The following is a 138556-nucleotide window of genomic DNA, read 5'->3' as shown; positions in this document are numbered from 1 at the left end:
GGAGTTCTTGATGCAACTTTTTTTTTTTTTTTGAAAGGGGGATTTGTTTTCCCAATTTTCCTTAGAATTTCATTATTTGGTGGTTAGTTTATGTATTTTGCTGGTCAGGTCATTTAATCACGATTTTCAAACATTTTACTCGTGTAAATCAAAGATTTTGTCCACAAGTACAATTTAGTTTGTTTTACATTTTGCTGTCTTTTGTCACTTATCAATAAAATACAAATTAAATAAGGTTGGCCCCTTCATTATACCTATAGTATATATAATATTATTTCTTTTTTCTTATGAAATCCCAGAGTTGATGTAAATTGATAAATTGACTCTGGGAGTCAGTATCTTCTTTAGAAGATGTTTTGTTTTTCATGCTGACTTGTATTGTGAGAGACATTTATGTTTTTATTAGAAGGAAAAAACTTTGACTCTCAAACAAACTGTGGGAGTCTTAGCCTTTTATAGTCTGTCAGCTGACAAAATTCCTTCTCTGACGTCACATGTCTTAAATGGTCTTAAATCTCAGCTAAGGATTTATCTCTGTGTTTTGCTTTCATGCCTGAGAAGACAATGATTCCCAATCAAATATATTAAATAACGTGGGACAGGAGTTTATAGGGAAACAAAGCAGTCGCACACATGAAAGTTATCTTTGCTCATTGGTGTCCTCCCTGGCCATGTCTATGGATTTCAGGAATGTTGTTCAAGAACTGCGTCACAGGCGAACTATTTTCAACATCCATCAAACAATCTAGAGTCAAGGTCACAGTGTGTGTGTGTGTGTGTGTGTGTGTGTGTGTGTGCGCGCAGAGAGGGAGAGAGGGTTGGAAAGCATCACGCTCCACTACCCCTCTTGGAATCTGTTAAAACGTTTCTGGACAGTGGGACTGGCACCAGCCTCCATGTTTGCTGCTTCACATCTTCATGACATCAGAGCTGAACTCCACATTGTCGTTTAGTTGTTGGACCCTGACGCACCACTTCATCTGGGTGCCAGAGCCTGATGTTGCGTCCCAAAGGAAGCTGATGGGTCGCCACACTCAACATCTTGTTTTGTTGTTTGTTTGTTTTGTCTCATGGTGCAAACTTACCATATCTGTTAATACAACAGATCATTGTTAGCGAAGACGTGTCTGCTGTACTTAACCACTTCCTGGTGCTAAAGCCTTTCAGCACTGTGAACTATCTACTATGGCAAATAAACAAGGCTCTGTTGAATTTGAAACAAGGGTCACACATGTTTGGGAAACACTCACTTGTTCCTTTGCCAAGAGTTAGATGAGAAATCAATAGCACTCTGAGAAAGAGGACCAACTACCAGTGTTTGACTTGTTCTCCTAATATGAAGCAGTATTAGAGCTGAGAGCAGGTTAAAACAGCGTGGCCACTTCTGTCCAAAAGAAACACATCTACTATTTAACATGTTCGACTGTTTCTTGGCCAGGTGCTGCGTTCTTCAGGAGATAGTAATATTGTCAAAATGACATTCAGGTAAGTCACTGTGTCCACCCGCAAATAATATTTTTGATTATTAAAAACCTGGGTGCTTTCTGGGTGGAGTTTGCATGTTCTCCCCGTGTCTGCGTGGGTTTCCTCCCACCGTCCAAAGACATGCATGTGGATAACTGGAGACTCTAAATTGAGCGTAGGTGTGAATGCGAGTGTGAGTGGTTGTTGGTCTCTGTTTGTCCTTATGTGGTGGCCCTGTGATGGACTGGACCTGTCCTGGGTGTATCCTGCCCCTCACCCAGTGTGTGCTGGAATCTGCCCAGATGTGGAAGTATCTGTCCTAGACAATAAGTGCCAAAGTCTCAAGCACATTTATTGCTTGGAGACAATGAAATAGACACATTTACTCCCTGATTAGATCTTATCAGTTGAAGTTTCAAGAACCATATTTGGATTACAAGACTGTCATCTAAACATCGCTGTTGAAGCACTGTTGCTCATATATGTATTTAATCTGGCTGTTACGTTTTTTTATTGTATTGTTTACGATTTACCTTTCTACTTTACTTTTATTGGTTCATTACTTGCTTTTTGAAGGTGCTACAATTTGCCTTTGTACATTTGTCCTGTTTTGTTGTTTTGGTTGTTTTGGTTTTTTTTTTTTTAGAGTAAGACAAGAAAACCTTCCCAAAGGTAAATTAGAGGATTCCTAGAGTTTAAAATTAAGATAACCTGATCAAACTGAGCTGCATCAAGCGTTCCATTATAGCCTCTGCAGTTTTACAGTATTAATAAATGGTTACTAAAGTGCACTGTCTGTTTATCAGTTATAACATTAGTGGGTTTCTACATGTTGCAGACACGTTGTCTCAATGAGTTTGCTAAATTATATGTTCACCCAGCATCACTGGTGTGTGTGGTTAAAAGAGTGCACTGCTGCTACAAATATAAAACTCACCCAGGTCTTGTCTTAGTAATAATGAGGGCTGTGGCCTGCAGGGATGTGTAAGACTGCACGTATGCCGATCAGCTGGCGTGGCAGGAGGAGTAGACACTGTGTGTGTGTGGAGCATGGTGTGGAGTCACGTTCACCTTTACCTCATGGAGACTGCAGATTGTGTGACCAGCCCTCTGATGGCTTTTCCACGGATTAGTTTCCTCTGCTCTGCCAAAATGGTCCAGACATCACATGATTTAACACCTTTAGTAGAAACTAATGCCTGTCCTGAAACTCAGCAATTCTTTTGCCTTTTATTTATCTTTGGTGAATAAAAAAACTCTCAACTGTGGCCTGATTGATGTGTGACTCTCGACTGCAAGATGAATTTTCAACCTGTCACATCTGGGTGATATGTGTGCACACCCAGCGCACGTTGCCCCACAGTAAATATGGAAATGTCTGTGCTAATTATAGAACTGACTTTATATCTAGAACAGGTCACTTTAGTTCTACATTGTGATAGTCTAACATGAGCTACGATTGTTCCCAAAATCAAAAGCAAAGTTAGCATTAATCTCTCTATTGTACATTGCACACTTTTACTTTTACTTTTGCTTTTACTCAATATGAGCCCCTTCTGTTGCAGGTTCATCATGAGGGGACTGGTCATGAAATAGTGTGTTTCCTAACATAAAAAAGAAAGGAATATTTTTCTGAATAAGTCATTCCTACATCGTAACACACGTTGTGTACTGAAGCAATTATGAAAACCTTGCTTTGCATCCAAGAGTCTTGGATGTTAAACTCGCAAGTGACCATTTAAGTACTTCATCCATCCATCTATCTTCAACCGCTTATCTGGGGCCACAGGGTAATAAAGTACTTGTGGACCTTTTGATAACCAAACGATATATTTGTAAAATGTAATAAAAGGTGCCATCAGTAGAAAGAAATTATGTTTTAGCTGAGCTATAAAGAGTTTTGGAAGTCAGTGAGTATTAATAAATGGACCAACATGGTGCTGGATTTGGTCATTTAATGGAATTTGCTGACAATAGGAAAAATGTTGACTAAAGTTAGCCACCAAGTTTCCACCAAACGCAACTCCCGTCAAATAAATCCATTCAAAATCTTGATGTTTTTCCATCTTGCCACCACAACATACATTTCTAATGGCGTGTTTGTTCTGTGTTATGTAATGCAGCCTGTGATATACAAACTTAGGATGATGTGTCTTCTTCGATCCTGAAAAGTGTGCACCTACAGAAAGTCTGAGTTTACACTGCTACTATCTCAGTCAGAAAATACACAGCTGCAGCAGTGTGGCGCAGGCGGTTGACACTTAAACCATGCAGACTGTGTTGACCAGACATGTGATTGCGATGTCATGTCTAGATTTGTTAACATGAGCTGTCTTAGCTGCTCTCGTGGTGGGAATGAGTGACTTGTATCCCATGTTTGTTTCCACTAACTCATCAGAGTTTAAAACAGTGATCACTGAAGGTAAATGGTGTTTATGCTTATAGCGAGCAAAATGTATACCCACAGTCTGTACTCAGTCTGCATACATTCCAAGCTAATTAAAAATTACAACAACAATCCCAGTGTGATCCTCCTGCTGTGGACTTTTTCGGACTTTTGAGGTCTGAATTTTGCTGTCTGATGTAGGTGTGTGAGGCTTTCCATGGATCAGTTTAATTGTACAGTGGATTTCCAAGGGCGCAAACATTTTTCTTTTTTCAAATGCCTGCCCTTCCTCCTCAGCTGGGTAGCGTAATAACACGTTCAAAACTCAGTCAACTCGCCAATGACTCACTGCCATATTCTTGTCTCAGCAAAAACTGCACAACATGATTCCTGAAAGCATAGTCAGAATGTAACTAGGCGATAGGGCAAAAGAGCTTTGGATAGTTGTTAAATACAATCCCACTGAGGAGTATTCATGTTTCCTACTTTTGAAGCAGCAGCAAACATTTACATTGCCATGTAGCTTTTAACTGAACCACTGTTGCTGCTCAAATTATGGCAAATGATACAAAAATTGGAAAAAAAGTTGGCAACAACTAGGAAAGAAAAAATTACATTATTATTCATGACTTCTACGTATGAGCATATTGTTGTTAGCATAGGTTAACATAATTTTTGGAGTAATACTAAATGAATTAAAACAACATATTTGACGCCTTTAATTTGATTTGTTGTTTTTTCATTAGAATTTTTTTCTGTTTCACACTGATAGTAATTAAAGGAAATGAGATTAATTGCTTATTCTGCCTGAAGGCTGCTTTTTTGTTGTTGTTGTTTTTTGTTTTTTTTTACAATTTCTACATTTCGATTGTGAGTATTATTATATACTCATCACTCCCAGCAAAAGCTTCAGCATCAGAGCCTCTGGGTTATTTCCTTGGCCTGGATGCTGCATGACAGGGATGTGACAGGGATGTGACAGGGCGGGACAGGCGGGCTGCACGCCAACCACAGCACAGTTTTAGAACAGTATTTAAAGGTTTAATCATTCTTCACTCACTTAGATTGCATGCAAGCTGAGGTGTAGCAGCCCAAATGCAAAAGCCTTGACAGTAATCTTCAGTTCTTCACTTATCTGACTGCTACAGCCCAAACCATTGTCAGCTGACAGATAATCTCTATGCATGCTGTTCTGCAGATCTCCCATGGACAGTAATATTTGATCCAGACAGTGTATCAAACTGCAGTCTTGTCCCTTTAGATGATTCAAACACAGTCAAAATAACTTTCACCGAGTTGTGTGTCCAGCCTGTTATCGAGGCCAGGCTGCTGATACGGAACAGCAACAGTGTTTTGTCAGCAGCACTTCATTCCAGGTCAGTCCTGCATTCATTCCGTAACAGAATGAAGGGAGCCAAGGTTTGTCATCAGAACAGTTTCCAAACATCACACTGACTTCACCAGTTTGTCTTCTTCCCACAATGCATCATGGCGCCCTGTTTACCCAAGGTAGGGGGTTACACACAAACACACACAACGCAAACACGTGTGACGCCAGCCACATGATGTTAAAGAAAACCTGGTCGTTCAGACCAGAACAGATTTTTCTCTTGCTCCATGGACCAGTTCTGGTGTCCATGGTAGGAGCTTCTCGTGCTAAAATCAAAACTTTAAAATACTTTTAGAGACTTTTTTCTTGACATTTCTTGGCTTATATGTGTTCTGTATGAGCCAATGGAGTTTGCCCATTTCAGATTCCAGCTTCTTGCTTTGTATTTTAAGAACTTTTGGTCAACTGCAGTTTCAAATGGATAAAACATACGGCCTCTGATAAACAAAAACAAATATGTTACTTCTGTCAATGTTCAAACATCAATCTTCTCCTTTAACATAAATATGGCCTTGAGAAGCTCTGAATCTGGGGGGCTTGTTTGTTTTGTTGTTTTGAGTTAGCTGCAATGATCGGTCTGGATTCATGCCAATACTGTAAATCAATGGTATTTGAATATTGATGAATATTCTGTATATGAGCATTCAGGAAGTAACAGTGCAACATAGAAGTTACATATTCAGCTATGAGCACTAGTGGAGTAGAATAAAGCAAAATGAATAGTTTTTCCTTGAATTCATCCAGATTTTAGAGAATTATTGTCTCCATAAAGTGGTTAAATAAAAGAATGTCCATTTCAATATTATGTTTGTGGCTGTTCTTAATGTTGGCACTCAGAACTAACAGGTGAGTGTGTTTCTTCACTGCTTCACTCTTTACATGATGATCATCTGCGTTCCAACCATGTCAGAGGCACCCGCGAGCGCAGGTGATTGCGGCCGTGTGTAGCAGATAGATACAACATGTGTGACGGTTACATCATGGCTGGTCCTGAATGATCCCGCGGGCTGGAATGTAAATGTTATGACAGTGTAGATCCAGAGGCCAGAGTACAGGTGCCTGTGTCTCCTCGCTCACAGATGGACAGCGGTTTGTCTGAATCACTTTGCAAGCATCTGGAGTAGTTTTCTGTTGGCAGCGAGATTAAACCATTGACTGAAAAAAGAGGTGACAGATGATCAAATTAATCCTCTGTCTCTACGGGCATGGCTCACTTTCCGGTCTTTCCTTTCTTCTGTATTGGCTTCACAACCACATTAGCGCAGCCTAAAGCAGTTTACTGGACTGATTTACAGTATAGTAAATGTTCTACCTTCACCTGCTGTGTTTGGAAAGTGGCACCTTTAATTTTTCCATTAGGCAACATAAACAGGATCTGACTCAAGGGATCTGTAGGCTTCCACAAGGTTGGAAGTCACTGCAATAAGTTAATGTTGCTGTGGTAACTTGATCTGATTGCTGCTTTACTTTCTGCGTCTCAGTTTTTCCACAGCGTGATGCTTTTTTTAACCTCTTGATGCATGACAACCTTCAGTCTCTCATTATGTGCATGTGACTCGACAACTGTGAGCAAACTAAAAGCCTCTGCTTTGACACAGTTCCTGCTGACACGCTGCTGCAGGCAGAATGATCTGACATAAGTTGTACTGGGGACGTTGAGGTATTTGTTATTTGCACTGTGATAAAACGGAGGAGAAAAGCGATAAGGAGTGTGCAATTTTAATTTGTTAAGATTAATATGAGAAACCCTAAAGTGGCATTTTAACAACCTGCAGAGGGTGAAAGAGGCTACATTTCCATTTGTGCCTGGATACTCTGGTGAGCTAGTTTTGGCACTTCCATCAGATTTTTGGTGGCCACAAATGTTCTGAGCAGAGTCATTCCTGCTGCCACTTTTTGTCATTGTGTCTACTCTTGACCCATTTACTTTTCTATGACTAAAAGCAAACTGTTCCAAATATTAAAAAAAACAACAACAAAAAAAACATTGTCACAGCTCATCACTAATGTTTCATATTTTCCAAGATATTGTATTAGCTTAGCACTAAGGTTTAAGGACTTTACTGTCTCGTGATACAGAGTCAAACCCGTTATACTTTACTTTACTTAAAGACAGGATTTTGACAACACCAGGCTAAATGTGAGAGAAAGAAGTAGGAGAGCTGGGTCAGCAGAAAGAAAGTGTTTTAGATGCCAGTGTAGAGTGTTGGGTCCATGATGCACAATTAAAGTAATTATTGATATATAACAAATGCAGATACCTCCCTCAAATGCAAATAATGTGTGGTGAGAGCATTGTAGAAGCTCACAGTTTAACAAACCCTTCCTAATATATCCCCTGACTACAGGTTCAGTGAAGTCCTCAGACGGGTGGACCCAGAGTGTGTGGATGAAGTGAAAAGTCTGGAAAAAGGCGGTTGGCCGCTGTAATGTTGAGGTCACTTAGCAGAACCTAAATGAGTGGAACATTTGGGTTCAAATGGTCAACTGAAGCATCTGCTTGTTAATAATTTGCTAAGTGGAAATATGTGAAATATACGAGCTTTTAAATTCTAATTCTTTCCCCATCCTCTCTGCTCTCCTTCATCAGACGTCGCATGGACCAACAGCTTGTCTTGGTGACAAAATTTTTGTCAGTCATTAACTTTCAGTTGGTGAACGAGTCATACGACCTTCTACTGCTGTTAACATGGCCGCTGTCTGATCATACCCTGATCACACGCCCCTCCATATTTGATCGACATTGTCCCTTGTGCCCCTTGTTAGATAGCTTTATCATGTAATGATTGACTTCTTTGATTAGTAGGTCACAACGGTTTGGTCAAGGATGTCGTAACATTGTGGGTGGAAATGATTCAGCTTTTTTAAAGGTCTAAAGGTAGACCTCCATGTGCTTTTTATTGCTAATCAGGTCCAGGTTCTGTGTTAATACAGGGAGTTTCAAAGGTTGCAGTCTACAGAGAAATGCTCACAGCGTGTGTTCAGAAACTGAGCCTTAAAACCAGCTATCAGGCCTTCTGGGTCTTTGTCATGTCACAACAAAGCCGTCCTCAACCACTCCCTCAAGCCAGAGCCCAACTTGATGCTCTCTTCTGATTGGCTGACCTACTGTTAATAGAGCTCCAGAAAGAAACCCAATGGAGAATTCCATCTGTTTCATCTTGTTATGAAAATCAACACTTATTGACAGGGTAAAACTGGAACCTTTAACAGATAGACTGATATATTTCTAGCTTTTTGTGAAGGAATTTGGGAATTTTTATGCCTCATGATTTTTATTCATGTCTTTATTTAATGCTCAGTAAATGCATGGACACACAAATACTCTTAAATCATACTCTATACTCCATCACACTACAGTACAGTTCTTTATTTTGCAGCGTGAGGAACATTTTCAAACAGTAACATTTTAACTACAGTTATGAGTTCCTTATCCTTTGCGATAAGGTCAAGTTTAAGGAGCAATGGAAAATATGAGATAAATAGTCTTTGGTGACATACAGATATTAACTTACACAGATAACTTAAATATACAATTTTTTTAAATAGTTTGGCTGAACACACACAAACACAAACCCGAACATATTTTAAGTATACTTATATAGACATATATAAGTAAGTGACGTTCACAGTCGTCCAGATGCCACATGTAAGTGCACTGACATTTCAAAACACATTAAGTGTCAAATGCAACATTTACAATATGAACCTTGTTCAACTTTCACAAGTTCATTACAATGAGTGAAATTCAAGCAGTGAGAGACTATCGATACACATGCTGACATTAAAGTGCTTTCCTGTGACCCTAAGGCTAAAAAAAAAAACTCCAAACGCAAACCTACTGAGATCCTCCTACATCATACAAAACTGGGAGATCTTGGGAGAAACATTTCACCATGCCATCTCTGCACTCATTCCTACTGTATGTGTTTTTGTAAGAAGAAGCCATTGAAACTCAACACGCTTCAGCAGGGAGGTATTAGCAGTTGTGCATAATTTGCTTACACAACTCAACAAGACGCAATGCCTGACGTCAGAAAAACAAGACTACGCAAAAAAAAAAAAAAAAAAAGCCTGGGAGCGCAATGGTCCAGAACACAGATCAAACACAGGAGATAAATGTCGTGATAGGCTCCATACTTAAGTTCAAACACATACACACACACACAGTTTGTGTGAAAAGATACAATTTTAAAAAGAAGAGAGATCCACCAGGGTTTTTTAGCATTTGAAAAGCCTTTTAATGATTCGTCACGAGACATTGATTAGCGCCATTACAGCTGAGAGAATGGCGTGTTTCACCTCAGCAAGCCTTTGAACAGATTAGATTTAGGCCTAAAGGAACAAGGCCTTTTACCCTGTGGCCTCCAGGCTCAAATAATTCCAAAAGAAGAGAGAAAAACAGAGGCACGATAGAGTTAGACACTAAATATATAAAGCTGACGAGTAAGTAGAATTCCAAGGAGAAGGAAAATCAGAAGACATCCCAATAAAGATGGAAGAGAGAACAGTAATGTGCGATGTCAAGTATTGTCAGATATTTGGTGAGGTTAATATTATGGTCAAAATTTTAATGGAATTTTATTATTATGTTAAATTAATGTTAAATGCAAACAGAATCTAAAAGATATATATCAAATTTTAAAGGTCCCATACAGTCTAAAGTTAAATGTCCATGAGCTCTTTGAGTATAAAGCTGGTCTAAGTTCTATATTAATACAGTGAAAGTATCAAAGGTGTCAGTCCACAGAGGAACACCCATTTGCTGACTGACCTCTTGTTACTGGAGCTTCACAGAATAGCCTGAGGGAGGAGATGCTAAACTACTTTCAGATGGTTTTTCTCCTTAAAACCACAAACATCTTCTTATGGATATCAACACCTCAGATTAAACACTGATGGGACCTTTACTTATTTAAATGACCTTGCATGTACATCAGTAAGTGGAAAAGACTGTGTATTCCTAGACTGAAACGCTTGACTCCATGTAAGTTAAGGAATGGAGGATAAGAATGGAGATAATATGTAAGATGAAAATTGTTCTTACCAAAAATACGGGTTTTGGTTGCTTCTCTTTGGGACAGGGGGCATCTAAGCCATGTTAAATTTTAGCACGCATTACAAAAAGAACTTGACCTCAGTTATTTTCAGGCAATCATCTGCCCACCTTTTCAAAGATGGGCATAAATAGAAAAAAAGGAAATGTCAGAGCATGTACACACATATAAAAACTGACGCCTAAGATTTTGGTCACTGTGGTCTCTCGTTAGAAACCTGCATTGTAAGAGTGGAGCCTTAAGCCACCGCCTCAGCACTACTCTAATTCGACATACTACATGTGAAACAAAACATGCCTATTGCTGCAAAAAAAAAAAAAAAAAGCTGCAATTTTATTTAATGGAATGTAAGGAACAGTAGACCTTGATGAAGTTACCCTAAAGGACTGAGGCATGTGTGGACACCATGTGCCTTAACATTTTGGTATTGGCATAGAGTGTTTGACCGTGGGGGGCTCAGGGGCCTGCCTTCCCTGCTGTGGCTGTCCATATGCCTGAAATGGTTAAGATGGCTTTATTAAACTGCTGTCAAACCAAAGTCCATACTTTCAGGGGGATCTCATGAATCACGTGAGAGGGCTAATGTTTCAGACTTGGCCTCTGACAGGGAAAAGTCAGCAGATCACAAAACACAAATGGCCACTAAAATGCAACACAGAAACTGATCCTTTAGGTGTTCAGGTTCCTACCAAAACATTGTATTCTGAGCCTTCTTCGTCTTCTCCTTCAGTGTGGAGTTAATGCGGTTAATTCCTGACTCCGAGTGCCCCATAAATGTGAACTGTGGTCTTGAAACATAGTATACTGCTGAGTGATGAATTCCCAGTTCAGCTGAGAGCTCATGGACTCTTCCAGGGATGTCAGTGTTCTTACTGAAATACACAGTTGTGAAATGACCTGGGGTTCCACAGTTGACAAAAAGGCGAGGGCAGAAGAAAGAGGTAAAAGGGTTCATGGGGTCATTTAAGAGGTCGTCGGGAATACATTGGTTTTGACAGGACTTCAGCTCAGAGTTCAGGTTGAACTCCATATTAGGGGCTTAAGTGTTTGATCAATGAGCCGCAGGATAACCACCACTGGGGAGGTCAGTTGGCAGGCTGGACCAGACGACTGGATGATGTTGAGGACAAGCCTTCATTCATACATTAACAGGATTAAAATGTCAAATTAAGGGATCTTCGCTTCTTTTGTGCGATTAGGAGGGAGAATTGAAAAGACTTCCATGTCTTTGTAATGCTGTCAGGATGGTGGATGAACTCAAATTAGGGGCTTCAAAAAGATATTTCAGAGCAATGAACTTGAATTTGAATGTCAAATTTCATCGGTTCGGTCGGCACAAAAGGTAGCGAGGCAAGAGGTTATGACATTTAAGAGGGGTATAATTCTTAAGTTGACATGGATAAACAAAAGTTATGGACTACATCAAAATCTAACGCAAAGACTAGCAGTAATACATTAAGAGATAAATAAATTGAGATATAGATAGACTTGCTGTAGCTGTTGGTCTTTTTTCATTCATCCATAGCTATGAGGGCTTCTGGGGTTAATGGGGGACGAGTCTTCTCTGCCACTCTGACCAATGAGCTGATAGAGCCGGTGGCTGAGGTTCTGCACCTGGCAGGTTCCCAGGACGCAGCCAACTCTCATCAACTGGGCGTGATGAGGGTAATGGTGACCCCCTCGCAAGTGGGCATGGCGACGAACTCTCAGTGGCCTTTTCTTGAGCTGCAAAACCCTGGCGAGCCACGCTGGGCCTTGTGAAGCCAATCTAACTCCTGAGGCTGGCTGGGGACTGAGGAAACTGGGCAGCCATTTTGGGGATGGGCTGGGGACTGAAGACGAGACGGCAGTATTCGGTTGACTTACTGATGCCACTGCGTTATCTTCTTTCTCTGGCTGGCTGATGAGGTCCAACCTGAGGAGAAAGTAAAAATCAGGTGAGTCCTGATTGTCCAGCTGTGCTATTCTCATTTATTTACCAGGATTCAAACCACTCTCCTAATCTATGTATGACATTTGTAACATATTGAAATAAGCCGTTCAAAATATTTCATGTGTTGAAAGAGAGAGACCAAAGATACAGGAGAAACTGCAAGTCAATCAGAAGAGGGACTCAGATCCTCCCTCTTGACTGGCTGGCTGGTCTGTTGTCACTAAAATGCCTAAGCACAGCCTAGGGAGGTTTTTGGAGTCAAAAATGTGGAGTGAGAAAACTACTTTCCTTAAAATGGATTTCTGGTACACCAAATTGACTAGACGACTTGTTAAGATGAACATGTTCCGCAGTGTGATGGACCAGCGGGTACAAGTCGTTCTGCAAACAGCAGCAAATGACTCGCCATCTGTTCATTGTTTGACAGAGACAGTGCAGCTCCTCACTAAACTGTCACCACCATGTTTGTACAGCACACTGTGACTCAACTCCTTGAGGGTTAACCCGTCACTGCTGCTCAGTGTTGAGAGAAGTAAACAGAAGAGTGTTCCATCGGTAGCCAGTGGATTAATAGGATGAAAATGTTGGATGCTATCAATAGTTTCTTCTTGTGCAAAGAGGTTTGAATACAGCATGAGGACAAATATATCCATTTGTATTTTCTGAGTCAAGGGTAAATTTCTCTCACAGTGGCAGGTTTGGCTCTGTTTTCCAGTTTTCTCAGAGGCAGAAGCTACCGCTGATCTGGTTATGAAAAGTGTGTTACATTTGTAAAATGCTGACTTAAGTTATTTCACCTTGAACACGAAACCTTTAGGCTCACTGAGAGATTGAGATGTGAGACATCACAGCAGACGGCTTCTCTGTTTGTGTTGTGGTGGGCTTGGGATTTCTCTCTGAAACTCAAAGCTTTTGCTTGATTGAGTCCCAGCTGCAGACTCACAGCTGGTTGGTTTGGTAGCTTGCAGGCGACCTTCTTTCCAACAGTGGCTGTAACTGAATAAATAGTTGTGCAACGCCAGGCCACAGACACAGTCGAGCACTATTTCCAGGACAGGACTCAGTGCGCCATAGTGCCACATCACCAAGTCACACCCACCTGGTCTAAGTGAAAGTTATATTTGGCCACACAGGAACGTTCTTCACATGGGCCACAGAGCAGCAGTGGTGGCCATGCACCACTTTTAATGTATATTTATTATGTACATTATTTGTACCTTCATAGCTTCTCAAAAAACAACTTTTGAGAAGAATGTAATCAGTGTTTATAGCTAATTGATGTATGTGAGGCAGCACATCCCAGCCTGGGGCCTTTCTGTGTGGAGTTTGCATGTCTTCCTGTCCTTTTGTGGGTTTCCTCCCACCGTCCAAAGACATGCATGTTTAGGTTAATTGATAACTAAATTGTCCGTAGGTCTGAGTGTGAGTGTGAATGGTTGTCTGTCACTGTCTATCTCTGTGTGTTGGCCCTGTGATGGACTGGAGACCTGTCAAGGCTGCACCCTGCCCTCGCCCAACGTGAGCTCGGATTGGCTCCAGCAGCCCCATGACACGGAAACGGAGAAGTAGTCGAAGATGAATGAAATAATGATGCGTGTGAACACTGTATACATGGTATGGAACTTGGTGAAAATTATAACCAAACACCATGACAAGCTAAAATAGTGTGAGATCGTAGGAGTTGTCTTCAACACCACAGTTTCAGCTTAGAAAGGTCAAACTACAATACCAATGCATAGGCAAAGAGAAGGTGATATAATTGGCAAGCGACCAATGAAAACCAATTAAGTCCTTATAATGAAAAGAATCAATTGGGATAAATAGTACTGGAAACATCGGGATAAAGTAAAAACACCTCGATAATGTTCTTATAATTGCCCAGATGAGATGAGGGACTCTGCAGGTCTGTTTTTTAATAAGCTGATCAGAGCATCCACACTGGCACAAAGACAAATGACTGCGCTGCACGTGCACTTACAAAGATAATACTTCCTGGAAGAGATCAAATGGGGCAGATAATGTTTTCACAAGATGACCAAATGTCACTACAAGAGTCTTACAACTCCATAGTGATAGAGTGCAGATCTGGCAGGCTGGCAAACGATCAAAGCTCTCCAAAGTACTTCTGCCGCTGATAACACAGTCTTGCAGTAGCTTACAGGCAGTAAGTAAAAATTCATTCCGACTGAAGAACATTTTACAGTTCAATAAAAAGCAGCGACAACAGTTGATCAAGCCTTGTTTTTTTCTGAACTCCGTCTGCATTGTTGGTTTCGCCTATTTTGATGGCACATTGTCATCCCAACCCTCCTGACCCCGGCACCATGCAGCTGATACGCTACATGATTACCAAAGTGGTTTGAGCTTACTTTAATCGGCAGTAAATATAGCACACTCATTACATTTCAAGCAATCCCCCACTAGGTAACAGTGGGGAGATTGTTGGACTAAGTAAGGGTTTGTCTTTCCTTTGTCTTTATTTATTTCCCATGAAACCCAGGGACCAGTTCTCCGGGAGCAGCTCTGCTTTCATAACCTTCTCGCTGAGACGTGATTTAATTTATGCTGGCGAGGCTTAACATTGAGAATGCAGAGTGCAGCCAGTAAATAACACAGACAGACAGAATGCCACGTTAGAAACTGTCTGCTCTAAAACCACATCACTGCCATGCAAGCAGACACAACACATGCGTCAAACAACAGCAGCTTTTCCTTATCCTCAAAGCCACATTTGTTTCTCTTAAAGCTTTCAGTACATTCTAAGCTGCTCCTCTTACACACATATATAGCATATGTGCACATTCACAGCTCCACAAGGGTACAGCTCCCTGCATGGAGCAGGAACCTGCATTTTTTAGATGCAGAAGGTGGAATTTTAGGTCTTAGGCATTAATCCACAGTGGAATTCCCTGGCTCTTTGGTCCCAGCCTTCAGCCTCCTTGGCCTCAGTCTAGGTTTGGTCAAATTGACTCCGTCAGAGCTGTACTACTGCTTCTGCTGTAAATATACATCTGAACAGTCAAGGTCAAAAAGGGGGAGCCTCTATCCTGATAACTTACAGCAGAGACAGGACTGCTTACAATCATTTTGCAGGCATGAGTGGTTTTCTAAGAGGGTGCCCGTGATGAGGATTGTGATGCACTTGTTTTTTTGATAAAGTGTAATATGTTAAAGTAGAGATAGCAAGTTAAGAGGACGGACCCAAAACCAACTGCATGTGGACTCTGCAAACATTAACAATGAAGGAGGTCATCCTGAGTGACTTGTATTCATAGTCTGTTCTTCAGGTAAATATTATGTTAGTCTGTGAGTATCTACACTGTACATCTGAACCCCACAGCTTTCAAATCTAGACATACTGGAGTGGGTTAGCGAATTAACAATGTATCTGAGGAAAAACATGACTTTATTTGGCTTTAAACCATTTTGCACGCACAACATGTATATACACGCAGCTATGTCATGATCCCAGTCTCTGGTCCAGATGGAGAAAAACCCACAAACCAGCTTTACATGTCATCCGTCTCAAGGCAAAAAAGCCTTTTCACGTTTCTGGAATCTGTGTTGTAAAGCTAAAGCCATACTTAACTTGTCGTTTGGCCATAGTCTCTGGCTATTTTCTCTCCCTCAAGATGTTATGTAAAAAGACAATTAAGGGTATGTGTAGCATGTGATCCAGAGAACATGCAATTTCTTCTTGGTTGAAAAGGACCCATAAACCATTGTTTCAGTGTCTTTGTGTTTGTTGTGGCCTTATCAGGGCACATTGGGACAGCATGGACATAAACATAGAACAGGGAAGGAATGGCAGACATCTAGCCTCAGACACACTCGGGGGCCAGCGGTAGAGAAATGTTTCATGCTGTCAGCCGGAGAAGGTAACAGAACAGGATGTGCTAGGTGGAGTACAGTAAGAAGGAGACTTTACTGTCCTAATCAAAGCTGCAGGACATTTTCACGAGAGATGTAGAGAGCAATGCAAAAATGAGAAATATGGAGGCTGCTGACAGAAAGTGAAAATCAGGGGAGGAAAATCTCTCCCTGTGTTGTCAGGGTGAAAGATATTTATATAGACTGGGGTTGGCTACAGTGCTGAGGGTCTTCATAAAACTGCCACAACCAACCTGCACAACCACACAGGTTGATTCTTTCAACTCTTTTATATGGCTCTTGGCAGTTCCTCCTGAAATAGCTCCTCTACAATGGAAGGCATTCCAGGTTTTTGCCATGGTTACAATACTAAACACTGCAGAATGTCTGGAGAACGCTCGCCATAATAACATTCTGTCTCCCTTAACTTTTGACACAAAGGCTAGTCTTGTTTTAGGAAACGATGGTCATTTGAGTTAAAAAAAAAGTACCTCCTCAAGATTAGATGATATTTGTTGTCATGATTACAATAATATAACAAAATGTGTGGAGGAGTCAGGGATAATCAAAATTACATGAACTGATACTTTCACGTGGGAATCTCCTCTCATTTCATCTCATCTCAATCATTTTCAGCATTACATTACTCACCTTTCCATTATATAAGAAAAAAAATTCTATGCACAACCACTGATCTATTGGTTTATGTTGAAAACATTAATAAACAAAGGACTACATCAAATCAGGTCAATGCTGTGACCTGACTGAATGTTCTTGGAGAAAGATGGTGCAGTCAAGGCTACTTTCTGGCTAAGACACTTCCAAACAGAGACGGGAATGAAAGGGGATTACAGTGCTGGGCAGGTGTAGCAGGGAGGCCACGGTAACACAAACAGCTGAGTGGATACAGCAGCCGTTCTTCCTGTGCTCTCTCTTGGGTTTCAGCAGCAGGTGTTCACCTGATTACTGAGAGTGGCTCATATTTATGCATAATGTATTTATTATTTAATAGTATTTTATCAAGCTTTTGATAAATCACTACTCCAACAAGAGATGGCAGATATTTGTCCACAGTCAATGAGGATTCAGGTCCTTGCTGGGTTGTGCTTGACTTGGCCCTTTACAGCACAGCTTGTTTTATCGAGGGAGGCTGGTGAAGGATCTTGTTGATGCATAAATGGTTGCATGCAGCCTTAACGGTGACCACTCCAGCATCCTTCCCTGAAATAAAGACTTCCAAGCACTAATTGCTCAAAACTGGGGCTTTGTGTCCTGTTCCATAAATAAACGTCACTTGCGAAATACAGAAGTGCACTGCTGTAAGTTAATGATCTGATCATTGATCATATTATGGATGTATTTAGTATCGCTGAAACCGGCTGGTCCATATGTACCGTCAGAGTTTATATCAGAGTTCTCGGAGTTCTTATCAGAATTAATACTTAGTACAGATAAAATTATTATAGTGGGTGATTTCAAGACTCACGTAGATGCTGTCAGTGACAGCCTTAGTTCTGCATTTAAGTCATTACTGGACTCAATTGGTTTTTCCCAGAGTAAAAATTAACCTACTCACTGTTTCAATTACACCCTTGATCTGGTGTCTAACATATGGCATTGAAATGGACCAATTAGTAACATTTCCCCACAAACGCTCTTCTCGCCGACCACCACTTAGTGACATTTGAATTTACACTAAATGGCTGCAAATCATCTGGGAGTAAATTCAGCTACAACAGATTTATCTAAAAAGGGTTGTGACAAATTTAATGATATTCACACGTCATTTGCTAAACTGCCATGTCTGAAGTCAATGTCCCTCTCCCCTACACAAATTGCACTAAGGCCTCACTGTGTTCAAATCTTAATTTTTTTCAGATTGAACACTGAAAAAAAAAAAAGTAATAAAACTGTGGAGGCTGGCACCCCGGTATAGCCCTCAAATTTGAGCAATAAAATGTCACGAAAAATTGGAAAAGAAGCAGTGGTACAGTAATGCCTAAAAAATGGAAGACAGAAGTTCCTAATCTTCAGCGTTGATAGAGGAAAACAAGAACAATCGCAGGTTTGTCTTCAGTACTGTAGCCAGGCTGACAGAACCGTTAGCTCTTAGCAGTAATGATTTTATGGGCTTTTCTACTGATAAAGTCGTAACAATCAGAGACAAAATTCAACATCTCTCACCTATAATTGGCAGTAATCCACCTTCAAATGCAGCAGCTTCTGAATCAAGTCTAATGCCGGCGTTTTATTTGGAATCTTGTTCACCTTTAAATATCTCCGAGCCAGTTTCTGTTCATCTCATCATTTAAACAATCAACTTCTCTTTTTGTCCCGATCTCTACCAGGCTATTTAAAGACGTTTTTCCACTAATCAACATGTATATGCTTGATCTGATCAATGTTGATCAGAACACTGCTGCACGAATATTAAAAGCAACTAGAAAAAGGGATCACATTTCTCCTGTGCTAGCTTCTCCTCATTGTAAAATTATTATTACTTTATTATTATTTCTGTATTCCTGTCTTCGTCCCACAGGTGCTGAATCATCTCTGATGTTCCTGCTCAGTACCTGCTGCGGCAAGAGTTACCTTTAGTCATCATTACTCACCACCGCTCACTCCCCATTTTAACCTCTTCTTCTCCCCTTCTGCTAATATTTACTAGTGAATAAACTGCCTCTGCTTCTCTCTCTGCTGCCAGTGGCCTGCTCCCAGACCACGCCACTGCAGTTCTTATGATCTTTCAGTTAGGTGTGATAATGCAATGTTCTTGGCTTTGCTAGATATAAAATGAACTGTGTTATCTGGGAAGACCTTCATGTTGGGCTCTGTTCAGGGTCGCCATATCACATCACTGAGCCTCAGTCTGATTTTCATATGCGCTGACACTGAAGCAATGGTTGTAGATCCAACATCCACCAGAAGAGGGCATTCACACACTGACTCATCCACATTCCTCACTATTTCTTGACACTGCAACTCCACACATGTATTGCATAGCAGCCAGGGCTCCCTCACTTTCTGGAGTTGCGCTGTAGACCAATGTCTTACTGAGCCATTGTCACTTATGGCATGGAAAAGTACAGGAGCCTAAGAAGATCCTTAACAATACACCACTCTAGTATTTCTGGCTGGGTTATTCATAGGGACAAACTGGTTTTCCAACTTTGGAAATATTTTTTTTTTTCCATACAGAAGCACAAGGTGATTAAACCAAGCAAAAGCTCTGTGGACAGTTAACTCGTGACAGCATTTTGGACTGAGAGCTGGAGGAACAAGAAGCAGAACAGTATCACTTTTTTTTTTTTTACACACAATCTAAAAAATATAGATGTCATATCTCAGCCACGTTTGCAGCAGATCAGCTACAAAACGAAGAACATAAAACGTTTTTACGCTTAAATTCTCATGTTCTGACTACAAGATCTCTTCCTGACTATTACAGTCATAATATCCAACCTCTCACAGGAAATGCAACTGTAATTGCATTATTAAACATTATTTGAAAAACGATGACTAAAATCAAGATTTGCTCTCTTGGCTCCGTTCCAAACTAATTTAGAATAATTCTTGAAACTGATTAATGTTGTTTCTAAATTTGGAAAAGGTGAAAGTAAAACACACGGCAGCAGGGACTATCTCAGGGAGAGATAGCGTTTTACAGTATCACGTGAAAACCTTCGACCTTGCAGTCCGTGACATTAACTCTGCCCGACACAACAGCACAACTCCAACCCTGGTGGGATTTATTTCACTCCATGTGTGACGTGTGAGTCCGCAACAAACACAAATCGAACAGCCAAACCAAAAAGTAAATACATAAAAAAAAATCGAGTGGAAAACAGTCAATCGGTGGTCATGTCACGGATGAGAAATCCCACCAAAAGAGACACAACGCTAGCCACACTCGAACTTAAGTTAACAAAATGAAAAATAAAAACACACAAAAGGTTGCAGTCTGCTGAAATGTTAAACGTAACATATCAGCATTATCTGTCAACGTGAATAAAACAGCACTTCAGACACATCCAGGCGGACCAAAGCGGCTGTTAACTCCACCGGCGCATTCATATTTAAATAGAGTGTGCCGCTGCTCCGGGTGCGTTTATTTTATACGTCGAGAGAAGCCAATGAGCGGACAGGAGCGGGTACTGTATCTGACATGGAGTTGGTCTTAAACACCGAGCCTTACCTGTTGCTGCCGGGACGCTCCTCGACTGGTAGAGCCTGCAGCCGCTGGACGGAAACCAGGCTGATGCAATACACAGCAAGCGGGAGAAGGTACCGCATCTCTGGGCCAACTTCAACTTTACACCCTCTCCGGAAAGGAGCGGGCCACCACACCGACTGGACTAAAGAGAAATCCAGAGAGCGGGGAGAAATAATGAGGTAGAGTTAAAAAAAAAAAATCTAAATAATAAAAACAGAGACAGAAATATCCCCAAAAAGTGTGTTTCTGTGGGGGGCAGATGTGACAAATCATCAGTCAACCTGTCAACAATAAGAGAAAACTAAGACAGTGAGTGCAGTTAATCACTTTTTACGCCCTTTTCCTTAATTTGAGGCATTTAAATTTATTTGGCGCCTTTTGAACACGCCTTAAAATAAGTGGACCTCTCATCAAACTGTCCCATTAAACTAATGTTTCACATTCAGTTCACATTCTTATCAAAATTTCCAACAATGCATCTTAAATCTGTCATGCAAATCAATAAACAGTTACAAATTAGGAATAAAACATGCTCATTATATCAGTTAAAAAAAAAAAATCTTACCCTCGCAGGAGTTATGAGACCCTGGGTTTAGCTGTTAAGGTTTTTTGGCTGTTTGTTTGTTTGTTTGTTTTTTGTCGTTTTTTTTTTTTTGTTTTTTTTTTTTCACGAATCCAGATGTGTTGGTCAAGATCAAGTCTTCCAGTTAGAACGTGTGTGCCGGGTGAGATTGTGGGTTTAAATAGTGAGTGGGCGGAGTTCACTGCTGAAGTGCAGAAGGTGCAGTAACCTTATGGACTCCCCTGCTGGGAATATCCGCTTCACTAACCATAACCCTCTAACAAAATAAAATTTAAAAAAAAAAAAAAAAAACATAAAATGAAAGATTTTTAACCAAAGTTAAACACAGACACCAAAACCAATCATTTTACTATAAGAGATAAAGTAAGCATATTCACGTAATGCCATGAAGCGTATTAAGTTTGGTTAAACTCACAATTCACTTTAAAGTCTCTGGACTATTACAGAAATGTTGTAGTGACATATGTACAATAAAAGACCCCTGTACTATGGAGACCAAACACATTAAGAAACAATAAGGTTTCCCAATTTTCCCAATTTAACCCTGACAGCACAGGATGAGATACATGATAACATTAATAGCAATCATCAGCAAGTGCTTTTAGCTATCACAACCAGACATCTGCATACTTCGGAAAGTGGCCCTTATTTTCATGAATTTCGCAAGCAGTTTGTCATCCAGACCAAACCTTCCTCCTGTCTCTTATCATCACATGTGTTTAATATAGATAGAAAGAGATGCAGGAATCAGCGCAGAAGTGCCAGAAGTTTGGTGTAAAGTCACACCTACAGTTTCATTATGAAGTCATTGATGAATTTCCTGCAGTGGTTCTTTCCTCTTGAGCAATAGAACCTTTATTTAGATGCATATTAATTAAGGAGTAGTAACAGAGATGGAGAGGTTTAATCAGGCTTGATCTAACTCTAGAGGGCAGGCAGGTCTTAACAGGTATCTTACTACTCTGTTGAATGAGTCAGATAAATCCTATGTCGCATGCTTCCAACCTGTTAATGAGGATTTTTGTACTTTGTCCAAGTTTCCACCCTCTTTTTGACTTTGTTAATAAGAAGACACGCTAGTAACCCATATACCTGATGTTGCCGCAAATGCAATTGCGCAACATTTATTTCCCAGAAAGCCAGTCAAGCGGGCAGTCACTAGTTGGCTGGACACCTTTCATGGCTATGCATGCATTTACAAGAGGAACAGCAACAGAGACACAACAAGCAAAATGGAGTCTCCATGAGCAATGTAACGGGTGTAATGTTTGTTATTTCTCTTTTTGCTGATGTAGAAATCATCACAGGGTCATAACTTCTAAATAAACATCAGTATCCCTTACTGTTGCCCCACAACAAGAAGGTCGCGGGGTATGGTTCCCAGGCCTGGGGCCTTTCTGTGCAGAGTTTACATGTTCTCCCTGTGCCTGTGTGGGTTTCCTCCGGGTGCTAGAGTGTCCTCCCACTTTAAGGGTGACTCTAAATTGTCCGTAGGTCTGAGTGTTGGTCTCTGTCGGTCTCTGTGTTGGCCCTGTGATGGACTGGCGACCTGTCCAGGGTGTACCCTGCCCCTCGCCTAATGTGAGCTTGGATTGGCTCCAGCACCCCCACGGCGGATAAATGCTAAATGATCTGCCTGTTGTGCAATAATTCTCACAAAACTCACAATTCTGTGCTTTGTGCCACACCATTATTACTCAGGATTGTAGCTTCAGGATGTCACGTAATCCCCACCTCGTGTGCGATGTGAAGCTTTGTGTGAGCTATATATGCTCAGACAGATTTGCTACTGACTGTTGCCAACTTCTCACCTTCACCAATATCGTCTTACCGCTCAGCCCTGCTCAAGCCTTTCTTTGATCCTCTCTATTTGCTTCAAACATAGTTTGCAGTAGTTATAATATGATCACAGTTAGTGCAACATCACAGCCTTAGAATGACACGCTACATGAATCCAGGTTTGGATGAAAAAAAAAACTTTAGACTCTGCTTTAGCTTCACTTTCATAAGCCAAGTTAGATTATTTTAAAAATGCATTCGCACCATTTTTTATTCTTAAAAATTAAACCCTCACAGCAATGTTATCAGCTGACCTTAAAGGGGACCCATTTTGAATATTTCTTATTTATTCTTTCAGTGACCTTTTCCGACACTCTGTGGTCGTCATTGATTTAGCAGCAATGGCATAATGAAATCCCCCCTACAGACAGCTGACAGGAGCTCATTTATCACTCAGACTGGGCTGTGAAAACAGGTCATCCTGACCAATTCTGACCTGCTTCTGTAATTAATGAACATGAGTGCGTACACTGGGCAGTTGCCAGTGTGGCACAAGATAGTTTTAGAAGAGCCTCCATCTATCAAGTTTTGACACTTGACTGAAAATGTTGTTTGGTAGTCAACTGATTAGAGAGCAGAGGGACCTTTGCTTGATCGTCTCCTCGTGTTTTGGTCATTGTGGATCTTTGAATGGGTGATGCTGGGCCACAGTCTGCTTTAAGGGCTGTGTAAACAATTCAAATAAACTGGTTTCCAACTGACCAGAATGAAGGAAATTCTCTCACTGTTTGAGGTCCTATACGCACATTTTTCTGTTTCTTATCTTCAGTGTTGGTATCCATAGGAAAATATATATGTTATTTATCAATTTTGTCTCTGGATCTGTCAGCCTCTCTTCTATGACCAAATTGATTTATTTATGTATTTTTCAGCTTTTCCATGTTCGGGATCGCCACAGCAGATCAGCTCTGCAATTTGTATGGTTGATATGGCTGCAGTTTATAAGCCGGATGCCCTTCCTTTCACAACCCTCCTCATTTCTCTGGGCTTGGGACAGGCACATGGACTGGTTGTGGCAGGGGGTTTAAACCTGCATGCAAAACATGCACTCTACCACCGAGCCATTTCAGGTAGGCTAAGAGCGTTTCCCTGTGGACCGAGGCCTTTGATACTTTCATCGTATTAATATAGAACCTAGACCTGACTTATAATCAAAAATCATATGGAGATCCACCTTTAGATGATGTTAAAATCAGTAACATCTACCTTTAGACCGTACGTAGTATCAAGAAGAAGGAAGGAAAGGAATAAATTATGATAACACAGGATAATAAAGGAGTGTCCCTTTTTCCTGGCATCATCTTGTAAACAGTGCTGGGAAAGAACTTTCATGACGATTGATGATTTGGATGCACCAACCCTGTAAGTTTTTGCACTAAACCTCTTCAGACTGTGTTCACATCGTGCTATAATTGTGTTGGGGTGTTGTTGCGAAAAGGCACATCAACAGCTTGGCCCTGGAGCATCCTGACTCTGAAATGATACAAAAAAATCAATCAGGATGTGACCTGAAGTGGGTGAAGTGAAGGATTTCATATACAATCCGCATGCACCTGCAGGTTTAAGTAGGACCTATGGCACCTCTGTGAGACTATCTGGCTTTTATTGTTTGTAAGGGAAGCTGATTCATCTAAATATCCAAACAGCTCAGGAGCATGTATTTACATTCTTGCTGAAGAGTAAATGCTCTCTCCAAGTTATCTTATCTGCTTTGTTCTTTCCTGTTTTCTTCTATTTTTTTATTGTACCACTTTATTCAGATATGATCTGTTTTTGAACTGTTTTTTTTACAAAGATTTATTATTATGTTTTTTACGTCTGTTTTTATTTGTCCTTTATTTGTCTGAGTCAGTTCCGTTTGCTGGGACAATGTTTGTAGTCTACTGATTGCTGCCCCCTAGTGAAACTCCTGCCACATCATCTGTCCAGCAGCTTCTGCTGAGAGTGTGTTAAGATGCATGCCACAAGGGCCAGTTTGAGTTAACCTCCAAAATGCAAAATAAATATCATGTACCATTATATTTGGACAATGATAATAAACAGAGTATCTTGGGCACCGTCTTGGATTATGAAATAACTGTTGCAGAATTCGCCATTAAATCACTCTGAATTTGGAGACATTACCTAACTTTTGTGTTGTTAGTATCTTCTTGGCTGCTTCACTGACCCTTTTGTTTGTTTGAGATATAGTGTACAACTGGATATTTTTTTTAAAGGCTTGTTGTCTCAGTCCGAGTGCTCTCAGTCAAGTTTGTTTGGGATGGCTGCTTACCAGTGCAGCGATGTGTGGGAGGAGGGAGCTAACAGGACAGCGTTTGTGCCAGAAACCATGGATTGGATTTCACTGTGGGAAAGTTAATGGCAAAGGACAAAAAATGGCTGATAAAAACTTAACTCGTAATCTTTACTTTTTTCATGTTTCATTTGTGTGTGTTTCATCTGCATAACCATTTATTTATCAATTTCAAACATTTACAAACCATAGATAGGAGCTTTATTCTAAAGTAATATCAAAGCTCCATTTTGACAGTTATACATGGTAAATTATTTTAAGATTAATCAATTGTAGGCATCAACTTAATTTTGATAATTACTGAGCATACACCAAGCACTAAAAACTATGTTATTACTTGCTTATAGTTGTTTATTTATGATTTAGAACATATTACAAGCCATTTCTGAAAGCCTTGTTGCCTGAAGCCTTGTTGTAAACTGGTATCAATAAATGGTTTTCCTAGTCTGGTGTGGAAGGCATAAACATTGACCTTAGTGCCTTTCCATGAACTGTACGCTTAATTGTGGATAGGATCTCTGCAGCTAGGGGTCAGCTTCTGATATTATGACAGAATATCAATGCACATGAGATTGGAACAAAATATTCAACTACCACAATTGGTATAATTTCATGTTCAAAAACCTTTGGCCATAGAGTGGACTTCAATGGTCTGCTAAGGGTAACTTCAGCAAGTTGGGTGTCTTTCGACAGAGGGTTAATACAATACAATACCAGCTGCTCAAATGAGATACCAATTTACAATGAGATGGATCATGCATTGTGTGTTTATCAGAGTGTACATGTGAACCTTGCTCATGCTCTGCATTGCATGCATGCATTTATACAACAATAACTGTCAAGTTCCCCTTCCCCCTCCCAGCTTTCCTGTCTCTCCATGCTCAATGGCCCACAGAGTGATCAAAACTATGATTACAGTGTGTCACCAATATCACAACCTGATGCTTTTAAAGGACAGTCCCCATAAAATCCTTTCTAATCAAATGTGATGAAGAAGTGCTGTCAGTCAAATCACACTTACTGAGACAGATATTGTCATAGATTAGTTAAAAATTTAATATTTAATATTACAGAGATGATTTGAAACTTAAATTTTCTTTGACTTTAGAGGAATCGATAATTCTGGCATTTGACATGAGTGGAGTGCAGCATAAAATTCATAAAGGGAAGATAACTAGTCACAGGGGAAGGACTGGGCCTTGTGTAAATACTTCTATAATGTCTTGTGAAACTATATTGACCCTTTTCAAACAATGAGCACAACAGTAATGATGTCATGGTGATGTTATCGGCATTAACTAGGCTTGTGGTTCGAAATAAAAAATCTATAACAGAAGGCTTGCATTACAAACCTTGGGTAATGAGTTTGTAAGATTACAGCATTTACTTTATAGGGATACCTTAAATATAAGTCAGCTGTATTGTGGAAGTGTAGGATTTCAGAGATGGATGTCATCATCATCATCACCGCATCACCATTTGAATCATACAAGACCTCACTCATTCACGAAAAAGAAATACTGAATTATCAAAGCACCCAATAAGTGCTAGATAACTCACGTCATTTTTTTCGAATGAATCTTAAAATACAATACATTGCTCATTATGTCATAGCATAGGAGGCCAAACAAATATGTGACTCTGATTAACTTTTCTGTCAGTGATCATCTTTCCAGGCTGTTATAGGTAAAAACACATTTGCTACAAATCCACAGAGACAGGAGTTTACTGTAAACACGGTGTTATGCCACATTTGTTCTGCCTATGTAAAAATGGGGGGTTTCCATTTACATCAGGGACAGGAGAGAGAGGTTTGTGTGTTTCTATATGACTTGTCATCCAACCACCAGTAGTGTAGTAACAGTGGCAATCTGTAAAAAGTCCCTGTGTTTTTGAAACACAGGAGAATTGAAACTAATGAATGAAATGACTGCTTAATGAAGTGTTTTCATGTGCTATGCTTCAGATATAATGAGGGGAACTCAGCCCCTGTCATAACCCAGTGAGACGTAATGATGTGCATCAGGCTGTCAAACCACTTCCTGTGTGTTGGTGAGTCTACAGGAAGTCACATTGTCCTTGCATGCTGCAAAGACTGTCTTTGCAGTCTGATTGGGCTGGATAGACAATCAGAGACAGGACAGGTGTAAATTGTGCTTTCTTCTTCTTCATCACTCAAATAAGAAATAGGGGAAAAGAAAAAATCAGAAATCACACTGTACCCACACCCTCGTATCCTGCTTTGTTGTCCATTTCCCACTAAATGGGATCATCACTTAAAAATTAAAATCATGTTATTATGGAGAGTTTAAACTAGAGACTGAGACCAGAAACTCGTCAATCAGGGAATTGTTTACTGAGCTAATCAAGCAAGTGTTACGTAGGGTCATTTTCACATACATCCATTTCAAGGCCAACAATCTGACCTCTTTTTTTTATAAGCAGTGGAGTCCCACCAGGTTTAAAGCTCTTAAACATCGTCTTCACTGTTCAAATCCAGACTCTAATTTCACTTCTATAAACAGGCCATGGTACAGACATGAAACTGGTGTATAGAGTAACATTTAACGCTAAAAGAAAGCTGTTTAGAGCACTTCTTTCTCTTTGGTGTTTGTGTTTGAACTGAAGGTGCACTAGTGGTTCACAGAGTTTACTCTTAAACAGTGGTTTTGATGTTTAGAATCTCCTGCCATGTGAGCAAAGCAGCATATTGTATCTACAACTAAAACCACTTCAAAGCGCATGCTTATTTAATCACAGATTACATCAGTGACAATTAAGCGCAGTGACAGTTGCATTGTTGAAGTTTGTCTAGTAAAGACAACTTGATTGCTGTGTGTATCCTTCTCCTGAGGGGGAGAGTGAGCGAGACTGAGCTCCTCTTGTCTTTGTCTTTCTAAGCAGCTGCCTATCTCTCTGGCAACTTGTCAAAAAAAAAAGAAAAAAAAGTTAAAGGTCAAGATGCAACTGTAAGAATCAAAACCATGAAAATGGTATTCACAAACGAGGTCAAGAGAAACATGTTATCTCCTGCTAACAAAAACAGTCACCCAGCCCACATTAGTGGGTGAGAAAAGTGGGAGACAAGTTATTGCTGAGTGTTTGCAAAATAAAGCTTTTGAGGAAAAAATGCTCAAGGGTTTGTTTTTAACCAGGGAGTGATAAGCACTTTAGGTCAAAGGTGGCAGCACAGGAAGTGTTGGAATTCTCAAGGCTGTTACAGTGGTGACAGCCAAGGACAAGCTACATGGCTGTTGACCCTCAGGCCTCTCTCACTTCCCGTTGACATTAATCTGTACATTCAAATTTAAACTGCAGCGGCATGCAGATGTTTACTGTTGGTTGAGCACAATTCAAGCTGTTACAAAGACAAAAAGTAATCATTTTCATATCAATAATGTATATTCATATTTTCCTTGCAGATTATCTTTGCTTGCCACTTAAATTTGATGAGGAACATCAGAAATTTCCGAAACTCAGATCAAGCTCGTCAACACCAATTGGTGAAATATAGCTAAATGACATTTCATGCTTCGCTAAGCTATAAAGGATGTTTCTGTTAACTAAAGTTGTCTGGCAAAGACGCAAAACTGTGCCTGAGTGCTTGATGTCTATCAAAGTCAAAAACTGGTGATTCCAAGTAATGGCTGAATTTTCATTTTAGATTGCATCCTTATCTTTAAATATTACATTTCCAACACAACACTTCATATTCAAATTCCTAACCAAAGCTATCTAAGATGAAGCCCCCAGTGTTTTCTCAATAGCCCCAAATCTATTTCATTGAGCATGTAATTTCCACTTGGTACCATTTCCCCAGTATGTCTCCATTTTACAAGTCAACCAAAAACTAAATTCCTTGAAAATTTTCGATATACATGCCATGGATAAGGAAATAATTTTCCCCGGGTTAACATGTCCCCAGACCGACTTGAATTCGGACTTGAGCCCAAAATGTTGTTACAACTACTCAAGGGACAATCCATTTTTTTTCTTGTGGTCAGAGTTGCAGTGCCTCCTGTGGTTACCAAAGAAAGAAAAGGTTCAGCAAAAAGCAGAATTCAGTAGTTCATGTGGTTGTCTTGGATAGGATCCAAAGGATTACAGATAAGTCTGAAGGGGAAGAGAGAAAATAAGAAAGGAATGCTGTTCTCTAATTTTGTCATATTTAGTATGACTTTTACCTCTTTAAGCATTTAAAAATATTAAGCTATACAAATGTGACAGGGGAATGCCACTCGTTGATGGAACTGCCAGTATGCAACCTTTGAGTTGGAAAGACAATCAGCAAAACTAACAAAAAAACTAGCTAATTATCTGACTAACTAATTAAAGACAATTAGAAACTGATTCATTTAAAGGTAGGGATGTAATGACCATTTTCATTGCTAATTCATCTGCCAAATATTTTCTCAACCTTAGAACATTGTAGAGTGGTTGAGTTTTGCACTGTCGTAATTTTCCAAGTCAAAGGATATTCTTTTCAAAACCATCCTTAAAAAAAAAAAAAAAAACAAAAACTTCTAAAACCTGATTTCTAGACCAATTCAGCATCCGCAGCTGGTAGGTCTTTGTTGCAATTATACACCCTATAAAAACGAAACCAATAACACCCCACGATTAAACAAACAAACGTAAAAATCCACTATGTAGTTTTCCAAAGCTTTCTATAGATCAACTGATTTCATGGGAGAAACGATCGTACCCCGGAATAGTTTCTCGTGTGACAATTCCCCTAGGTTTTGCGGGTCAACTTAAGTTCACTGCTTAAGAAGTCATCGCCGCCCTTCTCCCCCATGCAAGTTTAGCTTGAAATGTATTTAATTTCTTTTACGGTTTTCCTCTTATGGGACATTCTTGTCGTGCAGCCCCTCCCTGCGAGTCCCTCAGTGCGCAGACTCGTGGCTCCGCTGTCAGGGCAAGGCAGTCTGACAGTATGGCGGCGGGGTGCAGCTGGAAGGATGCTACCTACGCCTGTGATGTGTCTGTCGCCGGCAGGGCGTAAATGGACATCTGACGGCAAAAAGAGCGGAGGATTCAGCGAGAAAGGCCTGTCGCCGTGAGCTCCAAAGATGGCCAGGCTCGCCGACTACTTTGTGGTTGTCGGCTATGACCTCGACAAGCGAGGTGGGTGCTGTAGTTAGCCGGAGCTGCTAGCACTGACGGCGTATCATTAGCCGTGGGTGCACTGGAGGCTCGGAGGGAGGCGGGGACTGGCTGGTCGCCACCAGCAGCTGAACGATGCTAGTAGCTGTCGGCTCGCAGTTAGCCACGAACTTTAGGCCGGGGACTCACGGGCCTTGCGGGATTAGTATACTTAAATGCTCGCCTGTCAGCCGGTGTCCCGCGTTTGTGAACGACAGGGCGCAGAGAATGCACGGAAGGATTGTTGTACTCAACTTCCAGGCACGTTTTAGCTTTAGCAAAACAAACCGCTTCACTCTGTTGACAGTTAACTTGCTAAGAGCTAATGGTAGCCGGGTTAGGGTAAAAAAAAAAAAGGAGGGGGTGGGGGCTGCTGTTTGGTGGACTGTGATCTTAAGAGGGATTTATTTCGCAGTTTCAGTTTGAGTTGCCTCTCCTTTGTGTGGGCAAATTTATCGGCGCAGTTGTCAGTGTTAAAATCAAATTTCAAGATGCCAGATAGAGACCTGTCAGTGCAGAGGCTGCAGGCTCCTCTGCAGTTACTTGGGACAGTCAGTCAGTGAAAGCCCTACAAATTTCTGTTTGGACTTGATTGAAAGCTTTTCAGAAATGGAAATCGATGCTTCTCGGCGGAGTTGCTGATTGTTTTCTTTGTTTGTGTTTCGTGTGGATTAACCCAGATGCCTTTGCCCCTCCCCGAACCCCCTTGGAACGAAGCTCTGTTCCCTTGTGTTGATGGGACGGGGTTTGGACCGTTATCTGAGCCCCACCCCTCTCCTTTTCACCCTGAGCCTTGGCCTAGATCTGTGCAATTTAATGGCCCGTTCAATCATGAAATATTCATCCTGCCTATCAAAAGCATGCAGCTTGTAACGTGGTAGAGCCTTTTTATATAGAGTGGATTTTTGGCTATGTTTAATTCAGAGGTGGAAAATTGTAACACGACAAGCCCTCTGTGGCTAAAAGCAGATAGAGAAACAGTTTTTTATCTTGGGCAGTCTATATCACATTTTGATTGCATGAATGCACTTTTGCATGTTGTATTTTTTCAGAAGGGGCTGCATACAGGATGTTATAACTTGGACACTGCAAACACTGCAGAAAGTCTCCTTCCTGTTCTACCCGTCTGAATGCAACTTAGAACAGAACAGGCCTGTAAAAAGCATCTGGGCACCAGACAATAAAGCCACAGTGACTTTAACAGATCAAGGCGCCATGCCTTGTAAAGCCAAACATTTAAGAGCAATGATGATGTTGTAACATTATTCCATGCTTCTAGGTGGAAGCATTCTGTTGTGTTGGACATCTCCAGTAGCTGCTATTAGATGATTCCCATCATCACTGACAAACCACTGTTAACTTCTTAGTTCAGCCTCTGCAGTTAGATCAATACGCTTCTACTCAGTCTTGGCATTTGATGCCCTCTTCTGCTCTAATAGGTTGTATTGCCAGACACCAAAAAGAGATGGCAAGAGATTGTAGAATTGCTCATTTGTTCCTCCAGAAAGCATGCTGTCAAAGCCACAATCAGTTTCTACTTCAGAGTCAAGATGATATGTGATGGAAGGGGCGTAGAATGTAGACGTTGTCAGTGGAGATTTCATAATTTTTGTGCATGTGTCACAATCCTTTCTGGTTAAAATGAAATTTGTCCAGCGTGGTTCTATTTGCACTAAAGAAAACACTTGGCTAGGATTCAAGTATGAATGGTCTTAAATCATAAGAATACCAGGAATTCTGCAGCACAGTGGAGTTTCCTCTTGTGTCTAAATATCTCATGCATCCTGTGTACGTGTGTGTGTGTGTGTGTGTGTGTGTGTGTGTGTGTGTGTGTGTGTCTGTGTGTTTTTGCTGGATACCACACAGTTGGTGGAATGTTTTTGTAAGCGTAAGCACTGACAGGTTTTCAGGACTAACATAACCACTGCACACCTGCCTTGCTGAGCGCTGTCACTGGGAGATACCTCATGTTTACAAACAGAACATCCTGTTGGCTGGACTATGCTTGCGTGCTTTTCGTATGATTTTACATAGTGTATTTAAACTGCCAGCTTCAGTTGGACTTGTCCAAAAGATACTAACCTTAGGGCATAGCCTTGAATCTTCCATTCACTCTGTCTCGTTGTTTCTAAGTGTCAGGTTGCTTGTATTGTGCTCAGCCAAGATGCTAAGTTATATGATCAGTGGATCTTACTTAAAGTCAAAATGGCTGTGTGTGGGTTGGGAATGGTCCTTAGTTGCCGGGGTGTGGTTCCCCTCTTAGCAAGGGTCTCCTGAGAAACACAGCATGTTGTCGTGTTTTGACAGCAGTCCCTCCATTCGCTGAAAACCTGGCAGCCAATTAGATAGACAGTGTGAGGCCCAAACAGGAAACAGAGGAGGGAACCCGAAGGAAACTTATTTTGTATGGGAATCTAGTTTACCTCCTTGTGTGTGTCTGAAAACCAGGAAGGGGGGTTGTTTGGTTTGTGTGTATCTGTATTAGACAGTCCCATTCAAGGTGGTGAAGAGACACACACAAACACCCAGACGCTAGCGAGCATACAGGCCCTATTGTAGCTCCATCTGTGTGCCTCCGGGGCTGCAGTCTGAGGGTGTTGGTCATTGCTGTGGTGGGCCCTAAACAGAATGCAGGGTGGTTGTTTTCAGGCTCAAGTGACAGTTCTGGCATACACATACTCCTCTGAAGCCCAGCCTCTTCTACACACACCCCTACAGCCTTCAGTCAAGGCAGGACCATTCACAACATTAAAGGCTACTGAGGACACAAAGAGGTGCTTACAGGGCAGATGGTGCACACATGTAGGCTGTTATGTTTACAGAACTGAGATTGCCTCTGTTGAGTACATGTAGGCATGGTTGTAGAGGTGTCACACTGTGATTCTGTATCCATGTGTAAGACATAATGACGCCAAAGTACAATCAAAAATAGAAAAGACACATGATCCTTTGAGCAAGTTGCAGTAACCATTTGGGACAGTTTTGTAAAAAATTATTGTGGTGTTGGTTAGTTGTCTAACAAACAAAGTTTAATTAAACATTTCTTTTGTCAAGTTTTACTACCAGCTGTGTTAGTTTGATTAAAATTATGCATTTAACTTTTGAGAACAGAGGCTTGTTAAAAATTCCTGAATGTCAGTTGTTGAAAACAGTGTTGTTTTATGTCCTTATTGAAACGCAGATATTTCATTGGCTCAGTATTACAAAACTGGCTGCAGCTTGTGTCTGTTCCTGTTCCCTTTCATCTGTCCAGAGTGAGCAATGTTACCATGATAATGACCATGAAACAATACTAATTCATTGTGGTACAAATGCAAAAACTGATATTGTATGGTTTTTACTTTCAAAATTCCTTTTAAAGTCTATTATTCTGTTGTTGAAACTGTTGGAAGTCAGCGGATTACTCTTTGTAATTATATATATTATATGTACTTAATTACTGATAATTTTTGAGGATCTATTTTTAATACAAACAAGGGCACCAGAACAGCAGTCCGTATTGTATGGGTTATGCACTCTTTTGACATGGGTGGTGTTGTTGGGTGCATTTCCATAGTGGAGGCTGCGGGTTGTTTCTTGAGATGTAGCAGATGTTGGCCATGACTCATCCACCAATTAAGAGGGAAAGCTGTTGAGGTGCTAAAAGTAGTTTGTTTTATTTTTGCTCAGTAGTGTTCTGATATTAGCCAAAGCTCAAAGAAAACAGAAGACTTTCTCACCATGTGGTTCTGCTGTTTTCACTGAACTACACACCTGTTAAATAACTGCTCCATTATCATGGGATGTGGGAGGTTGTGTTATTGAGACAGGAAGACTGCACACTAGGGGTTTATTCGTGCAACAGGGAAATAAAGCACTTTCTGTCGAACAATTTTCATACTGAAATGGACAAAATGCCTCATATTCATCATTCATTCATTTGAAAATTTAGTTGTGTGTCTTTGAATGAATTCGATTCAGATTACAAACTACAGTCTTAATGTATTTCAGTCCTCCTCATGAGAGACTTGACCACAGAGAGATTACAGGAAATGTGAAGCGATGTGCCCCATGCGTTGCTTTGGGATTAATGGCCGGCATCTTAAAACTCCAGGTCACCAAGGTATCATGAGGATACAGGATACAGTTCATTAATATGGCCGTGACCAGACTAAGTGGGAGTTTTTCATACTGAATGTGTGAAAGCAACCGAAGATGTACATAAAGCTACATTAGGCAGAGTGAGGGAGCCTGAGGAGAGAGGATTGTGTGTGATGCTGCCAGCAGAGCCTACTTGCAGACAGCCACTTCCTCCATCGCTCCAGTGCAGGCTTGCAGTCTTTCAGGCCCGCCAGAAATAGCTCTCACAATCTGCCTTTCATAGAGGGACAGAGTGACACTGGGTTGTGGCAGTGCACTGAGGCTTGTGTGTTGGCATGACCTGCTCTACTGCTTGCCACTCTGATGGCTGCCTGAATGTTTGTGGCTGTGTCTTGTGTTTGTTGCGTTACCATGGCAATGATCCCCCACTTTGCGGGCTGTGGGTTGTGATGAGCATACTGACTGAAGGGAATATTTTTTTCTTAATGTGGAGTAGAATTAGATTTTAGCATTTTCAAACAAAAACTTTCCCTTATCACAGGATAACCACACCTTCCACTAATACATTGTTTAGGGACTCATGTCAGCGTTTAGCTAATGATGCCTGGTCATGTTTTTAAATGAGAGTTCTCAAACACTTTATCTGGTAAAGTAAAGGTGAAAAAACATGCCAAGTGAACACTGTTAACTTCCTTATTCTAGCAAAACTAAAAAAAAAAAATAAAAAAATCAAAAAGCATTACTGTGCAATAAAAGATAGGAAGGATCTGCTGTTTTTACAGCTGGCGGGCCTGGGAGACACCATCACATATGACTGTTGTCATGTTACACAAGTCCTAGTGTGTGTTAATACGTGCATGTCCGTCTACTGTGCTAAATGCTTGTTATTCATGAGGGATCTAATGGCCCCGGGGCCCTAAAGCTGCCCTCATTCCCTCATTCCTACCACACAGATATAGACTTTGTGTACATGCATGCTGGTGCGTGCTGGGGGTGAGGATGAACATATAGCCTCTAGACGCTTCTTTACACAAACAAAGAATGTAGAAGCAAATGCTTCCTCATTTTTAAGATATCATATAATCATATAAACAGGTGGCTGTCTAGGTTAACTTCTCATTTAGTAAGTAAATGCGATAATAGAATCAAAATTTTCTTCACCACAAGCGTCTGTTTATTTTAAGCACACTCTATTTCCCATGTACTACAACACTGTATTATTTTGCACATAACTGGAGAGATCCTAACACGTTGGATTTAGGCTTCATCCAGAGTTAAAGTTAAATAAAGGGCAAGATGCCAAAATTAATAATGTAAACATAGTTTGTAAGTGTGTACTGTGTAGGGAAGCATAGGGGATGCCCTCCTCAGTGCTTTGATAGTTTCCCTGGAATTCAGAGAATTTATTTGTCCCCACTCAGGACAAAGGCTGAGTCAGTGGTGCTCTCAGTCAGCCTGTAGGTGCCCAAGGGAGCAATCGTTCAAATCCCCAAGGGGTGATTCCAGCATGTCCGGAACTGTTTTGATCTGAAGATAGGGGGTTGTTAGGATTGGTAGGTTTGGGCGAGTAATTCTGGTTGGTTGCTGTGGTAACCTCTTCACTGCAGCACCCTGCTTGTGCAATGCTCATTCTTAGGAAGTTGCTATAAACTATACATGGAGGTGATCTTTCAAATGATTTCTTGTTCACCTTTTATTCTCTTTTCATCATCAGCATAATGGATCATTGACTCACGCAGCACTTCTTAAAATACTCAAAAAGTAGCTGATTTAATTGTAATTAGTAAAATTTCTCCTTGATTTGGTTGAAATCCTGATGACAGAAGATTACATTTCTTCTTTATTATGATGGCCTTCCAGAAAAGTAAAAGTAAAAGAAATCTGTCAGAAAGAAAAGAAGATCTGACACCCACTGTGCCAGCTCTAATCTTAGATTTAGCCTATCAATGCATTAAATGCAGATTAAAGGACTGACATTGTTCTGGAACTGAATCAATGCTGTAATGCATTTATGGCACACCTGAAATAGGTCTCTATTAAAGGTTATTTAAATTACATTTGAAGCCCAGGTGTTAAGCTTGGTAGGGTTACTTGTTGTTTTCAACTGATGAGAAGAATATAAATGTGTTGGCTGTACTGTAAAATGGCTTAGGTTTGAATTGGATGTTGTTGCATTTCAAATAAGCACAGCAAGAAACTATGTAGATATAGATTTTATATTGTTATTGTTATATTTTATATTTTATACTGTCAACTAATATCTCTCAGTACAAATAAATCTGATGGTAGGATGATAAAGACATCAGAAGATTAAATGACAATAATCATATGGTAGCTATTCGGCTACTTACATACATATGAAACGTCCAGTTTGTTGCCAAAAAGCCTTGTTTTTTTATGCCACTATTTAATTTGATGAACGAGCTGCTATAATTCAACATCTCCCACTTCAGAAACAGATTACCACTCCTAATTGACCTGTTTCATGTGTGCAATACTGTATGGAGTCTGTATGGACTTTGTAGTAGCTCTCTGCCATTTGCACATAATTTGATTAACAGTCAGTGTCTGTGTGTACACTGCTACGTCTCACATCAGATAGTGCAGATTAAGATACACTATGAGCCCTTCAGTTGGTTCCAGTGATTTTAACGCACAGTGGACAAGAGATATAATAAGAATCATTCACTCGAATTTATAGAAGAATGCAGACTCATTCATTTTACGTTAAACACAATAAATATTAATTATTTGCGCAACTTTAAATGCCCTTTGCTGGGAGTGATTAGTTCAAACCTTTTATTTACATTTTAAGGTTACTCCACCCTTGTTGTACAGTACATTTGATTTGAAGTATTTAGTTTGAGCTGCAGCAGATTCTGCTGCAGCTCTGTATGTTTCAGACATTCTGCCTGAAACATACAGTTTCAGGCAGAATGTCAGGCAGAAACATTCAGTAGGCCCAAGATCTGGACCCAGTGGACTCCCTATAGGATGTGGCAGAACAGAAGGCCTGCACCTTGAACATGCAGCTGACTAAATTGCATAGATGATGGAATCAAGTCTGAAAGGAAAGTGTTGCCATCCATGCCACAAAGACACAAAGACTAAGGCTGTTTTGAGAGTAAAGGGAGGAACTACCCTATATCATTATATTATTTATTTAAAAGTTAGCATTTTGCGACTTCAAATAGGACAACGAAACATTGTATTACTGTCACTTTGTCTAGTTTCTTTCCGGTTATGAGAGACACGTATGCTTTTGGTATCCTAAGTAACAGGATACCATTTCCGGACTCTGTGTGGGTGACTGCTGTGGTATAGTGTTTTGAGGGTTAATGTGCAACTGAAATCAGACTAATACTAGTCCATAGTGGAGCTGAGAAAACGAAGGGTGTTTGAAATGGTTAGAGGGATGTTGTGCATTGCCGAAGAAAGACAAAGGACTGTGTGTCAAAAGACTATTTGTGATTGAGCTCTTCAGCCCACAGCTATCATGTTTCCTGTTGCAGTATTCTGGGGTAGCACACGGAAGTCTTGTTTGCATCTTTTTCTTGAGAAGCTGCTGGCAATCATACCATATTTCCTGTGTTTCCTGTGCTGGATTACCAGATTTATGAATAGTCAGATTCTTTTGCTTAAAGCTGCTGACCCATTTTTGATCAGCTCTTAACGTTTTAGTAGAAAGTAATTGTTTTGCGTAAGAGTACATGATACCTGAGGTTCGGTGATCAGTACCAACACCCTTGAAATTCCATGCATCTTGATTCTAAATTGAGTTAAAAATAAGGTGAAATTAGGTAAAAATTAGACAACAGAGCTTGCAGAGCTTCACACACACTCCTACATACAAGCCCAAGATGACAGACATGGTGTGAAAATACAGTCACTGGTCTACTTATGAACATTAATTTTACGAACATTCAGGGATACACATAGGCAGAACTGCAAGTTAAAATTGCAATCTGAACACTCCCCTTGCAGTCTGTGAGCTTAAATTTTGTTCTGCGTGTTTCTTCTCCCTAGCACAAATTTCAATGCTACCCATGCCGTGCAGCACCGTAGCCTACTTCCCCACCAGCATCACATATATTTGTACTTGTGTTAGTGCTAAGTCGTATGAACTTACAATTGTGCCTTTATTGCACCTTCTTATAAACTGATGTCAGACTAAAATTTTGTCAGTCCTGAAAGAATCACATGTATAGTAACTAAAACACCTATGGCACCTATGAAACTTTCAGAGCTGTCTCAGAGGCACCATCATATCAAGACTTTGTCTTGGTAGTAAAGTGTGGTGTCTGGGCAAATTATTTAGGTCTGTAGCTACAGAGACCAGGATCATTAAATGGTGTTGGTCTTCATCCTAATAATACGTGATGAAAAATTTTATTGACCAGCAAATGCTTCTTGAGCTTTTCAAGATGCTGCCACATGCCTCCACCATCATGCGATTATTTTCCACTGATTAGACCTAGATATGACCCTCATTTCATGTCACATTGATCCTGTCGTTTTTACTGTCACATCAACCTTAGCACATGTTGGCAGCTCCTTGCACATTAATGCGGTGATCATGTGAACTTCATAGAAGATGACTTGGAAACGACTCCTGAGCCTTTTTCTTAACATCTCACGTGTAACATTTATTTCAGTAAACTTCTGGTTTGAATAATTTTAAGGGATGCTACACTTTCACCAGAACCTCACTGAGATATTGATGCCTGGTGAATCTAGACTTATTGTATAAATGCACCTTAATGGTCCATAAATGATGTTTTTTATGAAGGATTTTTAAATAGACACTGTTTCCCGAAAAGAGAAGGAAATTTGGAAGAAACTGTGGAAACAGTGGAGACTGTCAGCCTCTTTATTAACACTTAGTGGTGTGTGGTTGCTGGGTGCTGGGAGAGGGCAGAGTCTTGTCCCAGTGGTTAAATATTGCCCTTTGACCACAGTGTAATTCTGAAGAGATGAAATTACCTCAATATTAGTGCCTTATTGATCAGGACACTTGAGTTTAAAAGACCACCACTGACAGTAAAATTCAAACAGAATTTCTGACTTGCCCTTCTAATTGACTGCATGTAATACAGTTTTACATAAAACCATAGCATGAAACCCCTTCGCATCTTTGAATGCTGAGAAGTGTTGATCAGGGTTGTAAAGCATTTCATTCAATGCAGTGTCTTTTAAGAGGGGAAAACAAGACCGCTGGCTCCAAGATGTTATCTCTGTTAATTCACAGGATATGCTAATATCATTAACACTTGACTCATAGCTGTCTGCATGTTAAGCCTCCTCTGTGAGGCACTTTATACTCATACAGAGGAAATTAAGTAGAAGTGAACAGTAGGACACAGCCAATATGTTGTGATTGCTTCCTGTGTTTTGGACCGTGCAGTTCTCTGTTTCCCCTTATGCTAGCGTTCCCTCTTTATGTCAAAAGAGCTTGCTCTGAATCATTGGTGTGAATTTGTGTCATATTTAAGTGTTGTAAACACTGGTTCATTAATTGCGTCTAAAAATAAGATATATTTTTTTTGTGATACCAGTTATATTTCAAGTCACTATGGTAGTAATGAGCTCTTTATGACCATGATACGAATGACTCAGCTCAGAGCTGCGCTTAGTGGAAGCTGAAACCTGGGTGTGCTTGCTTCAGAGCCGCTGCTCAGTGACTGCAAAGTAGATGAGCTGTTTTCAGTAAGCACTGGCAGGTTTCCCCACTCTGTTTGCATCTGTTTGGTGACTTAGAGTGAAGCAGAAGACACTTTGTAGACTGCCACCTGTACCTCTTGAGGCAAAACCAAAAGTGGAAAGAAGTCAAGCTCACATTATTAATTATTGTAATATATATGTATATATGTATATGTGTGTGTGTGTGTGTGTGTATATCTCTCTCTCTCTCTCTCTATATATATATATATATATATATATATATATATATATATATGGCTGATCTAGCATAGTACTAAAGACTGAGTTTATTGAAGTTTATCTGGCCACTGTTCTCTTCTCTCAGTTCATTGGCTCTCCTGAAAAGCCTTTTGTTTTTGTTTTGGAAGGTGTTGGAGATCTGTTTTGCAGGAAGGATACGAGTTTGCTGAAGTGCTATTGAACACATTGTTTCCAAGGTGGTGAAGGGTTTTTGTGGTTGTTGTTGTTGTTTTTTTTTTTTTAATTTGCATTTAGTTCCTGAACAGCAGCTTTGCTCAGCCCGTCCTTATACAACATTGGTGGGCCCATTTATTTATCTTTTGCTGTCATCAAAAACCAAAGTAAATAGTAACACATGTGAAGTGTTACCTATTGATGTTCTGCTCTAAGGAGTCTTCCATTGCCTTTGGCCCAATGAATGCCTTGTCTGTGGCTGCATCAGAGTGCCTCACACTCCTTCATATTGCTCAACAAGACTTCCCCATGTGTGTGTGTATGCATGCATGTGTGCATCAGACAGTGCACAAGTGAGTGCTTGTGTATTCATGTGTAAATGAATGTGTGAAGAGCAGACTGGGTGGACAGCAGAGAGCAATGTCAGTGGGTGTGTGCTGTGGCCTACACATGATGTCATAGTTTTGTGTTTTCAGCTCTGTGACTTTCTGATCATTGGTCTTAACACAATGAAATGCAGCTACATTGTCTCAAATTATGAAAGTAAACCATTTATGCAGCAATATTATTTGCAAATGTAAGAACAATGTAATGTTGACACAACAATATATCAGTTAGAGGATGTATTTCATTAGTAAGTGGACCTCTGATATCAACATGATGGTGGATTGAGGTTGTTTCAGAACTTAAGTTAAATCTTATTTTGGACAGTCTTACAAATCTGCATATGCACACTGGTCATGTACAAAGCACGGAGGGCTCAGAGCTCTTTTGTCTTGTCTTGTCTTGCCGTCGCTGTGGAAACTGCCTGATGTCGTGTCACTGTGGTTTGGAAGTCTGTCCTTGCAAATGAGAAGCTGTGGCCTCGTCCAACACCACGATCATGACACACACACAGAAAGAAACACATAGTCACACTGAGCTACACACTCATTTCAGCTCTGACTGCCATCATTCATGTGATCATATGACTGGTTGGCCTCCCTTCTTACCATGTCAGAGGTCATCACTACTTGTAGTCATCTCGGTGAGGAGTCATTGACAGCCCCACATATACAGACATAGAGACACACAGCCACTACCTGTCATGCTCTTCAGCTTGCTTCTCTTCCTCTTTCTTTCTCAATATTACATTTCCATTTCAAGTTTTTCCCATATCCTTTATTTGTTTTGATAATCTGAGATAGTATATTATTTGTGACAATGGTCAGAAAGCATGGAACAGACAGATTTTCTAAAAATCCCCATGATCTTCACTAATGATAATAAAATCACGATGGCAACCTGTGTAAAAAAAACAAAAAAAAACAAACAAACCAAAACAGGTATATCCATTATGGTGTATTGACAGCTAACTAATGCTTGCTTGCAGTTTTTGTTCACATGCTAGCTGCTTAATATTGTGCTCATTACCCAGCAGTTTTTGCCTAATGTGATGTAAACAAAATCGTAGTAACACGGAATTAACATGTAAACAGGCATGAGCTTGTTTAGTTTTCTCTCACACTCCACTAATGAATCAGAAAGTATGGACACTGTTTCAAAAGAGTTCATCACAGGAGGAAAAGCCTGTTCACTGTCTTCTTGTTGACAGAGTCTCCAGTCTGCTCAGTACTGTAGGAGTTGAATGCGGCAATTGTAACTTGCTGATTGTGTCACTTACACTGAAGACACAGCTGCAGTTCTGCTTTTGCTTAACCTAAATCTCTAGTTTCCCAATAGTATTTGGACCTTTAATTCATTAATGCAGGACTCCTCCAGATGCCTCCTTGACAAAGTTACAGATCTGAGTGTTCTTGGTTTCTACAAGATTTGCACACTTTGGGCAGTTCTTGACTGATCCTCTCAAGCTTGCGCATTATTACAAATACCTACTTATTCATGGAGCCGCCCTAATCAGGCATTATTATCTCAGCAGTTCAGTAAGTCGAGTCCTATGGATAACAATTGGGAGCTTCACCTTCTTTTGAAATTTCAAATGTGCATTAAATATTAGAATGAGAATCATGAACTCAGGATTTGGTGTCAGACACGCTGGTTCGAATATTCATGAAACTACTAATCTCTATGATGCCATGATTGTTAGCTACACTTAGGAGTCCTTGGTCACATCCTAAGTTTGTGATTCAAGGATATACACGGGAGGAGAAACGGGATGCAGAGATCAGTCATCACAAGTTTGCAAAAAAAAAGAGAAGAAAAAAAAGGATTAAGCATCACTAACTGTCATATAAGGAACGGCCTGTAAAGGAAACTGATAGCCTTCCAATCACTGCTCTGTTGTGGTTGCACATCAGGTCTGGCTGACAGTTAAATGTTGTCACTGAAAGGCCACTACACGTAGTTCACATTCATTCACTCATTGAGACCCTTGAGAAACCCTTGTCCTACATCAGCAGCAGCTCTGTCATGGGGTCATGCTTACATACTGCTTGTTACTTTCTAAAAAAACAGCTTGAGCTCTCATGTTTTTCTTTTGCTGCTCACACACAGGCCCAGTGTGGCTGTATGGATTTGATGGAAAGGTAATTGCTTGATTTAATTGTTATTAATTTCTGTGGTAAGAGAAACACAAATTCTTCATGCGCAGATCAAATTTGGACTGTGTTCAACAGCAGGTGGATCAAGTGTTTGTGCAAGTTTTTAAACCCACGCTATAGGGGAAATGAGGTTCCACTAAATGTTGAATAAAACATGAGTAAAACTGTCACCACGTGGAAATTTAAACAAAGAAATATTTGACAGAGTATCACTTAGCTAATTCTGTGTGGTAAGCAGTGGTTGAAGACCCATACTCACCATGTTCAGGATGTGAGATTGAGAACTTTGTAGATTCAGAGTGGATTTTTGCAGACTTTTGGCTTCTTGCACACCAGAGTCAGACACTCTTGACGGATGTGAGGAAATAACTAGGTTGATACAAAACTGAGTGTATTCATGAATTTAATCATTTTATCACATTAACATTTTGAGAGATTTTTTGATACAGATACCTGAACCTACATTTTTAGCAAATGGATATCATGTATGTGTGAGCATATTGCACATCTCCTCACTTAAATGCAGTTTATCTCTTTTGGTGATGTGGGAGAATAATCCACAACCATACTAAACAAACTAACCATAGGTGGTATTGTTGGAAGTCAGTACAGCCGTCACAGCTTTTTCCATTTCATTATCGTCTGTCATGCATTAGTCATACAACTCTTATAGTTTCATTCAGTGCTACCAATTCTGACTTGGGTGTGCTTAAATCCACACATTGTACCAGGTACAGAACTGTCACTTTATTTACACAAATCAGATTTCATATAAATCACAGAAGAGCTGCTTCTTTCTTTGTTTATGCCTGACCAATACCTGTTTTTACAGGAAAATGTCTAATAGTGTTGGTTTTCATAAGAAGATGCATATCTGGTTTTAAGGATCGCAAATTATCTTAGTGCACTTTTACATTTTCCTTCTCATGCCTCTCTTCAAAGCTTTGTGTACTGAACACTTTGATGCTTAAAGAGTACTAATATAGAGCAGACCTGGTTTATAAGCATGTAAGAAGAGAGTTGATGGAAGTCAAGTTCATCTTTTACTTTGCATAAACATATGCAATTTTCAGATGTACAGTAGTCAGTTTAGTGTAGCACCTGCTGTGCACGTTAAAACACTGCACTGCCTACAACCAGATCTGTGTTCTCTAACAATCCAGTGATACACAGCAGTGTATCTGTGGCAGCTGGAGAACATTAGGTCTAAGAGTGTGGGGTTTGAGCCAAAGACAACATACAATCCAAAGTGGTAAAACTCTCCACGATTAAGCTTTTGATATATATCTCTCTTCTATTCAACATCGATGTTTCATAAATATATGACAAAAAAAGATACATTTTGACAGCTTTATTATAACCACCCTGTCTCACAGATGTAATGCCTTCAAATGTGAAATCAAAGCAGTGATATCTGTATTTTCTATGTATATTTAAGTTGGTATACTGGAGCAGACAAGGTGTTGACTGTAAGCTTTTTGAATGGCACACTGTTGAGAAGCTATGCAAATTTGAAGTTATGTGTTTCAGAGAACCCTGGTGCCTCATTAAGTCTGAAAACCCCTTTATCTGATGCAGTGTAAGCTTAACCCTAAATGGCATGCTCGCTGTGTGTTATAAATCAATTGGTGTGCAGTGACTGTATAATGCTGTTGCTCTCGAACTCTGTCAGCGTTATATGTGTCGTTCCTGTGAGGGCTGAAGGGTACTTGCGGTTTTAAAACCACTTACATCCCCTATACTCTGAGACAAACTCTGACACCTCTGTCCCGTTTAGTCTCACTTCACCTCAATCTGTTGGATCACCACTGAGAACTCTGAGCTCTGATTACAGACCGCATTTGAAATTTTTACCAAGAGATTGTGTTTTGCTTATCGATGAGACGGTCTCCTTGCAATATTTAATTATTTCTTTCTTTGTAGGGAACCTTTAATTTGCCATTTACTTATTTATTTCAGCTTTCAGACTGAGATGAGAAACATTATTCACTTCTGTTTTCATTGTAATATGCTCTTTCAAAATGAGCTTCTGACCAGCTTTGAAAATACTCACCTATTCAAATGGTCTCTGTTACTGCTGTAAATACTTGCAGTCTAGTTGCATTGTATAACAGTGGTTGTAATTTGTTGGCATTTTGCCATAGTACAGCTACAGTCTCGTTCTGCACCCTCTTATTGGTTAGGGTAATTGTTGCCTTTATGAACTCAGTAGGAGACCTTAAAGTCTTGTTTAGATTCCACAAATTCCATTAGTGTACATCTACATAATCTTGACATCACGAGATTCGAGAGAAAAATGTTAAATTGGTGCTGAGAGACAGCTGGAATTGGATTGAAGGATTTTTGTGTATCTTTGTCTGTGTCTGCCTCACTCCAGTGTCTGTGGTTTGTGGGTCTGTGTGTCACTCCCAACTGACTCCTTTTCTGGCTCATTCATACACCTCCCTGAGATGCAGGATGTCCTGTTTTAACTATCTGAAGAATCCCTACCCACCTTGTTCCACTAATGGATAATAGATATGCACTCCAGCATTGATTTTCAATGCCATCCTGTGTCTTTTCTCATTTCGTGTGAAAATACCTGACACACCTAAATAGCATAAAGCCATGATACATTCTCCCAGCATGTATCAGTTCGGTTGTATAATGTACCAGATGATTCATCAAGTGAGATTGTTTAAGTCACGTTCTTCAGGATAAAAACAAAGTCCCTCTCTCCTGCTGACTGATGAATTATTGCCTTCAAGTTAATTATTATGCCATTCCATTGAAGCACTTTATGGCTCTGTTGTGTAAATTTTTATTATCATTCAAATGCAACACATATGTCATCACTGATAAACTCTTTCATTGTTCACACTGTGCAACCACAAACACACTCATAGACGGCTTTCTAAGGTCCCATATTCTGAAGAGAGGCTATGCTCCTCTGTTTTGATTGGTTGACTGTTTGGTCAGTGATCCATTTAAAGTAAAGCAGATTTCGACTCACACACTCGGGGAAATCAGAGAAAAATAAATTCTGTAAGCTTGGAAGGTTGAGCCTTATATCAACTTTTATTTTTTAAATGATCTGGCTGAATGAATCATACATAAGTGATTACACACTGTGATCTATAATAACGTGAGCTTCTCTCTATTCTATGCTTTGTACGACATTATTGTTGGGACCTCGGGATTTTAGCTTCAGTACACTGTCATCCCTGCTTCTCCAAAGAAAATTGACCGCATGGCTGCCAACTTGATCCAAGAGCACAAACCTTCACATACCTCTTTGTACACTGGGGAGAGGGGATGATTTTGACATTTACCTGTGTGTTTTTGGAGCTGGCTTCCTTTCTGTTTGTGTATAATCTCTATCTGTCTGTGCTTCTGTTTTAGTTCCATTGGTAAGAGGCTGCAGGCTCTGTTTGTCTCTGAGGCTGGATTTATTACAAAACATCCAAATTTAGTTTCAAAATGTCTCCTTTTGCTTATCCCAATGAATAATGAAAACTGTACTGTTTTATGCTAGATTTGTACATCTTTTGTGTGGAGAGAATAGTGTGTTCTGTCTGTAGATGCTCCCAATGAGCAACCTGCAGGGCTTCATATGAGTCTAAGCTGAAAAAGGCTTGTGTTGGTTACTTAAGTCAGCATTTGTCAGGTCAGTGTAATTGTTTAACAGGCATATTTGGCCTCACTTTAAAGCCACTGTGACAATGTACATGTCTTTAAACCACTCCTGTAATTAATGTTCAGTTTTCCAACTCCTGGAGCATTTTTTTTTTTTTTTAACTTGAATGACTCATTGGCCCTGCAGACAGCACACAACTATCAGCTGATTTACACTAAAAGCAGCTACTTTGGTAAAGATATTAATAATGACAAGTAAATAACAAGATCCAAGCCCGAGATAGCGGGTTTTATATATATATATATATATATATATATATATATATATATATATAGGGGCTGCAGCAATTGGATATTGTTGTAATCAAGTAATCGGATAAAACATATTTTTGTTTAGTTAAAGTGACTTTGTGTTGGAGAAATTTAAACAATTTGTGTACTGTAATATTCAGGTTTGCCTTATCACTGTACTTACTCTCCTTTCTTATCTGTAAAACAAAACAGAGGCATAAAACAATATAAGGTCCCAAAGTTAACAGGACCATTTCCCATTCTATCACAGAGACTTCCAAACCAGCAAAATTTTGTTTGGCATGTTGTGGCTAGACATATGTTCCATAAAAACATACAAATCATAAAACAGCAAAGAGAATGTCATTCTGCTGATATAGTTATTAGCAGAAATAAACAGACAACAAACAATGCTAATGAAAAAGGAATTAACTCTGTATGTGTCCCTCTGTGTCTGCAGTGGAGGGTGAAGGTCAAGGTCGCATTTTCCAGCGGTTTCCTGAGAAAGATTGGGAGGACAGCCCATTCCCACAAGGCATAGAGCTGGTAAGTCAACACACACTGACTCATTCCTTTGTATCTCAGTGGCAGAACAAGACGCTTAACCTTCTCTGGGTGAGGAGTGCAATTCCTGGTTCAGCTCAGCAGTTAGGGAATACAAGACTTTGAGGAAGAATCAGTCTCTCACAAATTAATTTCTTTATAAATCTGCATTTCAGTTCACAGAAAAATCACTACAACTAACAAACAGCATGATATCTGGTATGAATAGATGCTCCTTAGAGGATGAATGTTAGTTTTGGTGATCTACAATAATGACAATTTGTCGTGGCTTTAAAGTTGAGCCCTGGTAATGTAAACAAAACAAACAAACAAATCTATGGTCTACTTGATGGAATATGCATCTTAGGGAGATTTAGAGTAGAAGTTTTAGTTGACTTGAATGGCCTGCTTTGGCGTGTGGGTGTAACAGAAGTGCTCAAATATTTATTATATTAAGAACCTTTGGAGCTGTGGCGTCACATGATGCATTCCCTTTATTGTCAAGCATTAGAATTAACAATTAATATTACATTATTTACCCTTTATTTCATGTTTCTTTTGTTAATTTTTTGTGCACGTTTTGGTACTACGGCAGTGGTGATTTTACTGCATTTTATCTCAGCATGTGACAAATGAAAATTTAAATCGCTATATAAGCACCAGCTCAGACAAATCTGACGCAAAAAACAACAAAATCTCCAAATAATATATATTATATTATACAAATCTTCCCAAGTCTGGGCCTTTACTGTAAAACCAAATGTGTTGACAATGACACAACATGCTGATGTGAAAACTGACACTACTTACATCTAGTACAGTACTTTAAACAATAGGTTTAGACATTTTCAATACTTTCAAACAGGGGTAGAGGAGCCATACTAACTTCCCAGTGCCGGTGCTGGGGATGGTGCTGAATCCTCAGGTCATCCAGTTTGATTGATGCATCTGTAATGTTTTAGTTCAAGTCAGTTGTCAGAATTGCTGAGTCAGTGAATTCAACTTGAAACTAAAAACTTTCCTCAGAAAAAGTGTCAGTGGGGATTGACTGAAAATAAAAGGAACCAGCCAATATTGTAGTTGACATAAGCCAGTAACAGATCTACTTCAGAACAAGTCAGTAAGAAAATCCACTAATCCACTAATTAGGAAACTGCTCATATTGACTTTCTACTGTTTACTCAATTCAGGCTACACTGTGACAGCATTGATTGTGCCTTCAATTTTTCTTTTTTAGCAAGTATATATTTGAAGATTACATATTTTAAGCCCAATTCAATCAGATTAGAAATGAGAGAAATTTTTTTCCACATCTGTTCCCATCATTCAATGTAGTATCCATTCATAGTATTCATTCAGCCACTGTATATTAAGCAGATGGAAAGTTTTCAGAACCTGGGGCCTTATTAATAAAGCAGTGAAGTTGAAGCCTTGAAGCCATTTATATTTATGAAACTGAGTATGGTCGACCGCAATATTCACAGTAATAAATCAGTATAAATCACAGTCCACCTGGATGTTTTTACAGGTGGATCCGTGCGCTCACATGGTTGATGAAAAATAGGCTATCTCATGAATTTTGATGCGTATAAATGAGACTGCTTATCAATGGCATGGTACAACGAATCAGAAGACAAAAAAAAAAGACTTTTCACAAAGGCTAAAAGAGACGTGTTTTGTGGGTGAGGTGGAGGCCAGAAAAAAAACATATAATTTGGTGGTCACAGTGGGAGTACAGCAAATAAAAGAAAACCTAGGGAGTTGCAGCGCATTGTTACTGCCGTAAATAATGTGAGTGGTATGTGTCAGGATGAATGAGCCAAGTGTTGAGGAAGACCAGCATGCCACTAAATTCATCACAACTATGTTTGAGTCAGAAATAACTTGGACATTGATTGTATGCACATTTTTCTGGTTCACATAAACAAATGCATTTACACTGGGAGGCATTAGAGCGATGTGAGTGCAGTCAACTGCGTTAATTTCATTATGAAAATGGACATAGCTGTAAATTGCCTTTTTATGTTGGTCTGTTCAGCCACGGGGTAAGGAAACCTGAAGTGTGGATTGGTCATATTAATAATGCTTTCCAAAACAACTGGAATTATTACACTGAGGGACAGTTGCAGTATCCCAGACCTAAGGATAGAACTGAACAGAATCATACTATATCCGAAAGGGGCTTCAGGCAGAAAGTTAAACATTATATCTTGTTAATCATATTAAACATATCAGGTGATTTTGGATTTAGACACAATAAAAGGCAAATTATTTTTTATTTATTAGGTTGAATTTAACAATTTGGTCCAAAAAATAACAATCCTGAACACTGTGATAACATTGATTTTCAATGATATTCTCTTTAATTCAAGTCATTGATATTTCTTATCTTCCTTTCCTCCACCCTCTTCTTCCATCTTTGCCTTTCCATTCTGAGGTTTTCCTCCTTTAACTCCGACTCACTATGTATTTTCTCTATCTACTTTCTTTGATATTCCCTGTTTCTTCTCCTTCTCTCCTCCACTGGTAGCTTCTGCTGCTTGTAATGTCATTTAATTTGGCTTTAGTTATTAAAGATGCACAACCTACAAAGGGTACTTTATACTATGTGCTATGTAGGTAGGTGGTGGATGCACCATGTGTATCCCAAATGACGTAAGCCAAATGAACATGGCAAGAAGTGAATAAGAAAGTTGTGACAGCAGCAATTTCCAAAAATATCAACATGTTTAAGAGAAAATAGTTAATTTACAGGAGCTTGAGGGATTTTGATGCATACTGTAGAGCTGAAGGTTTGAATATGGGGTCCTCAGGAATGTAGTTGACCTTGTTTATTGCTTTTTATAAATATATGGCGGTGGTGACGATAATGTGGGACATATTTTAAGCAACCACAAAGTAATAGTAAATATTGTTCGGAACTCACTGTTTGTAGTTTTTATTACATATTAGAATGTACTCTTTCATGTGGTAAAGATATTATTTAATTCAATTATTACTTTTTGTTTTTTTAAATCAAGTTGAAATTGCTATCTCCTATCTGAGGACAACTGAATTTGTTGCCAATGAGCAAGTATGTAATCATTAAATTAATACAATTAAAAATAAGCCTATAAAAGAATGAACTTAATTCTTTTTATTCATAAAAAAATTCTTAATTTCCAACAGAATGAACATTTTTCTTAGTTTCAAGAATCAGTGAATTGAATTGTTTTTTGTGGAAATTACTGTAAGCCTCTTTCAGGCCCATATAATTGCGAATGAAATGGCTAATAAATGTGGTTGGAGTGGACCTGGAGCTCAGGTGCATTGATGTAAGCTCACTACTAGATGAATCACCCTGAAGTGCTCTAAGACCCACATCCATCACCTCAGCTGCCATCAGCTTTTCATATTGTCAACCTCTCCTTCTTTCTCCTCTATAGTTCTGTCAGCCCAGTGGCTGGCAGTTGGTTCCTGAGCGTCAGCCTGCCTCCTTTTTTGTAGCGGTCTTGACAGACATCAACTCGGAGCGTCACTACTGCGCCTGCTTCACCTTTTGGGAGGGTCTGGACAACCTACAGGTGAGATACAGCTGCGTAAGGTTGTTAATGTGGCAACCGCACCACGATCCCTCACTAGCTTCTAAGCTACAAGACCAGTGCAGTGCTGCGAGGCATTTTGAAATGGTAGTCTTGTCCTTGACAATCAATACTTTTTGTATACACTCATTACAAATAAATGTTGAAAATTAACAAATTTACAATGAATAGTGTCAATCAAGAATGACATTGATTCATGTGTGTCGTCAGACTAATGTGCACATGATGAACAACCACTTTAAAAAGTGGGAGACATTTTCTTTGCTTCTTTTATTGAACGTACTTTAGGATCATTTAATTCTTCCCACCTGGTAACTGGAACGCAAGCCAGGAGCAATTTATACCAGGGACTAAAAACTTTGTGTCAGTTGTGGTTGTAAAGTCTTAAACTGCTGCAGTCTGCTGACCTTAACCTGGTGTGACTGCAGCTATGTGTGTCATTCCTTTTGTTTAGCTGAAGAAGGCTGAGCCCAGCGAGGTGGATGAAGTGGATGAAGAGCCAGCCGTCATTCAGCCAGCAAAGCTCTTTGCCCCTAAGAGTCTGGTTTTGGTGTCCAGACTGGACTACACTGAGGTGTTCAGGGTACGATGTACAGCAGTTTCTATAGTGGAATACTCCAAATGTCTGTGAGACGCTTGTCTGATCTCTCCTCCCTCTTGACTGAACAGAACTGTCTGGGTCTGATCTACACCATCCATGTAGATGGCCTGTCTGTCCCTTTGGAAACAGTGATAGGAAATCTCCTCACTTGTGTCATACCCATCGCCGGAGGCTCCCAGGTATAACACAAATAGCTGTACAAACTACAATTCTCAATACAAAACCTGACCTAACAAAGAATTGTGACGCCGTCATTTTTTCAAATGTTTTATGCCGTTTAGCTTTCCAGGGTGGAACACACCCTCCTTATGTGAACCTATGCCTCAATTAGTCATCTTATCCACATCTTAGAGCTTGGTGCAGCTAGTCACTGTTAATTGCCAGCGCTTCATGCTGCCATTACTAGATTAGCATTTTTGTTAGCTTGGTACCAAAACATCTTAGTTGCCATTGGAGAGGTGTGCACTTTGTATTCATGCACATGCTGAAGTTTTTGTCATTTGTCTCCACATACCTTTTTACATGCGTAATTAAATAAGTTGATAATAAGTAGTTTTAACTGTCACTAATTGTTTTCATACTGATGGCTTTCCTGCAGATATCTGACATTCAGTTATCATTCCATCATGTAAACACAGTGTAGATAATTTAGCCCTCTTTCATTTCATTTTCATGGCTATGGGCTTGACTTGGGAACAGTAGTTATAGAAAACAAACCCACCTTTGTGTTAGATCTCTGCCATCTAACAGTTACAGACCAAAACATCACATTTTGCACACAGTGTTGGGAAAACCTTGCCACTTCCATCTACAAAACAGCTTATCTTAAAGACATACTTTGGCACATTACTTGCTCCCAGGCCTCCATGTTGTTGTTGACAACATTTGCACTTTAGATAACTTGTCACAGTAACAATCTGCACTGATCTGAGTCAACAACATGCAAAAAGCTCCATCATATTGAAAAATGCCCCTGTACTTGCATCAGCAGTTCCAACATTGGGTTACTAAAAGTGGTTACTATTTCATTCTCATGACATTTTTGTTTGTATCATTCTCTACTTTTTTTTAGCAGCTTCTCCTCCCATTTTATTTGCTTTTGACATATATTTTGTAAGAGATGTGTGTTTTTATTTTTACACAAGAAAACATTGACCTTTTATGCATCTAAATGAAAGTTTTCTGTTTCTCTGACTCGGGGTGCACAAAAAGCAGGAATTTTCTATTTTGTCTGCATCTTCATGAGTTTGAACCATTCCACTTCGGTTTCCAGATATTGTAACCCATGTGTATCACTTTTGTGCCCCCTACTGTACACTGGTTCCTCTGTGTTACAGATAGATGAGGCCCCAGTTTGTAGTTTAGACAAGGTTCCTCAGGCCCTGGCCTGTGACTGGCTCCTGGCCTGTCTCCAGGTAACTTAACCGTTCTGCAAGCTTCACCAATCAACAACCAGCTTGATGTTATCAATTCTGTTAATCAAGCAGAAAGGAGTTTTTTTTTTTTTTTTCATTGAGGAATGTGTTCCTTCTTGCAGTCATTTCAAATCATGTGATTGATGGCGCTTCAGCTGTTTTTGACCTTTGTTTCTGTGTGTTTTGTGATCAAAACATTTTCACAAAATCATATTAATCATTTCAAACATTTCATTTCTTTTACTTTTTTCCTACCTCACAGACTTGAGTTGTTGCATCTATTAATGAGCATTTTACAACATTGATTGTTTTAAAGTTCTTTCGTCACAGTCTCTCTGTCAAACACTCACAAATGCGCACCATATATTGGTGACTTACCTTAACCTAACTCATACATTACCCTAACCCTAACCCTAACCCTAAAACATGGCTTCATCTTAAAGGTCCATAACTTCTCCAGTGTTTCATCTGAACCTTGATATCCATCAGAAAATATATTTGTAGTTAAGGAACCAAAAGCCATCTTAGTCTAGTTTTACATCTCTTACTTATCTTGTTTCTCTCTTGAACTTCTGTAATAGGTCAGTAAGCCTTCAAAATGGAGAATCTGAGTCTTTCTTCTGATTGGCTGGTTGTGGTATGATAAAAATATAGCAGATTTTAGGTAAATCTTCCTAGAAACCAAATCCTGGAACATAGGATGGTGGGTCCAGGTGTGTATGGCTTGAGTCATGAATGAGGGGTGGTGACTGCCTTGTTGTGTCTGCTTTGCTGTGACACTACAAATTTCCAGAAGTCCTGCGGTTCATTTTAAGGCTAAATACCTGAATACAAAATGTTTGTGTTGATGTGATCTGAGACCTTTGATACTTTCATTGTATTAATATCAAACCTATACTTGATTTCTAATTAAACAAGACATGGACTTTTATACTTTATGGGCTTTTAAAGAATAACGATTTACATTATGAGTACTTGCTTTTTTTCCCCCCATTCATAAGGTCCCCAAAACATGAGTAATATGTGGGCCACACACACACATACACCCCCCATCCTAAAACTGTACAGGTCGTAGTTCAGCTGCTGGGTGGCCATATGGGACAGCAGATGGTTTCCTACTGGACAGCACAGAATGACAGAATCAGATCTAATCAGTATTACATTCGGACCCAAACAGCAGAGACTAATGCACAGTTCTCATACGCTAACACACATGAAAATACTAACATTTATCAGTGTGTAGGCCAAAATGTAATTATTCTCTATTAACTGACAGATTGTAACCTTGTAGCCTCTTATAAGTAGTTGGATTGCAGAACTGTATGTTATTTGTAATGGAATAAAAAGTCCTCCCTTTTGTTTAACTCAGATAGACATATGCCAGTAAATTCACATAGCTTCTTGCTCTATTAAATTCACAAGAAGGACAGGGTAATTTATGAAGACCAATGCACAATTAGGTAGATTCAAGTCAGTCTTTAAACACACAAGACTTTTCTCTCAGCTTAACTAAGTTCATGAAATGACATCAGAATTTGTTTAATTATGCCAACCTCTACCCAAGAAACACACAACAGAGTTCACAAAAACACACATAAATTTTTTCAGCCTTTAGAAAAATTGTCTTGGCAACACTGTCACTTGACAAACGGCTCTTGCCACCAATGATTGTCACATCTCTTAATCTCACATCTCTTTTTACATTACAACAGTTTACCTTTAACATTTTATATGATACATTTAATACAAAAGCCATGTTGCATTTTATTCTGCATTTGTTGTTAGAAAGGTCCTGTTGATAACAAGCAGATTCAGACCAGGATGTTACAACATGTTTTTCCAGGTTGCCCAGCTCTCATTGAGCAGGCTGTTGAATTGAACTCTGTTGAGAGACTTAAATGTGTTTAATCTTTAAAAAGTTAAAAAGTTGTGTTGCTGTGAAATGAGACATTGTTTACAAGTTTTTAAGTAAGACAGGTTGATCAGCAAGATGTCACACCACCATTTATCTTAGTAGTTTGCTGAGCTTCCATGTGAAATTACCTTAGGGCTGTTAGTCTGGTGTGAGAAATGTTGATGGAGAACAGTATGGTGTGGTTTGCAAACACAAAAATGTTTGCTAAAGTCGCCCCCTATGCAACATGGTGAATTCCATCTCTCTTTGCACCCCGCTGGCCTATGAGCTGACCTGTATTCAGCTGAGTATATGTATTAGAATTTCAGATTTCCCCACAGTGGGGGAAGATGTCTGTTTAGTATGGAAGAGGGCCAAGTTATTTCCCAGCCAAGGGAGATTGGACTTTTGTCTCGATAATTGATTAATGTAACAGAGGGAATTCCAGTCCCAGTTTAAGGACATAGCCTGTCACAGCGCCAAGTGTCCTGAAGTTTACTTCAGGAGGAATACATTATATTCCATTTATAAACTGCACGTTATGGAGATTGATCTGCTGGAGTTTTAAGTACCTTCTGTTAGCTGATCACATGAGGACACATGTTTACTTTCAGTGCAGCATGTAGCTTAAATGATTCCTGTTACCGGTTGCATGTAAGTGAGGTGGAGGGTGGAAGATGATTTCAGTGCAGGAACTCTGATGTTACCACAATCAGTTTTGTTACCCATTATTGTTTCATTACAGTATGTGATTTTGGATAAACTGTGGTCAGGTGTTTACGGTTTTGATATTAATCAGCTTCAGCTTTTTAAATACCCCTACTTATACAGAACTGTGTGAGGATGTAAGAGATGTAGCATTTTAGCTGAGAGTCTTTCACAAGACAAGACTAATTATTGTGTTCACTTCCCAGCTCATCATCTGTACCTTGGTAGGGTAGATGTGACCTAGAATGGATTGCTCTACTATTGTTATATTATTGTTATTTTGATGCCAAATACATCTGCCCTTGTTTGGACTGTTGTTGTTTTGTGTGTTTGGAATAAAATAATGATTCATATGTTGCTGTTACTGCCCTGCTGAACGCCAAATGATGGCTTTACTTTGTTTTGCACGCGTTTCTCATGTTCCGCTTATCCTATATTTTTACACTGTCTTCATCTTGCAGCTCATGTTTATGATGTCATTGTTTGTGCAGATTTCTTTGTTTTGCCATGCTGATACATCACCGTCATATTGTTGTCAAATTTGGGCATTCTGTGCCTTCACTCCTTTTGTGTCTAACCTGGGTCTTATTCTGCGGGGTGTATGTGTGTCTCTCTGCTGGGCGCTTGTGTAGCCAGGCCAAGAGGAGAGAGAGGAGAGATTGGTACGCAAACTTGACTTCATTCTCCCCTCACCACCTTTCAGCCCCGAGCTTTTCCCTGCTTCCTTTTTTCTCCACCCATTCTCCTCAGCCATCCTCTCCTCCCTGCCTAGTGCCTGTGACAGGAGTCCCAGTCATAACGCTTTGACACAATATGTGACCAACAACTGATCATTCTTTTTCTGTACAATACTAAGCAGTGTTTGCGATTCAAGGATGAACCTCTCCACAAATTCATGATATGGGAAATTTTACTTCAGGACATTTTTGACAAAGTGGAGTTTTGTTAAGGCTCTGAAATGGAAACTACAAAAATATTAATGTTTTTATGATTCAACTGTTTACTTTCAGGTCAGTGTAGCATGAGTTGAGATGCATTTCCTGACCTAATTAGGTCATTTGAATGACTTTAAATATATATTAAGGTAAATGTAGGTAAACCCCTGCCTGCCACAGAAAAACACAACAAATGTCCCCTTTTACCCTGACCCAGAATGTGTATTATTCGCATCACTCCTTGGCTCCAATGCGTCCTCATAATTTCTCTGAATGTGTTTTTAGTAGGTTACAATCTCTCCTGTTTGTCATCTCTGACAAAACATTTATCTGACAGCTTAACTAAGCTCAGCTCAGAGAATTGTTAAAGGATCTACATCAGAGCCATCTGGCCATTAATGAAAAGGATACAGCCATGACATTAACACTTAATAAACCTGCCTCTTATTGTCAGATCCCAAAAAGTGTCAAGTACAAAAATGAAGACGCAAGATGATCAGATGTTGAATCACATCATTGAACTGCTAACAGCTTGCCTCTGGTTGCTGCCACTATCGCTGCTTTAGAGAGCATGAGAGAACAAGGCACTTTTCCCTCCCAGCGCGCCCAGCCTTCAAACAGCCATATAGACTGGGTGACTGAACCACTTTCAGATTAAGCTCTTTATTTCCTCCAGAAAATTTCTTATCAAGTCCACTTGTTTGTGACCCTTTGACAAGATTAAAAATAACCTTATCAGAAAAATGTTTTCTAAATTTTGTTTCCTTCACTTCTTTAGGACATAGAATTTGAATCACACTGTGTCAGAAATCATGTACAAGAGCTGTGCTGGGTACTGTAATCATGTTATCTTACTATAGTAGGCCTATACATTTACTTAATAATTGGAATTTTACTGTATAGATTTTGATTTTTAATAGTCTAAATGATTTTTGTTAACTCTCCATGGTACATTTAATATCCAAAACACACACAATGGTGTATGTATTTCCTTTGTGTTTAGTCACTTAGTTCAGACCAAACAGTTTGAATTTGAGATCTTGAGAGGTGGGCTCTATGTGTGAATGCAGATGAAGCATTTTTATTTAATTATTATTATAGTTTTGTTTTTGTTTTTTTTTAAGAGAGAAACTGCTTCAGCCTTTCCATGTCACTATCAACTCAGTTAAAACGTTCCAGTGTTAGGTTAGGTGCTGTTGTTGTTTTGCAGTAAGGTTGTTGGCATGGAGTGGAATGGCTTGTGCCTTAATTTTCATTTATCTGCTAAGCTTCTGGGAATCTCCATCTCTTTGTTGCTGAGTAACGCTGCTCTGACGCAAAACTGTGATTAAACCACACTGTCTAACGCTGGTTTTCTGAGAAACACCATTTGTTCTCTGAGTTTTCTCACCTGCTTGTTTTTAATTTTCCTTTTCTCTCTTTCTTTTGCTTAATCTGTAGAGAACTATAACATTAGGTGCTGGTGACCGGCAAGTTATCCAAACTCCCATCAGTGACTCACTTCCTGTCAGTGGCAGCAGTGTGGCCCAACTCTTCAGACAGCTGGGTATGAACATTCATAATGTGTATAAATAAAATCTCAAAAAAATATAATGAACATGTTTAATTTGCCTTCTAAGTTTCGAAGAAGTTTGACCTGTGGAATAACAGAGCAGGTTCAAACAGGTGTATTGATGAGGTAGACAGTGGGGACATTAAGTTGTTCACTTGTGGAACAGTCAGTATGAGTTTGACCTACCAGGCTGACTCTGATTTCCTGTCTGAACTCTCCCTCAGGTATAATCAACGTTTTGTATCTGTTCTGCGCGGCGCTGACAGAACATAAGATCCTGTTCTTGTCGAGCAGCTACCAGAGACTGACAGATGCTTGCCGTGGACTGCTGGCAATCATGTTCCCCCTCAAATACAGGTGGGTTTTACCAGTCTGCAGTCTCTCAGTGCTGTGTCTCCAGGTGTAAGTGTGAGATAAGAGGGTCTTTTTCTGTTTGTGTCTCTCTCAGTTTCACTTATGTTCCCATCCTGCCGGGAAAACTACTAGAAGTCTTGAGCACGCCCACTCCCTTCATCATTGGTGTCAATTCATTCTTTCGCTCCGAGACACAAGAGCTGGTGAGTTCTTATCACTGCAATGTAATAGATAAATGTTCCAGTGCCTCCTCAGGATGAAATACAATGACCTCTACTGCGTCACTGAAGCAGTGAAACAATACAGATGAATTATCAATACTGAGACAGGGAATCCCTTGTTTTTCAATCAAAATCTTTTTTATTGACATTTTCAAAACAGCCATAAGTGCAGCGCTGAATAGTCATTACAAATATGAAATGAACATAAATACACATCAACAGCAACTACCACAAATGTAGTTCTGTAATTGGTTGTAAACTAAAATAATCCCTCCCCTGTTACTCCCTGTGTGTTGAACAACTTAAGAGCTAAATGCTACACTAAGGGCCTGCGCTTGGAATGGGTGGAAGATTTACAGGGCCTGGAATGCCTTTAGAAAAGTATCTGAGTATTTCTCCAGTTTTAAGCAGGACATAATGTCTTATAGCCATTGTGCATGGGTGGGGGGAGTAGCATCCCTCCATCTGAGCAAGACTGCTGGTTCCTCCCCTTCCATTACCCCAAACAAAACTATCAAGGGATCTGGTCTGATATTTAAGATCTGAGAAAGTGTGTGAAAGACTCCCCTCCAATATATTTTAAGGCTTGAGCATGACCATATGAATAAGTGAGGCTTCAGCAACTTTGCATTTGACACAGTTTGTCAGGTCTTTACTTTTTTTGGCAATAAGGGTGATACAGGCCTCAGTAAATGATGACGGTAGGGAGCCTTTCATGGAAGAATCAGAAAAAAGATTGTATAACCATGGGGAAAGCAGTAGAAAGAATTTCTCCTCCTCTGGCTTTGGCTTGAAACGAGGAGGCCATGGTCATCCCAACAGCAGATGCCCATTGTCTGAACCGCAAAAATGGATTTCTTGCAGGAAGGCTATTTCGGTTTTAAATGTGAGAAGACCTTTCTTCTTTTAACATGGTGGTTTAGACCCATAACATTCCAATTTGATAGTCCCAACTGTTTATTCATATTGCTTGACTAAGAAGGTTGGGATGTAGGTGCAATGGACTATGTATTGAAATAGATTAAAGAACTATATTATAGAATTATTGGCAGTGATGGTAATTGACAGTATATTTTCATTACAGTGTTGAGTAGGTTTCATGCAAACTCTTACTTACCCGTTAAACAGTAGTTCATCTCTGTTTTATTAAACCTGCCCCTGCTCCCAACTGCTCAGATAACTGTTCACTTCCATTGACTTAGTACACAACTCTGTATAAATTTTGCCAGTATCAATTACACCCAAATAACATCCCTTGATCGATGAAGTAATTTGCTACTGTCTTATTAAAGCCTGATGAGTTGTGTAATGAACAGTGTGTGACTGGATGTTTGCTGAAGGAAGTTCACTGCCACTTTGACAGAGCCATTGCCGCACACGACATGCTGTGTTTTGTATTCACACCGACATTATCAATGTACAAGCTACGGTGGGGGTTAAGGTTTGGAGGTTGTGGTGTGGGCAGCCTTTTCCTGCTGTCTGCAGTGAGACATAAATGTGTGCTCTGTAGTTTGAGTAATAGGCAGCTTTTGACAGAGATCAGATCCTGTCTGTGTGTTTTATTTATTTATTTTTTTCCTTATGTGTCTATTATGCTAATGTCTCTCCAGAGGAGATGACATGTGTGTATGTATTTTCTGCTCAGTTGGATGTGATCATTGCTGACCTGGATGGTGGCACAGTTACCATCCCAGAGTGCGTGCACATCTCCCTACTTCCTGAACCGCTCCTTCAGCAGACCCAGACTGCGCTCTCCATGGTAAGACCTATGACACTAAACTTTTCATTAAACACACCCACAGTACACATTACTAGTAAATGCTGTAAAATTTCATCAATGTCCACTGGAGTTTTTCTACCGAGCAGTAAATCCCTCAGCAGGGGCTAATGATTTGCAATAGATCAATAGATGTTCTTTTTTTGATTCCTGTAAAAATTTTGTTTGGTAAGTGTTTTTGAGATGTTTTCATGCTGTGTTTAATTCTTTTTTAGTCTCCAGCAAATAATTTGAAAATTGTTCTTTAGTGTTATCAATCAGTCATATGTACTACATATGTACACAACTTATCGGCCACACATTCACCCACTGATTGGACATGGGGGGAGATTTTGGGTTCAGTATCTTGAGTACAGGTTGAGCCAGGAGTCAGACTGCCAACCTTTCTTAAGTGGACAAGCCACTCTAACTTTTACTATTATTCATACTTATTCAGCTCAACCGAAGTACCAGTCTTATCACCCTCACATGCTATTTCTGCAATGCCTTATTGTTTCCCTGTCAAACACTTCAAACTATGTCAGTTCATGTGGAACACTTAACGGCATCTTGCAGCTTTGGCAACTTTTATCCTTTTATCCACCTTTTATCATTTTGCATGTGTAAACAAATGATTTTGAGGCCTCCTTATTATCCTATGGACCTATGACTGAATTTTACCTGCTGCTTCCCTGCTGTTGCATTGTGTTGTGTCATTATTGGATGGTGTACAGTAAAACAGTATGACTTTGTTTACTAACCTTCAAATTTAATTGAATTTCCTGCAACAGCAGAACTGTTTGAAATTGGTTGGTTCTGGTTGATCGCTCAGGGTCAGTTGTGGGAAAATCCTTTTAAAAGAGTGTGATGTTGCTAAATTGAGCTCTCCTCTGGAGTCTGCTTTGTCAGATGACACACATAAAGCATGACAAATGATAAGTGTTTGGTGGAGCTAGTTTTCCCTCTTCGGGCATCTCAGAGTTGTATGATCTGAAGCTGTGATATCACTGAGGCAGAGGTTAGGATTTTTTTATTTGTAAAAGTTGGATTTGGCATTCACTTCTCTGTCTTGGCTCAGATATGTCAACTGTGTTTAGATGCTACCTGAATTTCAAAACTGGACATGCTTTTCCTATGATCTCTTGCAGTATTTTTAATTTGTCCTGAAAGTAGATGCTCATTCACATCAGTGTCTGATGCTGTCTTGACTGAGGATGCTCCCTCTGACTTAGTACAGTAGATGATGAGAGGAGCCTCTCACAGAGCAGTACCTTTATGAGAAATATCTAGTTTGACCAAAAAGTTATTTGGATTTGTATGGCACGACATTAGAATAAATTTTTGCTTCATGAATATTATTTGGGTTTAGAGCCCTGTAATTTAAAGGGTGTTACTCAAAGATAATGAAATTAAACTTACTGCACGTGTTTAATAATACTTTAATCAGGAGCATCACTCTGCAGAACCATTCAATTAGCATGCAAAAATGTTTCGTTAGAGAAAGGTCTGATTTGTGTTGATTCAGCATTTCAAAGAAAATAACAGCTGTAAGAAGTGACAAGGAGTTTTTGAAATTAAATAAAATTACATTTCTTTAATCAATTAGATTAATTGATTTATTTTAAAGTAACTAATAAATTACTTAATTTTCCAAAATTAAATCCTGACATTGGATTTTCTTCTTTTTGGTCAGTTTGTCCTCTCCTTATTTTCATTTTCAATCCCAGTTGTGGCACTCCACATTACTTTCCGCACAACTTCCCTGTTTTTTTCTTTATTCTATTATTTCACTTTTATACTTTTATTACTCCATCTTTTTATTTAGGCCAATATATTTCTTGCTAAAGCCAATTTATCATGTTAAACACATAATAAATAACAAGAATCTAGACCATACACTGAGATAATTATGTTCCTCGCATCTCATAAATAGTTTGTTGTTTTGTACTTGTGTGATGACAAAGAGAGAGGTGATAGTAATGAGACTGAATTGTTAGCTCCTAATAGCCATTCTTCTATCTAGCCTCTGTACTTTCATAACTAAATTTAGTCACTCCCCCAACAAAGTAAAAGTATGACGTTTAAATGTGTTGATTTCTACAGTCCTGAAATCAGCTGTTAGTGTCTGTCTAGAGTGCAAAAACCTAAATGTGACTTACTTCCTGGGAATTCCGCTCCATAACAGGACCAGGCTAAAAAGAACAGGTTTATCAAAAGAGTTAAAAGATTTTTATTGTGAAACCTATGGGTAATCCCTCATGTGTTTCTCTCACTGGTTGCTCCATGTGCTTAATGACTTCTGACCTGGAGACTCTTGTGTGTTATTGCTCTGTGTTGGTGGAGTTAAAGCTGGTAATAAGTCAGAGAGAAGTTGACTGGGTTATGGGCCTGTGTTGTCACCCAGCAGATCAGCATGTGTCACTGCAGGCTAAACTGGAAGACTCTTACTTACAGAGGTTGGACTGACCTCCATCACTGGCATAACACAGAAAAATAGACAAATGCAGAGCAGGAAAACGAATTGGTGGGTTTTTGTAGGGCAGTGGAGGCTGGTTTGAGGGTTAGTGCTGGGAAAGATGATGCTGCAGATTGTTGGGTAGCAATCATAAACCAGGGCTTAGCTGCTTTGTTCTCTTTAGAGTTCGCTGAATGGATATTCATAGAAAGGTAAAGGTGTTGACTCTATGAGCCAAAATTTTACTGAAAGCAGAGGGATAAGGGGATGTAGACTGAGGGGTTTGATGTTACTTTCCTGGTGTAATAGGTTTTGGATCCAGAGCTTGAAGTTGCTGATCAGGCCTTTCCCCCAGTGTCCACACAACCCTCTGCTCTCAAGATCCAGGTAAGAGAAAAACATCTTCATATTTGCTGCAAATACTGACACTATGTGAACTTGGTTTATTTAAATGGTCAAAGGACACTCTGTCCTTCCACAGCTTATGTTTGACCATACTTCACCACTGCTGAATGGTCAGTAGACTTGTGTCACCCAATCAGAGGAGAGGCTATGATCCTTTCTTCTGAATGGCTCACTGTTATTTGAATGATCCAATAAATAAACACTCAATGAAACCAAACCCTCTAAGGTTGAGTGGTCCATGTGGGATGGGCATGAGGTGTGGCTGAGAGTAGTGACTGCTTTGTTGTGACATCACAAAGTTCCACAAGTCTTGACAGTTTGTTTCTGAATTCCATCTGTGAGGATTTCTTGGTGGACTGAGGCCTTTGATACTTTCACTGTATTAACACTTAGAACTTAGACCTAACTAATAATCACAGACCACATGGACATCTAGTTTAAGATTTTGTGGGACCTTTAACTTGACTGTTTATCTTCTAGGATAAGGAGATCCGAGCAGTCTTCCTTTGGCTGTTTGCTCGGCTCTTCCAGGGCTATCGCTGGTGTTTACACATAATTCGCATTCACCCTGAACCAGTGATCCGCTTCCACAAGGTACAGGGATATAAACTGGCTCTTAATGATAGTGTGTTGCAGATTGCAGTGTATTTTACATTAAAGAATCTGTTTGATTCAGTGCTAATGTGTGTCTCCACAGGCTGCTTTCCTGGGTCAGAAGGCGCTGTCGGAGGATGACTTCCTAATGAAGGTGTTAGATGGCATGGCGTTCGCAGGTTTCGTGTCAGAGAGGGGCCCTCCTTACAGAGCTACTGACCTGTTTGATGAAGTGAGTCTGTCAACATAATGTCGACCACATGCATGTTTGTTGAGTTTGTTTGTCTAGTTACAGAGGGCTGGTCAATGACAGAACTCCTATATCTGCCAACTGCAATTTCTGACAGCTTGAGGAACATGGTTTTTCCATTTTTCAAGAGTGAATAAAATTTCCTATAATTTGGTGAGATGTCATGTCATGATTTACCTTGTTAATCAAAAAGTGCCTACCAAGGCTTATGTGAATTTGACTGAAAATATATTTTCATCATACAGTCATTGTTCCATTATCAAAGACACGTAAAGTGTTGTATTGTTCAATAGCACGCGCTTACTTTTTTTGGCATGAGCCAAAAGTTGATCAGCAAAAAACTGTTGAAGTCGAATTAATCTTACCATTTTTGACAGCAGGTGCTTCAATGCTTTTTTATGTCTTGAAAAGCTTGGATTGTGTCTGGCACTGTTCATCTGCAGCCTCACCATGCTGTCCTATTTTCACAGCTGGTAGCCAATGAGGGGGAAAGGATTCGACAAGAGGAGGCCTGTCCACACAAAGTCATGAACCATGTGAAGGAGCTGGCCGAGCAGCTCTTCAAAAACGTACGCTCACACAGGCTTGTCCTTCTTTAGCTTGTTGGCCTTCTTTCTGTCTTACCCCCTCTGTCACCTCTCCCTTTTACTTAGAGTATCCTTCTTTCTATCAACTTGTCCATGTGTCCAGTCTCTTCCTTGTCTTTCTTCATGATATTCATGTTTCTGTGAACCTCTCTCCCAGGAAAACCCATACCCTGCAGTGGCAATGCACAAGGTCCAGCGGCCATCAGAAAACACCCAGAGTACTGGGCAGAATCAGACACCCTTCCCGGTGCTGGAGGAGGTCACGGTGCAGCTTTACATTGATCACGCTGCAGCCAAGCTCAAGACTGCTCCTCCAGTGGTCAAGGCGGAGCTAAAGGGCATGGTGCCCTCTGGGCCCCCACTGGGTGAGTGGAGTAGTAGACTGAGCAGCTGACATGTTCACTGGGAACAGCAGTTGATGGTGTTTAGACAGAAACTTGTAAATATCATTTGCCCATATGGTTGTGGGTGCTGAAGGACGTTATTGATAGTTGGTTGGTAAAACTGTTGGACCATATCTAACCCTTCTTCCTCTTTGCCTCAAACTTCCTGTGTGTACTTTTGACTTTGACAGTCTGTCTCACTATGTGTGTTTAATGGGGTTGAGTTTGGCATTGTTCTGATAAATGGGTCTCTGCTAAACTGCCTCATCTCTGCAGGAGACATTGTGGACAGAAACGGCAATGTGATGGCTAACAGTGCTCGCAGGCTGGAGGTGGTCAGGAACTGCATCACATACATCTTTGAGAACAAGATGTTGGAGGCCAAGAAAGTGAGTGGAACAAGTTTGTGGTGGTTCTGACGTTTTTAGTATATTTTTCCTTTAATGCATACTATATGTTATTCATTGTTCACCAGAAATCTTTCATTACTTATGTGTTTATTTAATTTCCTGTTTATTAAATTCTTTAAATGAATTAGTGATTTGATTCTGTGTCTCCTCTGTCCAGCTGATGCCAGCTGTACTGCGGGCTCTGAAGGGTCGGGCAGCCAGGGTTTGTTTGACCCAAGAGCTCAACCAGCATGTCCTGCAGAACCGAGCTGTGCTAGACGACCAGCAGTTTGACTACATTGTCCGCATGATGAACTGCACTTTACAGGTAAACCATCCGTGAACACACTTCCACCGGTAGAGCTGGAAACACATACCTCATTTAATTCTCATAAGAAAAAGAATAAATGCAGTGAAGTATAAACTGGTTCCCAATTACACTCTGTACAAAGTGTTCACTAGACTACATGCCAGTATGACAGTGTACAGTAAATTTTTATATTCAAATCAAGATGAACGAATGAATGAAGTGGTGTGACCTCTCTCTGCTCAGGACTGTTCCCATATGGATGAACATGGCATTGCAGCTGCTCTGCTTCCCCTTGTCACAGCCTTCTGCAGAGTAAGTTCAAAACCAGCTCCACTAGTTACTTCACATCCACATATTCAGATTCAGCAGCTAAGAATCTGACAAGGCCAATATTCCTACTGACACTTTATGGGCAAACGAGTTGACCTTTATATTGTCTGTTACTGAAACATAACTCATTCTCATTAAAAACTTTGCTTGTCTTGCAGAAATTAGGTGCAGGTATCACTCAGTTTGCTTACAGCTGTGTGCAGGAGCACATGGTCTGGACCAACATGCAGTTCTGGGAAGCCATGTTCTACAGTGATGTCCAGAACCACATCAGAGCTCTGTACCTGGAAACTGAGGATGTGAACAAGCAGAACAACCTAGTGAGTTCTCATCCCCATCAGACAGGATGCAGAAGTGAGGACAGAAATTATTAGTGCTAATTTTTGCATTCTATTTTGCCCAGGAGCAGCAGGAGGGCACAGGTGATATAAGGGAAGTCAGCGCCCTGGAACTGGCGTCAGAGCAGAACCGACTGTGGCCAACTCTCAGTAAGGAAATGCAGACTGAACGAGTGCAGAAGGAGGAGAGCACGGTTTTTAGCCAGGCCATCCACTATGCCAACAGGATGAGCTATTTGCTGTTGCCGCTGGACACTAGCAAGAACCGGCTACTCAGGAGCTCAGGCCTAGGAGACGTTGAGAGTGTCAGCAACAGCTACGTCACCAACAGGTATGAAGCTGTCCGTCCACCCATTCAAAAATTCCAGGATCAGTCTGTAAACTCAAACTTTTTGGCATCTGCATGTTAAATCATCTGTTACATAGACATTGTAGACATTAAGATGGTACATCACTCAAATACAAAAAACACTAAACAAAAAAACAAAAACAAAACAGAAGCAGCTGATTCTACTAAATGGGGGAGGAAAAATGAAACTCATTCAAATGGCTTGTTTACACTTTCCGTACTAAAAATAATTATGTGATTGTGTGTATTTAGATCTGACTCTTGGGTGCCCTGGTAGAGTGTGTAACATGAAAACATATTACCTACATCAAGTCCAACCCATGACCAATGCCTTCTCCCCTCTGGGCTATATGAATAAAGGCCCAAAAAATTAATTGTTTAAACATTTTTTAAAAAGCTTTAAAAAGCAGAGGTTACAGAATTCAATAAGCCATAATAGGCAAGACGCTCAGTCTGATAGGTCAAACGAACTGGACAAAAATAAGGTCAAGTTAAAGAGGGAAGACAATCCAAGAGTAGATGTTGTATAAAAGAGAAACAAATTACCTGAACCCTTTTCTCCTCTGTCTTATAGCATTGCAGGCAGCATGGCGGAGAGCTATGACACAGAGAGTGGCTTTGAAGACGCTGAGAGCTCAGATGTAGCCAACTCTGTTGTGCGCTTCATTAACCGCTTTGTAGACAAAGTGTGTAATGAGAGTGGCGTGACCAACGAGCACCTTAAGGCTCTCCACACCATGATACCTGGTATGGCACTACAGAGACACTGAGACTGAGAGCTACTGACAAGACTGTTGTCACCGTCTCTATTCTTGATCTTCATCTGTCCTGTTTCCTGCAGATATCGTTCAGATGCACATCGAGACGTTAGACGCAGTCCACAGGGAGAGTAAGAGACTGCCGCCAATCCAAAAGGTAACCAATTCCTATTTTTACGTACCACTGGACAAAGGCCATGCTGAGCCCCAGCCTGCCCCGCCCACTCCCCTCTCCATCAGTCCCTACAGCTCAGGCTCACAGTATCACGGCAGGTACGTCTGTCCAGCAGAGACAGAACCGTGTGGCTCACAGCACGCCTGAGAAGAGCATGCTTAGTTAATACTGTCCCTTGTTGTGTCATTTGGTCTGTGAGGCTCAGTGGGGCCACAGACCTGAGTGCCTTCAGTCCGAAGGGTGCTGCTTGTCCTGCATGCAGTGTTGAGAGGGATGATGGCTGTACTGATCTTGACATGACATGTTTTGTCATTTCACTTATGTTTTGTGATTGTACATGTAACATAACTCCCTGTGTCACACAGCCTGCATTGTGCTAGCTCACAAGTAAACATCCTGAGCTCTTGGGGATCTAGTGCTGGAAATGAGATGATGATTTACAGCCATCAGGGACCCAACAGTTGAATCCCCACAGAATTTCTGCTGTATGACTGCAGCTGGAATGTGAACATGTGCTGCATTAAAGGTTCTGCAACAGATTATGAAACAGGTTACCAAGGTTCTTGTCAAAGGTTTTGTTCCTTAGAAGGCTGCCTGGGCCTTGCTGAGGGCACAGAAAATTATGTAAGAGGCCAGCAGATAATGCCAGCCTTACATTTGATTTATTTAGATCTCCAACACATTGAGGCTGTTTTGTATATTTACAACTGAAAAGTATCTCAGCAGATGTTTTAAAACCAAACTCACATGGATATATTTGGATAAAGAATTTAATGACCACTTGTGCCTACGAGGTGAAAGTTGGCCATAGTGTTAGCAAGATGGCAGTCACATGTTTCAAAAACTTTGTGCATGAAATCAAAAGAAAGGAAACTGTTGGGAAATGAGGATGAATCTTGAAATGCAAAGCTCCCTCGTTGGAATCCTGATTAATTTGTTGTATTTTTTATATATATATTTTTTTGTTCCCCTTTGTCTCCATGCAGCCCAAGCTGTTGACACCAACTCTGTTGCCGGGGGAGGAGCTTGTAATGGATGGCATGCGGGTCCACCTGATTCCGGATGGCCGCGACGAGGCCACAGGAGTTATGGGAGGCCCACCTCTGCTCCCTGCTGAGGGTGCCATCTTTCTCACCACCTACCGGCTCATCTTTAAGGGCACTCCCACAGACCCACTGGGTGAGACACAGACAGAGATGTTATGTAGATAGGTTTGAGTCAGATCTGTGCGCTCTCTAAACTGCTCTTTTTCCTGCAGTGGGGGAGCAGGTTGTTACTCGCTCGTTCCCCATAGCATCTCTGACCAAGGAGAAGAGGATCTCAGTCAGTTTACCTACGGACCAGTTTGTGCAGGAGGGGCTGCAGCTACGATCTTGCACCTTCCAAGTACCCTTACGTTGTCAAAACCTATCAAAACTACTTGTCTCTCATCCTGAGTCTCTCTCTGATTTCACTCTCTTCATCTGACTGCAGCTAATGAAGATTGCTTTCGATGAGGAAGTTGCATCAGACCTGTCTGAAGTGTTCAGGAAGCACATGCACAAGCTGCGTTATCCTCAGCACGTCAAGGGCACCTTTGCCTTCACTGTTGGTCAGTGTGGGAAGATGGTGGTGGAGCACAAGACCAAGGACAAGAACCAGTCACTCAAGTAAGAAATTTGTGGTTAATGTCAAGACACGAAATTATCTTATGCAAGACAAACCGAAGAAGTGAAATAATTTATAGCTGAGCTCCAAGAACCTAACCATCAGCACATGAGCACTATCGCAATAGGCTGGTAAATCACTCCCAAACTTGAATTCTGTCACATCCTGAAGGTTTCACAGAGTTCCCTCCCTGCAGCCACCTGTGTCACCTGGTATCATCTATGTCACCAGGTGACATAGATGATACTTCACAACTGGTTCCAGCTGCTGAGTTCATATCTGGCCTACTTAACAAAGCCACTAATTTGCATCTCACACTCATGTTTTTACTTTGTGTTCAATCATACTGAAGGCCGTATGAAGTTACAGTGAATGATCCCCAGGTGGAAAATAGCTTTCAATAAGTAATGCTTATGAGAACACATGTTGAGTGTTCCACAAAAAAATGTCAAGGCAAAATTTAAATGTTATAAATCAGGCATGCTGCTAACTAGCCAGCTGCTAAGTCGTCATCTTCTAAGTTCATTTTATTGGTGGTTGCATTTTAGGTTTTGTTTTTTTATTACCTTTAAAAGAATGTCTGATTCCAGGATTCTGAATCAAGAATCAAGAACAAACACATAATTCCACACAAAACAGCAACACTTTGACTTAGTACAGATTAAATAGATGAAATATAACTCTGGCTGAACAGAGAAGCTAGCTGTGGCCAATACACTCAATATATGCTTATAACAATATATTTTCTCATCAGACTTTGTTAGTAATATGTAAGAACACATATCGATTGCCATATACAGCCCTACTTCATTTTGCTAAAATAAAAGTTATTACTGATAATTCAAATCAAATATTACTTTTCATGCAGGTGAGCAATACAAAGTGCTTCCCAGGTTAAAAAGAAAAAGAATGAAAGAGAACAGAAGAAAAAGCTGACTGACTGTAACTCCCCTCTGCTCTTCATTTTTTTCTTTTTTCATTTAACAGAGTCAATTTAAGGCCAAAGTGAGCTTAAGGAAAATATTTTAGGAATCAGCGTAAATATTTCAATAGATTAATTTGGAAATGCTCTGTTAGATCCAGAATCTGTTTTTTAATTTCCTGTCCTCCCTGTGACGTGTTTGCATTGCTGGTTAAAATCCAATTCATTTTAGTTTCCTGTCTGTGTGCTTTTTAATTTGTCTCATTCTCATTCAAAGTCTAAGCAGTAAACTCATACACACACTGATTCACTTTCCCTTCCTTCCTTTTCTGGAGAATGAAAAGAGCTTGAGAGAAGTTTTGAATAATTTATCAGTGGAAAAATATAGCAGCTGGTTTCCAACGCTGCTGTTGGTGTGTCTGTCTGTTTGTGGTGAGTGCGAGAGACACAAATTTTGACTTCAAAATGCACAGTTGAACTTCAGGATGCACTGAGTTGAGTCAATTGATTGTGAGACTGGTGATGACCAAAAGACTGACCAGGAAGTGAACGTCAAGCAAATGAATCAGTTAAATCAGCTCTGTGATGTATTCACAGATCTTCTACTTCTCCTCCTCCTTTTCTTCCCTCCTCTCTTCTTTAGGACTCTGTCCAAGAACCTGGTGAAGAGTGCCAAACGGACCATAGGTCGACAGTATGTGACCAGGAAGAAGTATTCTCCGCCCAGCTGGGAGAACAGAAGCAGCCTCCAGTCAGAGCTGGATGAGGATGAAATCTCAGGTGATCACATGCAGCTCTAAAGCTCATACCTCACTTGTTGTTTGTTGATATTTTTCAAGTCTGAAACCCTGGATCATTCAATTTTGTTCATCAAATGACTTTCAACTGTTTTAATGATGTTTCAGTCTTTTACTGTTCAATTTGACACTTCACTGACTTAGATTAACAAACTGAATTTCTCAATTTAATTCAGTGAAAACTTTATACTAAATATTCTGAAACGCAGCTCTGTGAAAGGCCAGGAAACATGAAGGTTTGCAGAAACTTTCCTTTTTTTCTTTTCAAACAATCAAGGTAGTGACTCAATAATCATGAATGATAAAAATGAAATTGGTTGTGGAGAGAGATTCCCTGTTTCTTAAAGGTCCATATAGTCTAAAGGTTGACCTGTATGTGGTCTTTAATTATGAATCAGGTCTAGGTTCTACATTAATACAGTGAGTGTATCACTTGGTCAGAGAAGAATGCTTTAAGTCTGTGTTGAGAAACTGAATGTTAAAACCAACAGTCAAAACTTCTGGAATGTTGTGATGCCATAGCAAAGAAAGGAGACATAAAACCACACTGAGATTGTTTTTTAATTCTTAAAACCAAAGATATATCCTCTTATGGACATCAAAACTTCAGATAATTAAGAAATAATCATAGTTGAACCTTTAACAGCAGATTGTGCAGTGAGCTTTGCTGTGTCTCCACAGTCTCAGAGGAGGTGGACCAGAGCACCCTCACCCTCTCCTCTACCATCCGCTCTTCTGACAGACAGACCATGAGCAATGTTGTGGAGCGAGCTTGTTGTCGCGACTACCAGCGCCTGGGTCTGGGCACGCTCAGTAACAGTCTGACTCGTTCCAAGAATGAGCCCTTCAGGATTTCGACTGCTAACCGCATTTACACCGTCTGCAGGAGGTGAGAGACCACGGCAGGTTGCAGATACAGAAATAGTTGTGTCTCTTCAGTGCATCAATCATTATTAATGTATGCATGCAGCTACCCCGGCCTGCTGATAGTTCCTCAGAGCATCCCGGACTCGACCATCCATAGAATCTGCCGCTGCTACCGACAAAACCGCTTCCCTGTGGTTTGCTGGAGGAATTCACGCACCAAGGCCGTCCTGCTGCGCTCTGCTGGCCTACATGCTAAGGGAGTTGTGGGCTTTTTCAAGTCCCCTAATGCCCCCACTGCTGGTAAAAAACAAAAACAATTTGATGACTCATAACTTTGAACTGCTATGTTACCAGGGAATGTTGCTGCCTTGTCCATTCATGGGAACGTCCTGATTAATCTATCCTTTAAAACACAGAGACAAGTCATTGTTCAAACTATATGTTGAACCCACTTATGAGGACATTAAATAGAAGCATGGGGAGCAGAGACTAGGTCAAAAGAGAGAAAAGAGGAACTGAACCTTTTAAGATCATGTTCCTGTGTCACCTAAACAAGAAAGCTGACTGTTTTCTGTTCCTGCAGTTCCCTCCCAGGCAGACTCCACCAGTCTGGAGCAGGAGAAATACCTGCAAGCCATCATCAGCTCCATGCCGTCATACAGTGAGAACAGTGGCAGGAACACACTCAGCGGCTTCACCTCCACACACATGAGCACCTCCGGTGGGTGAAGAAACACATTGTTCACTTAGTCTATGAAAGCCTCAATGCCTCATCAGTGACATCATATTGAACACATTAAAGTTACAGAGCTGCTGGTTTCCTGTCTTCACAGACTCATCAGATAAACTGAGGCCACCCAAGATTGGTGCTCTGATGAAACAGGTCATGGCTGCCAAGGAGGACACTCCTGGAACCTTCAGTAGAGGAGGTGAGACACCTTTGGGTGGCGCATGCTGGCCCCCGTAGGGGAAATCTGTTACTGAATCTGGGGCTGGACCAGGAGGATGATGAATGAGTCAAACCGCAGGTTTAGGTTCAGAAAGAGTGTGTGTGTGTGTGCGCGAGAGAGTGAGTGTGCATGCATGTAACTATGTAACTGGTTAACTGGCCATCTCTATCATTTGACCTCAGCTCTGGGTCAAAGGGCGAAAGTCATCTCCCTCTCTCAGCCCAAAGTGTCTGGCAAGGCCAGGAACCCTCCTAGAGGTACAGTAGGCCATGCTCCCTCCCCCACACCTTTTCCTCCTCCTGTCTAACCAATCAGACCTTTAACAGTAGCGTGTGTCTCTGGTAGTGTGCTGTCTCTAGAGACTAATTGTCTGTTCCTGCTTGTGTTCCTCGGAGAGCTGCTCTGTGCATGCTGCTGCTGCAGCATCTGCTGTTTCCTGTTTGATTCTTCCTCTCTGTTGAATGTCACCAACAATCAGAGTTTCAGCACCATGTAGCCATTGTTCAGCTCCGTATAGCAAACTGGACTGAGTAGCTCTCAGTCTTTCCTGTCTGTATTCATCAGCATGGCTGTGACTAGATATGGATGTTCTAAACTTCATCAATGTTAAAGGATAATTCTAGTTTATTGAGGTGGAATGATTCTTTAATGGCTGATTAACCAGGAGAAGACTCCACATGAGGTTTGATGATTCAGTGATCGTCATAATTACTTTGAGAAAAAAATTCAGAAACAATGAGTCTCTGTGTGTGTTGCAGGTAAATGGGGTAGTATCCGGGGCAGCGGGCGTCTAAGTGCCTACAACCCAGATGTGGGGACACGCCTGGCAGGAAAAGAGTCTCCACAGCCCAATGGAGGGCCAAGCGAGGCACTGTTTCTTCGCCAACAGAAAACCTACCTCTACATCATTGGAGATAAGGCCCAGCTCAAGGTGATCAAAGTCTCCTCAGGTGTAACAGGCAGAGACGTGTCATTAAGTGAATGCTGAAATAATGTTCTACTGCATTTAGGGAGGGAAGCAGGATTCATTCCAGCAGTGGGAGGTGGTTCCCATTGAGGTGTGTGATGTGCGGCAGGTGAAGAACAGCTTTAAAAAGCTGATGAAGGCCTGCGTGCCCAGCTCCCAGCCCCCCACCCCAGAAATGAGCTTCCTGCGCTGCCTGGAGGACTCAGAGTGGATGGTTCTGGTTAGTACCAGTTTACTGCCAGCACACTCACTGACTCAGGTTGACTGTTTGTACTGACTCTGTGTGTGTGTGTGTGTGTGTGTGTTCAGCTGCACCGGGTGCTACAGGTCTCTGTGCAGGTGGTGGAGCTCCTGGACCAGGGCTCGTCAGTCATGGTCAGCCTGGAGGATGGCTGGGACGTCACCACGCAGGTTTCACTCACACCAAAATCTGTGCTGGATGCTGCTCTGTGATTGAGGCCCAGATGCCAGATGCTTTGTGTGTTTGTGTGGGCAGGTTGTGTCCCTGGTGCAGCTGCTGTCTGACCCATACTACAGAACCTTTGACGGCTTCCGGCTGCTGGTGGAGAAGGAGTGGCTGTCGTTCGGCCACAGATTCAGCCACCGCGGCGCTCAGACGTTGGGCAGCCAAAGCAGCGGTTTCACTCCCGTCTTCCTGCAGTTCCTCGACTGTGTGCACCAGGTGCGATTTTACTGACACTCAGTGACTGATAATTTATTCTTAAAATCCAGGACAGCTAGCATTACTAAACAATGTCAGTAGTAGATTTAAAGCCAATTTTAACATTAGTGTTGTGTTGCTCTCTATCTCTCTCTATCACAGCATCTCTTTCTGTTATTCTGTGTGCCTCCTTCTTTCCCTCTCTTTACTCATCCAGTTGAGCACTCTCCCTCAGTCTGTTTGTTTCCCTGCCACTGTTGCTAAGTGCTTTTGTTGTTATGACTTGTACCTGTAAATGAGATAACAGAAAAGGTTAGACCTGCTCTTAGACCTGATCCTCCAGATCCTCCTGGTGCTGTACAAATAAAAACTCACTTGACTGTGAGTGTGACGATCAACACATTTCAGTTCTGCTGTGTGAATCATACATGGTTCAACAGATATGAACAAATGTTTTTCACACTTTTTTCATTTAACATATGTGTGTGTGTTAACCTGTATGCGTGACTGCTTCCTGTGGTGGATATATGACATGAATTCTCTACCAGGATGTGTGATTTCATTTCCCTTTGTGACCCTGCTCTCTGTTCTGCTATCTGCCACATTAGAATTGTAGTAGAACAGAAGTAAACGAATAGAGGAACTAGAGGAGGAGAGTGAGGCTTGCTCTAACAAGACAAGAAGCAGAGAATTATCTTTGAGAGCAGATCTCGCATGGAATGAACAAGGAAACATTTGTAAAACTGTGTCATCAACTCCCTGCATCTCTGTTCCTTCTCCCTCAGATCCACCTCCAGTTTCCCATGGAGTTTGAGTTCAGTCAGTACTACCTGAAGTTCCTGGCCTACCACTACGTGTCCAACCGCTTCCGCACGTTCCTGCTCGACTCTGACTATGAACGCATTGAGCTGGGTAACAACCTCTCAAGAGTCTGGAGGCAATTCTGAGTGACAGCCACACAGGACAGTTTCTGTTGTTCTAACGAACTGTGCGCGCGCGCGCGTGTGTGTGTGTGTGTGTGTGTGTGTGTGTGTGTGTGTGCGCGCGCATCTGTGTCTGTAGGAGTGCTTTATGAGGAGAAAGGTGATAGGAAAAGCCCTCAGGTGTGTAAGTCTGTGTGGGACTACATTGACAGACTCCACAAGAAAACACCAGTCTTCTACAACTACATGTTCTGTCCTGAGGAGGATGAGGTGAGACCCAACAGGCTGATGAGATGAGACACACACCACACCAACAGGAAAAAACATTCACTGAAGAGTTTTCCTTCATGAAACAGAGCAGTTGTTAGCTGTTGTATCCAAAGTCAGTTTTTGTCTGTCCTAGGTGCTGCGGCCGTACACCTTTATCTCCAATCTGAAGGTGTGGGACTTCTACATGGAGGACCCTCTGTCAGAAGGGCCGTCATATGACTGGGAGGGGCGGAGCCGGCAGGAGCGCATGGCAGAGGAGACTGCGGACAAACCTGACACTGGGCCCAAGTCGCAGCGGCGAATCGTGTGGCCGTGTTACGACAGCCTTAGCAAGGTGGTACCTGACGCCATCACCAAGCTGCTGGAGGACCTGCAGAGTCTGGAGTCTGAACTCGGCCAAATGTCAGAGAAGTGGAAGGACACGTGGGATAAAATCAAGACTACACAGAGGACTGAGACAAAACTGGAGAGCAGGGTGAGGCCCGCTTCTCACCTTTTAATGTTCCTCAGACAGACCAGGACAACCAAGTGACTGAAGTGTTACATTCAGTTGCCATCTGGTTACACGTTTTTCTCAGTATTTCCTTATCAAAAGTTAGTTAGACCGTGAATGAAACACTGACATCTTTTAACAAACAAATCCCAGCTCCTGACAAACATTGTTCAGAAGAATAGTCACTAGGGCCTTTAGCAAGTGTTCTTCCAGTTCATGAAAGATATTTTACAATGCAAAAAGTCTGTTAACCCTCTACAGTCCAAAACGCAGGTTAGATTGACTGTTGAATGGTCTGTAGGTGGGATGAGTGTGAATGCTGTTTGTCTCTGGATATGGTCCTGTGACGAATGGAAACCTGAACAGGTTTCAGACCTGAACTGTCAAACGTTTGACATTGTCACATCAGACATGGACTCATGTTCCTTGCAGACATCTGATAGTGATGTAATAAAACAGCTTGAAAAGAACAAATAGCTGCAACTATTTTCAAACGGTGCAGTTTAAAGTTTAAAGTAAAGTAAAGAGTTTAAAGTAAACTCTGGGCGAGATCAGTAATCTGCCAAAGTGAGGTACATGCTGCGAAGATCGGACTGATTCATTAACTTAAGGAAAAGTCACTCATCGTCCTCTTGGCTCTTTTCCCGTTTCTTTTCACCCGCAGCCCTCGTTCTCCAGCTCCCTGCTGATGTCATCCAACCTGAGCCACCAGCGGCGGTCTCAGGGCGTCTACCTGCAGGAGAGCAGTGTTGGATCCTCCATTAACTTGGCGCTGGACTGTGAGGCTAGTTCCACCTCCACACCTGTAGCTGGTCGGCCGAGCACCAGCACCCTCTATAGCCAGTTCCAGAGCACTGAGAGTGAGAACAGGTCAGTGCCCGCCCCCTTTCGCCCACTTCACTGCCACCTTCACCACATGGACAAAGTCAGATAAATGTCTAAAGTGCATTTCTTCTTATTCCATCAGGAGTTTTGAAGGTATCTTGTACAAAAAGGGGGCATTGTTGAAACCATGGAAACCTCGTTGGTTCGTGCTGGACAAGACCAAACATCAGGTAACAGCAAGTGAACTTTAAAGTCATCAAATCACGTTTTTTTTCTGAATGCGAATCTTGTAGCTCACCCATCTGTGGTGTGATATTTGTTCCTAAACATGCCCCCACCCACCCACACAGCTGAGATACTACGAGAGCAGGCAGGATAAGGAGTGTAAAGGGGTGATCGAGCTGGCTGATGTGGAGTCTGTCACCCCAGGAACACCCACCATGGGAGCACCGAAGAATATTGAGGAAAAAGCCTTCTTTGATGTGAGTGCCTGAGCTGTCCTTATCACTGTGTTCACATCATGTCAGTGGAGGGACAGAAACAGGAAGCTGACATCACACCGTATGATATCACACCCTGTAGAAGAGTCTTGATCACATGTTCAGCTCTGCAGGGGGTGGGGCTGGAGCCAATCCAGCTCACATTGGGCAAGGGTGGGGTACACCAGAACACTGAAGGGCCAACACACAGACACACTCACACTCACAGTGTGCAATTTAGAGTCATAAATGAAACCAAATATGCATGTCTTTGCACAGTGGGAGGAAACCCACACAGACACGGGGGGAACATGTAAACTCTGCACAGAAAGGCCCCAGGCCGGGAACCAAACCCACAACCTTCTTATTGTGGGGCAATAGCGCTAACCACACACAAACACACCCTCTGTCCAGCTTCTTGTATCTGGAGGGTGATGACAGGGCTGTGCGACTATGAACAAACATCCATAGCGTCACCATTAAAAGACGTGTGTGACACATTGTCATCTAACACACTACACAGATACTCAACACCAAACCTTTGAGAGCAGAGCGTGTTGTTGTTTTAATTTCACAAATAGCCCCACCAGATGGTATTTAATGTGATGAAATTTGGTTCATCTGTGCCTTCATGTCTGAGTTCAATCTCTTCTCTCGGTCTGCTCAGCTGAAGACGACCAAACGAGTGTACTACTTCTGCGCCCAGGACAGTCAGAACGCACAGCTGTGGGTGGACAGTGTTCAGAGCTGCCTGTCGGACGCCTGAAGACGAGGCTGGACTCTTTCGAGGAGCAACGCAAGCCAGAACAACTCAGCAGTGCCGCCAATCCCAGTGACACAGGGAGGAGATGATGCCTCCGCTTTCAGCTCTACCCCGTCAGCTAGTGTTGGAACTAATAACCCTGTGTCATGATTCAGTGATGTTGTTATTTAAAAAAAAAAAAAAAAAAAAAAAACACAAAAAAAGATGAGAAAAAGAAAAAAAATGCAAAAATCTGAAGTCCCCGAAGAACCACTCGCTGTCAACTCACCAAGTAGCTGCAGCCTCTCATCTTGACAGTCTGACCACTATGTGCAGTGGATGTCTGTATGCGCAGAGACAATGCATATATCAGCACATTGTTGCATTTTTGTGTGGCGTCTTGTAGCTTGGACCAGCCTGAAGATCTTTGCAAAAACCCCCACCTTTACACCACAGCCCGCTCTCCTACTAACCATGGTCGGCCTTTAAAACACTCCACTCCGGGGAGGAAGGACAAAGGAGCAGCCTCACCTAGGACTCATGGGATCCTAAAGACTGGACTGATAAGTTGACGGACCAAAACAGCCTGTGCTCTCTTCGCCTCTCACTGCCTGATGTAGCCTGTTCTGACAACCTTTCAGAGAAGTGGACTGTTTTCTGCAACTGCATGAGGAGGGAGGGAAGGAGGGCTCCTCAGTGAGTCATGAAGGATATCCTTAAGTTTCTTTTCTAAACTCTCTAATTTGTACCAGAAAGCCAACACTCATTGCCTGTCTTCAGCAGATGACGATGGTGATGGTGAGAATGATATACTGTGAAAGCCATGAATCAGTCATAGAGATCAAAGCCGTCTCCAGTAGGAGATCAGTCAGTCAGGTATTGAGTGTTTACAGAGTAGACCCAACTCCCATCACTAAGCTAACCCCCCCCCCAAAACAGTTTAAAACAACCACTAACATTCAGATTTCAAAGGAAGGATTTATTCTGTAGCCATACTTTCTGTACAGAGATCTGAAAGGAAGGGAATGATATTATGGGATGCCTCAGAGACTTTAAAGATGGAGGCTGGATTCATTTGAGTGTGGTTTTCTGACAGGAGGTTTGTTGGAGGCTCACTCTCATATTTGTGTCTCTTTGACTAAAATGTAAACAGCCAACATATCGAAGACAGAAGAGATGCATTTCAATACAAATGAAGAAGCCTTTTTAATTCACTGCTCGTCTCCTAATCTGACCATGAGTGAACAGATCAGCAACCCGGATTAGCCTTCCTAGCTAACTGTACACTTGGTAAACTGAGCACCCAGCTGCTTTAAAACACTGGCTAAGTGCTTCAAATGGACAGATAAACAGCTCTTACTCATTATCTCAAGGTTAGCTGTTTAATCTAGGGGAGCAGCCCACAGTCAGACTGGACACAGTTCTGAGGAGACCTAAGCAGAAACAGACCATGATTTCCTGGTCATAAGCGGGCCCGGGTGATATGAGCACCCCTCACATTTAAGTTGGACAAAATGTGACGGGGCTTAGACTCACGGTGTCAGAAGGGTCAGCGGTCAGTGTTTCGTTTTAGCGCCTGTCACCTGCAGTGCTGAAACTTGTACATAGACCAGTTTATATCCGTTAGAGATGTAGAGAAACTGTATGTTTAGCTGGAAGGACTCAAATGTTGTCTTTTTTTTTTATGGTTTGTCAGACTGCCCCCCCACTCACCCCTCTTCCAGAAACCACTCAACACCACTCAACACCCACACCTGTTAACACAAACCCTGTAAAATATGGTTTTACTGCTGTCTTGTTGAACATAAAATTTGAAATTGTAGATTTTTTTGTCTAATAACTACTTTGTATATACTATTTCAGATTTGTATGGTAGTAATTTATTTAACTTGTCTCCTCCATAAGAAAGTTCCACCACTTTATTTTTAAATTAGGAATTCAATGTGCCATTTGTTTATTTCTGTATTAATGTAACTAATGGGTTTTGTTTTTGTTTTTTGATTTGATTTTATTTTTTGAAGAAAATGTACACGTAAACCCTCAGTGTATTGTTTTTGTAAACACGGTTGTCCTGACTCTGCACCAAGCGTTGGAGTGGATGGTGTGTTAGTGGAGGAGTTAAAGCATCTGGGGTGCTTTTAAAAGGCTGATTGGAATTTACTGTGTTGGTCGCCAAGGGTGGCCGGATTTCTGGATGTAGATTACAGTCAAATAAATGTAAAGGGAGCAGTCTTACTGGTGCTGGGTTCCAATAGCTAAACAGACAGTGGAAAAGCGGGACAGGTCATGTGACAGTTCAGTATGTTGTTTATCAAAGAAACCCAAAGCCGGAATATTAGCTAAAGCCATCAGAAATTAGTGATTCAAGTCTGCACCTTTTTCACTGCCCACCAGTGATGTCACAGGATAATGACGCTGTAGCGCTGTGCTACAACTAACAGTCTCCTACTCATTGAGACACTAAAAGTCCAAGTCGGGCTCACTGAACACTCGACTTGGATCGTTTTTGATATTTCTAAAAATATCAGCAAACTATTTATTGCATCAAGTCTCAAACCGATCACCCGATCCAGTAAATGACTGAGCCCTGAACTTTTCCCTAGAACAGGCAGATCAGTCGGAATATTCAGGAGGGGGCAGTGAACGTCAGCAACATGAGAGGCTGCATTTGGGAATCATGATTTCCTGATTTCCTGTCTGATGAGGAAGACAGTGATAGTGTTCAGGCTGTGACAGGCTTTTGACTTTGCTCTACATCCAGTCATCTGCTCATCTTTTCACTCTAGTTTACTCATCTCTCTGTGGTAACTCTACAACAGCTCAATTAACCACAGCAATACGACATAATCCTTTATATTTATTGTTTTTTCATTAGAAATGACTTCTGAGCCGGGTTATGTTGTCAATCATGTCAATATAGTTTATAGAATCCAAATAAAAACCGTGGGTTTAAATGTTCATCTGTGATGTCTGTTCATTGTTTCCATCCTAACAACGCAGCATGGTCCTTTTTATTTTTCTGAATGTTTACAGAATGTCAGCTAATGAGATTGCTTCTAACTTCACTCTGTATATACTGATGTTTAGTCTCTAAAGGGAAGCAACCCTAACATGAACAATAAAGTCAATCTGGTGAAGCTGTTACCAACATTAGTCCTGATTCTGAACGTTCACTCTCCTTTTAACTCAACCAACTAGTGGCTTGATGCTTGTCGACTAGTCCAGAAGGTGCATCTCCTGGATTGCTGACAGCCCAGCCCAGCTTTCCCCCTGGTCTTCTGTATGGTCTTTCTTTCCCTTACCTCACTTCCTGTGTGGGAGGGGCAACCGGAAGTGCACTCATTCACACCTGTGGTGTTCTTCAGCTATATAAGCTGAAGGATTCAGCCATTTTCTCTCTCTCACCCTGGGCATATGGTTTGTGGTTGGCTTGGGTTCTCCTGGTGCTAGCCTTTGGTGTTTTGGTTTCACACCCCACACAGACACACACATGCCATACATCACTGACCTACAGATTAACACTTTTTGACCTGCCTTAGTTAATTTGAGAACTCTGCCAATAAATATTTGGCTTGAATTCATGTGTTGTCCTCTCCTCTTTGTCATTCCCTTGATTCGGGCTGTGACAAGTTGGGGGCTCGTCAAAGCAATGCATCTAAAAAGAACAGGGGTGAACACATGGTTTTCTTGTTGGTAGAGAGCTTTGTCTCTTTGTGACTCCAAACCCAATTGTTGTGGACTTTATTTCACCTGGAGTTTCTCCGGCCAGGCTTAGCAATAAGTTCTGCTAGCGAGCTTGTTGCAATTTGTTTGTGTAGTGTGTTGGTGAGAGTGGGTAGGGAGGAGAAGCTCCAGTGTGTGGGCCACTTGTGTTTTATTTTTGGGTAGGAGCAGCTTTGATGACCTCGTTTTCTTTAACTAAGATATTGCATCATGACGTCTGTTGTGGATTTGTTCATTCAGGATCCTGATGAAGCTTTGCTGCATCAGTGTACTAAAGATCAGCTGTTGAAGAGTGCTGACCACTTTGAGGTTGAAATTGAGGCAAAGCGTCTAAAGGAAACTGCAAAGAACATTTTGAAAGCTAATTTGATGGAGGAGGGGATTTTGGCGAGAGAGAATGCTAAGCCGTTTAGTGTGCCCCTGGCTTCAATGGCAAATCTAACGTGAGCAACGGAAAGAGCTCATGTTGATGCAAATGCAACATGAAAGAGATAAACAGCAGAGGAAACTAGAGGTTGAAGTAATCAGAGGACTGAACAAGAAAAGCTGAAAATTGAACAATGTAAGCTTGACTTAGTAAAAGACTTCAATGTCTTGGTTGTTCTGGAGCAATTTAAACAGTCTGTACCAAGCTGTATTGCCACGTACATTAATGAACGTAAAGTTAAAACTCCATCAGACGCAGCAGTTCTTGCGGACGAATATATATAAACGCATAAATGTATCTTTGTTGATCAAAAATTGAAGTCCTGTGGTCCAAAGGCTTTTGGTGGATCAAGTTTATTCCAAGCAAGATACTGAAAATACGGTGAGAAAGGACACAACTTGTGATTATTGCCAGAAGAGTGGGCATTGGAAAAATCAATGTCCAGCCCTCAGTAAGAAAGGACTAAATGCATCGCATGTCAAATCTACTGCATTGTCTGTACCTGTTGAATCCACGAAGTTCATTGACTCCTTTTCAGATGAGAACTAAGGCTTTGGCGGCAGCAGAAATCGCGGCAGGTTATGCACCTTTCATTTCTGAGGGGTTTGTGTCCTTAGTGGGCAGTAATGAAAAGGTTGCTGTTAAAATACTGCGAGATTCTGGTGCCTTGAATACTTTAGTATGTGACTCAGTGTCGCCTTTCTCGCCACAGACAGACACAGGAAGTTGTGTTCCTGTTAGAGGAATGGGTTTAACAACTATTTTTGTCCCTGTTCACAAGATGTTTTTGTCCTGTTCCTTGGTACGTGGAGAGGTGGAGGTTGGGGTGCACCCAGAGCTGCTAGTAGAGGGCGTTGATGTCATCCTAGGTATTGATGTGGCCGGTGCACATATATGGTCAGATGAACCGTCCGTGGTACCAGCTGTAGCCTCTGCTGTACAACGTCCTGATTCTGGTGTGCCAGCTCAGGCGGTGTCTTCAGCTTGTGTAGTGACACGGTCCATGACTGCTTCTCTTACTAACACCAGGTCTAACTCACCGAAGGATAGTGTCCCACTTTAAAGCAACTTTTTGACTCTGTGGTGCCGACATGTGACCTGGAGAAGCAGTCTCCCACATACTATCTACAGGGTGGTCTGCTGCTGAGGAGATGGATCTCTTGTGGGGAGCAGTTAACTAATGCAGTTGTGGAGCAGGTAGTATTGCCTACTAAGTATAGACAGCCTGTATTTAAAGCAGCACATGACGGTGTAGCAGGTCATATGGGAGTGAGGAAAACTTATGACCGTATACTTGGGCATTTCTTTTGGCCTTGGCTAAAAAGCGATGTTTCCACATTCATTAAGACTTGTCACATATGCCAGTTGACGGGGAAGCCGAATCAAATTGTTGCTCCTGCACCACTGCAACCCATTCATGTGGTAAGTCAACCTTTCGAGCACCTCATCATTGACTGTGTTGGTCCACTGCCTCGATCAAAGTCTGGCTATAGTTATTTATTAACGGTGATGTGCCAATCAACTAGGTATCCGGCAGCATATCCTTTGTGAACAATCTCTGCTAGGTCGGTGGTTGAGGCTCTAAGTCAATTCTTTTCTGTGTTTGGGATACCCAAGATAATTCAGAGGGATCAGGGCTCGAAATTCACATCTCGGCTATTTGGACAAGTTCTCAAGCAACTTCAAGTCAGACACCAAAAATCTTCTGTTTATCACCCGCTAAGTCAAGGTGCATTGGAACGGTTTCACCAACATTTCAAATCTTTGATTTGTGCCTACCGTACAGAGTTGAAAGCTGATTGGGAGGAGGGACTGCCTTGGCTGTTGTTGGCAGCTAGGGAGGTTATTCAAGAGAGCACTGGGCTCAGCCCCAGTGATCTGGTGTTTGGGCACAGAGTATGTGGTCCTCTAGCCATAGTGCAAGACAAATGGATGTCTCCTGGACCGGATAATAGTCTGTTGGACTACGTTAATGGGTTTAAACAGAGGCTTTATGCTGCAGGGTAGTTGGCCAGAGGAAACTTGGGACTTGCTCAGGAAAAAAATAAAAGCTTATATCGCATGGTTGAATGGCGCAAATATGACCCAGGTGATCAAGTTCTTGTTCTGTTCTTTGGTTTTGCGTCGTTGACTACTTAGTTTCTATACCAAACAAAAGAAAGACAACTAAGGTGTATCACGTAAATCTACTGAAACCATACCATGCTCGTGTCTCTGGTTCAACTGAGCAGGTGGTGGGATCTAATGGTAATCCCATACTTTTTGCTGGGGTTACCTCGAGCCCTACTCTGGCAAAGGCAGCGCTAGAAGAGGAGGAACCTGTATTACTCTGGAGTTTTGCAACCTCGCCTTAAAAACTCTGAGGCTTTGAGTAATATTCGTGCATTGTTGGGTCATTTGGATGAGTGTCAGCATGAACAGTTGGTTGAGGTCATTAACAGTTATCCCTCACTGTTTTCAGATACACCCTCTTGCACGGGGTTGATTGAGCACGACATTGAAATTGGTGATTCTGCACCAATTAAGCAACGTTTCTACCAAATGACTCCTGAGAAACGTAAGATTCTAGAGTCCGAGGTTGCATACATGTTGACCTACGGACTGGCTGAGCTGTCTTGCTCTGCTTGGGCTTCTCCCTGTCTGCTGGTTAAAAAACTAGATGCATGCTTCAGACCGTTCACAGACTTTTGCAAGGTGAATGCCATCACCAAACCTGATTCCTACCCACTTCCCAGGATGGAAGACTGTGTTGACCAAGTTGGGGCAGCGAAATACGTGAGCAAATTTGATCTATTGAAAGGGTATTGGCAAGTCCCGCTTTCTAAGCGTGCATGAAAGATCTGTTCATTTGCCACTCTGACAGGCTTGTACAATTATACAGTCATGCCGTTTGGATTGCGAAATGCTCCTGCAACATTTCAACGACTCATGAACCGGGTAGTTTCTGGCTTACAGGGTTGTGCAGTGTGTCTGGAAGATGTTGTTGTCTACAGTGACACATGGGAAGAGTATCTCGGTCGAATAAAGGCAGGTAGATGCCAGTGATGTTGGTGCTGGTGCTGTCCTAATGCAATCAGGTCTGGATGGGGTAGCTAGACCAGTCAGTTTCTTTTCCAAGTCCTATCAGTGACACTATTCCGTGATAGAGAAAGAGGCTCTTGCACTTATTTGGGGCCTATCAGCTGCGCTCTAGTGGTCCTTGGGCTGACAGCGCTCTCTGATATTGTGCTGCTGCAGCCCCTCTGAATGGCTCTCAGCCTCCTCTCCTCTCCTCCAGTCTGAATGCAGACTCGGAGCATGAAGCACAGGAAAGGGGAAATTAGCAGGTCATCACTAGCCCTTAAGCAGGGGGCCCGGTGGGCCTTTGTGTCCCCTTCCTTTTTGGCAGCACAGCCATGCTGGCCGATACCCCTCTAGGGCCATGGTGGGGCTGCAGTGGCTCTCTGGAATTGTTGTCTTAAGTGGACCTTCCACTTCCTTTCAGACCAGACCAGAAACCTGAGGCTACATCACAAACAGATTCAGCAACATTGGACTGCTGAAGTCTGGAAGGATGTGGCTTAGGCTAGATGAGTGGCCACAGCTGGAGTCCATGGATCCAACAGGTCTTGTGTCACCAACACCAAGCAGCTGGTGGTCTGATCTTGTTTAGGGGGAAGCAACTGGACTTCTTATCTTGTTTGAAGATGTGTCACCTTCCATCCAAAACGCTTCTTCAGTTCTGAGGGTCAGTGCAGGAAACCCAGGTATTTAACTCACGGTGGGTGGGGGCAAGCACCAAAAATGAGGACTGTGAGATGAAGACTGGACTGTAGTGTGATCCTCTGGCTCGGCATCATGTGAGTTGTTAAGGTCACAGGTATGAATCACCTGAGACCCCCCCTGGGGTCACATGGCTGCAGGTGTGTGTGATATATGGGGAGGGTTTCCAAGAAAGCAAAATGGTGTGTTTGGCCACCGCCTCTGTTTAGCGGTTTCTCTAATCAGACATAGATGGCCTCTTTCAAACCATCTGTCTTCTCTTTTCAGAACGTGGACTCAAAAGACTGACCTTTCTCCTTAAGATGCAGATGTACAGCTGAGTCCTGTCCCGATGAGGTGGCTCTCCTGTGCTGTGCCACGCGTATGTGGAGGGGCTGTTTGGTTCCCCCTATATAGACGTCAAAGCATTCCTGTGCATTGAACTGCATACACAACATCACTGAGCTTGTGTCTGGGTGTTTCGTCCTTGGGGTGGACAAGACTAAGATGTCCTGGACGACTGAGAACCTTCATGGACAGGGTGGTCTGATAAGTGTTTCCATTTCCGTTTATACCGATCAGTCCTAGTATGAGTACTGTTGCTTCCTTCGTGGACACAGAACATCATCTTCTAAAGGCTACTTCCTGTTGGATCACGCTCCGTTTCATAAAAATCCAGAGGAGAGTTGTTTGGTGCCTGCCTACCAGCTCCTTCTGCTCCACAGTTGAGCCTGACCTCTGCCAGATCCTCTCAGGATGTGTATGACTGACATCTTTCTTGCACCTGTTGGGATGCAGAGTCCAGTGATCTAATGAGCAGAGGACCTGCCGGCCTGTGCTCAGTGCTCGACAGACACCAAAAAGAGGCAGAGACAACAACCAGGCGGGTGAAGCACAGTGTTTGGTATTAATGTGGTCAACCAGATGCTTTAATTTCAATCTTTTTTTCTCTCTTTTTGTAATTTTTTTTTTTTTTTTTTTTTTTTTTTTTTTTACAATGACTGTAGAACCTGATCGCTGTCAAATGATTTCAGAACACCAAAAAGGCCTGGAGCTCTGTGGCACACAGACCCACCCTCTTTCCAAATCCTGCTGCTCACAAAGAAATAAAATTCAACTTTATAAAAAAAAAATAATAATTAAAAAAAAAAAAAAAAAAAAAAAAAAAGGGGGAAACCCCCCCCCCACTTCCAATACAGCTTCACTCTTTGCCAGATACCATTCTCGCCTTGTGAGTAAGTGCTTGGTGGAGAAAGGGGGGCAAAAAAAACCCAAAAAGGAACAGACAACAATAGTAATCTCAAAATTGTTTGTAAAATTACTTAAATGTAGATAATAATTGTATATAGGTAGATAATGTTTGGTTGATTTCAGGGGAGTAGCAATAAGAACTTAAAGGTCAATACAATCAGAAGGTCTTAGCTCACTAGCTAGGTCGACAGAGAACCAGTTATACATGCACTAAAGAAAAAAACAAAAGAAAATTTAAGTTTAAAAAATATCTGAAATCTCGAGTCAAGATTTTATCCAGATCTGTTTGCTCCAAACTACCAAATGAGTCTCCAATGCTAGATTGATCTTAAAAAAAATGTTTGATTTGAAATTTTAAATAAAATGGCTAATTGATATTATTGCACATGAGCAAAAGACAGTAATACTATTAGAACTCTGTTCATTGACCCGCCCCTCCTCCTCCTCGGACTCTCCTGAAGCACTTCAAAACATTCAGAAGCCTGGTGATGGACAACAAGAGGTGTTTCATCAACAGCAAGCCAAAAAAAAAAAAAAAAAAAAGCAAAACCATGACGTGGTGTGGGGGCGGGGTCAGATAAGACAGCCAGCAGAGATGAGGGTAGAACACTTACATTGTGCTATCATGTACAGTAAATGGCTGCATAAGTGCTTTTTCTTAAGCTTGAAAGGAAAAAAAAAAGTAAACAAAAAAAAAACGTGTTTATTGTTGAGGCATTGTTAAAAATTAGCCTGTGCTATCCATTCAGGGGTGACCATGTAAAATCCCTAAAGGAGGGGGCTCCAACAGCTTTGAACAAGTAGGAGAGAAATATTTCAGGACATAAAAAAATAACGATGATGATGTTTAACCCCTCGGATTCTGTCGCTGCTACATTAAAACCGCACTTAATTATGTGCAACATCGGAAAAAAGGCTTTGAAGACATTTCCTCAACACTCTGTTCTGTCTGTTGATTTTTTCTCATTTCTCATATATAGATTTTTTTTTTTTTTTTTTTTTTTTTAACTTGTTCCGCCACCTCATTATTGGTGTTGATTGGCAGTGTCCAGGTCCAATAACATGGCAGAGTGAATCAGTAAAAACACCAGAGCTGCAGTGAGGTTATTTAGAAGGAATCACTCTGGAGGAGGCTGACAGTCCACGGCTGCATCACCACTGGATGTTTCTGCATTAGGTCTGCTTCAGACCGGTCCATTCACTGACACTTCTTGTGGAGGTGGCGTTTCCACTCTGTAAGGGGACAGAGGAAATAGTCAAACACAACGACCAACTGTTCATCGGACATACATGTGTGTTCTCTGCTGTCAACTGTACACAGATACAACCACTGCCCGCATTGACGGAATAATCCATCAAATGTCAACACTAACAAATAGCAAACTCACTTCTTGTCAGTCTGTGTGTTCACAGGTGAGTCCTCAGGAGGTGGCTGCTCTGATGCTTTTGGAGGATCTGACAGAGAGAGCTTCTCCAGAGACACTGAAGTCTCCGCACTGCAAAAAAAATGTGAAAACAAATGTGTTAAATCAGGGTGAGCTTTTTTCTTTTTTAATTTAAACAGTTTGTGTCCTCTTATTGCGACAGTCTAACATGCAGATGTGCAGTAATCACGCAGTGCAATCAGTATCTTGATAATCCATAACTGGTGGACGATGACGTTGTTTACAAACTGATTTAACCATATTCAGTCTTAGATCTCACAACTTCAACCCATTTAAAATGGGAGGAATAACAAGGGTGTTCAGATATTTGTACAGTATCAAAAACTCTGGGTGATGCAACACACCCCGGCTGTGATTTCCCTGTGTCACCTGGGACATGAAACCAACCTCTTGTGTCACGAACATGGCCTTGTTTTACTTTTTTGGTGACTAAACTCCACTTTTCTACACTTGTGGAAAAAGTAGTACGATTTTGAATGTTTGTATGTTTAATTAACGACATCTGACAAATCACAAATATACCGATGACGAGCTTGAATTCCTAAAACTACGAAGACACTTCATTGAGACAAAACAGGATCACTACTCAGTATCTGACATCAAGCTTTCAGCTGTAAGATACAAACCTTTTGAGGTCAGCAGTCTTGTTGCCAGGGGTGCTGGCTGTTTCCAAGGTGGCTGCGGTTGGAGGAGCACCGGCAGCATTTTTGTCATCCTCCTCACTGTCCGAACCCCCAGAGGAGCTGCTGTCTGAGGCCACGAGAGGAGCTTTCTTCCCCTCTCCAACTGGCCATGCACCAGGAGAGCCACTAACATCTGCTGACAGATGCACAAAAGCACAAGTGGTATCGTTTGAAATCTTTCCACAGCTCTATCTGGGACAGATTAAGATTTGAAGTGTCTGTCTCCAGCAGGTGGTTGGTAGGTTTCAGAGCTGAGCTGACTGCAGACCAAGACTCACCACTCTTCTCATGGTTCTGTTTGGCTTGTTTATCTTCATCCCCGTTGCTTGAGTCCATAGGAGAGCTGCACCTGGGATTAGTTTCTGTGCTGTATGACAAGACAATTCTGTCAAAGAAATTCAAAAGACTGGCAGCTGCTCCAACAGAAGCTTTTCACTGTTTGCTGTGGATTTAGATTTAGAAAAATGGATAAAAAGGTCATTTGTTCATTTGTTATCAAATAATAACAGCGAGGGGCTTTGTAAAGGGGACAAACTGTTGTGAAAATGTATCCTCTGCAGAAATTATTTTTCATTCATTTCTCTTTTAGGTATTCAGGAGGGCTAGAGCTGATCCCAGCTGATACACGAGTATTCTGTTCCGGTTGTAATGGAATAACTAGAGGGAACTAACACTTCCACAGGGAGAACAAAAAAATTAAGATGGAGGCTTGTGTCTCACCCGGAAAAAGGCTGGAACTCAGTGAAGTTGGCCCAGCCTGTTTCCCGTGCCTCTGCTCCACTCCCTGGTGAGCTGGTCCACCCTGCAGGGGTTTGGGATGCCGCAGTCCCTCCAGAGTCCCTGAAATTAGCTGTCCAGCTTGGACCTGGAACCAAGACAAAGGATTGTTAGACAATAAGACAGGAGTTGATTTTAAAGAGTTGTTTTGAGGCTAAACTGACTCTAGTGGGATCTGTTCTGCCAAAGTCTCTGTCTCTCCCAGTTCCTCTCCTCTCTCTCCCTGTCCTCATCCTGCAGGTGGTGACTCATCTCCATCCCATGTTCCTGCAACACCTGCTGGTCCCATATAGCATGAATTCTGTATTACAGCTCAACTCCATGAACTTCATGCAACAACATGTTCCTGCCTAACCCTACACCCCCCCCCAATGCCTGCCTGCCTGCCTGCCTGCCTGCCTGCCTCTCTCTCTCTCAACCCAACCGGTCGAGGCAGATGGCCGCCCCCCCTGAGCCTGGTTCTGCTCGAGGTTTCTGCCTCTTAAAGGAAGTTTTTCCTTGCCACTGTTGCCAAGTGCTTGCTCATCGGGGGATCTGTTGGGTCTCTTTAAATAAATTTATAAAGAGTTTGGTCTAGACCTGCTCTATATGTAAAGTGCCTTGATGTAACTTTGTTATGATTTGGCGCTATACAAATAAATCTGATTTGATTTGATTTGTAAAGAACTGGTGCCCTCTGATCTACCTGTGTCTGACATGTTCAGCTCAGAGTCTTCATCCTCATCTGATTCAGATCCACGATCTTGATCCCTGCCTCCATTCTCCATGCTACTCCTGGAGCTGCCCTCTGAGGTTTGAGAGACCCCAAACCTGCAGGAGAAGGGGATGGAGATGGGGAAAGTTGAAAAGGGTAACAAGAGGCACTGAGAGAACCAAGGGCTCAAATAATATTTCCAGGTTTACCTTGTTCTGGATTTTGCTTGTGTTGCATAGTTAATCTCTTTCTCCTCCCAGATGTCCTCCTCCTCTTCAGAATCATCAAACTGCCGTATTTTCTCTTTACAGCAGGCTTCAAATGCAGCTGCATTGGCCTGTTAAACAAACCAGGGTTTCATTTGGGAGAAGGATGTGGTCAATTTAATCAATCAACTATTAACTAATAAAAAAAATAAATAAATAAATAAAAAAAATACACAGGGTTGTCGTCATCCTTTCAGCAGTACATCAGCTGTAGCTGAAACATGTGTTTGCAGTCCTAATATAAAAATTATTTTGAAAACACATCTCAGAGGTTCCAGAGTAAGATATAAGCAGCTGCTTAACACTTACACTATTATCATCAGCATCTAGGTTGAAGTTTATTTCAGCAATTCTGTCAAATGTGGCACTGAGGAGAACAAAGAGAAGGTTAAATGTTGGTGAGGTGACTGCTGTGTTAGTAACACACCTACTGTCAAGCATTACAATTATACCATAAAATCATAGTCTTGAGTGAAAATGAGCCAAGTCAAGTCAAAGAGCTGTCTGACTCACTTGATATTTTCATCCTGCTCACTGAACTCCTCGTCATTGAACCCGAACTGATCCACAAAGTTGGCGGTCATCTGTTGGATCTGATAGTCTGAGAAAGCCTAAAGGCCAAAGAGACACACTTTAAAGTGACATCATTATGGACTATTGTATTAGTTAACATAGTGTGAAATGTTCATCCTACCTGCTGGAGGGACAGGTCGTTGGGGAAGGGGCTCTCCATGTCATCATCCTCACTGGATGAGTGCATGTTGTGGGTGCTTACCTGCCAATAACAGTGTGGAGGTTTGGTGTTTAAAAAAAATTAATGCCCACTGGCCTTTGTAGACATTTTACATCAAACTGTGATTATGATACAAACACTTTATTTCACCAATGATTCAGAGAGAAAACAGTCAAAAATTTGATTTTTGGTGTTATGGCTTAAGATTTCCTGTGGACTTTTTAACCTTTAGTTCAGGAGCATTTTTATACCACACTCATGCAAAGAAGTGATGTCAATATCAAGCACGCATTAAGGTGCAATACCCTTTTCTGCCGATGGGTTCGAACTACTCGACTGACCTACAGGTGGCAGTTAAACTTAAGGAAGTGATGCAATGCACCATGAGATGAAGAGGAATGCAACAGCTTAGTGCACACAGATATAAACGCTGCAGGGTTAAAAATGCTAAATAAATAAATCAGCTCAAATTTGTGAAGACAAACAGGTTCAGTGTTTTTTAGTGCTGAAGGATGTGATAAGTAACACTGTAGTGTCTGTAGCATTTCCGTTTACTCGAAAACTCATTAAAAACACATCTGTATTTGTTTCATATATTGCTGGATTTATTAATCTAATTTATGGAGGAGCTGGTAACGGCTGCTCTGACACTGTGCAGGTCCTGACTGTGGGATTATACTGGGGGAGAAAAACAGGAAATGAAATTTAGAGAAAGCTGTTTAATCAGGAAAGAAATATTCTACAGAATAGTAACTCACCAGCTCTACCGTGTTCTTCCTGTTAGTCTCTCTGAGGGTCTCGTCCACAAAGCTCTCCCAGCGACCTCTGCAGTCCTCTGGTAGCTCTGTGAGAGGTATCCAAACAGGAATATTAAATGATACTGTACTTCCAGCTCAAGCGAATCTCTGATGGCCTCCTGCAATCTCTGGTTACCTTTAATGAGGTCCGTGATCTGGGCCTGTACTGGTCCTTTCTCCAGGTTCTGGACCACCATGTTGGCAATCCTAGTCAGATGACCCATGTTACCTCTCCTAGTGCCACCCTCAGCCCTGCGATTCACACATAGATTTACGATTACAACACAGTGATTTTACTCCAACACCACAATCTCACTTTTGTCATCACTGCATGTTGCACCAATTGAAACAAACATTGACCTTGGATATGAATTATCAGTAAAACAAATGTGTTCCAAGCTCACTACTAACTATGATAATGAGAGGACTTACTGTATTCTGTCATTTTCCTCCCAGGCGTCAAGGATCCTCTGTACCAATCGACACTTCTGGAAAAGCTGAAGGTTCAACAACAGAAACACTGAATGAGGTGGAAATAGATACTAGATAGAAGACAGCAAATATGAAAATATTTATTGCTCCAAAAGGCATTTATGTTGTTATTATAATTGTGATTTGAGTATAAAGACATGATAAGACATATCCCTGTTTCTTCTCTAATACTCTTCATCTCAGAGGTTCGCTACTTTATAGTTTTGGATTGTTGATCAAAACTTGCCTAATGCCTCCAGGCATGATGCGTGCTGATTGATGTGGTAAGACCAAAAATAATATTTCTAATTAAAAAAAAAAACAAAACAAAAAACAGCACTTCTAAACAACAGCTTTTATTAGTCCCTATCACTAGATAGTAAAGATCAAATATTGTGTAAGCCTTTCAGTCGGATGAAAATAAATTACAGTCAAAACCTGTGGTAACAGTCTACCTGGGAACTAGACAATGACTGTCAAAGGCAAAATATGGACTGAAAAAAGTTAAATCTTAATCACAATAACAGTAACTAATTAATTATCTTACAGGGCAAGGAAGATAGCGTTTGCACAATGTTTAGATGTGAAAAACTCATCAACAAGCTAAAGTTAGATTAATAAAAAATGGCAGTTACATGAATGACAAACATCACATGAACTTCGGTCTTGAGGGACAGATTTAACTCACTGACTTCTAAGGACAATTTGTTTGGACTATGATATTCTATGGATACAGAGCAGCTTTGGCCACCTACATGTGCCACGAGGGCATTGTGGATGGAGGTCTGTGGGTCAATGGTCCTGCCTGTCTCCACTTCCTCCCCATGCGCCTCAGGGTTAGCTGCTGCTGACATCCCATCATGGTTCTGAAGGCCTGGGCTGGGCCGCTCCTCTGAGGAAGGGTGGTTCAGGATAGCCACCACACACAGCTCCACTTGGAAGTGCAAAAAATTATTCCAGGAGTATTTGAAGAACAGATCCTGTTTATGGAGTGGATGATGCAGAAAGTCAATGATATGCTGAATGAAAAACAGAAAATTCAGTACATGTCCATTCCATGCATTATCACATCACATTCAGTGCCTCTCCAGTGAGGTGATTCGAGAAGTCATGCTAGTAATGAAGCAGAAACTCTCCATTGCTCTCTGTGGTTTAAGGGAGGCCGGAGGAGCAAATTTGAATCTGCTGAGCAGCATGTAAACGAGCTGCTCCACAGAAACCACATCCATTGTCCTTTAGTCAGGGGTGTGATAAGATCATGGGTTCCCTGCCTCACGACAAATCAGATGCAGCATTTGAAGACAGAAAGAGACTAAAACAGCTGCTGAAGAACCTAAATGGATTTTAGTCTCTGTGTGTGCAATGAACCCCCTCCCTCCCCTCCACCCAAAAAAAAAAAAAAAAAAAGAGTTTTAATGTCCAGAGTGAACAGAGGCTAAGCATACCAGTAGCAGGTCCATGGTGGCAAGATTGCAGAGCTCCTGACAGATACTGGGGGCATTGGTCTGCAGCAGGGCGGCCACCAGCCGGGCCACATGAAGGCGGGCGTTCCCCAGTGGCTGCTCTAGAACGCCAACGGTCGTCAATATTGCACTTTTCTGTAGAGGGTATATGAAAGGCATATTAATTACTGTAATAACAGTCATTAAATGTTGTGCTGATACTAATACACAGAAATAGATTTTTAATTCTGAAACTCTCCCACAAAACCACAAACATAGGTGGCTTTGCAATGAAAACAATTCATCATCAGTTACTACTACCTCTGTGCACTGAGTGATCGCATAGTAAGATGGTTAAGAATTAACTGTGCTTCATGTCACAGATCTGTAATGAAGCTTTACCTTGGGGGGATCCAGAAGAAGCTGCTGGAAGTCCTTTAAATGGGGCTCAATGGCATTTAAAATACTGCTGTTGACAGTGTAAGACCTTTCATAACCCTGAGAATACAGATCCATCAGCCCTTCCAACCTGGGAGACATGAGCAGCAAGAAAACATCAGCCTAACACAGTTCTACTATGAAGACTGGGAGAGAGAGGAGCATTTCCTCTGAGAAACCTAGAGAAAACAAAATTACAAACAAGAACCTGACAGCAAATACTATGACTCACCCAGACCTCCTGGTCTCCAGTAAGGTAAGTAGCACTTGAGTTCCATTAACGATGGAGGCCTCACTCCTCTCCCCCTCAAACAGGTTCTTGAGGAGCCCTGTCACACTCTCCTGCCTGGAAGGTACACAGTTTATGCTGTAGCAACTAAATGTTACTGTTGATAAAAAACAATAACATTGTTTCCCTTAATTTGCTAGTTATAGTGGTATCTGAGACAACTTCAGTCACCAGATGTGATCCCAAACTTTTGTAAATAAGTGGTTGAGAAACAGATACACTGATTCTTTAGACTGGTTGTAGTTCAAGGACAAGTAGAGCCATGTTTGACAACATTAACTCTTTACACACTGGAAGTGAGTCATGACACAGGCAATCAGTTTCTATCTAATCACAACCCTAGCCAACTCAATTCAATCAACAACTTCACCAAAGTCACCAAAACCCCCAAACTGATCCAAAGAAATTTCAAAGAAAATCAACTGACTAGCGTGGGCTCAAAACTAAGCCAAATTGGTGTCATTTTGAAATGTTGTTTCTCATGTACTACTTTGTCTTTGAAAACAAAGTTTTCAGTACACACTTATTCCAAACACTTGATCTTTTGTTGGTGGAAAACTTGATATAGCACAGATTCATTTTTGAAGCTTTAGCAATAAAGCATTAGAACTTACGACTCTAGTACAGCCAATAGTGGGTCAGCCTCCATGTTCTCCTGCATCTGATTGGCCTGGTCTCGACTAAGGCGGATGATGTCACAAAGCGTCTGGGATGCATTTGATTGTCTCTGAAAGGTAAATTGTTATTAAAATTGAAATGATTAGATTTTATGTATTTTCATTTTATTTTGATTATTGTCATTTTCTAAGCACATGGTTCATCATTATTTAACAAGAAGAGTGACGGGTGAACACTCACCTCCTCATCTTTACCAGTATGAATGAGCTCTGTGAGTCTCTGTACCAACTTCTCCTCATTCAGCCACTGGAGTGGGAAACACAATAAACGGCTTTAGATACTTTCAAACATTTGCATAGGTTAGGCATACAGACTAATTCCCATCACTCACATGGAGGACCTCCTGCCTTAAAGGGGCGGGTTCCACACAACTGATGAGGCGAAGCAGCAGATCCATCATGGCAGAGGCATCAATATGTTTCAGCACCAGACCAATGAAGCCTTCCTTTTTCTTCAGAAAGGTGATCACCTAGAAAAATAAAAAGAAAAGTGCTTTTGTTTTCTCACCAGGCTATATTAGGTTTTAATTTTGTGGAATACTACTGATTAACAGAATAATGTTATCTCTTATAATGTACCTGTTCGGTTTTCCGGGCAATGAGATTGCCAATAGTTTTGCTGAAGAAGCTGGCTAGTAATGGGTTGAGAGGTGGGTCCTGCTCCAAGAAGTGGTAGAGCATCTCAAGTAGGGACTCATCTGTGCCAAGTTTATCATTTATAATGGACACATCTGATGTCAAGAGCTCACACGCAATGTTGGGAAATCTTACAAGAAAACACAGAAAAGCAATGAGAAGAAGTTAGTGCAATTAGTGTTGTTTAATTGGTATTGCTGGCACACATTGGTATTTACATGAGACATTCAATGACCAGTGGAGAAAAAAAAATGGTAAGTGATAAGTTTAAATATATAACTATGACTATAAATAAATTAGAACTGGCCAATTCATCCAATTTATTTATTTATTTTTAAAGATTTTTCTACATTCTGTTTTCAAACCACTTCCCTCTCTTTATATATACAGCCAGGAGAGACCATGTAGTCATCACACATTCATCTTTAGAATCTTAAGAAGAAGAAAAAAAAAACAAAAAAACAAAACAAAAAAAAAAAAACAAACGTGACACTTTTCATTTGATATTTTTCCTTATTCAGTAATGTTTAATATTAGCTTTTCTACTAACAAGTGTGCTGCCAGGGTTGCTGTATTGCTTGTACACTAGGCTTTAAAAAATATTGAATCAACATTATTAGTAACATTGTTTTTGTTTGCGTTTCTGTATTTTAAGACAGAAAAGTCCAATAAATAAAAAAAATTTAGTGTTGAATCTTAATATTGGTCAAAATAATGATAATTGAGTGTTTTGTTTTTTTATAATAACAATCACCCTGACAATATATACTGCAATATATACTACAAAAATGTGGTAAACTAGCCTGAAACTCCTGACTCATTAACCAATGTGGGGACTCACTTAAAGCGGCTCCGCTCCTCAAGGTCAGCAGGCGGCTCTGTGGTGATGAGGCTGACTAGCTCCTGCATGCAGTGGTCCTGGGAGAGAAACAGGAGCAATCGACGGTTTTGGGCCTTGCACTCCTGCAGGACATCGTCCTCCTCCATGAGCTCTCTCAGCGTCACGTCCTCCCTGTCCAGCAGCTGGTCAATGTGGGAGGTGGTGTGCAGGTCAAACTTCCAAAACATGATTGCCGCTGGGATAGTGGACACAGCCCTGCATCATGGGACAGCAGATTGACAACAGAGAGACAGTCAAGAAAATAAAGAAATGAGAAAGGCAAGAGTACACAGGTAGGAGGAGGAGGAAGCAGAGCAGACAAACCGATGTAAGCAAAGGTGTAACCTTTATGATGAGGCCATCCTGTTCTTACACATCCCAGACTATATTAATACTCTGCATAAAATCATCGATTAAGATGTGACTTATTCCAATTAAAGATGAAATAGTAAAGTGCATTTTTGCCATGTATAAATCTTGATTAAATACTATGCTACCTGCAATGCTGTTTTTACACAGCAGAAAACAATCCCTGTCTCCCTGGTGATCGACTCAACAGGAAAATTCTAGATTTCTTGGTGATCTGAAAACAACCATGGAAATGTCTAGAGCTGTCTGCATTCAGCAAACAGCTCACAATAAACGCAGGCAAGGACCATAGTAGCCACTGTGACAATTTGAAAGTCATCAACATTCCCATAGGAAGTGATGGTGCACAGGTCCATCCATGAAAAAATTCCAGATAACCCAAAACCCAAATAAAAATCTAAATCTGGCAGGATAATATACCCTAACTCCTGACTGTACAACACTATACATGCACCGGTCATTGGCAATCTTTCAGATCATGACCTTTGACCTTGTGGCTAACTAACTTAGCCCCAAAAAAATAAAAAAATAAATAAATACAAACATCTTTTAAAGCAGCTGACAGAGCAATGACAATGGAGGAGATTATGTAATTATGGAAAAAAAACTTTCTTTCTTTGTTCCGAACCCCAATGGCTCTGAGGTGGTCATCTGAACTGTGATGCTTTCAAGTCACAGAGCTCTCTGGTGGACAAACTAAACCATAGCAGCTCTGGCAAGAAAACAGCTTAAGTACATTTCTTTAGCTTACCTTCATTTTTTTTGTTATCATCCTTTCTGATTGTGCTCCTGTGTTTGTTGAGGTGGCCTGCAATGCAGACTGGAAACGCAGACTTTGAAAACGAAATCCTTTTTCATTGATCCAAAATTTAGAAACTAAATATGATATTTCAACTAATCTTCCAGGACGTATACTCAGGGTGTGGTTGTTTTTTTGTTGGCAAAAATAGGAATAGGATGATACACAGAATAAGTAGAGCTGAATAACAACACTGCACAACAATGCAGAGAAATCACTCATGTTTGCTAAACCAAGCCTCTACAAGTTTGGGAACAAACCTAGTGGGTAATTAACGTAACCTCATGTGGTAAGAAGCTTACAGTCATTTGCTTCTCGTAGGAATCTATACTGCACTGAGGACATGAATTCTACCCTTTAAAACTATTTTTGTAAAATGCACATATAGATATATTGCTCTTTGCTTGAATGTGGTGCCGTCCCTCTTGACATCATTCATCGGAACCCAAATTTTCCAACTGGCTGCTAGCTTAAATTCTTTTCACTTTCAGTAGGAAGAAGACGGGATACATGTCATGTTTTAATGTACAACATAAATACACAATATTTCATTTGTGTTTTCAATACTTTCAAGCGTCTGTAAAAAGGCAAAATGTGATTACAGAGGTTGTCGTGTTAAGTGTTGAAACACGACACACAAAAAACAATCTGCTCACCAAATCAACCTCTCTGTATTCTCAGTTACATTCTTACAAGCTACTACTGACAGGAAAGTCCTTTGCCGCAGAGGTCAGAGCTAAATCAAACTACAAGGTAGATGTTTGGTGGTAGTTGAAGTCATATGACAGTGGCGTAGTTTATTTATAGCCTAGTGTTCGCTTTATACTTCTAGTAATTGCATTTAGGATTTTAAAACATGATAGCAGAGTCAATTTGTAAAGATTATCTTCCTGAACAAATCAGTATGATAATATCACAATGCATATTTGTAAAAGAGCTCATTTCCTGAAGTAATTCAAAAACCAATGGAAAATTCCAATTGTCATATTCAAAGGATGGGACATATTCCATTTGGATGTCATTATTTATTTCTATTTTAGTCTGATGTTCTTTTTTCATATAATATAAACCAAAATTTAACAGAGACCACATCTGTAATGAGCTCATATCATTCTTAAACTAAAGATGATCTGATGTGCTACTGTGGTCCAGGTAAATGCAGTCATAATCTATCTTTTACAAAAAGACAAAGTGCTCACACATACCAGTGGTTGAAATGTGGATATCTTTAATCAGACCTCCCCCACAGGCAGGCAGGCATTTGTGTTTGTGCAGACAACAGAGAGTGTGGTGAGGCCTGGCATTTATCAGCATGGGTCTCCTCTTAAAACGCAGTCCTCTTTAGGAGATGAGACACTGAGACGCTCACCATAACCTGCACACGACAGAAGAAAGAAAAAAAAGATCATGTTATCATATTATTCAAACAAGATTTCAGATCTCGACCAGGGACATGGCATGGAGTTGTAGCATGACATTTGAGTTCATTTGCCTCCCTTGAAATGACTTGTCATGTGATGTGACTATGCACATGCACATTATGACTATGCTGAATTGATACATAGTTCAGCCCTCAACATTAGTAACAATAAGGTTGTTAGAAATCCCAACCACACCCATTACATTATTATAGCTAAGCTCCCAACATTCAGGAAGCAGATTCCCATCATTAAATGGTGATGATCAACACTGTCACAGGTTTATACTAAAATGTTATTCAACAATGTTAATCTCTTCAAGATTTTATTTTCGTTTAAAGTCCTTTTTCAATACTAAATGAAAAAGGGTGCATTTGGGAAGTTTTTTAATTAAAAAAAATAACTATGCACCAAATTTTTCCCCCATTCATGTTCATCAAGTCCTCAAAAAAGCTTTGTAAATCAATCACTTAACTTTCAACACAGATAATATATTAATGCCTTTGCATGGATATCATGAAAATGTGTCCTACTTAAGAAATTAAGTAAACACTCTTCTCACTCACATTTAAATTAATCAAGGGTTAGGGTTACGGTTATTAATCAACTTGCCTCTGTACCTTTCCAACTGATTGTGAATGCCACCGACATTATAGAAGATAGTCTAATGAGGTATAGGAATACTTAGAGAATATATGTTTTGGTTTAATTAATAAAAAGTAACTCAACATTGTTATCGATAATTATCAAATCCATTATTTTCCAATAATCCTGCATTTGATCAATAGCAATTTCTTTGTGGCAGGATTAAATCCAGACATCTCTCTCCAGTAAACATTTGAAGGAAAGAAAACTGTGAAGAAAGCTATTTCTAAGTGTACTTTTACAATTATATCAGACACACACATAAAAAAAAAAAAAACAGCTGGCACATCTAAAATGTTTCATGCTATTTTCATTTAGTATGAGTGTGGTGTCAATTAGAATAAAATGCACTTTGAGATTATTGGAATCTTATGGTTCCAGAAAGTACTGTTTAGAAAAACATAAAACTTAAAATTGAAGAACTTTACATTTAAAATGCATCGAAGAGAATATACATTAGCACATAAGATGATTCTTTTCCAGACAATAACCATAAAAATGTGAGAGGGTACCACCTCGAGGCACACTAAAGGTTTAGTTGGTTACCAGACAGACAAATTAAAAAACAACAAAAAAACAAACAAAAGACACAACTTCTGCATCTGGAAATGCTGTACAAGATTGGGTTAACATCTCACTCACTTGTCATGTTACACTGCAGTGAAAGCTTTTAAGTGCCCATGTTTACCATCAGACTATAATATATGGAGGATGTATCTTGAATGATGGAGAAGAGGCATTTGATGATTTCATGAGTAAGCAAGTACATTTAGCATTTTATCTCAAGTGGTTACTGTGGCTAGCAATCTTGACATCAAGTGATAAGAGAAAAATTAGGTCTGCTGGCTTTATAGAACTAGACTTCTCTAAGCAAATTGCAATCAACTGGAGACCGTGGAAGTAAAGCTCAGGGAGGAAACTGAAAAGCTTCCTCCTTTTTCTTTTCCCTTTTTCCTGAGGTGGACCTTTCTTTGCACATGCAGCAGCAGCGTCCATCTGGCATACATTTACAGAGTACACAAGTGCAGTAATAACCCTGTTGAACGCTCCCTGTGGACACTGAGCAGGGAAGCAAATGCTTGACTTTACATCCAAAATAGAACCCACTAGAGGCAATCTCAACAATAACAGTCTACTGGCACGTATAACAGACGGCGAAAAGAGGAACGACGACACACATTAAGAATACACTTGTAGATGTTGCAAATCAACAATACTTTGAAATAAGGCAACCATCTGAACCCCCTTTGCATGTTCAGTGTACATTAAGATGCATCTGGACATAACTGAATGTTTATCTTGTTGTTCTACATACTTTGCAGCATGTGCTAGCAAATGATCAACCAATAGTGCACTTCAAAGGACAAACAAAAGCTAGTTTCGCTCAGCCTGTTGCTGCTTACATGCACTTAGGTGCGCCAAAGTTGTAAAATTAGATGAATGGACCTTTACCTAATGGTTGATAAAGAAGTAATACCCCCAAATTAAAAGGAGAAAAAGGGGTCAGTGATATTACTTGTGCTTTCTAATATTTCTGAAGGCTCACAGGTGTAAGAATTCCTGGAACGTCATCAAATCACGTCATCGCAAGCAAATACTACAGTGTATTCTTAAACAATTAATGAATTGATAATGGAAAAAATATGCATCTACCTACCCACGACTGTCTAACAATAACACAAACACTGATGTGTGGCTAAAGAAATGGAAACCGAGCTCCCATAGCCTTGGCATGAAGTGCACATCAACTGACTTGTGGCAAGAGCTCAGATTTCTGTTTACTTCAGCTCCAGTTGAGGCACCACTACCAGAGATTAAAGATTTAAAAAACGATGAAGATTAACGGTACAGTAATTACAGTCCTCTCGGTTAATTACATTCCACAGCTGTCGTGTAAACACTTGGCCTCCTTTTTTATCCGTCATTAGCTAACGTACATATGAACCTAGACGTTGTCCACTTGATTTGGGGAACCCAGCAAGACTTCGTTGTTGCTGGCCTCAGCCAAATCCGACTGGTTACACCGAACAACACTTAGAAAATCCGTTCGTTAAATACCGTATAGTAACGGAAACCTGTGCAGACGAGTAACACACCAGTAGGGAAAATAAGTTACACTCCGAAACCGACACCACCAAATCACAAGTAACTTAGTGACAGTGTTACGCAGGCTATCGTCAACTAAATGAACAAATTAACACTTTCGTTTTAGCCATTTAGCCTACATCTGATCACAACCAGGATTATTCGCTGGTTGTTGGCCGCTAATCTACAGTTAGGAATCGGTTTGAATAACGTTAACGTTAGTTCCTCCTTTATTTTGAATAGCACGTAAGCTAATTAGCTACTAACAGTTAACGTGTAATGGATCTGAGGTGGCCAACTTAAATAACTCTCCAACTTGGGTTCAACTTTGTCGATGCAGCAGCAGAGTAAACGGTCGCTTGCTGTCCAAACTTGTAACGATCTTTTCGTCTAAAACTTACCTTTGATTGAAAGTCCGCTGCTAAATCGCCCGTCTTTATCGGAGTGTTGATGTAGTTTGCTCCAAGCAGCCAGCTATAAAGTCACTAGCTATCCAGCTAACTATTCGCTATCTTTGCTAGCTAACATACATTAGCCTGTGAGCGAATAGTGATTTGTTTTGAAGAAGGGGTCAGTCTGCGACAACACTGACTACTGTTAGCTAGCCCAACCTAGCTAACGTTAGCCAAATGTGACTTTGAACTACATCAAATTAAGGGCTCTCCAATGTTAATGGCTACTTGACACTAATCGAAATGCCTGTTATTTCAGACAGATAGTGTGTGGTTCGTACTCACGCACAAAGTGATTCAAACGCGCGGCTAACTTTAGCATGCGAGGCAGGAAAAACTCAGTCATATTCGAATCAAAATGGCGACATAGTTACGAGAGCGCGCAGTAGACCCACACCGGGGACGTGCACCGACTTCAGACAGTACAGAATGACGTGACAGTCGACAGTATCTATTTGAACTCGTAGTCTATTGATTTGTTTTTATTTTTATTTATTATAGTATTTCAATCATATCGTATATCGTATTGTATTTTAACTACAACATTTTACCATTTGATTCACTTTTATTGACGTATGATAAGTAAACATTTAACACAATTTACGTTGACTAAAAAGTCAACTACATGGACTATACAATTAAATAAAGTGAAAAATCTACATACGAGACAATAGTCCTTTGATTCTCCCACGCAGAGGATTTTTTTTATCTTGCAACAACGTATATATCGCCATTAAACACAACGATAAATAATCTATAGTGGTAATAGTATGAGCAATAGTCAGATATTAATATAATATAGTTTGATATAGCAATTAGGTTGTTAGTCAAAAGCTCAAAGTTTAAATTTATATTTACTTTTTTTTATATCGACTTTGTTCATACATTAAAGCGCACATCTTGAAACCAATTTTTTAAATTGTATTTGGGGTTCGTACGAATTAGGACGTTCCAGATTAGAGGTTCCCACGATAAAGTAAAACAAAAAACATTATGCAACCGATAAATAAGTATTAAGTTTCCTCCCTGACTGTTGAAAGCATCTGCCCTAGAATTGCAAAAAAGGGACGTACGCTGTTGCAATGTAAGAATTTCTAACACTGGAATCAGTCGGCTCACTTAAATAATTAGGAAATTGGAGATTTACATTCAGTTACCAGTACCATAACACAGTGTATCATAAACTACAGGCTCCAACACCAAAGTACAAATGAGGGCTGATTTTATCAAACTGGGCTCAGGTTAGCTACAGGAAGACCAGCAAATAAACTGTCATAAATGAATCATAGACGTTTATCCCTATGTCTGTACAAAATTCAGTGGTACGTTAAAACCCGATTACTATTTTTTTTTTTCTATTCACTGAGGCACACAAAAACTCTGCACATATTTCTTGCATTTACACCTCAATTTTCGTCTTCCTTTCTCCCTTGTTTCCTTTCCTCATCTCTCGCGTCTTCTCGTCACAGTCTCTCCTCGCCTGTTTTGTCCCACAATGCATTGTGTTCACTCGTTGGATCATGGACCAAAGCGGTAAGGAAAATGCACCGTAAGGCCGACGTTAGCAAACTTCTTTTAGCCAATATATGCTCGTACGCAGTTATAATTGCTGCCATAACAACTATTCAGATAACGACACACCATCTTCGGGGTGTATGTTTTTGCCAAGGCATCCCGTTATCTTCCAGAGCAGCGTTAAAGCTAGCTAGGTCTGGGCTAGTTTTTTTTTTTTTTTTTTTTTTAAGTGGCTAGCGGTGAAGTAAAGCTAAGTCACTTCTGTTCACCCAAAAAGTTAACGTCGAGTCTCCAGCCAACCCACACGTCCACTTATATTGTTGTACCCGAGTTAATGGAGTTATCTCATTGAATTCGAAACAAAGCAGTATCTGCACGTTACGAGACGTGAACCCAGACTGCTGTTTGAGTTGGGGCGCGAATGCTACCAATGTGGTGCTAGCACAATGCTAACTTAGCTAGCTAAGATTTTGGGCTGGCTGTCACAACTCGACGTGTTGTCTTCAGAATGTTTGCTGATGTACTTGAGTTGTTTTGCTTGGCTTCTTCTTCTGCTTTTTGCAAGCCAGTGCCTCAAGGTCTGAGCATCTTTTATTTGATATCACGATATTAACCCGCTCGTTGCTACACATTGCTTCTGTGATGTCTGTAATACCGTTTCATACGTTAAGGACATGCTAGGCCACTGTTACATGCCCTGCTACAGTGCATTCTCACATCCTGACTGAAAGCGACTTTTCCTCCAAACAATTCTAAAACTATCTCTACCTGGACCATGTTTGATTGAATCGATTTAATTATATATGCCGCAAAACAATCAATCAATGTGTTTGACTTAACTCTTCATTAAGCTGTTTAGGCTGTTACAAATGATACATATATATATATAGAACAAGTTTTACTCTAATTGTTCTCTTTGTAGACAATGATCTTCAAGGAAGCGACGGCTCTGGGAATTTGGGTGGCCCAGATGTTCGAAGAAGAGTCCCCATCCCCATCAAACTCATATCCAAACAACCCCTAAGGAGCAAACCTCAACCACGCATACAGAGACCCAGCATCAGGCCACCTAAAAGTGAGGCTGGAGAAGACGGTAGGCACTCATGGCACTACACCATGCCTCCCAGCATCATATTTTGGAACGATTATCTTAAAATCCACATTGTTGATGGGAGGATGATGAATATATACCTAGCACAGTATATACACTTACATATACATGGCTGTGTATTGTTCTCTGTGAAGTCTGTTTTAGCAAGATACATTATGTCTTAAAAAAAAAAAAAAAAAACAGCTCTTCCAACATTTTTACAACCGAAAACTGAAATTGGGCTGGCTGCTTTCACATGCCACTGCAGCTCAACAAAATATGAAAACACAAGGGGTGTAACAGGATGCTAAAAACATGATTTGGTATGTACCTCAGTTTTGAAATCAGTTTGCTACTTGGTACAGAAAAATGAAGAAAAAAAAGAGCAAAGAAGAAAAAAATTATTGTGTTTTTCATTTACTGTCAAATTGAAAACAAAAATCCGCAGGCTGCCTCAATTTTTGTACGCGGGACCTCCTGATGTTACCACACTGCCAGTTCCAGAACATACGCATGTATCTATTCTGTGCACTGTCAAGTGTCTCATTAGCTTTGCCGAGTTGTATTTCCTTTTTGTAAATACTACATCACATCCTGACGAAATGTATCCACATCCTACTTCTTTTCGCCATCTCTTGATGATGGCTATGGGATGCAGAGTAGCCAACCTGCAGCCTCTCAAAACAAAACAGTACATACATGCTGTGAGCTCCATTTCTGGGCTTAATCCAAAGTTTAACCTCACATGTTTTTCTTAGATGCCTTAATGCAGCCAATCCCCACCACTTTTAGATCATGGCACATCAAATATTGCTGCACGCTTATTTTACCCAATGCCGTTGAGATTAACCTCTTATGTATAAAAATTTTATACGAAACAAAACAAATTTTTGATATTCAACGGTATTGAGGCATTTCAGTCAGTGCCAATGAAGTATCAGGTACCCAACCCTATTTTTTCCATACATATATTATATACATACCCATATTTATACAAAGAGAGAGGCATAATTTATTTGGTTTTCTGCTTCTGTTATTTGTAGAATCAAGCATGATGAAGTGCCTAAAAACACAGCTGTTAAAGATCTTAATGTGCCACAAAAGAAGAATAACAGGTTCTTGAAGTCCAGGGATCTTGTTGACACTAGCAGGTTCATTGAGAAACCCTGGAAGAGATATCTGTAATGGTACTTAAATAACTAAGTTGGTGATCCCTGTGCTCATGATGGTCAAAATTAAAAAAGAAAAAGTGATCTTGCTTTTCATTTAAAAGTCAAATTGAAAATATAAAACAGTGAAAACATTAAACATAACCCAATTTCCTGAACAAAGGGGTCTTTCTTGAATAAAAATATGCCTGGGTATAGATAAGAAAATAGAAATAAGCAGTAAAATAAAGATCAATTCACATGTGGCATGTAGAAAATATAAGCATTTTCAACTTCACATTCTAACAATTAAATTAAATACAAAAACATTGGCTTTATTATGCAAGTTGAAATAAACTTGAAATCATACTCACATACTTGATTATACAATGTAGAAAACCAAAACCTTATTTGAGCTGCTTACTAACCTTAGACAAGTCATTAGTTAAATGTGCTCAAATTTGCTGGGTTAGCTCAAGCTGAGTGAGACTGGTCTGTGCTACATGCTAAATGAGTTTGCAAGGATGGCTCAAAAACAACATGTGGGGCTTTGCGAAAGCGTTCCCTCAACGAGGGGAAACGAGCATTGGCGAGTAGTTGCACTTTGCTTTAGCATGGTAATATTTACGGCTCATTCGATACCAGTGTGTATTCCTGCTGAACCATTCCGTACAGGGCGTTTGGGACAAATATGCATACTGTTACACCCTTATTGTTTTGCCTAGTGATTGCTTGGGCTGTGTCAAAATTTAATTTATTCCAAAAAATAAACAGTGAATAAAGTACAAGCTGTTTTTTTTTTTTTTTTTTTAATTCTACACCAAGAGGTGACTTCATCCAGTTCAAACTGGATCCACCAGGGGGCTCTACTAAATAACTCTTTGTACCATACACTGCAAATTAGACTGTCCACAGTATAGAAGATCTTGATCAATAGTATACACATTTTAGTTGCTATGTTCGATGCATTCAAAATAAAGTATGTTGATAGAATTTGTGCATTTTTACTAACCAATGATTTGTTGTTATTAGTTAAAACAAACCAGAGAGTCTTGTTTTCATCTCACGCAAGCTTGAAAATGAACAACTGTTTGACGTTGGATTGTGGCGAGAGAGAGAAAGGATATGATAACTTCTGTTATTATTGAATATTATTAAGAACTGTAGTTCAAGTCAATATCTAATAAAAATTCTAATTTCACTTGTGGTACTTGACATATAGGGAGACTTTAGTTTTTGTCCATTCCATCATTAATATGTCTGTGTTATATCTTACAGATAACTTTGGCTTCAAACAGGAAGACAGGTTTGATTGTGGTGCCAAAGCTGGGGATGTGTTTGCGAATCAGAGGAGATATCCCCAGCCACTGTTTTGGGACTATAAGGTACATCCTACTGGATAATCAGTCCAAAAGAGGGAGATTCCACACCTGTCAGTACTTTCAGACATAAGGGATAACAGTCCTTATGTTGGACTGATTTAACCTCCTGTCCTCGTGGATTTTGGGTCGTCTAGACCACAATACAAAATTTCTCTTGACAAGGGCCTGGTGTCCACATATGAGGCCATTATACTTTCACTTAGTGGTGGCAGAAGAGTATAATACATTACAAGTTAGATTCAAGACGACCAACAACATGCGAAACAACACCACGAAAGAGAAATTAAAAATACATCCCATGCAGGAGTTCAAGTCTAAGGAGGTTAAACTGATTATATCTATTTTATCATGTGGTGTTGGACTTAGTGTGTAAACTGTAGTATTGGAGTGTGTTCTGTTGTAAATTATTTGCGATTTAAACTTATTGTTCCTTTTTCTTTCAACAGCTAAACTTGATTGGCGAAAGAGACGAAGTCCCAATTCACTTCTGTGATAAGTGTGGTCTTCCTATCCAGCTGTATGGACGGATGGTATGGACTCCATTAATATGACTATTTTCTGCAGATGTCTTTAGTTAGAGCCTGATGTCTGACACTTTCCTTCTGAACTCCTCAGATCCCCTGCAAACATGTTTTTTGCTACGACTGTGCTTTGCTTCATGAGAAGAAGGGGGAGAAGATGTGCCCAGGGTGAGTGATTGTCTAAATGTTTTTTGGTCTTAATGTATTGTGGTAAACCGTGAAATATGTATACTTTATCATGAATGCATTTCATATTTTTTTTTTTTTTTTTTTAAATAAGGATTTATTGAACTTTTTGCTGCACCATTTTCCTCAAAGCAAAGTGCAACTGCTCCTCAGATGTGTTTGTCTCTAACACTTTGTTCTTGTGTTCTTAGCCTCACCCTCTACAACTGCACAGACCCAGTGCAGCGCATTGAGCAGTGCCAACGCGGCTCCCTCTACATGTGCAGTGTTGTTCCAGGATGCAAGCGTACCTACCTGTCCCAGCGTGACCTGCAGGCCCATGTCAACCATCGCCACCTAAGGGCAGCCAAGTCTTCTGCAGGCCGCCAGGAGCCAGTGCACCTGGCCCCTTCATCTGAGGTCCCTGAACGCTTCCGTGTGCCTCCACCTCACCTCCCTAAGAACCATGTTCACCTTCCCAACCCACTCCAGCATGGGAGTCATGACCCCTACAGTCAGCCACCACCACCAACTGCTCACGAAGCTCCACCCCCAACATCAGCTCTAGGTCCTGAAACATTCCGGATTGCCACGGTAACGACTCGTAAACACAGCAATCTCATTACTGTGCCCATCCAAGATGACTCCTCTTCCTCTCGTGAGCCCCACTCTGGTGGGCCAGGCCCCGGTCAGCCCCCCCACCACCACCCTGGGGAATATCCTGGCCAGCCACCCGTTGTGTCCCACTCTCACCACATGATGGCACCACCACAGCAGCACTTTGGCCCACCACCCCCTCCTCCTCCTCCCATCAGCCACCCAATGCAGCATCCTCCCCAAGCATCTGGGACACCACACATGGTGTACAACCAGGCCCCTCCCCCTCCCATGTCCACAGCCCCCCCACCAATCACTCCCCCTCCAGGGCACATTATGGGCCAAATACCTCCCTATATGAGCCACCCACCCCCAGGACCTCCACCACAACACAGCGGTCCCCCTGTCAATGCCCCCCCGCCTCATCACTACAACCCCAACTCCATGCAGCAATTCCCAGAAGACCAGGGCACTCTCAGTCCCCCATTCAACCAGCCAGGAGGGCTCAGTCCCGGGATGTGGCCTGCTCCGAGAGGGCCCCCCCCTCCTCGAATGCCGGGTCCTCCTCCTCAGGGCCAGATGCCTGGACCACATCACCCAGACCAAGGGCGTTATCGGCCTTACTATCAGTAAACTGCCAACTAAAGGAGTCTGTGTCATTCTGGTCCGTACCACTTGTCTGAATAATGTGATAGTAAACCTCAGGGTTACAAGATGTAGAAGTTTCATTTTGATAATACTGCCCAGAAGCAAGTGTGTATGTGGTACACATTTTAGTTAACTGTACTGAACCTCCCACTGAACATACTAAAGACTTCAAGAAAATCAAGAATGTCCCGTTTTTGTTTCTTGTTTTTTTTTTTTTTTTAAAGCTTATTTTTCTCTATATATGTGAGTTGACTTCATGCATATATACTGTACAATGAAAGATTAACTATGTCTCAATAAATTTTTAACAGTAGATTTTGATCTCACTCTTGTTTTGTTTTGTCATTAACAACAGTTCACTGAACATTTATATTGATCCGCTCAAGAAGATCTTAACTTCAGAAGATGTTTGTCAATGGTGGGTTAAAAAAATAAATGGAGAGGAATCTTGTGAAAAATAGCTTTCTTCCTCTTTCAGTTTAATTATGACTACTGACAGGTGAAGTGAATAAAATTGATGGTTGATTGATATCTTGAAGCAATGAAAAATGAAATGTGAGGATGAGTGAGACTTTTTCAAGAACCAAACTGATGTGTAGGCCACTGAGTCAGAACACTATCTCAGTTGGGTGATCATGGTCTACAGGGGTGAGGAGCTAACAGAAGTATGTCCATTTCCTGGGGAAGTCATTGCACCAGGATGCACTAAGGGAAGAAAACACTGGTGGAGACAGTGCGTGGCCTTGCACAATGTTATGACGGGAAACCTGGGGTCCTTCATTCATGTGGATGTTACTTTGACATGTAGTATCAATCTAAAACTGGTTCCAATCAAGTCCAGTCCCTTGTGGAAACGGTATTTTTGAATGTCAGTGTCCTCTTTCAGCAGGATAATACAGGAATGATCCTAGAAACAACAGCCAGTTCAAGGTGCAGACTTGGCTCCAAGTTCTCCAGATCTCGATCCAGTCCGGCATCTGTGGGATAAGCTGGACCACAACTCTGATCTGTGGAGTTTCTACTTCACAACTTCCATGTCTAACATTTAGATCCACTTACAGCTCTATGTCACAACGTCCGGCAGTTGGTTATAATCTCATGGCTGATCAGTGTATAAATTTAGGCTTTAGAGCACTTGACAACCAAATGGCTCAGAGACTTTGTCAGCCACCTGTTGATATCCAATGCAACATGTCTTGTATATTTATGAGTTGCTTTTATTTGTCTTAACTGTTATTTCCATGTGGTAGTTGGGCTTTACATATGCACTCTACAATGCCACATTTACAGTCACATGAAATCACACAAGAAAAAACATTGACAGACAGACATATTTAGAATGCAAGAAATGAACATTTAAAAAAATAGTAGTGCAAAAGTTTTGATTGTTAGCTGATACTGCAGACAGTGGGTATTAAAGACTACAACGAGCCCTGAAGAACAAAACAAAACTGAAAACATCAGAGTGAAATCGAATGAAATTATAACCTTTATAAAATAGCATTGTCTTTCTTTCTGGAATCTGGAGACAGTTGCTCTTCTAGTTTCCTCTAGAGTTTGGTATTCGTCTGCTATGAAAAAAAGACAATTAGTTTGAACTTCATAGTTTGTGATCTGGTCCTCCAGGAGGTAGCAAAAACAAGTTCATGTAGGATGACTGCGTACAACCCATATTTCTTACCACCAAGCCTTTGCTTTTGACCCCGCAGTGCTCTTCAAGCACATGCAACATGGCGTCATGAAGCGTCGGGAAGAACATAGAGGTGAGAATCTCATTGTCGAAGAACATGCACATGTGAAGTTTCTCCAAGACATACGCTGTCAGCACAAACAGACTGAATGTAAACTTGATAAAAACTGCGCTATTTTCATTCGTATGTGCTCATTCGCTGAGAGGAGGGGAGGGGATGATTGATGTTTTGTCAGTTTACAAGTGTCATCATTGAGTTTATCTTAAGGCATGCTTATGCAACTTACCATCACACGCCACGATGTAAACATCCACATCAATTCGCATGAACTCTTTGAGCATCTGTGGTGATAAGCAGCATTAAAAAAGTCAGAACAAAAACCTTTGGTTAGGCATCATTTCATTCCTGTGGCCCCTTTCTCTGGACCAGCCTAACCGAGGGCCTCCAGGCCATAGAGGCAGTTGATATATGACTAATCTTTTTTTTTTCTAATTTTTTTATTTGATTTTAACACCTCTTAATTGCTTTTCTTTAGAATTTGTTGTGTATATTCTTTTTTTTCTTATTATATATTTTATGTAAATTCTTAACTCGTAAGAGTTCACGCTCTTAGCATTTCATCATATGGTTCCTCAGTGCCTTGTCATTTATACAAGCGTGTAATTGTGCATGCTGCATGCTGGTTCTTTGGATTTCTCTTTTTCTGTGTCTTCTTTTTCTTCTTTCTCTCTTTTCTGTCTTCTTTCCTTTTTAAACTTTTTAAACTTTGTCTTTCTGCTCTGTAAAACTTTAAGGGGATTTCAATGATGGTCCATACACAACCCATACAACTACTGTCGCTCATTTTTTATTTTTTGATGTTCTATCTTTAGCTGCTACTGTTTAGATCCTGATCATTAATCTAAGTATCCAACAATGATTTAATGTGCAACACTAATGGGAAGCAACTAAGAACATTTTATGAGGTACTTTAAGTACTGAAGTCTCTTGTATTTTGCAAGTGGCACGTTGTTCTTTGACTCAACAATTGTTCACAGCCAACAATGTTAAAATGATCCCCACATTTCACAAAAATACAAGTCAAAGGATTTTATCTTGAAATGTAAAATGCAGCCTGTGTTTGTTACTATGATTTGGAGTTGCTAACTTTTATCTGAACAATCTGATGAAGATATTTTTTCGGATTTTTTCTGACAGTGATACTGGTAGACATTGAAATTGTTTTTTTGTTTTTTTTTTACCATTTTGAGTCCCTTCAGAGCAGAGATGTCCAGGAAGGAGACAGCAGAGAAGTCCAGGATCAGGCTGTGAAGGTCCACTCTGGGAACACTGATGTTAGCAGGAAGCTCAGCGTTCCAGTCCATCCGGAAAGGAAGGTCTCTGAGGTCAAGAGACAGATCCAGCTCTTTGGTGTCCAAGCTGGTCTTATTATCTGTTTGGAAAAATAAATCGACCAAGCCCCCCTGGTGGAAAAATGTATGAAAATAGACTTAAAGCTTTGTGAGAGTTTTTTTCTTTACCATGCTTTAGTTTATAGCAGTTTTATGTCTCACCTCTGAAATGTGATCACCCTTTTCCTGCAATAGTTTCTTGATTTTCCTGAGGGCCTTGGTCCTCTTCCTCAAAATCCTCGAGGGGTTAAATCCAACCTGAAATATCCGAGTGTTGACACCATGTTCACTTAATATATATTTCACATAGAAAAACATGCTGACCAATACACAGAGACAGATGGCATACATACAGCTTCTATAAGCTTTTCCCTGAAGAGGTCTATGTTGGCAAAAAAGAGAGGGGACGGTATCTTGAAGATTTTCACTCCGTTTGGTTCAAATGTCTGAGAATAAAGGCACCATGTTAAATAAACATTCGTAGGTAACAATGACATCAAATGAAAACTTGAGATAATAGTATTTCAGTGAGCCTCGGCCAAAACAATGAGAACAGGCACAAAAGCAACATCCCCAATAACATTCACACATGGCTAAATCAGGAACCTATAAAGAAAATAATATATTTACATGCAGGTAATCCTTGCGATCCCTGTAGATGTCAGTCCCAGGGATGTTAACCAAGACCGAAAAACGTGGACTGGAGAGACATGAGGAGGAGGTCACAGGCGTGTTTAAATTCCACTAAAGAATGACGTTCAAAAATACACTGATTCATACATATTATAGCAGATAAGCCGTTCCTTCAGATTATGAAGTTGCACGATGAGATATAGATCTTCCACGATATCTTCTCTAATAGGAGCCGCTATATATGGCACTGAATGTTAAAGTGAACTTCAGTACCAAGAAACTGCAAACTGACACCAAGAATGATGGCTGCTGACAGGTGTAGTTTGACCTAAAGCTCTTTGATTGCATCATAGAGTACTTTACTGACACCTACATGATAGACACACGGTCATTTACGCAATAGTTAAACGTAAACGGATATATTTGATGTAGATAAATCCTAAATTGGACTATGAGGTTTTCTTTTTTAAGCAGAGAGTAGGATATCTCACTGATAGGCTTTTCACAAGCCATACTTTATATCTGAATATTTACATCTTTTATTTTGTGTATTTTCCTTTTAAATCCTAAAGCAGGTTTTCAGTTTTTCTAAAGATCCTTTTCCACTAATAAAAAAAAAAAAAACTACTAATACCTGCTGACAACAGGCTTTTGCTAGCAATAGAGAAGGCTATATTGGCATTCAGACCAGGGTCATATGGCGCTGCAGTAGACGTGGGAATTTACAGACTTGGGGCCTCCAATTGGCACTGACTGTTCATTTTGGTGAAAAAAAGTTCTATATTTATATTGGATCACTGAGACAGTTACTGACCGAAAGTCAATGGTGTTCCAGAGAGAAGAAAAAATGTAAAATAAAGATGGTTTTTTGTCCCTAAATCCACAAACACGTCTTCTTCAACACATTTGAATATGGGACTTTTAAGCGTCACAACTCAGACACTAAAACACTAAAAACATAAATCGGGATTCTGCAGAACCTTTGATTGAGCAGTAGCAGGATGTGAACATGGCTATAAAGATGCATTTCAGAAAGCCAGTGTCCTCGGCCTGTTTTTAAAACATATGATTTGGCTAGGATGTCAACTTAAAGTGACAATAATAACATTTGGTTTGACTACATAATTATTGTGTTCCACATAGGGTTTTTTTCCAGCTCCAGCGATCCCATGATTTCTTTGTACATAAACCAAACTGATTGGAGATGCCATGAATTATAATTACAATTGAGTCCTGATGATTACACTGAGCAGCTCCACCCCCAAGCCCACTGCCAGACCGAGGTCCAGGCCCAGCAGGATGGCACCAAGGCAAGTTCCGATCCACACCACCTGCAGAAAAACACAAACTGTGATTGTGGCCAGTGAGCACTTAAACGGCTGAATATTTTTGATTCTACAAGTACACAAACATTTTGACATTAAAGTCTTACGGTATGTTTAAATGAGCACCCACACATTCTAATTTGTCCCTCCTTAACAGGTATGGGACTTCTCTGAACTGCATCAGCATGCCCTTCAAGTTGACAATCACCAAGGCCCCTAGGACAGACTGCAGTCAAATTCAATGTTAAACACGTTTATAAGAAAGAACATCCTTTAACTTTATGGCATATATCAATCTGCACTCTGACAAAATGTTCAAATGCTTTTAAGATACAAATAACGATATTGTCCTCCATGTTCGAACAAGAAAATACATTGCATAGGCAGCTCTCACCATGGGCAGCGGCTGAAGGAGGAACCCAAGTGCCAGAGTCACAATCATCGTCATCAGGGCTGATATCAAACCTGCAATCTGCATTTATAAGAAAAGAAAGTTAATGTTTGCTTTAAATATCCCAGTGAAACCAAAATGACAGTGACATAAACTGGCGTGTAAAGTGACATTTACAATAAATCCTTTTGTTGATAAAAAGTGTGTGGAGCTAGTGTCCCAATAAAAGTCCATGAACCAGGAAACAGAGACTGATCATGGCGAGTTTTTTTTCTTACCTGTGTTTTTCCTCCTGCGCTCTCTTGCACGGCAGTCCTGGAGAGAGCTGTGCTGGCTGCAAATGACCTGAAGCTTGCACCAAATATGTTGCTAATCCCAAACGCAATCAGCTCCTGCAACGGAACAAAGAAAGGTTGCATTTGTTCATTTCAGACTTCAATTATTTTGCCTGTTCTGCCTCATATATGTCGCACGAGACCTCAAAGCAAACTGTGACACGAAAGCAACACTCAACTTTACATTTTCACAGGCATAATGACTCATTTCACTGTTTAACTATTCTTTCTTTCTCATAGCCAGAGAGAGACTGTAGTGTTTGCCCATCCATCCATTCATTATCTATACAGCTTATATGTCAAGGTTGCAAAAATGTAACTCACCTGATTCCCATCAATGGCATAATCATGTTTGATGGAGTAGACTTTGGCCACTGAGAAGGCAACAGCAAACCCCACTATGGCAATAGGAAAGGCCTCCACAGCACTCTCTCGGAAAACTTCCATATTTGGTGCAATGGGAGTCTCATACCTGAAAGATAATTTTAAATAATCATCTGATGGAAGCTGCAGCATTTCTCTGCAACATTTTCCTTGTGGTTGTAGTACTTGAAACTTACCCGCTAACCATCTTGCCAACAACAGAAACATTATATGTCTTCTCGAAGTCGAATTCGTAGGAAATCCCACAAGCTGTGACCATCTGAGTAAATAAAAAAGATAACTTAACTTAACTTAAATAAAAGATAACTTAACTTAAGCTGCAATGCTCTACATTTTGTTTGTTGATTTGTCCAGAAGGATAAACTTTTTTCTCCTGGAATCACTTCTATATTGTATTTCGGAGTTTGCATATGAATACTAACCTGGGACATTAATATAAGCAATGCAGTTCAATATTTACTTCCAAAATACAATTCGACAAAATTCCTTTTTATTGTTTCATGTAAGATTTATTCCTCTGGATTGATTCTCCAAGACAGTAGTTTGGGAATCCCACAATTTACGGGAAAGATTTCCCCGCTACCAACTATATTCTCATACAATCAAAATCAGTTGATTGATTGATAACCAAAGTTTCAAGCTTGAAATTCAAATTTCCACGTTATTTGTAATAACTAAAACCAGTGGCTCTATGGAGGGTAGAAATCTTTCTTGAAATACACGCTATCTTTTGGAAAAGGAGAGCATTGCAAAGTGTTTACAGAAAACCATACAAAACTGGTATAGCTTCCCTCACCATGATAACCTCAATAGGTATAGGCACTGGCAGTTTGGCTTTAAATATGTCATTTAGCTCCTTCACCAGGAACACCACCACAATGATCACTATGGACATGACCAGGTCGCAGATGTTTGTAGAGCTGATCTGGACAAAAATCTTCTCCAGGGTCTGGGCCAAGGAAACAGCAACAACAAAAACATGTATTTGTTAGTGTCAAAAATCAATGAAAGGTGAAAATGCAACATATCTAAAAAAAAAAGAAAAAAAAAGAAAAAGCCCTCATACTGATAATTGCCTCTGTGTGACTGAGCAATTATTCAACGTGCATTTGGCACGAAGATGATAAGCGCTACAAAAATGTGAGACTTCCTACAACGTTTACAATCAATTCCGTGTCAACAATTTCCTGTAGGTGTCACAGAGTCACAGCCACAGCAGGAGGTGATTGAAATTAACATGAGCACAAAGTAACAGTTCAATCGTTCAAGTTAAATGGTTACCCATAAGGGAGAGAAACTAGCAGGTATTAGGAGGTACATGAACAAATGGCACAAGAATTTCTGCACTGAAACATTAGTGTTATTCTCGACTTTGCTCTGAGCTGTGTGATGGTCAACAGCTGTTTGCCTTCCACAAACAAGCTAAAACATGTTAGTTAGAAACTTTGGCAGGTGTAACTGTTAGTTGAGAGTCAGGCCATTTGTTTACTCCTGCTTCCAGTCTTTGTGCCAAGATTAGCTAGTTTTGTATCGATCTTCCTGTTTAATGCATGACAAAAGGCAAATAAGTGTATTTCCCAAACTAACAGGGTGTGTGACTTGTGTGTGATTTACTGTTAGTCTTTTCGATCTTTTGAGGCCATCTTTGGCTCCGCTCACTGTAGTTTGTGCTGTTTGTCTTATATCCCAAGAGTTGCTTGCAAAGTCAAGCTACATCCTCACACATCTGTTTCGAAACTAACGTAGCTGTCACATCCTGGACTTACATATATGATAGCTAGTGAGCCACTGATGCCTGGAACACTGGAAAACAGCTGGAAAGCTTAGACCTGCTCTGTACTTACATATATGATAGCTAGTGAGCCACTGATGCCTGGAACACTGGAAAACAGCTGGAAAGCTTAGACCTGCTCTGTACTCACATATATGATAGAGAGCGGGCCGCTGATGCCTGGAACTTGCAGCCCCAACACAAATTTGAGCTGAGACACAAGGATGTGGATGGCTGCTGCTGTGGTGAAGCCCGACACCAGAGTGTCTGACAAATACACAACAATGAAGCCCATCTGAAGGACACCCATCACCAGCTGGAAGAGACAGAAAGGAAGCTTGCTTTGAAACCTCTTCCACGGATACACAGGTTAAAAGACGCAGTAGCCAAGTCTACCTGGAACAACCCAGCCAGGAAGGTCACAGAGGAGGCCACCAGGACTCTCTGCTGGTCCGGGTTCAGGCCCTCAAAGCCTGTGATATTTGCTGCTGGTCCATCCTCTGGGACCAGGCGGGTCACCACTGCACCCACCATCAGACTCAGCACTGGAAAGGAGCCTGTGGGGAACAAGGGTACGGATGGGTGACGATGACATAAAGCATGTCACATCTTATGTCCATTGGTTTGAAGGGACAAGATTAACAATGTTATCATGCTGTGATCTATCTAAACTTAACTCAAGACAACTTGAGAGCAAATGAAACATAAATAAATTATACATTTAAATAGAAATAACCAATTAAATAATTCGGCGATATTTCGAGAAACAGGATGTTTTATAGTACTGAAGCGCTGAATCACATACCTACAGATATGTGTCTTGAGGTACCAAGGAAGAAGTATATGAGCACGGGGAAAAAAGCTGTGTAGAGGCCATAGCTTGCAGGCAGCGAGGCCAGTACAGAGAAAGCGAGTCCTGAGTGAGACAAAAATACCACAAACACAATTTTTAAACAATATGACGTCTTTTTCATAACTGAAAAAGACAATGACTAATGAAGGGACTGATAAAGAAGTGAGTAGTGGCAGAACATTCATTTTTCTTTTTTCAAATAACTGCGAAGTTACGAGAATATATTTTTTTTTTCTTTTTTAAAGTTTATTAAATTATTTCAATACGAAGTAATATATTACACCTCCTCTTCCAGGGAGTCAAGCCTACACATAGACTTTAACTCAGTGAGCCTCTTAAAATTACTTTTTTTTTTAAGGAGAAATTAAAGTGAGATCAAACCCCTGAGACTTTTAAGACTATAGCCCATTCAGGCACAATGGAATTTCAATATTAACAATAATAATATTACATTTTATTCATAGAGTGCTTTTAACAATACTCAAATACACCTTACAGGGAGCAAGTAATTAAAAAAAACAACATACAAAATGAATGAAATAACATCAATTTAAAAACATGCAGAGAAAAAAGAAAAAAATCAAAAACAATCAAACCATATCATTTTCAATTTTATCCACTAAACCCCTAGCTCCGCAAACTTAAAGTGTTAAGTTGACTTTAACAGCAACGGGGATTTTTTAGACTTTTTCTACCCTCACCTTGCATGATGGCCACCAAACCTGTGCTGATCCCAGACACCACATCACCCAGCAGCCACTCTCTCACTCTGTAGTTTCTCATCCAGTGAATAATGGGCAGAAAAGAGAGTGCTGCGTTCTTGGCCCGTTTTGAATCGCATCTATGCACAAAGCAGAAACTGGTTATATCAAATCAAAAGACCATAATTCTTATTCCAAACCTGTGCCCACTTACATTAGAAAGTCTTTCACATGATCCATGATGGATTTGCGTGTTCTGCAGACTTTGTCATGATCTTCAGCGAAGTTGTCCTCAGAATACACTGGTCTCGACACCAAATATTGTCTCCTCGGAGTGGCCATCTTCACACCTCAAGTGTGAATGTAATCTCCAGTGGAATGTGAAATGGTTTGAAAAAATTTATATCCTGAAGAGAACCTTTGGCCACTGCTCCCTGTGTAGTACAGTGAGTTTATATTTGATCTGTGATCTGATCAATTTCACCACCGTCAGTTTTGTGCTTAACTGGTTTAATCATTGACACAATCTCATTATGATTCATTTTGTGGATATGTGGGATGAGCAATTTTCATGTTCTCTAGTTGTAATGTCTTGCTTATCTAACCCTTACTTGCATTTGACTTAAAAAGTCAAATTCAAAAAATGCCACTTATTTAAAGTGATTACAAAAAATATCAAATTGTTTGCAAAGTGAAAATAGCAGACTGTAGTGTTGGAGTGTCAGCGTTGGCTTTATAAGGAATTCCCGCTTTGTGATAACGGTGAGTCTTTCTCAGGATCCACGATGAATTTGTTGTGTGACCACTGAGCGACACCTTTGGCTTCTGCACACGCACTACACAAAGGTCAAGTGAGCGACTGCCTGACGAATGCATTGTCTGGGTCCGCCTTTACTGTGGTCAGGATGGAATAAGGAGGGGTTGGATCTAATCACAAAACGAGTAACAAAAACTCTTTCCTTTCATACCGACATCAAAGAATCGAAAAAAGTGAAAAGACGTAAGTAAGTAACAGCTTCATTCACTGTCCACTGGATATAACTGAACTACAGAGGAGCGACTGTCAAATGTTTTGTTGTTTACCCTCCAACACCATCTATGGATGGGACCACAGGCCTGTAAGGCGCTTTTAAAGGTGGAAGACGTCTCCTTATGTGCGTGACACCTATAAGAGCTTAAACTCCTGCTCACAGTACTACTACAGTGCCTTTGTATGCATGAGCACCATTTTTTTTTTCCATCCTAAAGAAATCTAAATACTGAATGCCATTATTTACAATGAATATATATTTTATTTCAATAGTTCTTCATAAATACTAAACAGGAAAGGCGACTTTAAAAACAATCTGTCAACATGATAATTTATTCACATGATGAAAATATAAGAATACAACATATGAATATATATTGTACCTAAGATTTCTACAAACTCGCTATGTACAGTATAAAGTATAATAAACAGTATAATAGTTTTTTTATATTACAGCAAATATTGTCGTGGGTAACTTCGATCGTCAGATTAATAAATCTATTTTATCATTCATTACATCAGTGTATTATACAACATGAGTTATAAAAAAATTCCCTCTGCTACTTGTTGGAGTTTTTGATGTTTTCTTCCAAAAAGTGGCTTCTGCTCATCCACACATTATAACTTGGTTTCTGGATGTGGAGCCTGTCAGAGAAGGAGAAGCTATTTTAACCAGTTTCAAATTTGAAACACAATTGACTACATGTTGTCAAAATTAAAATGCGAGTGTGGAACTAAACTCATTTGCTGCTTATCATTTGTATAAACATGACATGTATGGGATGTGCCTAAAGGCACAGAGATGCAAATCAAATCAGGTACATACATTTCTATCTCTGCTCCTTAGATTGCCTCCAGGGTGGTGGACTGTGACTGATGTTAAAATCTGTGGAGTAAAATGAAAGTAAGATAAAAAGAAGTAAGAAGGTAGCATCCTCCTGGTGTTATGCTAGTTTACAGCATAACACAACTCAGTAAAAATTGTGAGCCCCATCTGTTTCACCTTTCCACTCCCCGATTTCTTTTCTGATGTGTCTGGATGTTTCTCGAGGATGTGCAGCATGGCATCGTGAAGCGTCACAAAGAACATTGAAGGCTGAACTTCGTCATCAAAGAAGCAACAATGATGCAGTTTCTCCAGGATGTAAGCTGCAGGCGAGGAGAGAGGAGAAAGTCTGTCAGAGGTCCACTGAGAAGGATTTGGAGACGCATCTACCATGACGATGTCATTTATCTGCACCTAAGTAGGCTTCTATTGTAACGCTAACCAGCCCCATCTGATTTTCAGCTTTTCTTTTACTATTATAACAGTTTCTGTTCTATCAATTTGATGCAATTCACCCATCAGATAGTCATTTCCATAACCATGAAAGCAATTCTTAGTTCATGCATTTCTCACAAAGCCACCAAAGCAATCAGTACTTTGTTCGCGTGTCAAAACATTCAATGTCTGTCAATCACTTCAACTTTGTCACCAATGAAAAAACTAAAAACAAAAAATGCTGTCATCAGACCTTAAGAACTCAACATCAAATGACTTTCCATTTGAATAAAATCCTAACTTAAGAAACGGAGACACATGATCAGACAAAATGTGAATGATATACTGTAACTATGGGTCTGACGTGAGTCAGTTTACAGTGGCTCCACAACACAAACCTTCAAACTATCCTGTATTACTCTAGAACCATTTGCAAATAAACATGTGGATTATACTACACTCACCCTCACTCTGTGTACCGTGATCCTCTACAGTCAAATGTCGTGGAGAATGACATGAGCCGGCCACTGCACAGGTAGTTTTTATGGATGTGTACTAATCCTCGTATTGTACACTGTGACACACACTGGTTCACACAACGCTAAAATAAATAAATGTTGAAATATTTTGGAATTTAGTGTGAGCATTTGAGCCCCTTCTGGCACATTCGTTTGTGGTATTTTCTTAGTACAACACTGCATAGACATGCAAATACAAACCTGTAGGTACGGCCGGAAGCAGTGCTTTAGATTTAAAGGAAAGTGTAGCCAGGAAAGAAGTGTTGGCTAAACTGACTTATTGCCTCTGATCATATTTCCATCAGTAGTCAGCAGTGCTTTGTCATTAAGCTGTAGTTTCTGGTACAAATAGGTTCAAATGGAATGGGCATGAACCTGGTTCATGACCATCCGTATCTGGGGGCTCTGGGCGACACCTCCTGTTCTTTTGAGCTGCTCCGGTGGGAACTAAATTCCTAAGTCTGGAGTTTGGACTTGTTTTTGCACTTGGAATTGTTTTCACTTACGATCACAATCGACAATGTAGACCTCCACCTCGACCCGAATCAGCTCTTTCAGCGCCTGCGACCAAAGTTTTGCATAAATAAAGGGAAGCAGCCTCAAGGGGGTAGCAGGTAATTTTGATACTGTGATTGAACAACTCAACTGTTTTCAGTCCCTTCAGAGCAGAGATGTCTAGGAAGGAGACAGCAGCAAAGTCCAGGATCAGGCTGTGAAGGTCCACTCTCGGAACAACTATGTTGGCTGGAAGCTCGGCGTTCCAGTCAATGCGGGCAGGAAGGTCCTTGAAGTCGGTCGGCAGGTCCAGCTCCTCCACGTTGCTGTCATCCTCTGATTCTCTGATTGGCCCACAAGAGGTATTTAAAAAGCCTTTCTGTAATGTGAGATATTAAATAAATATTAAAATTTTGAGGAGTCACCTCCTGAATTAACTTGAGACAGAAATCAGTGCAGTGTAGGCTGCAGTTAAGATGAATTGGATATTCATCCACCCAATTTTATGCACGTTATGAAACATTGTGTCAAGGTTTTTATGCTGAGTGTAGATGGAAAAGTTTGTGATTAAGTAAAAACACATTGCACCAGGGAAACAGTTAAAGAAACTGTAAGTTATGCAATTGCTACATAACCTGTTCACTTATCAGTCTTGCCAAGAGCTTCAGGCATTGTTGTGTTTACAATACAAGACATAAAAATACTCACTCTCAGAGGAGTTACAGATTTTCCGTTTTTTTGGGGAGCACAGAGTTGGATGGTTAGCATGACATTAACATTCAGTTGAGGAAAAGAGGTGACACGTATAAAAGCAAATAAAAGTGTTTCTTTCCAAAGAATGAGGTTTGATGATGAATTTCCTCTAAGACTAGTATTTTAGCAGCTGTTATTTATATTGGCCATGCAGTAGACACAACCCTATAAATTGGTGTTCTAAATGTCCACAGATTTGAAAAAAAAAAAAGAATCATAATTGTTTCGTTGAGCTACATGAATTTCGTGTTATTATTCTCTGGGCTGCAGGTGCACGTGTCTACACTGTCTTCATTTGTCTACAACCTCACTGATCCAAGTGTGGGAGCAACAGCTTTTGGAATGCACCAGGAACTGCAGCACTCTAACAGTACTCATTGACTTCTATGTTTGTACTTTGAACAGCTGATAGCATGCAGATTATGTTTATAGAGAGGTGCTTCACCTTTCATATTTCAAAAGGCACAATCAGACTTGTAAATCTTGTTGCCTGTTGTAAATCTTAAGTTACAAGTTGTAAACATGCTATAAACAAAACATACCAATTCCTCACCATTTCAACACATCTATGCGATTGCTTGCATCTGATTGACGGTTAACGTGCAGAATCAACTGGTTTCAATCATGGTATGCTTCTGATAGTTACGTGATGATAGTATGATAGTTATGTTTTTGATCACAGTAAACAAAGAAAAGGTCATGACTTACTGAGGTCCACTGCAGGTCACCTTTCTTAAGAAGTTTCCGAATTGTCCTAAGTGCTTTATTTCTCTTCCTCAATATTCTCAGTGGGTTAAATCCAACCTGAGCGACATAAATCACATAAATACAAATAATGTAATATTTGCAGAAAGAACCCATAAAGCTGCTTTGGTTATTTTCAGAAGACTTTTATAGCATTTGCCATGTTGGATAACATTAAGTATTTGACAATAATAATAATACTTGACAGCCCAGCATGACTTACAGCTTCAACCAGTTTGCTCCTAAAGAACTCAATGTTGGCAAAGAAGATTGGTGATGGTATCCTGAAGATCTTCACTCCCTCTGGCTCATATATCTGGGGAGAGTCATTTCTGTTAGTCCCGAAACCGCTTCCGCTTCCCATAAGACCTATAAAAACACAGCTTTTCTGCATGGCAGCTGAGATAAATCTTAACAACACTTTCAGTCATTTTTACAATTGTTCTCCTTGATGAATTTAATGGCCAAATGAAACAAACACTGATACTATCAGGAGTAAATGGAGACCCTCAGTTTCCTTTGATTAACAGTAAAACACAACTAAATACTCTTGAAAGGAATAGTTTGAAATTTTGAGCAAAAAGTTAATTTGCTGAGAGGAACAGAGTTTAGATGAGAAGGCTGATAGCACTCCTTCATAGGCTGGAGCATAGTACATCATAACAGCTGAGTTTCTATGTGAAAGCGGGTGGATTACAAGTGTAACAAAAAAAAAAAAAAAAAGACAAATAGCAGGGCTTTTACAGGGTAATACACTTTTGGTTGCTCTAAAATTAAAGAATCAATAACGTGCTAAAGAGTTGTTCTCCTTTTTTTCAAGTGCTACGCTAAATCAAACTAAGCTGTATGTCCTCTTAAGCAAGCCCTCGTCTCAAAATGTCAAACTATTCCTTTCATGCATTTTGCACAATACAGTGCAACATACTTTTAAATAGTCCTTTCTGTCTCTGTAGATATCTGTTCCCTTGATGTTGGCCAGGACACTGCAGCGCGGACTGAAAGACAGAAAAAACTTCACTTTACAATTTTTTTGATATTTCTTTATAAATCAGTGTGAAAAGAATTCATATTTTCAAAAGAATAGCGTGACAAGAATTAGTATAGCTTATTCTGTGAGCAACATGAATTTCTGTGGCAGATTTTCACATGAATTTGTCCAGAGGCCTACAGTTGTGCTGCAAGCAGCAGGAAGTAGCTCAAACGTTGCATTTCTAAAAAGACATTTGCTCACTGTCGAAGCTTCAAAGATATTTACAGGCTATGACCAGGAAAAAAAAACCCAAAACAAACCAAAACTACCAACAACAAAAAAACTGCACAGGGATAGATACTGACAATTGAACCCTGAGGACAATGCTGAGCAGCTCCACACCAAGACCAACGGCCAGTCCAAGATCCAGCCCCAGTAATATGGATGCAATACAGGTTCCTAACCATACAACCTGGACGCGGGCAAAAGTGAGGGAAAAAAAGTAGAGGTTATTAATGGGACAAAAAAAAGAGATTTCAGACATTTAAGGCAATACTTAGTCTGAGCATTAACCCACACAGTCTGGTTTATCCCTCCTCCACAGGTATGGAACATCTCGGACCTGCATCAACATGCCCTTCAAGTTCACAATGACCACAGCACCCAGCACAGACTGTTAAATGAATCGGTCAGAGGTCAGATTTCAGTCAGTCCAGGTTTCAAAAACATCATCATTTGTATGTTAGTTGAGAGTAAGGGAGTTTGGAGATTTACCTTTGGCAGAGGTTCCAGTAGGTATCCAATGGCCAGGGTGACAATCATCACCATGACAGCTGATATCAAACCAGCTATCTGAAAAGAGCATAACAATATGTTAGTCTGAAAAGAGTTAAAGTATTGAACAAATACTGGTATTGCTTTTTTAAATCATAAGTAAGGTTTAAGTCTGAAAACTAGGCTCAAACTCAAGCCAGCTCTTTCTTCTGATTTATTGTTGATGTGCTGGAGTTAGACAGGTCAGACAAGTTGGTTTACCTGAGTCTTGCCCCCCGTGCTTTCCTGCACTGCACTTCTGGAGAGAGCTGTACTTGCAGCGAAAGATTTGAAGGAAGCTCCGAAGATATTGCTTACTCCAAACGCGATCAACTCCTGCAGCCAAGTCAGAGAGAGCACTCATCTTTTTATCAGTATTACCCGATGCCTCTATGTTAATGTTGATGATTTAGTGCTGGTACATACCTGATTTCCATCTATGGTGTAATCGTATTTCACAGAATAGACTTTTGCTACAGAGAAGGCCACAGCAAAGCCCACGATAGCCATAGGAAAGGCATCCAACGCGGTCTGCTGGAATATTTGCAGGTTTGGGGCCACAGGAGGCTCATAGCTGAAATTGTACAAGACTGTGCTGTAAACTTCAGATACAGTTCTTCATTGTGTTTCTGTATCGAAAACCCAGTGATCCTGCCGTGCAGAATCACGTTTGTGTTGACATTGCTCATTCATGCACTCAGATGACACTCATAACTATTCGTGCTCGTGTACCTTTAGGTTTACAAATACACGGATGTGTCGTTGTCAAGGTTGTTATCTCTAAGAATGGCCTGGTTTCTGGATTACTATGCTCTGACAGATGGCGAAGAAAAGCAAACAAACAAAGAAATCACTATTTTAACTTCGATTCCAGGAAGGGAACTTTTCTTCAAGGGGTGTTTGCAGCGTTTTATGTAAACGAGAAATTTGAAACTAAGAATGAATGTATTAAAATCTGCATTCTTGCCATAATTATCTTTGCTAATATGGAAACTTCAATTAACTCAAAATATGTACTTAATATAGTTTAATAATGGTTGTTATCGCTGAAAAATATTTCTGTGGTAAGAAAGAGTGAGTCTGGGTGCCCTGATCACCTGGAAAAACTCATACCACCATCCTATCTCTGTCTGACTTTCCTGTCTCTCACTAAGACAGTCCAATTAAATGTAGTCATCACTGTCCCAGGAACAACTAGTCAAAAGAAACATACCCCTTTGTTTTTATTTTTTTATTTTATTTCGGATTGGAGAGGACATGCCCTTTAAGATAACCAGAGGATGTTTCCTATGTACAGTGTGACAATAAGAACAACCAAAAACAAATGAGACTGCAAATGAGGTGATATTCACTGGTGGCACTGGAGTGACATGACATAATACTTCTTGGCTTCAACTAAAGCGAAAAAATCTCTTACCCTTTCGGAATATGACCAATAACCTCGATGCCATACGTCGTCTTGAAGTCAAATGCATATGAAACTCCACATGCAATTACAGTCTGCAGAAGGATTCATACAAGTCACTAAATGACAGCTGAAAATACAGCTCATCATCATTACTGATGCGTTAGTTAATGCTATGAAAAAAGCCCCAATAATGGCGTTGCTTAGCATAGCTTACCATGATAACCTCTATTGGGATGGGTACCGGCAGCTTGGACTTGTATCTGTCATTTAGCTCTTTTACGATGAACACCACCACCATGATGACTAAGGAGATAACCACATCACAGACATTGGTGGAGGTAATCTTGTTAAAGATGATCTCCAGGGTCTGAGGACATTAAAACATTGTCAAACAGATGCCCACAAAACAGCTGGAAAGCTTAAACCTGCTCTGTACTCACATATATGATAGAGAGTGGGCCGCTGATGCCTGGAACTTGCAGCCCCAACACAAACTTTAGCTGCGACACCACGATGTGGACAGCGGCGGCTGTGGTGAAGCCCGACACCAGAGTGTCTGACAAATACATGACAACAAAGCCCACCTGAAGGACACCCATCACCAACTAGAAGAGACAAATGAGACGTCACCTGCCAGATGATTCACCCACATTACATGTTAAGTCTTCGGGTTGAGCCAAGCTAACCACCTCAGGCCCTCAGCGAAAACAGTCTATTTGGTCTGGTGGGCTAGAGAGCCAGAGAGAAGGCTGACAGAAGAGATGTAAACCACACGGAGAGGGTTTTTGGTTCCTAAGACAACAAATGTTTTTTTATATGGGCATCAATACTTAAGATAAAGCACTGGAGTTATGTGAACTCTGGGACCTGTCAAAGTTTTAAAGCTTTTACGTTAAGTTTTTAATTGCCCCCATTCAATTTTATTGTGTAACCCTGTCATTGCACCAAAAGTGAAGTGGTTAATTGCGCTTCGTGAGGAACTTTACCTGCATAATGCCAACGAGAAACGTCACAGATGAAGCTATCAGCACTCTCTGATCGTCTATGGACAGGCCTTCCAACCCTGTGATGTTGACGTGTGCCCCCTCATCTGGGACCAGCTTGGTGACCACTGAGCCGATCATCAGACACAAGACTGGAAACGGACCCACGGAGATGTGCCTTGAGGTGCCGAGGAAGAAGTACATGATGACAGGGAAGAAGGCAGAGAAGAGCCCGTACCAGGCTGGCAAAGAGGCCAGCAGGCAGTAAGCCAGACCTGAAACACAAAAACAGGAACACACATATATAATACACATACACGTGTGCAAAAATAATAAGAATAATTCCCATAACATTACTTCAGATTCTGTATATTAAGCTATATTGTGATGATGGTTCACATATCAATGCAAGGATAATACTTGAATAGTTTAAATGAATAGAAAACCCAGAGAATCAAGTGTTTTTATCTTACCACATACCTTTTTCCAAATCAACAATCCTCAGTGGGACAAAAAAATCAGTAGCCTTCCACGTGCCTGCACGTTACATTGTGTTTGTGTTGCGCAAAGAGGTTGTTTGAATCGACCATATAATTTCTTGTTTTCTGTAGAATCACATTTTCTAAATACGAATAAAACACCTGTTCTGAATCACTGCCTCTAAAAATGCAGAGCTGTAGGATGAAATAATATCCTGTAGAGGATTCATGTTGTATCCCAACTGTATCACACCGCAAGAGCTCCCCAGTTTTGAACCCTATTTTATGTAACAGTTCATGGGAGGACAGTGTAACCTCTGCATGTTTGTTGTATGATAGAAGGTAGGACTAAACACTGTCGACTGAAACATGGATATTTTGGTCACGGACATTTTCTGGATAACATTTTTGAAATAAAGTTTTCATGCTTCTTGAAATTTTGTTCATAAAATACAACATGGAATATTATAAGTAAAAAAAAAAAAAAAAAAAAAAAATATATATATATATATATATATATATGTGTGAGTACAACACATTTTTTTGTTGCTGTGGATATTTACCTTGCAGTACAGCAACTAATCCAGTGCTGACACCAGACACAATGTCACTGAGCAGCCACTCTTTGATTTGATAGATCTTCAGCCAGCCAATGACCGGTAGAAGAGAGAGAGCGATGCTCTTAGCTCGCTCGGCATCACATCTACAACAATGAATGGACAAGTGGCAGATTGGTCACTCAGAACATCTGGGGCTCCTGAATACACCAACCTACATTTCCAAATAAAGCCAACTGAAGATGAGATGGTAGCTCTTTTTAGGCTCATAGGGTTGATGTCTGTTGTTTCAATGTTTCTTTGCAACACGACAAGTCACAAGTCATACATTGCAGCATATTATACTATTCAAAGTTTACAAGGTTTGCAAATGTAATGATATAATCACAATTTAGAAGGATAACTTAAAACAATACTGCCCTTTTATGCATTTTACTGCTGATAATTAATAAATTATCCGTATGTGCATAAATTCATGATATTTCATGTTTTGTAAATGCTGTCTTTCACTTAAGTTTCACTAATAAGATGTGAATAGTTCTTCATCCATAAACCATTGTAATATCAAATATATAAATCTGTTTAAAGAAAAAACTCCAAGATGTTCCAGTGGTCTCCTCCATTTCTTCTAAAAAGTATGAATTCTCCCATTGATGTAATGTCCCAATTTTTATAGAATCCCATATGAGGGATTCAGGGATATCAGAGATTTCCACATCAGAACGGCGGCAGGGGGTCATCTTCTACCCACTTCACCATAATTGCTTTCCTTGTCAGCATTAAGAGCGATCGAATTGCTTCCTTATGTTGTTTCAGAAAATTGGGGCCAACTTCCAAGCAAATATAAAAGTGGATTTGCTGACACCTGTTGTCATACTAATGTTTGCGCATATTGTCCTCCAGAATACCTGAATTGTATTGCATTCCCACAGGCAATGCAACCTAGTGCCAGCACGACATGACATGACATTACATTTGGGACAGTTTGGCCTGGGAACAATTTAATGAAAGTTTCTGATATTCTGATGGTATCATCAGGTCAAAAAACCCAGAGTCAAAGAAAAGCCAAAACAGTCCAATCATCACCTCATTCACCACCTTGACTTTTGAACCTGATGAAATGACCAAAAACATTGTACATAAAATAAAATAAAATAATGAAGGATCAACAGATGGTGATTTTGTTTTTAAACATACAAATAAGTTCTATTGAGTAAAAATAAGGCCTATATTTTTAAATTAATTTGCGATAAACATTGAAGCAACAACCGAAAGCTGACCTTCACAAAAGAGCATCATTGTAGGAATATCTAATTGTAAAGACTCAGCCCACTACTGTAGTCACAGCAGTTTTAGTGGAGCTCAGGTCAGTGGTTCTCAAAGTGGATTCCACAAAACAAAATAAAAATCATTCGTTTTCAGTTCCGTCCATAAGTAAGTCAGTACTATTTTAGTCATAGGTTTAAATTATCCTGTAATAAGCAGAAATCTGATCAGCTGGAGGTCCATTGATGGAAAAATGTTTAACAACAGATAAGGAGAGACTAACCTAATATGAAAACTAATTAGAAAGACAAAACAAAACAAAACAAAGAAACAACAAACGATTATAAACAAAGGTATTGCATGCTCCTTACTTGAAATACTGCTTGACATGGTCCAGAATGGTTTTGCGTTCCCTGTAGACCTTTTCATGTTCCTCAGCGAAGGAGTCCTCTGAGTACAGTGGCCTGGCCACCACATACTGCTTAGACCCTGGTCGCATCATTTTGCCTCTGGTGCCTGGAGGACCGGTGCTTCTTCTCTATGTGACTCTGAGATCCATTAATCACATTAAGTTAGGGAGAGGATCCTGTCCTGCCTTTGAACATTTCTAATCAAAGAACAGTAAGAGCAAACACCAGAGGTCCAGACACCTGACATACAGGCAACAAACATGAGCCAGGTCCAGACCAGAACTGTATTGGGGGCAAGAATTGTCAGGTTTAATTTGAGCTGTGGGCACAGATTAACACCAGGGAGACGTGTTTTGAATTTTGACACTGAAATGTCTCAGCCCCCTGACTTTCTCTGGATCAGCATTCATTTTTAAGATATGAATCACTCGAGGAAATATTCACTTCCTGCAACCCCTCTGGAGGACCGGCTGCTTATGAAGAGTCCCCTGATTTTCAAAGCTCTTACAATCTTAAAAAAGATTTTTCTTTCCCATAACCTTCATATCCACACAAAAGGGTTCTCCTACGTACCTGACTGTGGTAATCTGTCCCAAATCCAAAGCGTCAAGCCGCTCTTCCAGCTCCTCCAGCGTCTGTTGATCAACTGGGACCTCGGACAGTTCTGCCATCAATAAATGCCACCTCTGCTGCTTATCATGATAACTTTAATTATTAACAGCAATTATGATGAAGTCCCTGTTTCACGAAACCGCTGGACGCCTGGCTTATCCTTGACCATTGTTCTCACTGATATCTCCAACCTGCAACTTTCAGTGGAGGCTTTCCGCCCCCAAAGAGCATTTGAAAGATATTGTTCCGGTGGGCAGGAAAGGGAGGATGTGAACAGGACAGACAGGACAGGTCAGCATTATGAAGTGGAAATCAAGTAACTTTTCAGGAGGGGAAACAGCAGTAGCTGTGGTGCTCTACAAGGCACTTCAAGAGTAAAAATAGTTCTGTGAGCAGCAGGAACTGAGACTGTTTGTTGGAAAACTGCTCAGTGCAAGTTACATATCCAAAATGTATTATCCAGTGTGTGACATCACACCTTGGTGCTCTGGCGTGAAAGTTAAACACACTGCGACTTAAGATTAAGAGTTATCATAAAATATAACCGACATTTAATAATGTTCTTCTTCCCACAGAGCACAACCCCAACAGGAACTAAATTGAATTTGAAGCAAAAAACACCAAGCTGATAAGAACTGTTGTCTGAGGTGGTCCGTGTGTGTGTGGAGGTAGGGGGGCGGGGGTTAGTGGGCTCACATGTTTCACTGGATTGAGTTGGAATGCAAACATTACAGGAAAGTGTGTGAACAACCTTATTCAAGTGTCTGCTCAGAATTAAGTGGAGGGGATGCCCGTGGTATTATTTGAGGACTGTGCACAGTTCAGGCCAGGATCATGGGAAAAGAATGCTTGCATGCTTGCGTGCGTAAATACTGACGCATTATACAAATATACAGTAATACACTATACTGTATAAAAGTAAATTCCGTCATATATATTGACCTGCGTAATCAACAATGAATCTACAATTTTAAACATACTTCCTAGTGGATTTCTAACTAAAATAGTGGTTAGCTGTAACAACAGTGTCCTACTAATTTCATTTCTCACCTCATATAAATGACTGTAATAAATCAATGTGATCTGATTGTGTGGCTGTGATTGTATGTTTGGAACAATCTTTGTTCTGTCATGCCATGTTGACTGATAAGCTACAGGACAGTGAACGATGTCTTAGAAACACTGGAACAATGATCTGTTGGCAATTATTGAAAGATCAAAGACTTTCCATTTGAGAATTTATTTCCTTTAATAAAACCACCCTGATGGAGAGATGGTTCGTTTCTGGATTTGTGTGTGTGTGTGTGTGTGTATGTGTGTCTGTGTGTGAGATGTTTGCACATACGTAGGAACAAATTTATACCTCACACTACGCTGTTTTTCCCACTGTATCCTGAGGAAATTACCTTAATCTACTAAGTAATAACACATTTTCAACCCCGCTCCCAATCAGTGACTGTCCAATCATAGCTTGGTGTCTGTAAACAAATATGTCAAACTTTTGATTGTCATTGGCCGTAAATATGTGGTGGTAAACTCTAAAGCAAAAGCCGGAGGAAAAATGACTACATGGCATGTGACAGATTGAGCACAATGGCTCTCCGACCACAGTTGTAGTTTAGCATGACTAAAAGAGATGAGAGTTAGCGCAGTCATAAACCATAACATTAATTATTGTTTTAAAGAAACCCGCTCACAACTATAATATTCCCTCATAAAATTTTACTTTCCTATAATCATTATTATTTACTGTAAATTCTTGATAAATTGTACGTTGACTCATTCTGACTCATGAGTAATTGACTAAAATGTTACTAAACGTTTTACAGATTAAAAGAACATACTATCTTGCTTCCGTTTTATGTCAAGACAGGATTGACAGCCAACAGTTGTAAAATGTGAAATGCGTTGTAACTCAGTATATAAATGCATTAGACTTGATGTTAATTCATTAATGATTCACACATAGTTCACATACATGTGATCAATGTGAAATCACTTTGTACATTAAAAACTGTTCAATATTCCCAATGAGGGAAGTCACTTTTAATAAACAGATAGGCATTCATCCATTCATTATCTGCAAGCACTACTCATCCACAGGTCACAGGGGGGCTACAGCCAGTTGAAACTGACGTTGAATGAATGTGGGCTTCACGCTGAGGTCACATTTTGATTGCAAAGCTGACGTATAGAGACACACAACCAGTCACACTCATACCCTAGAAGAACCTGGAGAAAATCCAATCAGGCACAGGAAGGACATACAAACCCGCACAAAGATTTGGGGATTAAACCAAGCAACAGTGCTAAACCACTGCTCACTGCACTGTTTATCATTTCAAACTTGTGGATCATCGAGTAGATTCTCTCTGTGCCTGTTTGCACTATCACTTCCTTATCAGATAGGAGAGACTGCACTTTTCAAGAAAATTAAAGCAGCGTCAGCAAGTAAATGTGTGGTCAGCCAAATTTACAAACACATTGGTTACAATTTGCATGGATGAAGAGATGACAGTAACATCATTAATGCTTGGCTTGTTTCTTTTTCTGAAAAATCTGCAAATTCCAATGAACAAGAACAATAACAAGTCTTAACTTGAGGAACAAAGTGTCCAGGACTGTCCTGCTGGTGAACAGGATGAGGTGTAACAGACGATCGGAATGTAAAGTCAAGGAAAAGCAGGTTGGAGTGATCTGTGTAATGTTGCAACAGTGTCAAAAATCTTGACTGTCCTATTTTAACCTTGTCTTCAGGAAATTACATTTATGCTCATCTAAAGCACAACAGCAACAACATGACCAGCGAAAATACATTGTTAATTTACAATGACCTCAAAAGTATTTAAACCACTGCCTTCCCAAGCTATTTCCAGCCAGTTAAGTTTGTCACAGTTCAACTCAAGACATTTCATAATTCCTCTGAGCACATTTGGACTAACAAGGTCAGTCCACTTTTATAAAATAAAGATTAAAAAAAGAAAAACATGTCTCTTTGTCCCCTTCATTGCCTGGTGTAGATCTGTCGGCAATGATTCATGGTCAATTTTTCCATTAAAAAGTGAATCGATGCCATTGTACTGTACAAGTTTGAAATGTTTACGGTGAACGTATCTGTAAAATGTTCACCAACAACATATGAGGACTATTGGGGGGAGAAATATATTGTTGAACACATCACATGTATTTTGATTTATCCAAACCAAACCACGTTTCCCTGCTGATGGGGCAATGGATGGGAGTCTCGTCTCTGGTTTGACCTTTGTATACTTTATAAGCCCAGGATCCACCTTGACAACACCTGCCTTGACTGATAATGCCTCTGATCATAATCCAGCCACTGATCCATATCAACACAACACACATTTGCTGCTGTAAAATTAATACAATTAGTCAAATGATTGTGTTTCCACACAACTGAGGTAAACACACACCATCAATCTGAAAAGACGCCATATTCAAAGGAAACACAAATGCTTAAATCTGCAGGGCTTAAATGTGCATATGGAGTTGAGTTTGCTTGTCATAGAAAGTATGGCAATAATTGCGTCAACACTTGTATCAGTATTATTATAAATTATGGGAGATGTGGAGGGCAATGCAATTCAAAAACACCAAACCAACTGACTGAAAATATCAGCAATGCAATTTAATCTAATCTAGTGACCAATGTAAGTATCAGGTAGGGTCGTATAACATTGTCAAAATGAAGATAGCTGGTGATAGCGAAGTTTATCAGTTTTGATTTGTTACTTCAGACCTGATCACTTTGAAAGTCCCATTTGAAGTCCTATTCAATGGCACCAAAACACAATTTTAGCTCTTACAGGCCTGCAGTGTTAAAGTATCTATCTAGTTTCTATCTTTGTACATTCAGGTGGTATTTTGGCAAAAAAGTGATAGTGTTCATTCTACAAGTCGCATGTTGTTGATTAACAGCCAGGTGCCTTTTTATTCAGCACTCACATAGAACCTAGAACCACAGCATCATTTTGAGTCAGTATACATACAAAAGAATTCAATGAATGAACTACTACAGCTTCATGAGGCAATCATGGCTAAATGAAATGAGAACAGTTTTGACCTTTTTTCCAGAAGTTGTTGTAAGAGGAGCCTTTAGTTACGTATAACATTAGCAATGGCTTTGTTCTGTCCAAGTCTCCAACTAAGTCACGACAGCATGAAAGCAAATCAACAAACAATACCCATACACACAAGAAGCTAAATGGAATTTAGTCATTCAATGATTATTTGAATATATATTAGAAGACAATAATTAACATTTTCATATTGGCTGATTGAAAAGCCTGACTGGGGCGATGCACGACTACACTAAGATGGTTTTTATGGTCTGAAAACCTGAGTTGATCTTTTCATGGAATCAACCCTTTGAATAATACAATAATACACAAGAATATCTAAAGTCTGTGGCCTTTAATAAGAGTTAATGTTCCAGTGTTTACTGTATTTGCTTCGTAAGGAGGGTGGGAAGTCACTAACAAATTCAGGCTAGTCGTTCATTCATTCATATTCTACCCCTTCTGGGACGGGTGGGGGGTAATTGGGCAAGGGGTAGAGTGGCGGAATACACCCTGGACAGGTTGCCAGTCCATCACAGGATAGTTATGAGTAGATATTTGGAAAGTTGAGAGACAAGATGCGTATTACCTGCAGTTACTGGGATTTCTACAGGAAGCACATATATTAATTGCCCAGAATAAGAAAGTCAACAAAACAGCCGACAACAAACCTAAATACATGAAAGGCCTTTTTATGACACGGACTTTAAACCCATCATGGGCAATAAAAAGCAACAACCACCACTGACCATCATACTGCTTGTCAACAGAACTATTTCTTTATCTTGGATGTGAGGTTGTTCTTACAAAGACATTAAATGCAATTAAAGATGAATGAGAATGAGAATGAATTAGAATGAATGGGAAACAAAATGCACCAATTCAGCAGATTACATGAGAATACAGAGAAAGTGTGAATATTGAGCAGTTAAAATGTCACTTACTGAGTAAGTGTGTACCGAAGGACCAGATAGACCGCCGTGGTGAGCAATTAAGATGTTTGGTTCTGTGACCAAGTTTACCAACAGCACAGTGTTCCAGTGGTGTGGAAGTAGCAGTGAACTGTGAACTGTAGATTTCTACAGTTCGCAGGTTCGTACAAGCAGGGAGAAATCAATAATAACAAAAAAAACAAAAAAAAAAAACAAACACAACTGGTGAGTTTAAAAAATAAAAGCAAAGTGTAATGTTATCCCCACTGAGATTTACTCCAAAATCTCTTTGCCCAGTCAGTTGATTACATAATGACATAAGTTAGTAGTTAGTAGTGGAACTTCAGTTTACTCGGGTGCAATTTTTTAATCTTTAAAAAATGACTCTGTAATGACATTAGTCTCTGCAGGGATGTTGCTCAGAAATTATGGACATGCAAAACCATATTATCAGAAGAATTAAGTTACTGCAAAGGGTGAAAGGTAATGTAATAATGTTAAGTGAAAAAAAAAAAAACAAACCACCAGCTGCCAGTTGCCTGCTTCCCAGCTAATGTTGGAAAGGCCAAAATATTTTCCACACAATGCCGAATCAGCTGGTCATAAAAAACAAAAGGTAATAGAAGTGAGCTTTTGTCTCTCTCCACAAAACCATGGAGTGCATTTAGATTTGAAGTTAGACTTTTAATATTTAATAATATTTGATAATTCTATTTAATAGCTACAGGAGCCATATATATATATATATATATATATATATATATCCACGCCATTAAACAACCACCATGCTTCACTGATGACTTGGTATTGTTTTGATCTTTCATTCTCTTCTCCATACTCTCTCCTCCCATCATTCTGGTACGAGTTGATCTTTATCTGAACTGTCCAAAGGATGTTGTTCCAAAACTCCACAGGCTCTTTTAAATGTTTCTTGGCAAACTCTAATCCGGCCTTCATGTTTCTGAGGCTCACTGCTGGTGAGCCACCACCTTGTGGTGAACTCTCTTTATTCACTCTAGTGAAGTCTTAATTGTTGACTTTGACACAGATACTTCTACCTCCAGGAGAGTGTATTTGATCTGGACAACTGTTGTGAAGGGGATTTTCTTGACCAGGGAAAGAATTCTTCTGTCATCCACCACATTTGTTTTCCACAGTCTTCTGGGTCTTTTAGTGTTATTGAACTCACCGGGGTGTTCTTTCATTTTTAAGAATGTATCAATTAGTTGATTTTCCCACACCTAATGTTTGTGCTATCTCAAAAATACTACATTATTTCTACACCTTTCATCTGCTCCATGTAAATGAAATAAGGGAAGAATAACACA

The 138556-nt window shown here is 40.5% G+C and overlaps 6 protein-coding genes across 12 annotated transcripts; 2 read left to right on the top strand and 4 right to left on the bottom strand.

The window, feature by feature from the left end:
* Positions 1 to 8556: 8556 nt before the first annotated feature.
* adm2a (adrenomedullin 2a) lies at positions 8557 to 20981 on the bottom strand. 2 transcript variants are annotated; one of them, XM_029495295.1, is made up of 3 exons: positions 20879 to 20981; positions 20296 to 20469; positions 8557 to 12212 (listed from the first exon to the last, which is right to left on the bottom strand). In XM_029495295.1, exons 2-3 carry the CDS (start codon positions 20391 to 20393, stop codon positions 11813 to 11815), a joined length of 498 nt encoding a protein of 165 aa, XP_029351155.1. In that variant the 5' UTR covers positions 20394 to 20469; positions 20879 to 20981; the 3' UTR covers positions 8557 to 11812. The 2 variants fall into 2 exon arrangements, with proteins under 2 accessions (XP_029351155.1, XP_029351154.1); XM_029495294.1 differs by having other exon boundaries at positions 20296 to 20455; positions 20879 to 20973.
* Positions 20982 to 29971: 8990 nt separating this feature from the next.
* On the top strand, positions 29972 to 81197 carry sbf1 (SET binding factor 1). Of its 4 annotated transcripts, XM_029494898.1 has the most exons (42): positions 29972 to 30155; positions 47274 to 47359; positions 50782 to 50919; positions 51392 to 51520; positions 51607 to 51717; positions 52876 to 52953; positions 57931 to 58036; positions 58267 to 58399; positions 58491 to 58599; positions 60263 to 60376; positions 63138 to 63215; positions 63714 to 63827; positions 63931 to 64059; positions 64548 to 64646; positions 64822 to 65029; positions 65324 to 65436; positions 65615 to 65764; positions 65990 to 66058; positions 66235 to 66396; positions 66480 to 66745; positions 67338 to 67510; positions 67605 to 67678; positions 68683 to 68875; positions 68955 to 69082; positions 69170 to 69345; positions 70909 to 71045; positions 71744 to 71951; positions 72033 to 72229; positions 72513 to 72650; positions 72763 to 72858; positions 73062 to 73136; positions 73638 to 73810; positions 73890 to 74066; positions 74156 to 74257; positions 74343 to 74528; positions 75293 to 75419; positions 75570 to 75700; positions 75834 to 76175; positions 76858 to 77063; positions 77161 to 77248; positions 77369 to 77500; positions 78165 to 81197. In XM_029494898.1, exons 1-42 carry the CDS (start codon positions 30101 to 30103, stop codon positions 78261 to 78263), a joined length of 5805 nt encoding a protein of 1934 aa, XP_029350758.1. In that variant the 5' UTR covers positions 29972 to 30100; the 3' UTR covers positions 78264 to 81197. The 4 variants fall into 4 exon arrangements, with proteins under 4 accessions (XP_029350758.1, XP_029350761.1, XP_029350760.1 ...); XM_029494901.1 differs by lacking the exon at positions 52876 to 52953 and having other exon boundaries at positions 51407 to 51520; XM_029494900.1 differs by lacking the exon at positions 52876 to 52953.
* Positions 81198 to 88337: 7140 nt separating this feature from the next.
* On the bottom strand, positions 88338 to 103730 carry ppp6r2a (protein phosphatase 6, regulatory subunit 2a). The gene is made up of 24 exons (XM_029494732.1): positions 103327 to 103730; positions 99983 to 100152; positions 97571 to 97825; positions 96673 to 96859; positions 96426 to 96563; positions 96275 to 96340; positions 96031 to 96143; positions 95360 to 95473; positions 95092 to 95218; positions 94693 to 94845; positions 94003 to 94227; positions 93209 to 93273; positions 92913 to 93028; positions 92738 to 92823; positions 91941 to 92021; positions 91760 to 91857; positions 91556 to 91613; positions 91190 to 91317; positions 90972 to 91096; positions 90230 to 90374; positions 89788 to 89876; positions 89453 to 89645; positions 88770 to 88877; positions 88338 to 88614 (listed from the first exon to the last, which is right to left on the bottom strand). Exons 3-24 carry the CDS (start codon positions 97795 to 97797, stop codon positions 88566 to 88568), a joined length of 2691 nt encoding a protein of 896 aa, XP_029350592.1. The 5' UTR covers positions 97798 to 97825; positions 99983 to 100152; positions 103327 to 103730; the 3' UTR covers positions 88338 to 88565.
* Positions 103731 to 104854: 1124 nt separating this feature from the next.
* On the top strand, positions 104855 to 110657 carry cbll1 (Cbl proto-oncogene-like 1, E3 ubiquitin protein ligase). 2 transcript variants are annotated; one of them, XM_029494734.1, is made up of 6 exons: positions 104855 to 104910; positions 105815 to 105967; positions 108409 to 108515; positions 108959 to 109042; positions 109128 to 109201; positions 109411 to 110657. In XM_029494734.1, exons 1-6 carry the CDS (start codon positions 104898 to 104900, stop codon positions 110426 to 110428), a joined length of 1449 nt encoding a protein of 482 aa, XP_029350594.1. In that variant the 5' UTR covers positions 104855 to 104897; the 3' UTR covers positions 110429 to 110657. The 2 variants fall into 2 exon arrangements, with proteins under 2 accessions (XP_029350594.1, XP_029350593.1); XM_029494733.1 differs by having other exon boundaries at positions 105815 to 105985.
* Positions 110658 to 111864: 1207 nt separating this feature from the next.
* On the bottom strand, positions 111865 to 120260 carry LOC115037228 (chloride anion exchanger-like). The gene is made up of 19 exons (XM_029495723.1): positions 120133 to 120260; positions 119919 to 120058; positions 119170 to 119280; positions 118761 to 118921; positions 118516 to 118680; positions 117390 to 117542; positions 116770 to 116852; positions 116534 to 116681; positions 116153 to 116266; positions 115878 to 115955; positions 115614 to 115709; positions 115383 to 115489; positions 114156 to 114225; positions 113879 to 113971; positions 113688 to 113783; positions 113376 to 113597; positions 112421 to 112475; positions 112125 to 112261; positions 111865 to 111876 (listed from the first exon to the last, which is right to left on the bottom strand). Exons 1-19 carry the CDS (start codon positions 120258 to 120260, stop codon positions 111865 to 111867), a joined length of 2169 nt encoding a protein of 722 aa, XP_029351583.1.
* A 930-nt stretch (positions 120261 to 121190) lies between these two features.
* LOC115036666 (chloride anion exchanger-like) lies at positions 121191 to 132293 on the bottom strand. 2 transcript variants are annotated; one of them, XM_029494939.1, is made up of 20 exons: positions 132179 to 132293; positions 131567 to 131743; positions 129936 to 130075; positions 128897 to 129168; positions 128351 to 128515; positions 128125 to 128277; positions 127920 to 128002; positions 126929 to 127076; positions 126725 to 126838; positions 126464 to 126541; positions 126267 to 126362; positions 126055 to 126161; positions 125645 to 125714; positions 124943 to 125035; positions 124684 to 124779; positions 123374 to 123601; positions 123234 to 123288; positions 121952 to 122097; positions 121775 to 121834; positions 121191 to 121593 (listed from the first exon to the last, which is right to left on the bottom strand). In XM_029494939.1, exons 2-20 carry the CDS (start codon positions 131695 to 131697, stop codon positions 121567 to 121569), a joined length of 2262 nt encoding a protein of 753 aa, XP_029350799.1. In that variant the 5' UTR covers positions 131698 to 131743; positions 132179 to 132293; the 3' UTR covers positions 121191 to 121566. The 2 variants fall into 2 exon arrangements, with proteins under 2 accessions (XP_029350799.1, XP_029350800.1); XM_029494940.1 differs by lacking the exons at positions 121191 to 121593; positions 121775 to 121834; positions 121952 to 122097; positions 123234 to 123288 and having other exon boundaries at positions 123456 to 123566.
* Between the last annotated feature and the right edge of the window lie 6263 nt (positions 132294 to 138556).

This window comes from Echeneis naucrates, chromosome 23 (genome assembly GCF_900963305.1).
Source record: "Echeneis naucrates chromosome 23, fEcheNa1.1, whole genome shotgun sequence".
Classification (NCBI taxonomy): domain Eukaryota; kingdom Metazoa; phylum Chordata; class Actinopteri; order Carangiformes; family Echeneidae; genus Echeneis; species Echeneis naucrates.
Note: the sequence above shows the minus strand (reverse complement) of the source record. Positions and strands in the feature narration are given on the sequence as shown.

What these genes read in the sequence shown, in the direction of transcription:
- LOC115037228 (XM_029495723.1), bottom strand. Translation starts at nt 120,260, where the DNA reads ATGGCCACTCCGAGGAGACAATATTTGGTGTCGAGACCAGTGTATTCT. An exon ending in TCCTGGCTGGGTTGTTCCAG is followed by an intron (nt 118,681 to 118,760) that starts GTAGACTTGGCT and finishes TGTCTCTTCCAG; the next exon opens with CTGGTGATGGGTGTCCTTCA. An exon ending in TACCTATTGAGGTTATCATG is followed by an intron (nt 116,853 to 117,389) that starts GTGAGGGAAGCT and finishes TTATTTACTCAG; the next exon opens with ATGGTCACAGCTTGTGGGAT.
- LOC115036666 (XM_029494939.1), bottom strand. Translation starts at nt 131,697, where the DNA reads ATGATGCGACCAGGGTCTAAGCAGTATGTGGTGGCCAGGCCACTGTAC. An exon ending in CATGTCAAGCAGTATTTCAA is followed by an intron (nt 130,076 to 131,566) that starts GTAAGGAGCATG and finishes TCATTGTTGTAG; the next exon opens with ATGTGATGCCGAGCGAGCTA. An exon ending in TACTGGAACCTCTGCCAAAG is followed by an intron (nt 126,363 to 126,463) that starts GTAAATCTCCAA and finishes TTCATTTAACAG; the next exon opens with TCTGTGCTGGGTGCTGTGGT.
- ppp6r2a (XM_029494732.1), bottom strand. Translation starts at nt 97,797, where the DNA reads ATGTTTTGGAAGTTTGACCTGCACACCACCTCCCACATTGACCAGCTG. An exon ending in GAGGAGCGGAGCCGCTTTAA is followed by an intron (nt 96,860 to 97,570) that starts GTGAGTCCCCAC and finishes TTTTCTTGTAAG; the next exon opens with ATTTCCCAACATTGCGTGTG. An exon ending in TAAGGCAGGAGGTCCTCCAT is followed by an intron (nt 96,341 to 96,425) that starts GTGAGTGATGGG and finishes TTCCCACTCCAG; the next exon opens with TGGCTGAATGAGGAGAAGTT.
- adm2a (XM_029495295.1), bottom strand. Translation starts at nt 20,393, where the DNA reads ATGCGGTACCTTCTCCCGCTTGCTGTGTATTGCATCAGCCTGGTTTCC. An exon ending in GAGCGTCCCGGCAGCAACAG is followed by an intron (nt 12,213 to 20,295) that starts GTAAGGCTCGGT and finishes CTTTCTCCTCAG; the next exon opens with GTTGGACCTCATCAGCCAGC.
- cbll1 (XM_029494733.1), top strand. An exon ending in CACTGTTTTGGGACTATAAG is followed by an intron (nt 108,516 to 108,958) that starts GTACATCCTACT and finishes TTCTTTCAACAG; the next exon opens with CTAAACTTGATTGGCGAAAG. An exon ending in TCCAGCTGTATGGACGGATG is followed by an intron (nt 109,043 to 109,127) that starts GTATGGACTCCA and finishes TGAACTCCTCAG; the next exon opens with ATCCCCTGCAAACATGTTTT.
- sbf1 (XM_029494898.1), top strand. Translation starts at nt 30,101, where the DNA reads ATGGCCAGGCTCGCCGACTACTTTGTGGTTGTCGGCTATGACCTCGAC. An exon ending in CCCTAATGCCCCCACTGCTG is followed by an intron (nt 72,230 to 72,512) that starts GTAAAAAACAAA and finishes CTGTTCCTGCAG; the next exon opens with TTCCCTCCCAGGCAGACTCC. An exon ending in AGACAAAACTGGAGAGCAGG is followed by an intron (nt 76,176 to 76,857) that starts GTGAGGCCCGCT and finishes TTTCACCCGCAG; the next exon opens with CCCTCGTTCTCCAGCTCCCT.